The sequence below is a fragment of the Chenopodium album genome, chromosome 6, assembly GCF_948465745.1.
Source record: "Chenopodium album chromosome 6, dcCheAlbu1.1, whole genome shotgun sequence".
Lineage (NCBI taxonomy): Eukaryota > Viridiplantae > Streptophyta > Magnoliopsida > Caryophyllales > Amaranthaceae > Chenopodium > Chenopodium album.
The window spans coordinates 57239997-57384175 of NC_137839.1; the positions used below are offsets into that span (position 1 = coordinate 57239997).

The window sequence follows — 144179 nt, forward strand, 5'->3', positions numbered from 1 at the left end:
TCGGGTGGAAAGTTTGAGAGTCCTCATGAACACTTGAAAGAGTTTGAGAAATATTGTGACACAATCAAAGCCAATGGAGTGACTCAAGAATATATTCGCCTCGAGATGTTTCCATTTTCTCTAATTGGGAGAGGTGTAGAATGGTTAGAGAAGGAGGTGCCCCCTAACTCTCTCACAACATGGGACCAAGTAACTACGACTTTCTTTAGGAGATTTTACAACCATAGGAAGACCGCCGAGGCTCGGTCTTTGATCCAAGGTTTTCTCCAAAAGAGTGGTGAGACTCTAAGTGCGGCATGGGACCGATACAAAGAGCTTCAACGTCAATGCCCACACCATGAGATACCCAAGTATCAACTCATTCACACTTTTTATGGAGGTCTCACACCTCAATGGAGAACAAGCTTAGACGCTGCGGTCGGCGGTTCGATCATGAACAAAAGAGAGGATGAAGTGGAGTGCATCATAGAGGAGGCCGAAAAGCACTATGATGATTGGTATGAGGGAGAAAGGGATGGTACTTCTAGCAAGGGTGTTTATGCATTGGACCAAGCCAACGCAATCAACAACCTCTTTACCAAATCTCCAAAATGACCAAGCAATTGGACGAATTGATGAAAGAAAAGTCCAATCCTCATGGTAATACCTCCCCTTAAACCAAGGGAGGCAATGGTATGACCACTTCTTCCCCCTCTTCTTATAATAAAATGCCTCGAGGATGCATGTTTTGCTCTAATTGTGAAACCTATGATCATGATACCTCCCATTGTGTGTATGCTTGTGAAGTTCAACCCCCTCCCCATGAACATGATGATAATGTGGAAGATGTCAATGGTATGAATTTTGCTCCTAGAATGGGGAATGTAAATCAAATGGGGAATTGGAATCAAGATGGAAACCGTGGTTGGAACCAAAGCCGTGGTGGTTATGATAACCAATACCATGGTGGGGGAGGCCCTTCCAATTTCAATGGAAGAGGCTACTCTAACCAAAGGGGGTATGGTTATCAAAACCAACAACCCAATTCCCGATACCATGACCATCAAAATCAAAATTTTGGTGATCAAGGTAACATGGGAAACAATCAACAAAGCAATGTTCCTAACCAAGGCACCCGAGGCAATAGGGGTCAATATGTTTCTAACTATGCCCAAACCAATAGGCCTCTGGGTTTCTATCAACCCCAACTTCCTCCACCTCAACAAAGTCTTCAACTTGAATCCCCTCCAAATGATCCCGTGATGGCTAAGCTAGAGGCTATAATGAAAATGCATGACGAGGATAAGAGGAGGAATGAAGAGAATAGGAGGAGATATGAGGAGGATAAAAAGCGAACCAATGCTCATATGAAAATGCTTGAAACCCAAATTGCTCAACTTGCATCTAATTCTTCTTCTTCTTTTTCTTCTTCTTCTACCATCCCAAGTCAAGGAGTCAACCCAAAACCTTTGTATGCCGTGAAATCTAGGAGTGAGAAGGTAGCAGGGAGTGACCCTTTGGTTGAGGAGGAACCCCAAGAGGAGGTAGAGTTAGAGAGGGGGGGTGAGAGAACCAATGAGCCTTTGAGTGTTGAGAATGAGAAAGATGTTGAGGTGCCAAAGGAGAAAGAAGCCACCCCCTTACCCCTAAATCTCCAACCTAGAGAGGAAAGACTACCTTTTCCACCACGATTTGTGAGAGCTAAGCTTGATGCTCAATTTAGGAAGTTTTTGGATGTGATTAAGAATTTGCATGTTTCCCTTCCTTTTGTTGATGCTATGAAACAAATGCCCCATTACTCCAAGTTTTTGAAAGACCTCTTGAGTGGGAGAAGGGAGTGTGAAACGGTGAGCTTGACCTCCAATTGTAGTGCAATTCTTTCCAACAAACTCCCTACTAAATTGAAGGATGCGGGTAGTTTTTCCATCCCCTGTTCTATTAATGGCATTGAATTTGATAAGGCTTTGTGTGATTTAGGATCAAGTGTGAGTCGCATGCCCAACTCCGTCTACTAAAATCTTAGTGTAGGAAACCTTTCCCCCACTAACATTACCCTCCAACTTGCGGGCCGTTCCATTAAGTTCCCCATGGGTAAGGTTGAGGGCATTCCCCTTAGGGTAGAAAAGTTCACATTCCCCGTGGATTTCTATGTGCAAGAGATGGATGAGGATGAGAGGATTCCTATAATTTTGGGTAGACCATTTCTAGCTACTTCTAGAGCTATCATCGATGTGAAGGAAGGTAAGATATCCTTGAAAATTGATAATGATTCCATTGAATTTGATTTGAATAATGTCATGCAACAACCCTCCTCAAGTGATGAATGTTTTAGAGTAGATGTTCTTTATACCGTGCTTAATGAATTTTCTCGCTCCCACTTGCATGCTACTAATGATCCTCTTGAAAGTGTGTTGATGAATGAATCCAAGATAGCTACTCACAAGGAAGACATACAATTTTATGAGGATTTGCTTGAGTAAAGCAAGAGTGAGTGCAAGGATGCGAGCATGGAGGAAGAGGCTTTTTACATTCATGATCTCTTTCAAGTTGAAGAAAGAGAAGAAAGCCCCAATGGTAAGGGAGCACCAAAGGTAGACGTCTACCTTAGGGCTTGAGGTATGCGTTTCTTGGTTTCGATGAGTCTTTCCCCGTGATTGTCAATTCTAACCTAACGGAGGAGCAAACCTCCCTCTTGATCAATGTTTTGAGAAAACACAAGAAAGTTTTGGGTTATACCATTGATGATATCAAAGGTATAAGCCCTTCTTTATGCATGCACAAAATTGATCTAGAGGGAGATGCCAAACCCGTTAGACAAAAGCAAAGGAAGCTTAACCCTTCCATGCAAGAGGTTGTGCGGAAGGAAGTGGCTAAGCTTCTTGATGCGGGAATTATCTACCCAATTGCTCATAGTGATTGGGTATCTCCCGTACAAGTTGTGCCTAAGAAAGGGGGCATGAGGGTAGTGAAAAATGATCATGATCAACTAGTTCCCACTAGGCTTGTTACCGGTTGGGGCATGTGTATTGACTATCGCCAACTTAACACAAGTACATGCAAAGATCATTTTCCACTACCGTTCATCGATCAAATGTTGGAAAGTCTTACAAAGCATTCCTTCTATTGTTTCCTTGATAGTTACTCGGGATTTTTCCAAATCCCGATTGACCCCAAGGATCAAGAGAAGACGAATTTCACATGCCCCTACGGTACTTATGCGTATCGTAGGATGCCTTTCGGGCTTTGTAATGTCTTCACAACATTTCAATGTTGCATGATGTCCATATTTAGTGATATGATTGAGGATGAGATAGAGGTCTTTATGGATGATTTCTCCGTTGGAGGAGCCACCTATGAAGATTGTCTATCTAATTTATCTCGTTGCTTATAAAGATGTGAGAGGGCTAACCTCGTGTTGAATTGGGAAAAGTGTCATTTTATGGTAGAAAGTGGGATTGTTCTTGGGCACAAAATTTCCCATGCCGGCATTCAGAGCCAAGGTAGAGGTTGTAGACATCTACTTTTAGCCTCCTGTCCCGATAGGAAGTGCAATGACGATAAATAAAACCATCTTCGTGTTGGATCAAAGTAAAGAATGCTAATGGATAACTGGTTAAGCCACAAAACACAAAAGACTAGCCCAGATAAAAGAACAAGGCCAACACAAGGTCCAAATTAACTAAACCCGATCATAATTAGGCTTAAGCCCGTGCTTAAAACCTAATAATGACGGATTTAGGAGCGTCTAGGTTAAAATAAAAGCTGCCGCGGAAAATATCGCACGCATCTCACAAAGTTGCGCTCAGCAGACGCGCGCAACTTAATAAGTTGCGCGCGGCAGGCCGCCCAACTTTCAGAGATTTGCTCGCGTAAGATTCAGAATATTAAAATATTGGAAAATCGAATCTTACCATAGAGCTACGCGTAAGACAAATAGTTGCGCGCATATACCGCACGCGACATATTCACTTGCGCGCGACACCTGCTGCGGCAGAATGCTCTAAACCCTAAACCTAATCATTCCCTATAAATAAGACCCTAATCTGAGGCTTCAAGACAGAGAAAATTAACCTAAACTCTGGCAAAATACTTGTGAACTTGTGCATCCAAACCCTCTTGTCCTAAACACTCACCCTTTTCGATATTTTATTACTACGGTGGAGGTTCCCCAACAAGAAGGAGTCCATAAGCGTTCTAAACGGAGATCTAGCAAAAAGAAGTGGTAAATTCCCGAGCACTTAGTTAAATCACCATTATTTTTATTGTTTAAAAGAACTTTAATGAATTAATTAGTGTTGTTTGATCGCCTTAAAATAATAAATTAATTGATTAGAATTGAATAAAGTAATTGTTGGTTGATCACCTAAGTCAAGGCGAATATTGTTTATTTATTGTTCTTTTCATGAATTTGATTAAATAAGAATAACGACCTTACGATGTAGTTCCTATGTGAATTAATGTGTGTAAATAAAATCAATTAACATAGTTTTTAGGTATCACGTTGCATACATTGTTTGGCAATGAAATTGTGCAAAGGAAGAGCTAGTAGAGGCCGCACTAGGGCTAGGATCGCGATTCCCCTCTAAAGGGAACGTTATCTTAGTACCCTCGCTCCCGAACTCATTTCTGGTTTTCTAGACCAATTTGGGCATGGATAAACTTATGATTCATGCTAAATATCCCTTGATCTCTACTTGGGAGAAAGGCATGAACGAGGTTAATGGGTTTTTCCTAAAACTCATTGGCGACTCCTACTTGTTTCTTACAAAAAAGCGTATATGATAGAATCATCTCTAATTCAAAGGTCTCCCAAACAGTCAGGAATTCAAATCCTAATACACCCTAACAAGTGTAAAGTCCTAGGCTTTCAGGGGCCATGGGCATCTAAGGAGAAGGATCCCCTACGATGGGAACACCCTCCTTCATTGAGAAACTCCCTCCCCCACCAACGTGAGGGAAGTGAGATCCTTTCTTGGCCATGCCGGGTTCTATCGGCGTTTTATAAAAGATTTTTCATTGATTGCTAAGCCTCTCACATCCCTATTGCAACAAGATAAAGAGTTTGTGTTTGATGATGCTTGTCAAGAGTCTTTTTGTAGGTTGAAATAAGCCTTTTGCACCTCCCCTATTGTCCAAGGTCCGGATTGGTCTCTTCCATTTGAGCTCATGTGTGATGCAAGCGACGAGGCTATTGGTTCGGTTCTTGGCAACGAAAGGATGGGAAACTTCATGTCATACATTATTTGTCTTAAACTCTCAATGATGCCCAACGAAACTACACAACCACCGAGAAGGAGTTCCTAGCGGTTATTCACTCATTTGAGAAGTTTAGAACCTACCTCATTGGTTCTAGGACAATTGTGTATACCGACCACTCGGCTCTCAAATATTTGATGGGAAAGAAGGAAGCTAAACCGAGGTTGTTGAGATGGGTTTTAGTTCTCCAAGACTTTGACTATGAGATGAGAGACAAGAAGGGAGCCGAGAATGTGGTGGCGGATCACCTTTCAAGGTTGGGCGGTGCAAGGTTCAAAGATGATGGTGTTCCAATAGAGGATGATCTAAGGGATGATGTGCTATATGTTCTTGAAGTGAATTCGGCGCCATGGTAGGCGGATATTGTGAATTATTTGGCTTGTGGTGCCATACCTCTGGATTTCACTTCACAACAACGTCGAAAGCTCAAGCATAAGGCACAGAGATACATTTGGGATGATCCGATTTTGTTGAAGAGAGGGGTTGATGGTTTGTTAAGGATATGCGTCCCCAATGACGAGGTTCAAAGTGTTCTCCATATAGACACCTAAAAATTTCTCCCCGAAACCAAATCCGATGATGAACAATCTTTCACCGCTATTATTGGTCGGGTTCAGTATTTAATCTCGGGAGTGCTTAAAATTCATATTCAATAAAATTCAGTTCATAAAATAGTCAACGGATCAGTCCTAATGTTTAGACAAAGCATAGTTTAATTTTTTATTTTGGCCCAAACCTTTTTATTCATTTCCCATTATTTATTATTTTAGCCCAATTAATAAATAATAAACCTGAAATAGCCCGAAATTATTAAGAGACACTTAAAAAGGCTGAACGTAATTAGGGTAAAAATGTATTTAGACGGAAAAAATAAAGCAGAGTCTGTCGTATCACGGCATACTGTGTCGCGCCACGGCATATTCTCCCGTGACACGGTGCCAATACCGTGACACGGAACAGCTCCGTGTCTTCTCCGCGTAAACCCTTCACGCGTTTTTAACTCCCATAGGTTAATTATTTCCCGTGTCACTCCAGACTGTCCTGCGTCACACAAGCTTTTCCCGTGTCGCGGCAGTGTTTTTAGGGTTTTTATCCCTTTTAGGGTTCCGTGTGTTCCCTCTGCTCATTTTCCCTATAAATACCCCCCTCATTTCTGATGTACGGGGCATCAATTAATTCTCTCTTCTCTCTTCTATGCTCTAGTGTTTAGGGCATCAATTAATTATTAATTATTATTATTATATTATTATTATTATTATTAGTATATTATTATTATTTTTATTATTATTATTATTATTATTATTGAGGTTTAAGGGTATGCAAAATGAAGAATAGTCTCCTCAAATCAAACTCGAAATTACATATCAAATATGAAAACTAAAACACAATGAAAAGATTGAAAACGTACTATATATATATGAAGATAAACCCCTTGTAGTATGAAATTTCTAATTAATTGCATCAATTGCATCACATTAATTTATCTTAATTAAAAGCTTATTAAAAAGTAGATTGTCGAGCACAAACCTTACAAATTTCATATGGTTGAACTCGATTTACCAATATTTTATTTTTTAAAAAAATTGTGAAATTAATATTCTAATTGAAAGACATGAAGAAGATTGAACACAAACCTTGAAATATTAGGCAACTTCACAACAATTTAGTAAGCAATTCAGAAAGTTTAATCACCATATTGAAATTTTTGAACGAAACCATTCAAAAATCAAGATATTAATTAGATTTTTGAAAGGAAAAAAAAATATAAGTTTTTTTTTTGGATTTTTTGACTTTTAACACCAAAAAAAATCACGAAATTGTTTTTTACTACCAAAAATTTTAAAAGTTGTATTTTACCACCAAAAAAATTTCTAAAAATTTTTTTTTACCACCTACCGTCAAGAAAACCGTTAAATTTAACGGTTTTAAGAAAAACTCTTTGATTTTCGTGTGCAAAACATGTTGTTCATAGGTTTTGGGGGGCATCTTGGCCCTATGGGTTCAATTTTAAGTCGGAATTGACAAAAAATAATAAAAAATGCCTCATTTTGCGTGTTTCACGCGAACCGAGGTATTTTTAAATGCACAAAAAGAAGCATTTCCGATCATTTTTTGTCGATTCCGACCTCAAATTGGACCCGTAAGGCCAAAATGCCCCCCAAGACCCCTCAAATATGATGTGTTTGACACAAAAATCGAAGAATTTAAAATATTCCGTTAGGTTTTTGACGGTAGGTGGTAAAAAACAAATTTTAATTTTTTTTTTTTGGTGGTAAAATAAAACTTTTAAAATTTTTGGTAGTAAAAAACAATTTCGCGATTTTTTTTTGTGGTAAAAGTAAAAAAATCCTTTTTTTTTTAAACAAAGTTAGAGCTACGGACTGTAATTGAAATTTTAGAAATATCAAAAAGGGGATTCATTTAGCAAATAACTTACTCCATTAGAAGCAAAAATTAGGGGAAGTGGAACCTTTAATAATTTGCTTTGGAAACTAACGAATTACACAAGAATTGTACGGAGCATTAAGTAGTTTCAGTCATTTTGAGGCCCTTTTTTTAACCAATTTTTAGACTTCACAATATTGGGCCCTGGCGGTTGCCCCACCTACTCTGCCCCAAATACGGTTGAAGTGTTTGTGGATTTCGTAACGTAACCTATGTAACATTAAGTAATTTGGAATTCATTTTGAGACTAATCATTTAGAGAACAATCCACTTATAATTACAGCTAAAACATGCTCACACATGTTTCATCTTGATTAATGACGTATGTAAGCACGTAAAATGCAATTATTAGGTCAAATATACCTTATATTATTGAAAACCAAGTCAAGAGTTGACCAAACCTCATAATTGTCGTTCAAGGATTATACATGTGGATATAATACAACATGTCTGATTGTAATTGTATTTGTTTTACAATTGTAGAAACTAGAATTCCAAATATTTCTGATGATTTCTTATTTATTGTATTCCAAGTTCGAAATCGAAAATTATAGAAGTTTTAATTTACTAAATTGTATTTTCGAAAAGACAAATTGGGACACTCGCAATTCTCTAATTTGCGTGTGACTGCTTTGCGCGACTATTGGTATCTGAGTGCAACTTTTTTTTTTTTTTTTTTTTGTGTGTGTTTAGAAAGCCACAAGGGCGGGGCGGAATCGATACCAGGTACTCTTGAAATCGGGAGGAAAACTCTAACCACTTGAGTTATCCCTCACTTTTACTACAACTTTTTTTGTTGTGTGCATCTATCCTTTGACGCTACGGCTCTAAAACCCTAATGGTAGATTCTACACCTATAAATAGTTGTTGGTTAGACCTAGCTAGTAGCATAAAAATCAGATAATCTGCCACCAAATTATGAAAACCCTAATATCTCATACTCTCATAATACTTAGCTTTGTCCCTAATACCGTCTAATCTTAATTAAATCCTTTCAAGTTGTTGGAGTATAAGAAAAAAGAGGAACTCCATAAACACACAAGACAGAGATTTATCAAAAGGAGAATGATTAGTTTTTTTAGTAATTAGTTGAACCATCCTTATTTATGTTGAATAATTTTAATAAACAAACTAGTGTTTCTTGATCACTTTAAATATAGATAATTAATATATATATCTATATAATATGTGTTCGTTATGTAAGACTTGATTTTTTATTAATTATCGTTTTACTAAGAGGTTTGGCGAATTCTTTTTTTTTTTTTTTTTTTTTCTCTTCTTCACAAATTAAGATTAAATAAGAGTAACGACATTCATTGCAATGTAGACTTTTTGTGAATTTTGTTTGTCAATAAAAAAACACTTACTGAGCTTTAGGTATCACATTGCATATAATTGCCCAACAATAATGAATTTGTGAATAAGAGAGTTGGAAGAGGTCATTTTAGAGTCAGAATTATAGTTTCGAAAGATTGACTTTATGATACCCTCTCTTCTAAATCCATCTTTGGTTTAATAAACCTTTGCTTGAAAATCTTTCAAAATTATTAGAGGTAAGTATCTCTCGAAAAACTACTTGAGAGCGTTTTAAAAGAGAAAAATCGAGGAAAAATCAGTCAAAATAAGTGTTAGGTGGGGCCTACAGACAGAAAATCCACCGGATTTTTAAAATGGGTGGTAATCTGAGCATTTATTTAATTTAAGAGGTGCTAATTTAAAATAAAAAATTAAACGAGTGGTTAGTTCGAAAATTATTACATTTTTGGGTGGTAATTTAAAAATTAACCTTTAAAAAGTCATAAGAAATCTATAAAGACGTTAATATCTAATAAATATATTGAATTAAATAAAAAATGTCATTTCTGCAAAGCTATGATTGTTATTGCAAATCACACATTTTCACACCTTTTTGTATATCATTTTGATTTACAACCTTTTTCAAAGAAGGGACGGGATTTATCCCCTATATATTAAACTTTGTACCCGAAATTTGTCACTAAGACTTCATAGAGTTCACACTCTCATGACTCTTCACTCCAAAAGTCCTAAATTTACCTTATACTTTTCCTCATGTTTTAACTTCTTTGATGTGTTAAAATATAAATCTTATTGGGAATAATGTAATACACGCAAACGAAAGTTCTAAATTAATGGTTTTCTTATCTTTCTTATCCACACACAATTTTGACGAAGGGAGTGTGTCACCTTAGAGGAAGTAAAAAGGGAGTGTTGTGAGACAAAGTAAAATGTCTCACAACTATTTAAAAAATAAAAAGGTACAATGAAGAGAGAGAAATGTGGAGAGAGATAGGAAGAGTGAAAAATGTAGTGTGGGCCCCACTTCACGTGCAAAACGGACAAAAAATTTAACGGGACCACTACCACTGAGTCTATATTTTGTTCAATTGAAACTCTAGTTGAATCTTTTTTAGTACCACTGAGACTACATTTTATACCACTGAGAGTTATTTTTTACCACTGAAGTTCCAGTGGTATGATTTAACAACTCAATGAGACATCTCTAAAATGACGTCTGAAATGCCTATATTGCCCTTGTGAGACATAATTTCATTATCTCACAACCCTCTGTTTGGAACACCTCGTCATCTTATGGCATATACAAGGCTTCAAGCAAGTCTAAACCAATGAACGATGCATACTTTGCTGGTGTTTCATCCAAGCCTGCTACAGCAACGTTGTTGTGAGAAGTCAATCATATGTTATGTTTGGCAACGTCCAGGCAACATTAATAACTTAATGTACGAGTGTACGAGTAGTCTAGAATGCTGAGCAGCAACAACACGTGTAGGGGCTCACTTGCGGCCGTGCAATTGGGCTGTATGCGATCGTACTCGTGAAATTTCCTTGACTTCGCACCATCACACTCCTATAAGGCCGTTACACAGCCAATTGCACATATACGTTAATGTGCCATTTCCCTATGACAATGTGTTTTTATCGTTAGTTGCATGTTCATTTAGTTGAATATCCCTTTGGGATTTTGGACCATTAAGTTACTTTGTATTCGTGTTTGGTTTTAAATACTGGTGTTTGTTGGCCCAAGATCCATGTCATCTGGTATATAGCCCATATTAGAGATTGTGCACATGGACTTTTTGAGGGACGTGCCTATACTTGGTGTTTTTTTTTGTTAACTTTAGGTTTGTTCTCATACATTTATTTTCAGTTCAGTTCAGTTCAACTCTAATTAATTCAGTTCATTTCAGTTTATGTCTAATGATGTAAAGCCAAATTTCATTTTTTTAAACTCTTATTACAACAACGACAATAATAATAATAATAATAATAATAATAATAATAATAATAATAATAATAATAATAATAATAATAATAATAATAAGAAGAAGAAGAAGAAGAAGAAGAAGAAGAAGAAGAAGAAGAAGAAGAAGAAGAATAATAATAATATTGATACAATTCATTGTTCAAATGGTTATATTTTTTTGATACACATTTTTACTGTTAAACTCATTGACAAAATGAGAGTACTACACAACTTAAACTAATTTTATTTTTTAATTAAATAGTATATGTTTTTAAAATGTTTTGGGGTTTCATGTTATTACTATATTTTCCATAAATATTTTAATTATATAGTATATTTTTCTTAAATATTTAAATATGTATATTTGCATATACATATGTATAATAAAAAATATTCAAAGATCACTAATTAATAAGTTAAGTTCAGTTCAGTTCAGTTCAACTCAGCTCAGTTTAGTTTAGTTCATTTCAGTTTAGTTCAGCTGAGTTCAGTCAATGAGAACATGCCCTAGTGTATGTTGTATCTATAACCCCTTTAGTTTTTATTTAAGTGTCTCATTTTGAATTTGATACTTTTACATGTACTATTGTAAGCAATATGCGTACGGAATAAAATATAAAAATTGAGTATTTGTTAGAATCGTATCCACATATAGTTTTCAAATATCAACTTTTTATAATTTATACTTTTTATGGACAATAAAATATATCATGAATTAAAGTTGTGCATTAGCAAGTGTGCCGGGCAAAGTGGAGTGCTTAAATAAAAAAACAGAGGGAGTACTCTATAAATTAGAGTTTTTTTTCCTCCTAAACTTCTTATAAGGCCATGTTCACTTCGTGTGATTTTGCTGAACTGTAATTATAATTACTTAACTGAAATTATTTTTACTGTTTCTCAATTATATTTATATTTAAAATTATAGATTTTTACCTAACTAAAATTATTTATTTTTACATAACTAAATTAATTTTTACTGAACTAAAATAAATTTTATTGATTATTAGTTTTTTAAGGTAAAGTGAATAGGGTCTGAATCTTAAACTCCCTATAAACCTAACATTTCAAATTTATCTTTTAATTGAATATTAGGTTACTTAAAGTAAAGTGAATAGAGTCTAAATCTTACACTCCCTATAAATCTAACATTTCAAATTTAACTTTAAGGGAAAAAAAATAGAGAATTATTTAACATAAATTTTAATCAGTAAAAATAATTTAAGTGTTATAATAATATTAGCTGAAATTATATTTAATAAACTTAAATTACTTTTAATGAAATAAGGCCCTTAAAAGTATTTTTAGTGAACTAAAATTATTTTTAATGAATACAATTTATTAAGTTTAAGTAAACAAGACCTAACAGTTATTAGTGTTGGCCAATGCCTTTTGGTGCAGTGGTAGGGCTTAGACCTAATGGACCCGTGTGTGATGAGCGCAAATTCTTAGCTATACACTAGTGCAACTAAGATAGCTGCAACACACATATATATGAACATACTAGTTTAGAATCCATACTGTATATGCACGGTTTTACGGTACAATAGTACTTTATTTATTCATTTATTAAAAAACATATAAACGGAATCAATGTTACTAAAAAAATTAAAAAATAAATAAATAAATAAAAAAGTATAATAAACATTATATTGTGATTTTCCTATACTACAAGTAATGTGAGAAGGAAATACTATAGAGCAAGGGCGGATCTATTCATCTGTACATTGGCACACGTGACTCACCAACAAAAAAAATATATTTGTTTTTTTTTTTAAAAAAAAAAAAATATGCTATTGGTGCATAGCCTACTTGAGTTTAGCACTACGTCAGTTTTTTTAAAAATATATAACCGGTCTTTTGCGCTGCTTTTTTTTTTTTTCATTAAAGAGACCTGTTATATTTTTAACAACCGGTCTCTGAAGTTATCTCACTTTTTTTTGGTATTTTTTAATAATTCTTTTTTTTTTAAAACAATTTTTTATTAATTCTTATTTCTATTTATACTATATTTGTGCAACCAATTTTAATATTTCCCCACAAAACTTATCAATTAAGTAAAAAATCAAAATTTTAATTTAGTGTAATATTTTTTAGTATCATTTGTCTGTAACATTTTATTTATTTGGAATTTTAGAGTACTTTCAACTTGTAAGATTGAATTTTTAAGTACTATTGTAGTATGGATTTTAACATCCTATTTTTGGATTGAAACCATTGTGGTGAAATGTAATTTTTTTTAATATAATTTTTGGATTGAAACAAGTGATCAATTATTGATGGTGACTTACCAGTTCGAAAATGCTGGATCTGCCACTGGTATGGAGTAATAATATTTTTAGTATTCGTGATATTAAAGCTTACTCTTATTCTCAACTAAGTAGTATTATATACTTATATAGTATTATGTAACATTTTTCATTCTTTACTACTACACTTTCTAATATATTTAAATTATTATTATTATTGTATTCCCTTCTTTAAATATAAGGCTAAAACTTTAAAAAAAAAATTCAATAACAAAAAAAACTATAAATAGTAAATAATAGTAAAAAAAGAGTAACAAACTTTTGAGCGAAATTTTTTTTATGAGGTAATGACACATGTACTTTAAGATAATTGTGGGGATTACATATTACTGGTATTGGGTTTTTTAGGGTGGTATTTATAAACTTCATAAAAAAAAAGGGTTGGTTTTTTTAGAATAGTGGTGAATTTAGGGGGGGTGGTTTTCTTAAAAAAAAACACCTTAGATTTAAGGTGAGTAATTTTTAAAGTTAAAATAATTACATGAACTTGTGAATAATTCTAGAAAAATAAATAAATAAATGAGCACAAAGTAATTTATAATTGAACATATTGTACAAAATGAACATTTAGTACACTAAAAATGTATATTTATTATGCGAAAAATGAACATATTTAATGATCTATTTTACCTTTTTTTGGTTAATAATTATATACAATGAATTTGAACCTATATGAATGTATGAAAAAACATGTTCATTTTTAATATATTAAATATTCGCACTCCATCTAATAGCTCTCATTGCACCGGCTCTCATTAATGGCATTCTCGTAAGTTCATTGTTTTCATACTTTTTCCAGTTTTTTTAACTCTTAAGACAATTTCATTTTCTTTAAGATTGATTTCATTTTGTTTTCCTAAATTTTCATTTACTTTTGAGAAATGAAACGGGAAACTACTTTATAAAGTTAAAATATTACAAAAATGTCATTAATGACACGGGAAACATGTGACTCGTTCGATTAACATGATCTAACGGCCTATATATATAGGAGGGATCCGGTAAGAACCCCTCCTTATATAAGAACCCTTTCTTATATAAGAACACCTTATGTTCTAAACTTTTTCCTATGTTCTAAATTTATTTTAGCTTATGTTCTAAAGTTTTTCCTACTCCTTGTGTTCTAAATTTTTTCCAGCTTATGTTCTAAAGTTTTCTCATATTCTAAATTTTTTCTACTTATGTTCCAAATTATTTCTTACTCCGTATGTTCTAAATTTTTTTTAAGCTTATGTTCTAAATTTGTTCCTATGTTCTAAATTATTTTTTCAGCTTATGTTCTAATTTTTTTTCCTAATGTTCTAAATTATTTTTTCAGCTTATGTTATAATTTTTTTCCTGTGCTATAAATTATTTTTTCAACATATGTTCTAAATTATTTTTCTTATATTCTAAATTTTTGTTTGCATATGTTCTAAATTTTTTCTAGTCCCTCTTGTAGGAGTTTATAGGTACTACGCAGCGGAAAAAACATGAATCATATTCATAAAAGCACCTAAATCAAGAATCGAATGCATAACACACAAGACACATAATCATACCTTTGATGCGTGAATTCCACGAAGCTATTCGACAGGCAAATCAGGGAGAGAATAGAGCCCAAGCGTTGCTCCTCTACTTAATCCACGAGATTCAAACGAGCCGTCCACCAATACTAGAATGGTCGAGTGATTGAGGAAAACCGTGATCACCACCTTTACGGACAACCGACCACAGCACGAACCACCACCTCCACGAGACACCACCGGCGCCAAGGAGGAGGAGAGAGCCGTGTGAGAGAGGACTTTAAGAGGGGTTGGGTTTCGTGTTTGCTAATTCTGGTTTGATCAATTGATCAGTAAAACTGCATACATCCAAACCTAGGCACCTAGTCTATTTATAATCTCATTATAATTAGACTAGGGCACAAAGCCCAAAACTCTCTTATCCACTCCATATGGTCGGCCACCTAGAGTGATGAGGCCCATGATGGGCCTCGTCCTCTAATGCTCGATCTAGCCCCTTTGTGTGACCTTATAGGATTCGTCAAATTGGGCTATTTTACTAGTCCAAAAGTCGTTAGTACCTCTAGGTATGGCAAAACAACAACCCAAATGTACGAACTTAATTATCTCCATAATTTGATCCATTTATATATCTAGTAATTGCATTCGACGAAGACATAACTCCTTCAATCTCCAACTTGTCTGAGACAAGGGTGCAATATTCAAATTCCTTAAGTCAATATATGTGTCGATTCGATAATATGATTGCATCACATGTCGAGATCATATTAATCTACAAATTGTTTCTTGAAATCTGATTTAGAATTACAAAACCAAATGATTACTTTGTAATACATTTGAACGCGGCCACGTATTTTCTGAATTCTCCCTCTTCAAGCGGCCATGACACATTTCCTAATTTAACAGGTATACTCTATCCAATCTTGTGGCAACAAGGCTCCCACTCAACTTCTGAAATAACCAGGAAACACCCTTTATAATCTCCAGTTACGACTAGACGTTTGATTGTACCATAGTCATGACATCCATTGAATGAATTCAATGTTCCACTCATGTCAAAGGAATCCACTAATATATACGGAAGCTCTATACTTGAACTTCAAATTAGGTCATTTGTTCGATCATGCATCATTCATGCATATCCAAGTGATTGACCAAGCATCACTATGCCCCTATAGCCCATGAAACTGCGCTATCCAATCAATCTTACATGCTAGTCCATTGATTGAAATCATTTATGTCCACTTTAATGATCTCGAACTAGGAACTTAAATAATATATGAATTTCGTTCACCTGTGGGGTTTCAATTCACTAGGTCATCAACCTGATGATCCCATCAATTCATAATTATTTTGGACATTTTATTTAATTTCCAAAACCATAATTAAATAAGAGAAATAATAATTTCTATTTTAAACATAATTTTGCAAATTGATGCATTTCTCATGTAATATGTTTTCTCAAAACATATACAACTTAAATTACATAACTTGCTTCAATCCTAAGACTTTAATATGACTCTCATACCTTAGTCCATGGAAGGGGTTTAGTGATTTCTCACTCATAATAAAACTTTGCAGAACATGACCTTCCGCTGGTCAATGATCTCATAATTGAGGTGATATCTCATATCCTTTTGTTTGGATTTGTGATGTGACTCTGGCTCCTTTGTTCTTGGGCAAAAGTGACCTGTTACATTTTAATCCGAACTTCCTCTCTAACTATCTTACTATAGATTAATACACATATTATGACATTGAGTATGCAACAGTACTCTGCTTTGAACTCTTCAAGCTCACTGTCCTTCTCCATCCAGACACGAATATGCATTTAGATCACCATCTAGAATCATCTTACCTTTTTGGAATACTTGCATTTGTGTAATCTTTTGACAACTTGCTTAAATTACCTTTGAACACAATAGCTAGAAGAATTCCTTTTAGTGCTTCTCAAGTACTCAAGGATCTGTTCTTGGTAATTCTCTGTATGCTTATTCTGAATTTGCTTGAAACCTGCTACACATGCACAAGTCATATGCAACATCTTGCTTTGTAAATTTCATGGCACATATAATGGACCCTATTACATAAGGTACATTATGCATACAACTCAATTCTATTAGCTTTTGAAGGCACTAAGTCTTACATAGTGTAGTTTCATGAGACATGGGAAGACCTCCTCTCTTCGAGTCTTGCTTCATGAACTTGTCAAGATCCTTATCAATATAAGTCTCTTGATTCATTCCAATCATTTTTCAAGATTCACTTCATGGATCATGATTCCCAATATGTACTTAACATCTCCTAAGTCTATCATATTGAAACAATCTTTCTAATCACTGCTTGACTTATTCAAGCATTGATATATCATTTCATATGAACTGTATGTCAACTACATACTAGACTAAGAAGACCAATTACTCCCACTAAACTTCTCGTCTTTACAAGATTCCCTTTTCGTTCTACTAAGGAAATCAAACCGTTTGATTGCTAATCAAAACAAATGTTCCAACTCCTTAATGCTTACTTCAATCCATAAATGAATTTCTGAAGTTTGCAAAACTTTTTAGGATTTCTGGATTTCAAAACTCTTATGTTGTATCATATACATGTTCACCATCAAGAACGCTTCATGAAGGTGATTTTGATATCCATAACTAGAATAATCCGAATAGGCTTACCCAACTAATAGGTTTGATCCTATTTGTAAAACTATTATGGACTAACACATCTTTGCAAACATGGAGTCCATACTGGATTTCATGGCTTTAAGCCATTTCCTGAGTTGGCACTTATCCAAAGCTTGCTTGTAGGTATGGGTTCTAACCATTCCAATAGGTAAATTTTAGAATCCACCTTTTACTAGAATTCCAACAAATTGTTTGTTTTGATCCTAAGTAACCTACGATAGGTATGAGCGACAATGGAATTATTCTCTTCAACTCTTCGATGGTTTTTTACTAATGTTCAATGTATGTTCTAATTTTTTTTCCTAATGTTCTAAATTATTTTTTCAGCTTATGTTATTGTAGGGAATATTTCAAGCATTAATCCCCTAGCTTGAACCCCACTGTGATCATACACTAAAGTACGGTGGCTTCCAAAGGGAAAGAAGATAGAGCAAAAGAGTCGCCAACAAGTTTTTTTTAGGAACTTGTAAACCGTTCACAGGGTGAAGGTTACACCCCTTAACGATCAAAGAGATCGTCAACTCCATAAGGTCTTGAACCAAATAGGGTTTGGGGATGAAGGAACAAATAAAACCTAAAAGAGATTGAACTTGCCCTAATAATAGGCCTCTACTTTATTCTGATCGTATTTATCTGCACTTTCTGACTAACAGGCAATCAATAGGATTAACCCTAAACCTGTTTAACTATGTTGGTTGAATATTAATGCACAAACAAAACTATTATTGGCGATCACTTGAATTATAATCAAATTAACCCTAAATAAGATTATTAATTATCTTATTAAGCGTGATTATAAGTACAAATTCCCTTTAAACATGCATAAAAGGCGTGATCAAGCAATAACAATAAAAATCAAGCAACATAATAACTAATAATAAATTAAAATAATCTGTATCCTAAATTATAACAATTATAATCATAATTAACATAATCATGTTAAAGCATAATAACAATAGCAAGATCCTAGGCATGATACTAACAAGATTAATAACAAACCCTAGTATGTCACTAAACATTGAAAATCAAAGCTCTAACCCTAACATGATACTAACATGATTTTAGGAAAGAAAATAGGAAGCATCGCAGGAATCATAATTGATATAAGCAAATCACCCTAAATATCATACTAAGAAAAACATCCTAACATAATACTAGGAACATCCTAAACATGATACTAGGAACATCCTAAACATGATACTAGGAATCAAAATAACATCCTAACATGATACTATATCATAAAATCAATAAATCAATTAAAGCACTTACTTGGATGCCTCGTACCTCTTTCTAATAACAAAATACACACGTTAGTAACTTCAAGGAAAATAATAAACAACAATTAAATTAAATAATTGAAAGAGAGATTTGGGACCAAACCCTCGGAAATTAAACCTTTCACGTCAAGGGCGAAGGCAACTTCGAATATGGCTAGGTGTTTCTAAATCTAATGAATGCGGAATTTTTATATTTGATAGAAGGCTAGTTTAGAAAAGAGAGAGAGAGAGAGTAATCAAGAGAATCTTGATGAGAGTTGGTAACTTAAAACGGAGTTTTTACGAGACTATTTATAGAGAAAATCAGCCAAAAAGATAAAATATCAAAAAAGAGTTCTGACGCGGATAAAACGATGTTAGCGCCAACGCCGGCCATTGGCGCCATACGCCAATGCTGGCGCCAGGCGCTACAGCTGGCGTTTGGCGGTGACTCAGAAATTCATGCCTTTTCTTAAAATCAGATAGAAATTGCCGTACAGGAGGATAAAATCGTATTCCTCAAAAACGTTCTTTGATTCTGATTAAAATTCTAAAAAGACAACAAAAGTCAATTCATCAATGCTAATTGAATTAAAAATGAAAAGAACCTTCTAGAAGAATCTAGAAGACTAAAACCATTCCTAATTGCATTAGGAATGATAAATCTATATTAGGCCCTCCTCTAGATCATTGGGCCGCATATAAGACTCAAACCAGGCCTAGTTTTGTAAATTGGCCATAACTTCCTCAATATTCATCGGAATTGGGCGTATAATATATCATTGGAAAGCTCTTTTCGAGCCCCATCCAACTAAACTACTATTGGACCCGTATCATGGACCAACAAAACTGGATTGGATGCTTTCTTAAAATAGGTTTTCAAAAACAGAGAGATAAGAAAAGAAATTAAAACTTTTCGCAACACTAAACTTTCTACACTTTCACTTCATTCGATTATGATTCGACGTGAAAGGTACTCATCACCGGGTTTGGTTTTGGGGAGACACAAATGGGTGTCTATAGAAGCCCCCACTTTGACTGAGTTTGGATAAACGCAAGTTTCGAAAACAAAAGTCAAAGTATCGATAGGGACCGAGAATGATTCAGAACGTTCTGCGATCCTAAACCATTCTTTTAATGCCAATACCAGCAAACTAGCGTTAGTTAAACAGATAAAAGAGTTAAGAAACGCGTATCTTGCAGCGTCGAGCACACGTTTATGAAAGTACCCGATTTGTTGCCGCTTTACTGTTTTGATGACCTCCTGCCAAGAGAACGTCATCCTGCTTGAAAACCGCTACGCTTATAACTGTCTCCAACATCGAAGATTTCTTCACTTGAAATGATCCCCTTCCGTTTTGATAATATTCCACATCTAAGGGAACACTATCGAAGATTGCTTCGCTTGAAACAATCCTCTTCTGCTTTGTGACCATCTTCCACGTCTAAGGGAACATGATCGAAGACAACTTCGCTTGAAATTACCTTCAGTTGTTTGTGACAACTCTCCACAATCTAGGGAACACCATCTTGCTATTTTGATGTTCACTCGTCTCTGAATAAAGAGCTTCTTTTTTTTTTGGATATGTTCACACGCCTCTGAACAAAGAGCTTCCTTTTTTTTTTTTTAATATGTCCACGCGTCTCTGAACAATAGAGCTTGAATGAAAGGATGCCCACGCATCTCTGAGCAAAAGAGCTTTGATAATATGTCCACGCGTCTCTGGAGCAAAAGAGCTTGACGATATGTCCACGCGTCTCTGAACAAAGAGCTTTTTGAATAATATGCCCACGCGTCTTTGGAGCAAAAGAGCTTTGATAATATGTCCACGCGTCTCTGAACAAAAGAGCTTGAAAGGAATGTCCACGCGTCTCTGAACAAAAGAGCTTGAAAGGATTGTCCACGCGTCTCTGAACAAAAGAGCTTGAATACTTGAACGTTTGTTGCGATAATATTCTGAAGAAAAATTTCCGAAGACCAACGCTTGTCGATCTCTAAAGCTCGCTTGAACTTTACTTCCGCTATGCCAGTACGTTGGCGGTTTGCTGCTTGTGAACCATTATGTCAGTGTCTCCGGGATGAGCCAATGCTTGGGCGCTTTAAGCTAAGTGAGACGATCTTTTGTCAGGTCGATCACTTATTGCGATTGTAATCAAACCGACTACTTAATCATGTCAAATTGCTTATAGGGGCTAACTGGCGTACCAAGGAACCCAAAATTGCTGTATGAGGTCGAAATCACCTTTCTGAGAGGCTTCGAGCTCTGTCGCTGCTGAAATATCTCTGGCGCCAAGAATCGGCTCTGTCGCCAGACGCTGGGATCTAGCGCTAGGCGCTGAAACCTGCTGCCAAACGCTTGATGTTGTCATCTGGCGCTGGAGTAGGGTCTTCCCTATTCCGCTGCACCTGTATTTATTTTTTACTATAGGACTTTGCTAATCTTTCTTTAGGGTTGACCTGAGGTTTAATGTCGCTTGACTCATTGATTTGACATGAACTCAAGGTCTTGAACCAAATAGGGTTCGGGGATGAAGGTACGAATCCAATCTACAAAAGAAGGGATCTGCCCTATAAAATAGGCCTCTACTTTATTCTACTCGTATTCATGTGCGCTTTCTGACTAACATGCAAACATTATATTAACCCTAAACCTATTTAATCTATGTTGGTTGAAAATTAATGCACAAATAAAAACTATTATTGGCGATCACTTGAATTAAAATCACATTAGCCTAAACCAAATTATTAATTATTTTATTAAGCGTGATTTCAAGTGCAAATTCCCTTTAAACATGCATAAAAGGCGTGATCAAGCAATAACAATAATATATATAAAGCAACATAAATCATCATAAATAATAACAATATCAATATCATAATCATAATCATAATAAGGCATAATAAAGCTTAAATATAATAGCAAGATCCTAGGCATGATACTAACAAGATTAATAACAAATCCTAGCATGTTACTAAACATCAAAGATCAAAGCTTTAAACCTAATATGATACTAACATGCTATTAGAAAACATAAAAGGCGACCTAAACATGATTCTAGAAAGCAATAAATAACATCCTAACATGATACTAGGAATTAAACAAATCTAAACATGCTTTCTACTTTAAAATTAAAATAGGGAGTAAGCTAATTACTTACTTTGAAGCCTCGTACCTCTTTCTAATAACAAAATACACGAGTTAGTGAACTTCAGTGTAAATAATAAAATCAAAGAATTAAATTAAATAAATTGAAAGAAAGAGTTAAAAAGTTTAGACTGGATTTGGGACCAAACCCTCAGAAATTATCAACCTTTCACGTTTAGGGCGAAGACAACTTTGAACTTGGCTAGGAGTTTCTTAATCTTGTGAATGCGGAATTGTATTTGGAAAAATCTAGTTTAGAAAGAGAGAAAAAGAAAGCATGAAGTGCTCAAGAGAGAATACAGAGAATTAGGTGATTGTGAATTGTAGATGATGATTGTTGATGATTAAAAACGGAGGTTTAGAACCCTATTTATAAGAAAAATAGTCCGGAAATTGATAGAAAATTAATCAGAATTTGAAAAGGAATAAAACTCCGCGCTGTCGCCGAAAATCAACCTTGTCGCCAGACGACAAGACTGTCGCTAGGCGACAAGTGGCGACAAGCTTGTCGTTTTGCGACAAAGACAGTTTTTTACGGATTTTGTTTTTATCATATCTTTTGATCCAAAAGTTCTAATAAGTCATATGATATGTTTTTAGAAATATCTTGAAGTCTAATTTCCAACACAATTGAAATCATATAAAAAAATATTTTGTAGATAAAAAAATATGGTCGAAAGAGTGGAAGGGTGTCAATTTTGGATAGAGTTTCGTATTTCTTTCATATCTTTTTTGTTATAGCTCGGATTAAATATTATAATATATAATTGGAAAGATAATTTCAAGATCTATCCAACCATATAAAATTTGTATAAAAAATATGAGGCACGAAAATAATATCTGACTGTCTTTGAACATCTTTAAATTCGAATAGAATTCGAAATATAAAAAAGGAAAGTTTTATTCAAATTCAAACTCTATGATCTTATCTTTTCAAAAAAGGATAACTAAGATCTTTTAGAATCTTATAGAATATTCTAACCAATCCTAATTAGTTTAGGAAAAGGATTAATCCTTTGAACTCTCCTCAAGATCATTGGGTCGTAGGTAAAATCCGATTTAGGCCCAGTTTAGTATTTTGACCATAATTTCCTCATTATTCATCGGAATTGGGCTTTTAATATATTGTTGGAAAGGTCTTTTCAAGCCCCATCCAACTAAACCATTATTGGACCTTTATCATGCACCAAACTAAAGTGGACTGGACGTTTTCATAAAATAGAGTTGGTTTTCAAAAAAAAAAAAAAAGATTTTAATAAAAACTAACTGCAACATTTAACATTCCACACTTTCACTTCATTCGATTATGATTCGATGCGAAAGGTATTCATCACTGGGTTTGGTTTTGGGGAAATACAAATGGGTGTCTATAGAAGCCCCTACTTTGACTGAGTTTGGAGAAACGCATGTTTCGAAACAAAAGTCAAAGTAGCAATAGGGACGGAGAATGATTCAAAACTTTCTGCGATCCCAAATCATTCTTGTAATGCCGATACCTGCAAACTAGCGTTAGTTAAACAGATAAAAGAGTTAAGAAACGCGTATCTTTCACCATCGAGCACACGTCTCTGAGGTAACCGTTTTTGTGTTGCAGTATTTTTTTTTACGACCTTCCACAACCTAGAGAATGTCATCCTGCCTGAACACTGCTACGCTTGTAACCACCTCCAATTTCTGCTGTGATATTCTTCCGCAAGCTAGGGAACACAATCAAAGATTGCTTCGCTTGAAATGATCCCCTTCCGCTTTGTGACCATCTTCCACATCTTAGGGAACACGATCGAAGATAACTCTGCTTGAAATAACCTTCAGTTGTTTGTGACAACTCTCCACATCCTAGGGAACGCCGTCTATCATTGCTTCTACATCTCGAGATTTTTCTTAAATCATGGTGACAACCTTCCCAAACATAGCGAATGTCGTCGAAGACCGCTCATCTTGTGCTATCTTCTCAAATCTGATGACAACCTCCACAATCTTAGCGAACGTTGTCGAAGACTGCCCATCTCGTGCTATCTTCTCAAATCTTGGTGACAACTTCCACAATCTTAGCGAATGTTGTCGAAGATCACCCATCTTGTGCTATCTTCTCAAATCAAGTGATAACTTCCTCAATCATAGCGAAAGCTATCAAAGACCGCTTTATCTTGAATCGTTCTTCTCAAATCTAATAATAACCTCCCCAATCATAGTGAAAGCTATTGAAAGTCGCTTCATCTCAAACCGTCCTTCTCAAATCAAAGCAAGAGACTCTTTTAAATTTTAAAGCCCCCATGTTGAAAGCTTCGTCGTCTTGAATCTTCAAGTCTTCTTGTCTTTACCCCTTAGGAATAATCGACCTTTCCATCTTTGGAAAATTCTTCTTTAAGAACCATATCTAAGATTCTCAAAGTCTTCAAATTGATATGCGGAAGTCTTCCATCCTAGGAATCCTTTGTGAACCGCTGTTTCGGTGCTTGCGATGAGCCAATTCATAGGCGCTTTAAGCTAAGTGAGACGATCTTTTGTCAGGTCGATCACTTAGTGCGATTGTAATCGAGCCGACTACTTAATTATGTCAAATTGCTTATAAGGGCTAACTGGAGTACCAAGGAACCCAAATTGCTGAACAAGGTCTATATGACCACATAATGAAGCCACGTGACCTGTCGCCGCACCAGCGCAAGCCAGAAGTGCTTGTTGCCACGAATTCTGATTGTCGCCATGCGACAGCCTTGTCGTTTGGCGACAGAGTCGGGTTTTTAAATACCCCTCCTTCTTCCTCATTTCGCCGCTGCTGCTGTTCTGTTTTGTGTTTTGTTCCAAAAAACTTCAATCTGCTCGTTCTTGCTCGTTTCTCAACCAAATTCGCTCAAATCTTTTGCAAATTAAAGCTCTTCATTTCTAATTTTTGCTCAGACTCCTCTCATCTTGGAAGAATCTCATGCGGTCATATTCGCGATTTTTTTTGAAAAAATCCGGGAATGTTCTTGCTTGTTGGGATGTACCTGCATTTATATTTTGGACTACAGGACTTTGCTCATCTTTTTAATTATCTTAGGGTTGATCTAAGGCTTATTGACTAACTTGAGGTTAACTCAATGTGACTGATTGACTTGAGGTTGACCCATTGTGAATTGACACGTGCGTGACTCTTGTGTGACTTAATGTGTTTTGACACATGTGTTAAACTCAGCTCGATGTGATATGACACGAAATGACTCAATGTACATGACTCGTGTGTGCTGTACGACTTGAAAATGCAAAAAAGCAAAAAATTTCCGTCATTTTTTTTAGGGTATCGACTTTCTCTCGAAAAAGAAAGACGCTAAAAAGAATCGAAGTGTTTGACGGTGCATGTTGAATGAGCTTAATCAAGTATATGCATTTGATGATATTTCTCAAGGTGCAAGGATTAATCCATCCTAGAAAATATTAGTTGAAAGTATTTAGGTAACTTAGGCGCGGAGGCTAATTAATTCATACTTTGTGATGCAATAATGATTTGATGAGTGATGAGTGAGCATGCTTCAACGTTATGTTAAGATTTCATGACAAAGGGTTCCTAAAGGAAGTATCTTTGGTCATGTATCTATGCAGTGTGTGAAAGTGACACTAAAGTTAGGCTGCAAAGGCTAAGTGTATGGAAAAAATATTTGGAAAAGAGTCAAATGATGGTGACTCTTAGGCTAGGTAGGCTAATGATGTAGGGATCAAGCCCCCAAGTCTAGTTCTAAGTAGATAGGGATGACCATTGGAGATCCCTTGATATGATCATGGTGTAAGTGTGTGAATGTGAATATGGATGCATTTTATTACGGTCGCACCTCTTTTTGAGGTTGCCTACGTATCCATTAGGAATCTGGTCGAACGTAGCTCTAGCTGAACCTCGCACAGGTGTGTGTATACCTGTAGACAGCCATTTGTGTCTCCCCAAAACCAAACCCAGTGATGAATACCTTTCACGTCATTTGATTATCGAATAAAGCGAAAGTGTGAAAAGTCTAGTGATGAGAATGTTTTTATTAAAATTTCTCTTCTTTCTGTTTTTGAAAATATTTCTTTTCTTACCTTATTTTTGAAAAACGTGCATTCTAGTTTAGTTTGGTCCATGATAAGGGTCCAACATTGGTGTAGTTGGATGGGTTTTGAAAAGACCTTTCCAATGATACATTATAAGCCCAATTCCGATGAATAATGAAAAAGTGATGGCCAAAATACTAAACTAGGCCCGATTTGGTTTTTAAATGCGACCCAATGATCTAGGGGAGGGACGATTATTAATTATCATTCCTAAAGCTATTAGGATTTATTATAGTCTTTTAGAATACTCTAGAAGGTTCTCTTAAATCCTAATGGAGTTAGGATTGATAATTATGTTTTAAAGAGTTTGAAATTGAATAAAACTACTCCTTTTGAGAATCCTTGTTTTGTACGAAGTGGAATATATTCAGATTTTATTTTCGTGACTCATAATATTTATCCAAATTTTATATGGTTGGATAGATATTGAAATTATCTTTCCAATGATATATTATAATATTCAATTCGAGTTATAACGAAAAAGATATGAATGAGACATGAAACTCTATCCAAAACTGACACCCTTCTACTATTTCGGCCATATCTTTTTATCTGCAAAATATTTTAATCAGAGTCAAATTGGGATGGAAAGTAGTCTTCAAGAGCTTTCCAACGACATATTATATGCCTTATTTGGACTTCCGGATCAAAAGGTATGATAAAAACAAAAACGCGTGAAACTGATTATTAGTGCCTGACGCTAAGCATTAGCGCCTAGCGCTAACCTTCAGCACCTGGCGCTGATTGCCAGCGTCGACGCTAATCATGTTTTATGCGCGTCAGAACTTTATTTTGATTTTCTATCTTTTTGCTGATTTTCTCTATAAATAGCTTTTTAAAACTCCGTTTCAATTCACCAACTCTCATCAAGATTTTCTTGATTATTCTCTCTCTCTCATTTCTAAACTAGCCTTTTCTCAAATACAAAATTCCGCATTCGCAAGACTTAGATACACCTAGCCATATTCGAAGTTGCCTTCGCCCTAGACGTGAAAATTTTAATTTCTGAGGGTTTGGTCCCAAATCTCTCTTTCAATTATTTAATTTAATTGTTTTGTTTATTATTTTCCTTGAAGTTACTAACGTGTGTATTTTGTTATTAGAAAGAGGTACGAGGCATCCAAGTAAGTACTTTAATGGTTTTTATTGATGTTATTATATAGAAATCATGTTTAGGTTGTTATTATGATTCTTAGTATCATGTTAGGATATTTTTCTTAATTTGATGTTTAGAATGACAACAATAAATTCCTAGTATCATGTTTAGGGTAAAGAATATAATTTCAATTATGATTTCTATGATGCCTTTTATTATCTTTCCTAATAGTATCATGTTAGGGTTAAAGCTTTGATCTTTATTGTTTAGTGACATGCTAGGGTTTGTTATTAATCTTGTTAGTATCATGCCTAGGATCTTGCTATTATTATTATGCTTTAACATGATTATAATTATTATTATGATGATTATTTATTTTGTTGCTTGATATATATTTATTTGTTATTCCTTGATCACACCTTTTATGCATGTTTAAAGGGAATTGGTACTTGTAATCACGCTTAATAAGATAATTAATAATCTTGTTAGGGTTAATATGATTATAATTCAAGTAATCGTCAATAATAGTTTATTTGTGCATTAATATTCAACCAACATAGATAAACAAGTTTAGGGTTAATCCTATTGACTGCATGTTAGTCAGAAAGCGCACATGAATACGATTAGAATAAAGTAGTGGCCTATTATTAGGGCAGGTTCAATCTCTTTTAGGTTGGATTTGTACCTTCATCCCCGAACCCTATTTGGTTCAAGACCTTATGGAGTTGACGATCTCTTGGATCGTTAAGGGGTGTAACCTTCACCTCGTGAACGGTTTACGAGTTCCTAAAAAATTTGTTGGCGACTCTTTTGCCCTATCTTCTATCCCTTTGGACACCACCTGTAGGGATTATTTCAAGCGTCAATCCCCTAGCTTGAACCCCACTGTGATCATACACTAAAGTACAGTGGCGTCCAAAGGGAAAGAAGATAGAGCAAAAGAGTCGCCAACAAGTTTTAGGAACTCGCAAACCGTTCACAGGGTGAAAGTTACACCCCTTAACGATCCAAGAGATCGTCAACTTCATAAGGTCTTGAACCAAATAGAGTTCGGGGATGAAGGTACAAATTCAACCTGAAAGAGATTGAACCTGCCCTAATAATAGGCCTCTACTTTATTCTGATCGTATTCATGAACGCTTTCTGACTAACATGCCATCAATAGGATTCACCCTAAACCTGTTTATCTATGTTGGTTAAATATTAATGCACAAATAAACTATTATTGGCGATCACTTGAATTATAATCATATTTAACCTTAAATAAAATTATTAATTATCTTATTAATCGTGATTACAAGTACAAATTCCCTTTAAACATGCATAAAAGGTGTGATCAAGCAATAATAATAAATATAATATCAAGCAACATAATAATAATCAAAATAATAATATTCATGTTAAAGCATAATAATAGCAAGATCCTAGGCATGATACTAACAAGATTAATAACAAACCCTAGCATGTCACTAAATAGTAAAAATCATAGCTTTAACCCTAACATGATACTAACAATCATAAATATTAGGAAAGAAAATAGAAGGCATCATAACAATCACACTTAATATTAAATTTACCCTAGACATGATACTAGGAATCATAATAACAACTTAAGCATGAACTCTATATCAAAACAACAATAAAAACCATTAAAGTACTTACTTTGATGTCTCGTACCTCTTTCTAATAACAAAATACACACGTTAGTAACTTCAAGGAAAATAATAATTAAAACAATTAAATTAAATAATTAAAAGAGAGATTTGGGACCAAACCTACAGAAATTAAACCTTTTACGTCTAGGGCGAAGGCAACTTCGAATATGGCTAGGTGGTTCTAGATCTAATGAATGCGGAATTTTTATATTTGAGAGAAGGCTAGTTTAGAAAAGAGAGACAGAGTAATCAAGAGAATCTTGATGAGAGTTGGTGTGAATTGATGAGAATTGATGAATGAAAATGGAGTTTTTACGAGATTATTGATAAAGAAAATCAGCCAAAAAGATAAAATATCAAAACAGAGTTCTGGCGCAGATAAAATCTGATTAGCGCCAACGCTGGCTATCGGCGCCAGACGCCAACATTAGCGCTAGGCGCCAATGCTAGCACCAGGCGCCAAGCGTAGCGTCAGGTGCTACAATTGGCGTTTGGCGCTGATCTAGAAATTCACGTGTTTTCTTAAAATCAGATAGAAATTGCCGTACAGGAGGATAAAATCGATCTTCCTAAAAAAACGTTCTTTGATTTTAATTAAAACTCTGAAAAGTCAACGAAGGTCAATTTATCAATGCTAATTAGATTAGGAATGAAAAGAACCTTCTAAAAGAATCTAGAAGGGTTAAACCATTCCTAATTTCAATAGGAATGATAAATCTATTAGGCCCTCCCCTAGATCATTTGGCCGTATATAAGGCTCAAAACGGGCCCAGTTTAGTAATTTTGCTATAACTTCCTCAATATTTATCGGAATTGGGCTTATAATATATCGTTGGAAAGCTCTTTTCGAGCCCCATCCAACTACACTACTATTGGACCCATATCATAGATCAACCAAACTGGATTGGCTGTTTTCTTAAAAAAAATTTCAAAAATAGAGAGAAGAGAAAAGAAATTAAAACTATCCGCAACACTAGACTTTCCACACTTTCACTTCATTCGATTATGATTCAACGCGAAAGGTACTCATCACTAGGTTTGGTTTTGGGGAGACACAAATGGGTGTCTACAGAAGCCCCCACTTTGATTGAGTTTGGAGAAACGCAAATTTCGAAAACAAAAGTCAAAGTAGCGATAGGGACGGAGAATGATTCAAAACGTTCTGCGATCCTACATCTCTCTTGTAACGCCGATACCTGCAAACTAGCGTTAGTTAAACAGATAAAAGAGTTAAGAAACACGTATCTTGCACCGTCGAGCACACGTCTCTGAAGGTAACCGATTTGTTGCCGCATTGCTATTGTTTTGATGACCTCCTGCCAAGAGAATGCCATCCTGCTTGAAAACTGCTACGCTTGTAACTGCTTCCAATTTAGAAGATTGCTTTGCTTGAAACGATCCTCTTCCGCTATGTGACCATCTTCCACGTCTAAGGGAACAAGATCGAAGACAATTTCGCTTGAAATCACCTTCAGTTGTTTGTGGTAACTATCCACAATCTAGGGAACGCCATCTTGTTGTTTCGATGTTCACTCGTCTCTGAACAAAGAGCTTCTTTTTTTTGGATATGTTACGCGCCTCTGAACAAAGAGCTTCTTTTTTTAATATGTCCACGCGTCTCTGAACAATAGAACTTGAAATACATGTCCACGCGTCTCTGAAAAAAGGAGATTTGATGATATTTCCACGCGTCTCTAGAGCAAAAGAGCTTGAAAGGAATGTCCACGCGTCTCTGAACAAAAGAGCTTTGATGATATGTCCACGCGTCTCTAAACAAAAGAGTTTGAAAGGAATGTCCACGCGTCTCTGAACAAAAGAGCTTTGATGATATGTCCACGCGTCTCTGAAAAAAAGAGCTTCGATGATTGAATGTTTGTTGCGATAATATTCCAAAGAAAAATCTCCGAAGACCAGCACTTGCCGATCTCTAAAGCTCGCTCGAACGTTGCTTCCGCTAAAACCAGTATGTCGGTGTCTCCATGATGAGCCAATTATTAGGCGCTTTAAGCTAAGTGAGACGATCTTTCATCAGGCCGATCACTTAGACTGTAATCAAACCGACTACTTAATCATGTAAAATTGCTTATAGGGGCTAACTGGCGTACCAAGGAACCCGAAATTGCTGTATGAGGTCGAAATCACCTTTCTGAGAGGCTTCGAGCTCTGTCGCTGCTGAAATATCTCTGGCGTCAAGAATTGGCTCAGTCGCCAGACGCTGGAATTTAGCGCCAGGCGCTAAAAACTATTGCCAGACGCTAGATAATTTCGTCTGGCGCTGGAGTAGGGTCTTCCCTATTCTGCTTCACCTGTATTTTTTTTTACTATAGAACTTTGCCAATTTCTTTAATTATCTTAGGGTTGACCTAAGGTTTAATGTAGCTTGACTCATTGACTTGACACGACTCAAGGTATAAACTTGACTCTCTGTGATTGACTGACTCGAGATTGACTCGACATAAAGTGTTTTACACATGTTTTAGAATCAAATCAATGTGATATGACACGACATGACTCAATGTGTACATGACTCGTGTGTTCTTTGTAATGTGATCGTGCAACTCAAAAATGCAAAAAAGCAAAAATTTTCCGTCATTTTTATGGAGGGTACCGACTTTCTCCCGAAAAAGAAAGACGCGAAAAAGAATCGAAGTTTTGAGGGCATGTTGAATGAGCTTAGTCAAATGTTGTTTCTCACAGTACAAGGATTGTAACATCTTAGACTATCCTAGTTGACTCGATAATGAAAGTATTTATGTAACTTAGGCATGGAGGCTAAGCACTTCATACTTCGATATGCAATGATGATTATGAGTGATGTTGGGCATTTTGACATGACAAGGTATGCTTCACCGTTGTATTAAGATTTCATGACAAAGGGTTCCTAAGGGAAGTATATTTGGTCATGTATTTGTGCGGTGTGTGATAGTGATTCTAAAGTTAGGCCGCAAAGGCTAAGTGTGTGGGAAAATATTGGTTTTAAAAGAGTGAAATGGTGGTGACTCTTAGGCTAGGTAAGTGTAGGGAATAATTTCAAGCCTTTAAAATCCCACTAGCTTGAACCCCACTGTGATCATACACTAAAGTACGGTGGTGACCAAAAGGGAAGAAGATAGAGCAAAAGAGTCGCCAACAAGTTTTTTAAGGAACTTGTAAACCGTTCACGAGGTGAAGGTTACACCCCTTAACGATCCAAGAGATCGTCAACTCCATAAGGTCATGAACCAAATAAGGGTTCGAGGATGATGGTACAAATCCAACCTAAAAGAGATTGAACCTGCCCTAATAATAGGCCTCTACTTTATTCTGCTCGTATTCATGTGCGCTTTCTGACTAACATGCAATCAATAGGATTAACCCTAAACCTGTTTAATCTATGTTGGTTGAATTTAATGCACAAATAAACTATTATTGGCGATCACTTGAATTATAATCACAATTAACCCTAACAAGATTATTAATATCTTATCAAGCGTGATTGCAAATACCAATTCCCTTTAAACATACAATAAAGGTGATCAAGCAATAAATAATAAAATATAATACATATCAAGCAACATAATAAATAATCAACATCATTAATAATAATAATAATAATAATAATAATAATAATAATAATAATAATAATAATAATAATAATAATAATAATAATCATGTTAAATCATAGCAAGATCCTTGGCATGATACTAACAAGATTAATAACAAACCCTAGCATGTCACTAATTAAGCAATAAAAATCAAATCTTTAACCCTAACATGATACTAACAATCATAAATATTAGGAAGAATATAGGAAGCATCGTACTTTTAATCACACTTAATATTAAAGTTACCCTAGACAAGATACTAGGAATCAAAATAACAATCTAAGCATGATTTCTACATCATAATATCAATTAAACCATTAAAGTACTTACTTGGATGCCTCGTACCTCTTTCTAATAACAAAATACACACGTTAGTAACTTCAAGGAAAATAATAAACAAACAATTAAATTAAATAATTGAAAAAGATATTTGGGACCAAACCCTCAGAAATTAAAACCTTTCACGTCTAAGGCGAAAGCGACTTCGAATATGGCTAAGTGTTTCTAGGTCTTGTGAATGCGGAATTATTTATTTGAGAAAAGGCTAGTTTAGAAAAGAGAGAGAGAATAATCAAGAAAATCTTGATGAGAGTTGGTTATTGAAAAAGGGGAGATATGACCTCTATTTATAGGAAAAAAGAGGGTCGAAGAATTAAGAAAAGAATCCAAATTCGAATCGAAATAAAACTCGTAGACAACAGTTTTTGCAGATTTTTTTTTTATCATATCTTTTGATCCAGGAATCGGAATAAGATAAATAAGATGTCGTTGGAAAGATCTTGAAGTCTACTTTCTAAACCAATTAAAATCAGATTAAAATATGTTGTATAATAAAAGATATGAACGAAATAGTGAGACGGTGTCAGTTTTGGATAGAGTTTGATATCTTATTCATATCTTTTCCGTTATAGCTCGGAATTATTATTATAATATATCATTGGAAAGATAATTTCAAGATCTATCCAACCATATAAAATTTGGATAAAAAATATGAGGCACGAAAATAATATCTGACTGTCTTTGAACATGTTTAAATCCGAATAGAATTAGGACTTTAAAAAAGGAAAGTTTTATAAAAAAAGAAAGTTTATTTTTAAATCAAATTCCTTAATCTTATCTTTTCAAAAAAGGATAATTAAGATATTTTAGAAACTTATAGAAGATTCTAATCAATCCTAATTAGTTTAGGAATAAGATTAAACCTTTGGACCCTCCTCATGATCATTGGGTCGTAGGTAAAATCCGGTTTGGGTCCAGTTTAGTATTTTGGCCATAACTTCCTCATTATTCATCGGAATTGGGCTTATAATATATCGTTGGAAAGGTCTTTTCAAGCCCCATCCAACTACACCATTATTGGACCCATATTATGGACCAAACTAAACTGGAATGGACATTTTCATAAAATAGAGTGGGTTTTCTAAAACAGAAAGAAAGAATTTTAACAAAAACTAACCGCAACACTAGACTTTTCACACTTTCACCTCATTTGATTATGGTTCGACATGAAAGGTATTCATCACTGGGTTTGGTTTTGGGGAGACACAAATGGGTGTCTACAGAAGCCCCCACTTTGACTGAGTTTGGAGAAACGCAAGTTTCAAAAACAAAAGTCAAAGTATCGATAGGGACGGAGAATGATTCAGAATGTTCTGCGATCCTAAACCAATCTTGTAACGCCGATACCTGCAAAACTAGCGTTAGTTAAACAGATAAAAGAGTTAAGAAACGCGTATCTTGCACCGTCGAGCACACGTCTATGAAAGTAACCGATTGTTACTGTCGCTGTTTTGATGACCTCCTGCAAGCTAGAGAATGCGATCCCGCTTGAAAACCGCTACGCCCGTAACTGATTCCAAATTAGAAGGTTGCTTCGCCTGAAACTATCCTCCTTCGCAATGATAATATTCCACATCCTAGGGGATACTATCGAAGATTGCTTCTGTTGAAACAATCTCCATCCGCATTGATAATATTCCGCGTCCAAGGGAATACTATCGAAGATTGCTTCTCTTGAAACAATCCTCAGTTGTTTGTGACAACTCTCCACAATCTAGGGAACGCCACCTTGCTGTATCGATGTTCACTCGTCTCTGAACAAAGAGCTTCTTTTTGATATGACTCTAATTTCCGCTGTGATAGTCTTCGAAAAGATCACTGCTTCTTAATGTTTGCTATGTCAGTACGTCGGTACTTTGCTGCTTGTGAACCAGTATGTCGGTGCTTTTGCTGTGATGACAATTCTCTTTTCTTTGGGAATAGTTTCCAACACAACTCTTGTATGATGTATGACAATCCGATTTAGGGAAAGTTGTCAATGCCACGTAACAATCCATCCTTGGAAATGTTGTCACGATGAAGCGACAATCCGTACCTCAGAAAATTTGCCAAAATCCAATTTTTGGAAAAGTTGCCAATGCTTCGTAACAATCTTTCATAAGAACTTTGCTACGATCGACAATCCACATCTTGGAATATAACTCTTGAAAGCAATCCACCTTGGAAATTTGCCAACGCTATGCGACAATCCTTTTGGGAAAATATTGCCACTATTGACAATCCGCATCTTGGAACATTTGCAAAAAAGAGTCGACCGACAATCCACTTCGGGAAAATTTGCCACTTACTGAAATGAATGACAATCCACGTTGAGGAACTTTTGCTAATATTTATGATGAATAGAAACCTACAACAATCCTTTGGGAAATTTTGCTATAGGGAACTGGGTGTATGACAATCCGATTTCGAAAAACTTGCCAACGAGCCGATGAATGTATGACAATCCAAACTTGGAAAAACTTGCCAATAAAAGAAGGAGCACGACAATCCACGCTTGGAAACTTTGCTAGAGATGACAATCCAATCTTGAAAAAATTGTCGTTGAAGAAGATGCACGACAATCCATTTTTGGAAATATTGTCAGTTGGGGATGACAATCCAATTTTTGGAAAACTTTGTCGTTTAAGTGCTTGCTTTTAAACCGATTGTAATGAGCCAGTGTTTTAGGCGCTTAAATTAAGTGAGACGATTTTTTGTCAGGTCAATCACTTACTACGATTGTAATCGAGCCGACTACTAATCATGTCAAATTGCTTATAGGGGCTAACTGGCGTACCAAGGAACCCGAAATTGTTATATGAAGTCGAAATCACCTTTCTAAGAGGCTTCGAGCTCTGTCGTTGCAGAAATATCTCTGGCGCCAAGAATTGGAGTAGGGTCTTCCCTATTCTATTGCACCTGTATTTATTTTTTACTATAGAACTTTGCCAATTTTTTTAATTATCTTAGGGTTGACCTAAGGCTTAATGTTGCTTGACTCATCGACTTGACAAGACTCAAGGTATAAACTTGACTCGATATGTTTGACTGGCTCGAGGTTGACTCGACTCAAAGTGTAATGACACATGTGTTAGACTCAAATCAAAGTTATATGGCACGACATGACTCAATGTGTACATGACTCGTGTGTGCATTGTAATGTGATCGTGCGACTCAAAAAATGCAAAAAAGCAAAAATTTTCCGTCAATTTTGTGGAGGGTACCGACTTTCTCCCGAAAAAGAAAGACGTGAAAAAGAAAATCAAAAGTTTGAAGATGCATGTTGAATGAGCTTAGTCAAATGTTGTTTGATACTATCTCTTAAGGTTCAAGGATTAATTCATCCTAGGCTATCTCAACTGTTGACTCAATGATGAAAGCATTTGGGTAACTTAGGCAGGGAGGCTAAGTACTTCATGCTTCGTGATGCAATGATGAGTGATGTTGATATGACAAGGCATGCTTCAACTTTGTATTAAGATTTCATGACAAAGGGTTCCTAAGGGAAGTATATTTGGTCATGTATCTGTGCAGTGTGTGATAATGACACTAAAGCTAGGCTACAAGAGCTAAGTGTGTGGAGAAAATATTTTAAAAGAGTCAAATGGTGGTGACTCTTAGGCTAGGTAAGCTAATGATGTAGGGATCAAGCCCCCAAGTCTAGCTCTAAATGAATAGGGATGAGCATAGGAAATCCCTCGATATGATCATGGTGTAAGTGTGTGAATGTGAATATGAATGCATTTTTATTGCGGCCGCACCTCGATGTGAGGTTGGCTACGTATCCGTTAGGAATCAGGCCGAACGTAGCTCTAGCCGAACCTCGCACAAGTGTGTATACCTCAAAAAAGGTCTTTTTAAGGGTTGTAACGTGGTTAGGCTAAAGGTTGGAAGAAGAAGGGATAAAGGCTCAAGACCCTAGATAAGCCCCCAAGGTGTGCAACCTCGCTTTTGAATCTTTGTATTTTCATGCTTGAATTTCTATTCTTTTTTAGCTCTTTTTGCTTTAGCATTTATTTATTTTTATAAGTGTGGGCAATCCCGATCATGCGGTCTATCACTCACTTGGCATTCATGTTTCTCAGGCACGGTACCGAGCACTCGATAAGAGACGCAATCTGAGACGTGTTCTTATCGAAGATATTTTCATACTAAAGACATTGGAACACTTGCCCTTTTGTACACTTTTATTTATTTTTTGCTTATGCTTATTTTTGCTATTTATTTTGATCTTTTGAAATCACTCAAGCTTTTTAGAATTGCATAAGTTACACACCATCCCATCCCAAGGTTAGGTAGATGTAGGTTGAAAAAAAGAAAGGTCTATCGTTAGACGAAGCTCAAAGTGGTTTATGAAGAAATGATTGTATAATTGAAGGGCCAAAGGAGATATGATGTGGCTACAAGGGGTGCCTCAAATCATTGGTATACCTTATGCTTAATTCGACATGGATTTTTTTTTTTTTTTAAATGCAATGTAATGAAATGATCATATGCAAGGAAATAAATGCTCATTTTATTAAAAAGGGAAAAGAAAAGAAAAATTACAAACATAATCTAAAGGAAAAGAAAAGGTTCCTATGCTAGACTTATTGGGGAAAGGAAAAAATGAAAAAGAAATAGAAAAAGAGGTCATGAAATCTTTTCGTTGAAGCTCGCCTCTTGTCTTGTGTTGTTTCATCATTACCCTCATTTTTTGTTTGTCAATCATATGACTCAAACTCGATTCAACACACATGGATGCAAGGAGTGAAGAAAGATGGAATAGAAAGTGAAAAAAGAAAAAAATGATGGAGGTGGAGGGATATGAAGAATTAGGGATAGAATGTACCCCCCAACTTAAATGACGGAAAAGACCGACTTATGCATGAACCTAAGACATGGCCATGGTGACATGTGCTCAAAGTGTGTGCTAAGACTAGTGAGTGTAGATGGTACTTTAAGACTCGTGTCATGACCATGTGGCTAGACTATGTGACTAGACTCAAGCAAAGACTAAGTTAAGACTTCACGTATATGCATTAAACTGGACAGACTGTGGTATTTTAGTCATAACATTTTATCTGCGACTCTGATTGGGATGAAACCACACCGAATTAAAGATAAAACTCGGGGCTACAGATCCATAGGTTGTACGACTCGTAGTTCTTTCTAGAACTCCAGCTATGACCAAAACAAGTTGACGTTTGTGCAGTATACGGGAATAAAAATCCGGGTTGACTTAAAAGAACTATGACTCAATTTATGTTTATTTATTAGCTCAAATTAATTAATTAATTAATTAAACAAAGTCCTTTAGTCATTAATCAGTTTATTTAGTCTTAACACAAGTCAAACAAACGGTTATGAAAAATCACATAGAGTATGCACAACAAATAATGCACAATTAGTCAAGTAGGCACAATATGATGCAATGAGTTTGCAACCTAACCATGGCTCTAGTTCTCTAAATTTCGGGATATGGTTTAGTCAATAGAGGGTCCATGGTTAATTGTCCGGATGCACTGCGCGGAAGCCTAACCGTGAAGGGTTGGCGCGAGTGGATGGGACACCGCGAGTTTTAGAAAAAAAAAAACTCGCTTCCATGGTTTGGTGAATTCAACATCTCGGATGTACCCTTTGTTGCCAGGAGCATTCAATCGGGTAGATGGAGCATGAATTCCCAGAGGGTTATGTCCATATGTAGAACACATATGGGTTTCAGAAAAAGTGAGAAAAAATTCAATCAGGAAGTAGGATCGAGCAAACAATACGAAAAATCGGTCGAAATTAGAACGCATATTTCTGGCTCGGTATTGGGGGAAATTGGCGCCAGCAAACAGAGACTGGCGCCAACTTTTAACTGTAGCGCCTGGCGCCAATACTGGCGTCTGGCGCTACGGCTAAAAGTGTGGCGCCAAGCTCTGACCCCTGACGCTACTTCCCACATGCCTCAGCAGCTTTCTGTGCTCGATAAAATCTTCCAGTTTTGCGTGGTGTTATTTCAGTCCTAGTTGTGAAAGACATTTCTCAAATTTCCTACGTGTAAAATCCTATGTTTTTGACTCATTACGGATGGTCTTTCCAATGAGAACCTTTTTATGCATATGACAATAATGTTAATCAAAATTACGCACATGAAATACTTAGAACTTTTCGAGTCTCATCCGCTCATTCTAAATCATTGCCGAAACAAATTCAGGAATTAAAATAGAAATCCTCCCCAACGGAGTCGCCAAAAACTGTAGGGAATAATTTCAAGCCTTTAAAATCCCACTAGCTTGAACCCCACTATGATCATACACTAAAGTACGGTGGCGTCCAAAAGGGAAGAAGATAGAGCAAAAGAGTCGCCAACAAGTTTTTTAAGGAACTTGTAAACCGTTCATGAGGTGAAGGTTACACCCCTTAACGATCCAAGAGATCGTCAACTCCATAAGGTCATGAACCAAATAAGGGTTCGGGGATGATGGTACAAATCCAACCTAAAAGAGATTGAACCTGCCCTAATAATAGGCCTCTACTTTATTCTGCTCGTATTCATGTGCGCTTTCTGACTAACATGCAATCAATAGGATTAACCCTAAACCTGTTTAATCTATGTTGGTTGAATTTAATGCACAAATAAAATATTATTGGCGATCACTTGAATTATAATCACAATTAACCCTAACAAGATTATTAATATCTTATCAAGCGTGATTGCAAATACCAATTCCCTTTAAACATACAATAAAGGTGATCAAGCAATAAATAATAAAATATAATACATATCAAGCAACATAATAAATAATCAACATCATTAATAATAATAATAATAATAATAATAATAATAATAATAATAATAATAATAATAATAATAATAATAATAATAATCATCATGTTAAAGCATAGCAAGATCCTAGGCATGATACTAACAAGATTAATAACAAACCCTAGCATGTCATTAAGCAATAAAAATCAAATCTTTAACCCTAACATGATACTAACAATCATAACTATTAGGAAGAATATAGGAAGCATCGTAATTTTAATCATACTTAATATTAAAGTTACCCTAGACATGATACTAGGAATCAAAATAACAATCTAAGCATGATTTCTACATCATAATATCAATTAAACCATTAAAGTACTTACTTGGATGTCTCGTACCTCTTTCTAATAACAAAATACACACGTTAGTAACTTCAAGGAAAATAATAAACAAACAATTAAATTAAATAATTGAAAAAGATATTTGGGACCAAACCCTCAGAAATTAAAACCTTTCACGTCTAAGGCGAAAGCGACTTCGAATATGGCTAAGTGTTTCTAGATCTTGTGAATGCGGAATTATTTATTTGAGAAAAGGCTAGTTTAGAAAAGAGAGAGAGAATAATCAAGAAAATCTTGATGAGAGTTGGTTATTGAAAAAGGGGAGATATGATCTCTATTTATAGGAAAAAAGAGGGTCGAAGAAATAAGAAAAGAATCCAAATTCGAATCGAAATAAAACTCGTAGACAGCAGTTTTTGTAGATTTTGTTTTTATCATATCTTTTGATCCAAGAATCGGAATAAGATGCATAAGATGTCGTTGGAAAGATCTTGAAGTCTACTTTCTAACCCAATAAAAATCAGATTAAAATATGTTGTAGAATAAAAGATATGAACGAAATAGTGAGACGGTGTCAGTTTTGGATAGAGTTTGATATCTTATTCATATCTTTTCTGTTATAGCTCGGAATTATTATTATAATATATCATTGGAAAGATAATTTCAAGATCTATCCAACCATATAAAATTTGGATAAAAAATATGAGGCACGAAAATAATACTTGACTGTCTTTGAACATGTTTAAATCCGAATAAAATTAGGACTTTAAAAAAGGAAAGTTTTATAAAAAAAGAGCGTTTATTTTTAAATTAAATTCCTTAATCTTATCTTTTCAAAAAAGGATAATTAAGATATTTTAGAAACTTATATAAGATTCTAATCAATCCTAATTAGTTTAGGAATAGGATTAAACTTTTGGACCCTCCTCATGATCATTGGGTCGTAGGTAAAATCCGGTTTGGGCCCAGTTTAGTATTTTGGCCATAACTTCCTCATTATTCATCGGAATTGGGCTTATAATATATCGTTGGAAAAGTCTTTTCAAGCCCCATCCAACTACACCATTATTGGACCCATATTATGGACCAAAATAAACTGGAATGGACATTTTCATAAAATAGAGTGGGTTTTCGAAAACAGAAAGAAAGAATTTTAACAAAAACTAACCGCAGCACTAGACTTTTCACACTTTCACCTCATTCGATTATGGTTCGACGTGAAAGGTATTCATCACTGGGTTTGGTTTTGGGGAGACACAAATGGGTGTCTGCAGTAAGCTAATTATATAGGGATCAAGCCCCCAAGTCTAGCTCTAAATGAATAGGGATGAACATAGGAGATCCCTTGATATGATAATGGTGTAAGTATGTGAATTTTAATATGAATGTATGTTTATTACGGCCGCACCTCGATGTGAGGTTGCCTACATATCCGTTAGGAATCAGGCCAAACGTAGCTCTAGTTGAACCTCGCACAAGTGTGTGTATACCTCAAAAAGGTCTTTTTCAGGGTTGTAACGTGGTTAGGCTAAAGGTTTGAAGAAGAAGGGGATAAAAGGCTCAAGACCCTAGATAAGCCCCCCAGGTGTGCAACCTTGCTTTTGAATATTTGTATTTTCATGCTTGAGGTTTTCTACTCTTTTTTAGCTCTTTTTTTTTTTTTTTGCTTTTGCATTTTTTTTTTATAAGTGTGGGCAATCCCGATCATGCGGTTTATCACTCACTTGGCATTCATGTTTCTCAGGCATGGTACCGAGTACTCGATAAGAGACGCAATCTGAGACGTGTTCATATCAAAGACATGTTCATGTCAAAGACATTGGAACACTTGCCCTTTTGTACACTTTTATTATTTTTTGCTTATTTTTTTTGCTATCACTATCTATTTATTTTGATCTTTTGAAATCACTCAAGCTTTTTTTCTTTGAAAATTGCATAAGTTACACACCATCCCATCCCAAGGTTAGGTAGATATGGGTTGAAAAATGAAAGGTCTATCGTTAGACAAGGCTTAAAGTAAGAGAATAAACGCTCATTTTATTAAAAAGGGGAAAAGAATGAATCTACAAAATTAATCTAAATGAAAAGAAAGGTGCCTATGCTAGAATTATTGGGGAAAGGGTAAATAAAGAAAAAGAAAAAAGATATCATGAAATCTCATCGTTGAAGCTCGCCTCTTGTCTTGTGTTGTTTGCTTTATCATCACTCGCTCTTCTTGTTAACTGGATGTATGGGAAGCTTGTTATTATCAATCAAATGTTGGATAACCTCCTTTAGCTTCCAACAGCTCTCAGTAGCATGACCTCTACTTTGATGGTACTTGCAGCGTACATTTAGATTCCAACTAGGCACTCTCTTCTCAAGCAGGGGATCTTGAAGAGGTCTAATAGGAGTAATGAGTCCCTTGGCATGGAGTCGATCGAAAGTGTCATCGTAGCTAATTCCAATAGGGGTAAAATCCCTTTTTTGTTGCTTTCTAAATCCTAAGATCTCATTAAGGTCGAAAGTACCAACACTATTACTAGAGTAGGTGTTTTCAGAAGAAGAAGGATAGTGGTTCTTCTTTCCTTTACAGCCACTGTTGTTATTGTTACTGATCTTAGCCTTCTTGTCGCGCGGAGGAACATGAAGGAGATTTGAATCAATGAAGTCTTGAACACGATCCTTGAGGGCGAGACACTTTTCAGTAGTGTGACCGCGACCTTTATGGTATCGACAATAGGAATTTGGATCCCAATTGGGAAAACGTTTTTCAGGTGGAAGGTCTTGACTGGGACCAATGGAGTGAATATGACTTTGATCATGAAGATAGTCAAAAGCTTCATTGTAAGTCATTCCTATTGGTGTGTATTCTTCAATGGTCCATTTTTCCCGTGGCTTAGGAGCATTGAGTTCTTCATTAAACCCTTGGCAAGAATTTTGTTCGATGGCCATCACCCGATTTGCTAATACTTCTACTACATTTAAGAGCATGGCAACGACATCTTGCAGTTTTCGAACATTCTCTTTCAGACTTGGCGAGTCTTCCCTGGTATTATCTAAGAAAAGACTTTCATCCTCTTCAATCATGGCCACTTCATCGAGAGAGGTTATATGAGCTGTCTCGATCATGGGCTCTCCTACAGGTGTGATAAGAAGTGATGGATCGAAAGATGCTTGATCTTCTTCGTTGGCTAGAATCTCAGAAGTTTCATTGTTATCGATCAGATCTTGAATAGCTTCTTTGAGTTTCCAACACTCCTCAGTGTCGTGACCCTTTCCTTGGTGATATTTGCAGTGCTTATTAGGGTCCCACTTGGGTGGCCTGGCTTCTAGAACTGGATCTTTGATAGGCCCTATGGGCATGACTAGTCCTTTGTGGTGTAGCTTCTCGAAAGCCGTTTCATAACTCATGCCAAGTGGGGTGAACGCTCTTTTTGACCTTTGGATTCGCGATTTAGAGGCGTTCGTGGTATGTACCTCATTAATGGGAGAGGAAGAAGAAGGATGGTCGTTCTTCTTTCCTCTTGTACTATTATCTTTCAGAAGTTCATCTTCAATGTCAATGCCTATGTTATACACAACTTTGAAGGTATTCAAGTTGTGTTGGTACTTTAAGTGCCTTGAATACTTCCCTTGGAGATTCTTGTTAAACATCCTCACAGATTCTTTTTCAGTAGGAGCCTTGACCATATTAGCATAAGTTTCCCTCCATTTATTGAAGAAAGAAGTGAACCCTTCGTTTTCTTTTTATTTTAACATCTCGAGTTGTCTACGGTCTGTTTCGTCTTGGATGTTGCACTTATATCTATCTATTAAAGCGTTTGTTATCGACTCCCAAGAAGAGGTTTTTTCTTTCTCGAGAGAAAAGAACCATTGCTGGCAAACGGTCTCGAGAGATAGTGGGAACAGAGAGGGGAAAACCTTCTTATCGATACCCTTAATGCTCATTATAGTTTCAAAAGCTCTTAGATTAAAGTAAGGGTTATCTGTTGCCTTGAATTTAGGGATGTCAGTGGCGTTGAACTTATGCGGAAGAAGTTCCTTGTCCAGCGAGACCCCTTGTGAACTAATGCCCTGAAATTTATAGTCACTAGATAGCTTGCTCAAGCTTTCTTGCATAAGATTCATTTGTTGTTGCTTCACCGGGTCATCAATTTTGAGGGTTAAAGCCTTTAACACCTCAGTCACGTCATTCAATTGATTCCTAAGTTCATTGACCTCTTCTTGACTTGCCATTATCTTTTTAGCCTTCCTCTTTTGACGAACTGGTTTATCAAAAAGTGAAACTTGAATAAAGAGGTTGTCCGTGATTAATCGCCCTTCTCTCCTCAACCAAGCACTGTGCAAAAGGAATTTGGGAATATTCATTGTTAATTATTTGACTCAAACTTTATTCAACATGCAATGGATGGAGGAAGTGAAGAATGATTGGAATAGAATATGAAGAAAAAATGTTGTAGATGGAGGGATATGAAGAATTAGGAGTATAATGTACCCCCCAACTCAAATGACGGAAAAAACCGACTCATGCATGAACCTAAGACATGGTCATGGTGATATGTACTCAAAGTGCGTGCTAAGACTAGTGAGTGTAGGTGACATGTTTGGACTCTTGTGTAAGACCATGGGACATAGTGCCTAGACTCAATTAATGACTTGACAAGGCATTATTGACAGCGAAATTTAACCGAATTAATTAGCAAAATGGTTAATTAGACACTAGGTGATGACTCAATCAATAATCCGAACTGTCGGCAAAACGATAGGATTGGCGTCGCACTGTGTAGTGTCACTAGGCAAAAAAACAACTTAGCCACCGATTCAAAACCCCCATAAGCCACCGGTTTTGAACCGGTGGTCATTTGGGGGGGGGTGGCAATAACCCCAAGAAAGGCCACCGGTTCAAAACCGGTGGCAAAAATGATTATTGCCACCGGTTAACCGGTGGTAATATTTATTATGGCCACCGGTTAACCGGTGGCAAAAACCCATTCCCGCTTTTTTTAAAGGGGTTTTTGGCACTGGTTCTGTTCAAAACCAGTGGCAAAAATGGCCCAAAAAAATAAAAAAAATAAAATTTTTTTTTTTTTGCATTTTTTCCACATAAATTGATATATAAACACTAACATATATATATACTTACATATTTTCATTAAAAAAGGCTGTAATATTACAATTTTGGTCCAAAACACTTAAAAAAAATACTAGTCATTGTTAAATACAAGCTAAGTCAGACCAATGTAACAGCCTTGGCGAGGCAGCAGCAACCTTGCATATAGATAAAATCTTCCAATAGTCCTCGTATATTTTCTCTTTTGTCACCTCCTCTGACATTGATCTAGAATGCTCCACCACTCCAATCAAGCGATAAATGCAATTGTCCCTCTTTGTGGACCTGCAAGCTTGTTCAAGCAACAGATCTTAATATATACTTTGTATACAGTCCTTACTACACCACACTCACAATAAAGGTAGCATGATACAAAATGCATGCATATTGCAATAAACACAGCTAAGCAGAATTTACACACACAAACTGAAATTTCACTCTCTACATTCATATGGTTCACCCCACCATCCTTTTCTTGTCCTAGATTGGGAAACTCCATTATTATGAACTTACATGACTGTCTAGTGAACACAAAAACCAAAAAAAAAAAAGGAAAGGGAATAAAAAGTTAGCACCTCAAATTCAAACATGCTCATGAGGGAGTGCTCTATCTCTTTTAAAGTGCCAAGTATTTGTAGCACATAAACATATATATATATATATATATATATATATATATATATATATATATATATATATGTATATATATATATATATATATCATAATATCAAAACCAGGCAGCAAGGGCCGTAAAAGCAAGTAGCTTAAATTAGTAATTAACACAAGTGCACCAAGAGAAATGCATATCATACCTAAGGATCCCTTCTTTCACCAAAACTCAAAATTAAGAAACCTAAGACACATCGGCACCACATAGGCACATCACATCAGCATTGTATTTAGAAATAATCAAATCTCACAATCACACCACATAGGCATATCGCAGCAGCATCAATAATAATGCATAATAACAAAGAATCAATCACAACAGCAGAATACAAAAACATCATCATCAAATGTCAAAATTATCAGAAAACTAATTTGATTTTGACCCCTTACAATTAGCACCACAGAATATTTCCAACAAAAAGCAAATTCAACCATATATAACCAATCAAATACTCGAAGTAAGGCAAAATAAACATGATAGATCCTACTTGCTCGGTTTAATATATAAGAGCACACTCAAGATAGATCCTACTTGCTCGGTTTCATCAACTTATTATACTCTAATGATTAGAACATATACTAATAAATTTGCCCGTATTTAATACCAATAAATCACAGAGAATTAGAACAGTTCTACTAATTGAAGCACATACCAATTCAACGATCTTCATAGTCTCAACAGCAAAATCAAAATACAATGACTGTGTAATGCCATCAAGGTAATGGGGGTTGCAAAGGGTTGTCTAGTCGTTTTTGCAGCTATTCAAACTTTAAGTTCTGCCAAGTAATTTCAATTTCATTAATTAGCATCATTTTAGAACCTTTTACTAGCAAATCTTAGAACCATTTCATCAACAAAACCAAACAAAAATCACTCAAAAATCGCAGAAAAATTCAAAAAAAAAAAAATCAAAATCACCAAAAATTGTGCTAAAGATGCCTTGATCTAATTGTAAAATAACAAGATCATACAATTCTATTGTTTATCTCTTTTATAAGAGCTATATATTCAAGCATGTGATCACAATTTGTAAACATAGTAGCTTTATTACTTTATTACTAAAAAAATGAGGAAACATTGTAGACATAGTAGCTCACAAAGAAAATGCACGATCTTGAAAATAAATTGGTTAAAAGTTTTCAATCTAAGCTGCAAATGTCATAATCTATGGGCAGGATAATAATCCTAAAGTTATTAGGAATATACATGGTTACACCTAAAACTATCAAGTTTTTCAAGGTCCAACCTCCCTTTACTTTTTCCTTGTTACTTTGAGCAGGCCCTATTTAGTGTAACTTTGTAAGTCTTGCACATACAAAACCACAAATGCAACTTCAATCCAACACCAAGTAAGCATATAGATTAATAAGAGTAATATAAAACCATAGCTTTCAAATAACAAAATTAGCAAGGTAATTCATCTTGTAAGTGATATTATCTATCTGCTACCTATTTGTTTTGTAGTTCAGCAATTGGAACTATCATTTCTCCTGGACATGGGAATCTCACATTAAGTACTCTTTCTTGTCTATCACATAACAACTATGGAAATACTATCAGACCAAAATTCACATAACATCACAAATTAAGGCAACTGTAATCATGTTTTACACACAATTAGACCAAAATTCAATCAAACAAAAATTAATCCATAGATCTAAGTACCCACCAAAATCCAGCAAAAACCAAGTAAAATTTCCCACAATTCTGGGTTAAAATTGATTAAAGCTCAATAATCAATACATTTTTATCAAACAACTAACAAATCTATCAGCTAAATGGCAAAAAAAAAAAAAAATCTATCAATACATTCTTCGACCCGTCCGCCATTGTTGAGCTTTCGCCTGTGTTTTATGGTTTTAGGGGAGATTTTCGATTTTGCAACTGAGCCCTAACTACGGCAAGAGAGATAACGAGAGAGAAGAAGATGAGAGATAGATGGCGGCGGCGATGATGGTTGTTGAGAATGAGAGAGAAGTGGTGAGGGGAGATCGCAGGAGAGAAGTGAGGGGAGATCGCAGGAGAGAGAAGAGAGGGGGAGAGCAGGAGAGAGAAGGGAGAGGAGGGGAGGCTGTAGAGAGGAGAGTGATAGAGTTAGGGTTTATGAAGGGGCGGTTTTTTTTTTTTAAAGACAGAGCCACCAGTTTTGAACCGGTGGCATTAATAATTTCCCCACCGGTTCGGTTTGAACCGGTGGCAATACCCTTTCCTCATAATCTTGCCGATTTTTCCCCTTTTTTTTGCCACCGGTTTTTAAAAACCGGTGGCCATTGCTCGGTGCCAATTTCTATTTTTCTACTAGTGTGTAGCGCCTGGCGACACGCGCCAGACGACAGAGCTGTCGCCAGGCGCCACACTCCACAGAGTGGCGCTACAGTTCAGATTTTGGCGCCAATGCTAGAACTTCAATCTGAGACTGTTTTCGGTGTTATTAATCAATAGGGGTATGCCTAAAGTCGTACTAGGTCCATTCTGATTAAAAAAAAATAGACTTTATTTATCTAATTAAAATTAATTAATTAGGAAAATTTCTTTAGTCATTAATTTATTAAATCTCAACACAAGTCAAACAAACGGTTAAGAAAACATATACATGCACAACAAATAATGCACAATTAGTCAAGTAGGCACAATATGATGCAATGAGTTTGCAACCTAACCATGGCTCTAGATCTCTAAAGTTTGGGATATGGTTTAGTCAATAGAGGGTCCATGGTTAATTGTCCAGAAGCACCGCGCGGAAGCCTAACCGTGAAGAGTTGGCGCGAGTGGATGGGACACCGCGAGTTTTAGAAAAACTCGCTTCCATGGTTTGGTGAATTCAACATTCTCGGATGTACCCTTTGTTGCTCATAGCGTTAAATCAGGTAGATGGAGCATGAATTCCCAGAGGGTTATGTCCATATGTAAAACACATATGGGTTTCAAAAAAGTGAGAAAAATTCAATCAGGAAGTAGGATCGAGCAAACAATACAAAAAACTTGTCGAAATTAGAACGCATATTTCTGGCTCGGTATTGGAAGAATTTGGCGCCAGCAAACAGAGGTTGGCGCCAGGATTTAGCTGTAGCGCCTGACTACAGAGCTGTCGTCTGGCGCTACTGTTAAATGTCTGGCGCTAGCTTTTGTTCGCTGACGCTTATTCCTACATGCCTCAGCAGCTTTCTATGCTCGATAGAATTTTCCAGTTTCGCACAGTGTTATTTCGGTCCTAGTTGTGAAAGATATTTCTCAAATTTCCTACGTGTAAAATCCTATGTTTTAACTCATTACGGATGGTCTTTCCAATGAGATCTTTTTTATGCGTATGACGATAATGTTAATCAAAATTACGCGCATGAAATACTTAGAACGTTTCGAGTCTCATCCACTCATTCTAAATCATTGCCGAAACAAATTCAGGAATTAAAATATAAATCCTCCCCAGCAGAGTCGCTAAAAACTGTTGGGAATATTTCAAGCATTATTCCCCTAGCTTGAACCCCACTGTGATCATACACTAAAGTACGGTGGTGTCCAAAGGGAAAGAAGATAGAGCAAAAGAGTCGCCAACAAGTTTTAGGAACTTGTAAACCGTTCACGGGGTGAAAGTTACACCCCTTAACAATCCAAGAGATCTTCAACTCCATAAGGTCTTGAACCAAATAGGGTTCGGGGATGAAGGTACAAATTCAACCTGAAAGAGATTGAACCTGCCCTAATAATAGGCCTCTACTTTATTCTGATCGTATTCATGTGCCCTTTCTGACTAACATGCAATCAATAGGATTAACCCTAAACCTGTTTATCTATGTTGGTTGAATATTAATGCACAAATAAACTATTATTGGCGATCACTTGAATTATAATCAAATTTAACCCTAAATAAGATTATTAATTATCTTATTAATCGTGATTACAAGTACAAATTCCCTTTAAACTTGCATAAAAGTTGTGATCAAGCAATAATAATAAATATAATATCAAGCAACATAATAATAATCAAAATAATAATATTCATGTTAAAGCATAATAATAGCAAGATCCTAGGCATGATACTAACAAGATTAATAACAAACCCTGGCATGTCACTAAACAATAAAAATCATAGCTATAACCCTAACATGATACTAACAATCATAAATATTAGGAAAGAAAATAGAAGGCATCATAACAATCATACTTAATATTAAATTTACCCTAGACATGATACTAGGAATCATAATAACAACTTAAGCATGAACTCTATATCATAACATCAATAAAAACTATTAAAATACTTACTTTGATGCCTCGTACCTCTTTCTAATAACAAAATACACACGTTAGTAACTTCAAGGAAAATAATAATTAAAACAATTAAATTAAATAATTAAAAGAGAGATTTGGGACCAAACCCTCAGAAATTAAACCTTTCACATCTAGGGCGAAGGCAACTTCGAATATGGCTAGGTGTTTTCAGATCTAATGAATGCAGAATTTTTATATTTGAGATAAGGCTAGTATAGAAATGAAAGAGAGAGTAATCAAGAGAATCTTGATGAGAGTTGGTGTGAATTGATGATAATTGGAATTGATGAGAATTGATGAATGAAAACAGAGTTTTTACGAGATTATTTAGAATGAAAATGAGCCAAAAAGATAAAATATCAAAACAGAGTTCTGGCGCAGATAAAATCTGATTAGGGCCAGCTATTGGCGCCAGACGCCAACATTAGCGCGAGGCGCCAATGCTAGCGCCAGGCGCCAAGCGTAGCGTCAGGCGCTACAGCTGGCGTTTGGCGCTGATCTGGAAATTCACGCGTTTTCTTAAAATCAGATAGAAATTGCCGTACAGGAGGATAAAATCGTATCTTCCTCAAAAAACGTTCTTTGATTTTAATTAAAACTCTAAAAAGTCAACGAAAGTCAATTTATCAATGCTAATTGAATTAGGAATGAAAAGAACCTTCTAGAAGAATCTAGAAGACTAAAACCATTCCTAACTGCATTAGCAATGATAAATCTATTAGGCCCTCCCCTAGATCATTGGGCCGTATATAAGGCTCAAAACGAGCCCAGTTTAGTAATTTGGCCATAACTTCCTCAATATTTATCGGAATTGGGCTTATAATATATCGTTGGAAAGCTCTTTTCGAGCCTCATCCAACTACACTACTATTGGACCCATATCATGGACCAACTAAACTGGATTGGCTGTTTTCTTAAAATAATTTTTTAAAAACAGAGAGAAGAGAAAAGAAATTAAAACGATCGGTAACACTAGACTTTCTACACTTTCACTTCATTCGATTATGATTCGACGCGAAAGGTACTCATCACTGGGTTTTATTTTGGGGAGACACAAATGGGTGTTTACACCACCGTACTTTAGTGTATGATCACAGTGGGGTTCAAGCTAAGGGTTAATGCTTGAAATATTCCCTACAGTTTTTGGCGACTCTACTGGGGAGGATTTCTATTTTAATTCCTGAAATATATTTCGGCAATGATTTAGAATGAGTGGATGAGACTCGAAAAGTTCTAAGTATTTCATGTGCGTAATTTTGATTAACATTATTGTCATATATATGCATAAAAAAGATCTTATTGGAAAGACCATCCGTAATGAGTTAAAACATAGGATTTTTACTCGTAGGAAATTTGAGAAATATCTTTCACAACTAGGATCGAAATAACACTACGCGAAACTGGAAAATTTTATCGAGCAAAGGAAGCTGCTGAGGCATGTAGGAATTAGCGTCAGTGAACAGAAATTTGCGCCAGTATTTTGACTTTAGTGCCAGATGACAGCTTTGTCGCCAGGCGCCAACCTCTGTTTGCTGGCGCCAAATTCTTCCAATACCGAGCCAGAAATATGCATTCTAATTTCGACAAGTTTTTAGCATTGTTCGCTCGATCATACTTCCTGATTGAGTTTTTCTCACTTTTCTGAAACCCATATGTGTTCTACATATGGACATAACCCTCTGAGAATTCATGCTCCATCTACCTGATTGAACACTCTGAGCCACAAAGGGTACATCCGAGAATGTTGAATTCACCAAACCATGGAAGCGAATTTTTTCTAAATTCGCGATGTCCCATCCACTCGCGCCAACCCTTCACGGTTAGGCTTCCGCGCGGTGCATCTGGACAATTAACCATGGACCCTCTATTTACTAACCCATATCCCGAACTTTAGAGAACTAGAGCCATGGTTAGGTTGCAAACTCATTGCATCATATTGTGCCTACTTGACTAATTGTGCATTATTTGTTGTGCATACTCTATGTGATTTTTCCTAACCGTTTGTTTGACTTGTGTTAAGCCTAAATAATCTAATTAATGACTAAAGGACTTTGTTTAATTAATTAATTAATTAATTAATTGGGTTGAGATAATAAATATGTCTAAAATCGAGTCATAGTTCCTTTAAATCAACCCGGATTATTATTCCCGTATACTGCAAAAACGTCAACTTGTTTTGGTTATAGACAGAGTTCTAGGAAGAACTACGAGTCGTATAAACTATGGATGTGTAGCCCCGAGTTTTATCTTTAATGTGGCGTTGGTTTCATCCCAATCAGAGTCACAGATCAAACGTTATGACTAAAATACCACAGCCTTTCCAGTTTAATGCATATACGTGAGGTCTTAACTTAGGCTTTGTTCGAGTCTAGTCACATAGTCTAGCCACATGGTCATGACACGAGTCTTAACATGTCACTTGCACTCACAATAAAGCACCCACTAATATGTATATACACCATGACCATGTCTTAGGTTCATGCATGAGTCGGTTTTCTCCGTCATTTGAGTTGGGGGTACATTCTATTCCTGATTTTTTCATATTTCTCCATCTACATCATGTTTCCATTCTCTACATGCTTTCTTCACATTACAAACTTCATTCTTCCTACCTTCCTCCATCCATTGCATGTTGAATAGAGTTTGAGTCAAATAATTAACAATGAATATCCTCAAATTCCTTTTCCACAGTACTCGGTCGGGGAGAGAAGGGTGATTAAACAAGGACAACTTCTTTATTCAAGTCTTACTTTTTAATAAACCGATCCGTTAAAAGAAGAAAGCTAAAAAGATAATGGCAAGTCAAGAAGAGTTCAATGAGTTTAGGAGTCAATTGACTGACGTGACTGAGGCGTTAAAGGCTTTAACCCTCAAAATTGATCACCCTGTGAAGCAACAACAAATGAACCTCATGCAAGAAAGCTTGATCAAGCTATCTAGTGACTATAAATTTCAGGGCATTAGTTCACAAGGGGTCTCGCTGGATAAGGAACTTCTTCCGCATAAGTTCAATGCCAACGACATCCCAAAATTCAAGGCCACAAATAACCCTTACTTTCATCTAAGAGCTTTTGAAACTATAATGAATATTAAGGGGATTGATAAGAAAGTCTTTCATTCTTTGTTTTCTTTATCCCTTGCGACCGTTTTTCAACAATGGTTCTTTTCCCTTGACAAAGAGAAAACCTCTTCTTGGGATTCCATAACTAATGCTTTCATAGATAGATATAAATGTAACATTCAAAACGAAACATACCACAAACAACTTGAGATGTTAAAACAAAAAGAAAACGAAGGGTTCACTTCTTTCTTCAACAAATGGAGGGAAACTTCTGCTAATATGGTCAAGGTTCCTACCGAAAAAGAATCTGTGAGGATGTTTATCAAGAATCTCCAAGGGAAGTATTTAAAGCACTTAAAATACCAACACAACTTGAATACTTTCAAGGCTGTGTATAATATAGGCATTGACATTGAAGGTGACCTTCTGAAAGATAATAGTGCGAGAGCAAAGAAGAATGACCATCCTTCTTCTTCCTCTCCCATTAATGAGGTAAATGCTATGAACGCTACTAAATCGCGAATCCAAAGGTCAAAAAGAGTGTTCACTCCACTCGGTATGAGTTATGCAACAACTTTTAAGAAGCTACATCACAAAGGACTAGTCATGCCCATATGACCCATCAAAGATCCAGTTCCAGAAGCCAGGCCACCCAAGTGGGACCCTAATAAGCACTGCAAATATCACCAAGGAAAGGGTCACGACACTGAGGAGTGTTGGAAACTCAAAGAAGCTATTCAAGATCTGATCGATGACAATAAAACTTTCGAAGTTCTAGCCATTGAAGAAGATCAAACATCCTTCGATCCATCATTTCTTATCACACCTGTAGGTGAGCCCATGATCGAGACAGCTTATATAACCTCTCTCTATGAAGTGGTGACAAGGGAATAATCGTGTCGTTGAGCGACTACACCTAAGTCAAATTAATTTATAACGCTCTACCAACCTAATACGTGTATAGGGTAAATAGAGGGGTCGAACCACAGGGAGACATGCATAAACACCGCATTCACTACTTAAGACTTTAAGCTATCTCGGGACAAGAAGTATGAATAACTAAGAGATTAAACTAAGGATTAAGAATGATTAAAGATCAATATAACTAAACACCAAGGGAAGTGGGTAGATGTAGATGTCACTTGATCATGCAATAACACAGAAGCAAAGCAATGGTAAACTAAGCATGCAAGAATATCGAAATAAAGCTCGATCTAACCGCCTTCCGGGGCTAATCGATTTCTCCTAACATAGCCTCTATGTTTCCACATTAGAACCATATATTAGAAGGTGCAAACAAAGAATTATCGATAGCAATGAATCTCAACTAAGTCAACTTCTGTTACTTGTTAGTAAAGACTCATCTTTGATCAACTAACAATGTGCACTTGCAAGAAAGACCAAAGAATATCAAGCATACAAAGACTTTAATCACCATTAACATAACCCCCAACATCATAAGCATGAATCAATTAACAACTACACCATCCCCACACCCTTGGCTAGGTGACTACTCACAAATCATATCGAAGATAATATCAATCATCAAATCAATAAGCATCAACATGATCAATAAGCAAAGAAGGAAAATCAAAATAAGCAAACAAAACTAGATACAAAAGTAAAGAAAGAGAGTAAGAGATTGCTCATTCATTGAAGATGAAAATTTACAAAGATTCAATCAAGCTCCTTCTTCAATATCCAAGTTCATCAATAGAAATCCACACTTTCTCTCTCTACTAATGAAGTTTCTCTCTCTAGATTAAGCTAAAAATGTAGAAAATTAAAAACTAAGTTAATCCCCCCCAAAACGTTCTAAAAAAAGGGACTTATATAGTCCGTACAGAGTCAGCTGAGAAAAGGAGAGGTCCGACCGAACAAATGGGAAGGTTCGGCCGGACTACAGGGTAGGTTCGACCGAACCATGGGTAGGTTTGGTCGAACCTCCCTGATCCTGGTCTGGTCGAACTCTTGTGGTTTGGCCACTCCTGCAAAACTGCCAATTTTCATCTTGCCCCTGCCTCGATGTTCGGCCGAACCACTGAGCAGGTTCGGCCAGACCTTGGTTCGACCACACCATCAGGAGGTTCGGCCGAACCTCTTCTGAATCATGCTTCCTCTAGCTTCCTTTGAGCTTAGCTTCCTCCTCTTGAAAATCTCGATGGTTCCTACAAAGCATAAGCATGAAAAGCACAATAAGAACAAAGCGGGAAGACTAAGAAAAGGGAGGATAAAGGAGAAAGAAAAGAGAAAGCAAAGCTAAGTAAAAATGCTTAGAAAGAGGGCCAAACAAGTGCAAACGAGGGGAGAATCCTTAGAGAAAAAGGATAAAAGAGTGGCATAAATGCCACTCATCAAAATCCCCCACACTTGCCTTTTGCTTGTCCTCAAGCAAGGAATACTAAAACAAAAAGACAACACACAACAAGCATAATATGCAAGGGTTAAGAAAATCAATCAAGTTTCACGATGGGAAATGCTCCAAATGGACTCTAACATAGGGACATGAATCAAATAATGCTTACTTTTCTCAACTCAAAGAGGGGGAACACGTTCTAAGATGCTCATGGTTGAGGGAGACAAACCTAAGCTAAGCGTAGAGAACTAACGATTTCATCCTCTTCCCTAGCTCCAACCAAGACGGTCCACATTCTCTCCACTAGCTTCAAATCATCCCTAAGTTAGCTCCTCATGGTTCCTCGAGGGAACCGGAAAAAGAAATTTATTGTGGAGTCATAAGGTTATCCCGACATCTCAACTATGCACACTCTTTCCATAGGGTTGAAATCTACTTCCCTCCACCGTTCTTTGACCGCACTTCTCCAAGTCCAAGGGTCTTAACTTGGGTTGTAATGTCATGGCTAAGGGTTAAGGTTGGGAATTAATTTGAAATTTTTTGGTGGCAAATCCTAAGTGAAGCAAAAGAGTGGCCATCTCTCAAGAACCACCTAAGAATTGAACCTAAATTCAAATTACAACCTTCAATACAAGATTTCATAACATTACTTCATTTCTCTCATCATTTCCTCTTCCTTCCCCCCCTCTCTCTCTTTTTTTTTTAATTTTTTTTTTTAGTTTTTTATTTTTTTTTTTTATTTTGAACTTCATACGTTGCATCCTTCCTCACAAACTTTTTGCAAATATTTCCTTTCATGAACAACCTTCAAAATCTCACTTGAACCAATATTCACAACTTTCTTGCCCTAAAACCAACACTCTCGAATTCGAACCTCAAAAACCAATGCTTCACTAACTACAAGGGTTGGTAGAACATAGGCCGAAAGGTTTGTAATATGGCTAGATCAAGAAAGGGGAATGAGGCCCAAATTGGTTAGCAAGTGGGTGGATGTAAAAATGAAAACCAAATTTATAACAAAACACAAAGAAAACAAAGAAAAATGAGAAGAAATGCCTTCTTCCTCCTTTAAAGTTGTTTGGTCACGATCTCGGGAGCTAAATACCAACACAAAGATTAAGACATGCATAGTTAAGGATCCAAAACGCCGCTCACAAGAGTGATGAAGGCTAGAACAAATGACGCTCACACGGGATAAAAATAAGCAAATACCAACCAAGGGAATCCTATTCACTACGGAGAGCAACACCATCTTACCACTTTCCCGTGAACTAAGGGGTTCAAACGTCATCAAGAGTTCTAAACCGGGCTACCTTAGCTTATAATGTGTCTAATTCAACCTTAAGCATTCTTAAACCGTGTAAACCCTCATCAACTAGGAAGGTAAGCATTCAAAGCCATGTCATCAAAAAGGCACATAAATTCTTGAATCCAAATGAATGAGCAAATCCACATCAAAAATGTTTCAACTTGTCATAGTCATGCTTGTTACACAAAAGAGAACAAGAAAAACACACAAAAGGGAGGAAGAAATTAAAAAGGTTCATAATCGAGGCATGTAAATCAAATAAATCCCAATCGACATACAAGTGATCGTTGATATTAACATCAACGATCCCAGGTTCCTTGGAACCAAAATCAATCAACCTCGAACCATTCAACTCTTCCTAAACTAGACCTAAACTAAGCACTCAAAGAAAAAGAAAAAGAAAGAGAGGAAAGGTCTCACCGAATGCCGCTTGAAATATAAGACAAGGTAATATATCCAATTCTCGCCAAGGGAGCTAGTGTTGCTCCTTAACGTCCTACATCTCCGCTTCAAGCTTCAATAAAGGTGAGCCAAACAAAAGAAACTAAAACAAAACAAGAAAAGGTTAGAAAACAAAGAAAAGGACTAAAGAAACAAACAAAAAGAAGAAAAATTAATAAAAAGCTATCTACAAAGTTTGGATTAAGGGGATTTGGAGTTTCGGGAAATTTGGATTTTTTTTTTTCGGGAGCATCTCCACCTACAAAGACTCGGGGATCATCAAAGAAAATCATCAAAAATCAGCAAAAATAACCATAAAACATCATCATCATCATCACATTAATAATCATAAAACATCACCATCTCATCACATCACCATCACAACATCACCAACATCATCACCACCGCCACAACGCCACATCAATACCACAAAGCCACTATCCTCACTATCCTCCTTATGTGCAAGCAACTACCCTACCACCCTACCTTCCTATGTACACTTCAACCAACCAAAAGGACATCCTCCCCCACACTATTCTTTTGCTCGTCCCGAGCAAAAGTGACAAGTGAGAAGATCGGGGGGAAGGGAAAAGTTCCCACAGCATCACTGGTTATCATCTCCTCGCCCCCTAGGTTGAGGGGGGTTGTTAGGATCAAACCCGGGAGTGTCCATGAAAGGGTGGAAGGGTTGGTTAAAGTTCTCATAGGGCCACCCTTGGGCACCCCAACCACCATCAAAAGGAGCGGGGGTGGATGCGGATGCCGGGTCATAAGACGGATCACACCCACCCGGACGATAGGGGTCGTATGGGGGGGTGTCAACGCGTTGGGTAGGGTCGATGGGACCTTCCCAATAGGCGTAGCAAGGGGGGGTGGGGTGTTGAGGGTCATAGGGTCCCCAATGATTGACCGGACCCTCTTGAGGAGGGTGGTAGGGGTAGTTCACATAGGGCGCTTGAATGCCCGCTTGCACAAGATTGTCATAATTTGCCCTCGCGTAGTACCCCCATTGCTCAATGGAAACTTGATTGTCTCGACGAATATCGTCGAGGGTACTACGAAGGGCATTGAAATCAAAAGGAGGAAAGGAAGAAGAAGAAGATGCCTCACCTCCCTCGCCAAGGGGGGGATTGATTTGCTCTTGATGGAGGACCGGTGGAGGTTGAGGAGCTCCACCCCGGGCTCTAGTTCGCCTCAGCTCATTGGGGATGATTTGCTGAGGGATCTTCCATTTGAGAGGAGCGGAGTGGTCCACCGTAGTGAGGTCGGGGTCCGGGAGGACACACCATTCGATCTCCCTATCGACCAGGAGGATAAAACGGCGTTTGCTAGTAGTGAAATTGAGGAAGCGGCTGTGACGGAGGGCGCTTATGGATAGAGCATAGGGAGGGAACTCGTCGGTGAGCTCTTCCTGGTTTTGGTGCACGGGTGGGAGCAATTCAATTTGGTCCTTGTATGCTCCACCCTTCAAAGAGAGAGCAATGATGGTGATCATGCCACCCATAAATATCTCATCACCTAGACGGTTATCCCTAGTATCCAAGAGCCGTTGGATAAAGGTGGAGGAGCATTGAAATTTTAGCCGTTGAGGATTGTCGGCCAAGAATAGGCAAGCAACCTCGTCTTTTACCATGGAGCCGAGGTTGGCTTTGAAGAACACGGCGTATTGTAGAAGCCGTACAAAATACCTCAACACTAAATGGATGATGTTGTTGACCTTTGAGGTATTAGTTTGGAACCTATCCTTGTTTGTGATGCTCCTCCACCACTGTTGCTCGTTGTAAGGAATGCGATGGGAGGAGGTCATTTCAGACGGGTGATCAAGGCCAGTGGCGTGCCAAAACAAGATCTCATTTAGATCACTCTCCGTTAGAGAGTGATCCTCGTTGAACATCCTGAAGTGTATAATGAGTTGAGGATCCTCATCGACATCTTCTGGCTCAAATACTTCCTTGCGGAGGGAGGCAAGGAATTCCAAGGTCACACGCTCGTAAGTGTGAGCGTGGAGGTGGATGAAGTCGCCCCAACCAAAGTTTTGAGCCAACCTAGTCACCTCATCCAATATTCCCAGCTTCCTCAAAGTTTAAGGGCAAAAGAACCTTGTGGACCTAATCGGACGCTTGATGAGTGATGCATATATAGGCCAAAATTGCTCGTCCGGAGCAACAATGCCATGATCGTTGATGCCGGGAGGAGGTGGGAATTGCGTTGCTGAGGATTCTCCCACCCTCTTCCTCTTTGATTTTCCTTTTCCCTTGCCGAACATCGTGACTCTACAAATTCACCAAGAGCATATCATTAGAACAAATTGATAGGAAATGACATAAGAAGCCAAGTACTTAACCAAGGTAAAAGTGTATGCTTGAGAGTATACAATTCAAGGCATGCATGAATACATTTGGACCAAGGTTTGAATAAGGATTCCTATGTCATTCCTAAATTAGTCCTAACAAGGTCTAGGTGAAATTTGGCATGATGTCCCCTTACTTTCATGATATCCAATCATCAAACCATCAAAATCAAGCCAAAACCATGAATAACAATCTCCAATAACATCCAACTCATGCATTTCTCAATCATAAAATGGTAACATGAATACCCTAGTATGAAATCAACATTCAATTACATTGAGATCAAAATAAAACCAAGGTAAACATGCATAATCATCATAAGAACATGTTCTACTATGAACAACCAATCAATTGCAACAAGTCAATCCAAAGAAGCACATGAAATAAACAAGTCATTACTAATAATTTCAAGAATACCATAATTCACACTTAAATATGTAAAACATGGTAAAACTATAAGAAATTAAAGAAATAAACTTGCAAAAGCTAGAACAAACATACCACAATTGATTGGAAGGAAGTAAAAACCCAAAAACACCGAAGCACTTAAACCCTTGAAATTGGGGAAAATGGAAAGATGGGTTTGTTTGGTAGGAATTTTTGGTAGAGATTGCAAAAGTTGAGTGAAGGATGGAAAATAAGTGAGAAAGGATGAAGATTGGAGTGATTTTGATGGAGATTTGAGGTTGTAAGGGGAGGTGCAATGGAGGTTTAGAGTGAGAAGGAGAAGAATGGGGTAGGTGACGAATATGGGAGTGATATTCACGAAAATGCAGCAAAATAGAAAACATGGCAGCATTTTTTTTCGACTCTGAAGATAGGTTCGGCCGAACCGAGGGTATGTTCGGTCGAACCACAGTAAAAGTTCGGCCGAACTCCCCTGTGGTTCGGTCGAACCATTGCCAAAACTCTACATTTTAAAATCCGGGCAGAAAGTTCCAGCAAAATCGCAAAAAGAGAGGAGTGACCGAACCCAGGGAAGTTCGGCCGCACTACGAATTAAGTTCGGTCGAACCATACTTGGGTTCGGTCGAACCTATGCTGGAACTGCAAATTTTCAGATTCTGGCAGAAAGTTGCTGGAAATTTCTAAAAATTTAGGAGTGACCGAACCCAGGGAAGTTCGGCCGCACTACAGTATAAGTTCGGTCGAACCTCCCATGGGTTCGGTCGAACCTCCCATGGGTTCGGTCGAACCTTCTGCCAGAATTCAATATTTTTGTTTTTGGCAGAATGTTGCCATAAATCCTTGAAATTGCTGCAGTGGCCGAACATGAAGTGGTTCGGCCAATTTTCCATAAAGAATCACGCAAGTAAAAATAGTCCGTTAACACACATCTAAACACATTACAATCATGCTAGATGCAAAGTATATCTAAAACCCAAGCACAATCAAAACCCAAAAATCCAAACAATCCAAAGTCGTAGATGGAAAAATAGAAGCAACATGAAAAGAAAAAGTATAAAAGGGTTAGAAACTCGGGTTGCCTCCCGGAAGGGCTTTTGGTTAACGTCGTTAGCTCGACGTTCCTTGAGTTGATCAAGGAGGGTCGAATTGACGATGCACATCAAGAAGTGTCACAGAAACTGGTTCATCACTTGGGAATCCTTCATGATAGGGCTTGAGACGGTGACCGTTGACTTTGAAAGGGGAGTGGCCGTCTTGGGAAATTTCGTAGGCTCCATAGGGAAACACTTCCGTGACAATGTACGGCCCACTCCATCTTGACCTAAGTTTGCCCGGGAAAAGCTTCAAGCGGGAGTTGAATAGGAGGACTTTTTGGCCTTTGACGAATGCCTTCTTGACAATTTGAGCATCGTGCCAAGCCTTAGTCCACGCCTTATACATGCTTGCGCTATCGTAGACATTCATCCTCAACTCCTCTAACTCATGTAGCTCTAGAAGCCTTTGCTCACCCGCACTATGGAGATCAAAGTTGATTTGCTTGATTGCCCAATGCGTTCGATGCTCCATCTCCACGGGCAAATGACAATTTTTCCCATAGACAAGCTTGTAGGGAGTGGTCTTTATTGGGGTTTTGAAGGCGGTCCTATAAGCCCATAGTGAATCAATAAGTTTGGAGGACCAATCCTTCCTTGTCCTAGCAACCGTCTTCTCCAAAATCACCTTAAGCTCTCTATTGGTGACCTCCGCTTAGCCACTCGTTTGAGGGTGGTATGCAAGCCCTCGCTTGTGAGAAACCCCATATTTATCAAGAAGTCGAACGAAGGTGTGGTGCTTGAAATGCGATCCCCCATCACTAATTATTGCTCTTGGAACACCAAATCTCTAGAAGATCACCTTTTTGAAAAGGTCGACCACCACCTTAGAGTCATTCGTTGGAGAAGCCACGGCCTCCGCCCACTTAGATACATAGTCAACGGCGACCAAAATATACTTGTTCCCATGTGAAGAAATGAAAGGGCCCATGAAGTCTATAGCCCACACATCAAAAACTTCAAGCTCAAGGATGGGATTTTGTGCCATTTCATCCCTTCTAGAAATATTCCCCATCCGTTGACATCTATCACAAGTTTTGACAAATATCCACGCATCCTTTAATAGAGAAGGCCAAAAGAGCATAGATTGAAGGACCTTTGAGGCGGTCTTTTGAGCACTCATATGCCCACCACAAGGAGAAGAGTGGCACATATGGAGAACACTTTGAACCTCGTCGTTGGGGACGCATCTCCTCAACAAACCATCGACCCCTCTTTTCAATAAAATGGGATCATCCCAAATGTATCTCTTGGCCTCGTGCTTGACTTTTCGACGTTGTTGTGAAGTGAAATCTGGTGGTATGGCACTACAAGCTAAGTAATTCACAATATCCACATACCAAGGCTCCGATTTCACTTCAACGACATAAAGCACATCATCTCTTAGAGCGTCCTCTATTGGCAAGCCATCATCTTCAAACCTTGCACCGCCCAACCTTGAGAGGTGATCCGCCACCACATTCTCGGCTCCCTTCTTGTCTCTCATCTCATAATCGAAGTCTTGGAGGACTAAAACCCATCTCAACAACCTTGGTTTAGCTTCCTTCTTCCCTATCAAGTATTTGAGAGCTGAGTGGTCGGTATACACAATTGTCTTAGAACCAATGAGGTAGGTTCTAAACTTCTCGAACGAATGGATAACCGCTAGGAACTCCTTCTCGGTAGTTGTGTAGTTTCGTAGGGCATCATTGAGAGTTTTAGAAAAATAATGTATGACATGAAGTTTCCCATTCTTTCGTTGTCCAAGAACCGATCCAATGGCCTCGTCGCTTGCATCGCACATGAGCTCAAATGAAAGAGACCAATCCGGACCTTGGACAATAGGAGCGGTGCAAAGGGCTTCTTTCAACCTACAAAAGGACTTATGACAAGCATCATCAAACACAAACTCCTTATCTTGTTGCAATAGGGATGTGAGAGGCTTAGCGATCATTGAAAAATCTTTAATAAAACGCCGATAGAACCCGGCATGGCCAAGAAAAGACCTCACTTCCCTCACGTTGGTGGGGGGAGGAAGTTTTTCGATGACCTCAACCTTGGCTCTATCAACCTCAATGCCGGCATGGGAAATTTTGTGCCCAAGAACAATCCCACTTTCGACCATAAAGTGGCACTTTTCCCAATTCAACACGAGGTTAGCCCTCTCACACCTTTCTAAGCAACGAGATAAATTAGATAGACAATCTTCATAGGTGGCTCCTCCAACGGAGAAGCCATCCATGAAGACTTCTATCTCATCCTCAATCATATCACTAAAAATGGACATCATGCAACGTTGGAATGTTGCGGGGGCATTACAAAGCCCGAAAGGCATCCTACGATACGCATAAGTACCGTAGGGGCATGTGAAAGTTGTCTTCTCTTGATCCTTAGGGTCAATTGGGATTTGGAAAAATCCCGAGTAACCATCAAGGAAACAATAGAAGGAATTCTTTGTAAGCCTTTCCAACATTTGATCAATGAACGGTAGTGGAAAATGATCTTTGCATGTACTTGTGTTAAGTTGGCGATAGTCAATACACATGCGCCAACCGGTAACAAGTCTAGTGGGTACTAGTTGATCATGATCATTTTTCACTACCGTCATGCCCCCTTTCTTAGGCACAACTTGCACGGGAGATACCCAATCACTATGAGCAATTGGGTAAATAATTCCCACATCAAGAAGCTTAGCCACTTCCTTCCGCACAACCTCTTGCATGGAAGGGTTAAGCTTTCTTTGCCTTTGCCTGACGGGTTTGGCATCTCCCTCTAGATCAATTTTGTGCATACATAAAGATGGACTTTTTTTTTATTTCTCAAAACATTGATCAAGAGGGAGGTTTGCTCCTCCGTTAGGTTAGAATTTACAATCACGGGGAAAGACTCATTGGGACCAAGAAATGCATACCTCAAGCCCAAAGGTAGAGGTTTCAAGTCTACCTTTAGTTCTCCCTTACCATTGGGGCTCTCTTCTCTTTCTTCAACTTGAAAGAGGTCATGAATGTAAGGAGCTTCTTCTTCCATGCTCGCGCCCTTGCACTCCTTGCTTTCCTCAAGCAAATCCTCATAGAATTGTATGTCTTCTTTGTGAGTACCTATCTTTGATTCATTCAACAACACACTTTCAACGGGATCATTAGTGGCATGCAAGTGGGAGCGAGAAAATTCATCAAGAACCGTATCAAGAATATCTACCCTAAAGCATTCACCACTTGAGGAGGGTTGTTGCATGACATTGTTCAAATCAAACTCAATAGAATCATTGTCAATTTTCAAGGATATCTTCCCCTCCTTCACATCGATGATAACTCTAGAAGTGGCTAGAAATGGCCTACCCAAAATTATAGGAATCCTCTCATCCTCATCCATTTCTAGCACATAGAAATCCACGGGGAATGTGAACTTTCCTACCCTAAGGGGAATATCCTCAACTTTGCCCATGGGGAACTTAACGGAACGGTCCGCTAGTTGGAGAGTAATGTTAGTGGGAGAGAGGGTTCCTACACTAATCTTTTGGTAGACGGAATAGGGCATGAGACTCACACTTGCTCCTAAGTCACACAAGGCTTTATCAAATTCAATGCCATTGATACAGCAAGGGATGGAAAAGTTACCCGGATCTTTCAATTTGGTAGGTAGTTTGTTGGAAAGAATTGTACTACAATTGGCGGTTAAACTCACCGTCTCACACTCCCTTCTCCCACTCAAAAGATCTTTCAAAAATTTGGAATAGTGGGGCATTTGCTTCATAGAATCAACAAAAGGGACGGAGATATGCAAATTCTTAATGACTTCCAAAAACTTCCCAAATTGGGCATCAAGTTTAGCTCTCACAAATCGTTGTGGAAAGGGTAGCTTCTCCTCTCTAGGTTGGCGATTTAGGGGCAAGGGGGTGGCTTCTTTTTCCTTGAGCACCTCAACATGTTTTTCTTTTTCAACACTCAATGGCTCATTGGGTTTTTCACCCTCTTTCTCTAACTCCGCCTCTTCTTGGGGTTCTTCCTCAATCAAAGGGTCACTCCCTACTACCTTCCCACTCCTTTTTGTCACGGCATACAAAGGTTTTGGGTTGACTCCTTGACTTGGGATGTGAGAAGAAGAAGGAGAAGAAGAAGAAGGGGATGAATTAGATGCAAGTTGAGCAATTTGAGTCTCAAGCATTTTCATATGAGCATTGGTTCGTTTTTGAGCCTCTTCATGTTTCTTTTGATCCTCCTCACGCATTTTTAAAAGAGCATCTAATTTATCCATCACGGGATCTATTGGAGGGGCTTCAATTTGAAGAGGTTGTTGAGGTGGAGGAAGTTGGGGTTGATGGAAACCCGGAGGCCTATTAGTTTGGGCATAGTTAGAAGCAAATTGGCCCCTATTGCCTCCGGTGCCTTGGTTAGGAACATTGATTTGTTGATTATTTCCCGTGTTACCTTGGTCACCAAAATTTTGATTTTTATGTTCTTGGTATCGGGGATTAGGTTGTTGGTTTTGATTACCATACCCTCTTTGGTTAGAGTAGCCTCTTCCATTGAAATTGGAAGGGCCTCCCCCACCATGGTATTGGTTATCATAACCACCACCATTTTGGTTCCAACCACGGTTTCCACCTTGATTCCAATTCCCCATTTGATTGGAGTTTGGCCTCAAGTTTCCTACATTTCCCTTTCTAGGAGCAAAATTCATAGCATTGACATTTTCCATATTACTATCATGTTCATGGGAAGGGGGTTGAACTTCACAAGCATAGACACATTGAGAGGTATCATGATCATAGGTTTCACAATTAGAACAAAACATGCACCCTTGGGGCATTGTATTGTAAGAAGAGGGGGAGGAAGTATCCATACCATTGCCTCCCTTGGTTGAAGGGGAGATATTACCATGAGGGTTGGACCTTTCTTTCATCAATTCATCCATTTGCTTGGTCATTTTGGAGATTTGGGTAGAAAGGTTGTTGATTGCGTTGGCTTGCTCCAATGCATAAACGCCCTTGCTAGAAGTAGCATCCCTTTCTCCTTCGTACCAATCATCATAGTGCTTTGCGGCTTCCTCTATAATAAACTCCACTTCATGCTCTCCTTTGTTCATAATTGGACCACCGGCCGCGGCGTCTAGGCTTGTTCTTCCTTGAGGTGTGAGACCTCCATAGAAAGTGTGAATGAGTTGATACTTGGGTATCCCATGGTGTGGGCATTGACGTTGAAGCTCTTTGTATCGTTCCCATGCCGCACTTAGAGACTCACCACTCTTTTGGCGAAAACCTTGAATCAAAGACCGAGCCTCGGCGGTCTTCCTATGGTTATAAAACCTCCTCAAGAAAGCCGTAGTCACTTGGTCCCATGTCGTGAGAGAATTAGGGGGCACCTCCTTCTCTAGCCATTCTAGACCTCTCCCAATTAGCGAAAATGGAAACATTTTGAGGCGAATATATTCTTGAGTCACTCCATTGGCCTTTATTGTGTCACAATATTTCTCAAACTCTTTTAGGTTCTCATGAGGACTCTCAAACTTTCCACCCGAGAATTGTTTCCTCTCAATCAAGGCAATCAAATTAGGCTTGATCTCGAAATTGTTGGCTTGAGTAGTAGGAGTTAGGATCCCACTTTGCGCTCTAAAAGCTTCGGGGGCCCCAAGACGACTCAAAGGCGTATTCTCTCCCATTTTAGAACCTTCTTTACTTTCAAACTTATAGGTTGAGAAAGGGTTGATTTCTGAATTCGAAGATGATTTAGGGCTATCTAATTCTTCACTTGAGGGTGAAGAGGGTGGAGTATCTTCTAATTCTCTTACTCCTCTCGTTGGAGTGCGGGAATTTCTACTCCTTGCTCTTGCTTCTCTTCGAAGTAGGGACAAAGACCTCTCTAGCTCTGGATCGATGGGAATTAAAGATCTTGAGCGGGTTCGTCCTCTGTTCATACAACAAAGCTAAGAAGAACGTAAGCACTGACAAGTAACAAAAGTAGCAAACACTAACAAATAAAGGTGAGATAGTCTTAAACAAGCAATGAAATAGCAATGGAAACCGTGTCCCCGGCAACGGCGCCAATTTGACAAGGGAATAATCGTGTCGTTGAGCGACTACACCTAAGTCAAATTAATTTATAACGCTCTACCAACCTAATACGTGTATAGGGTAAATAGAGGGGTCGAACCACAGGGAGACATGCATAAACACCGCATTCACTACTTAAGACTTTAAGCTATCTCGGGACAAGAAGTATGAATAACTAAGAGATTAAAATAAGGATTAAGAATGATTAAAGATCAATATAACTAAACACCAAGGGAAGTGGGTAGATGTAGATGTCACTTGATCATGCAATAACACAGAAGCAAAGCAATGGTAAACTAAGCATGCAAGAATATCGAAATAAAGCTCGATCTAACCGCCTTCCGGGGCTAATCGATTTCTCCTAACATAGCCTCTATGTTTCCACATTAGAACCATATATTAGAAGGTGCAAACAAAGAATTATCGATAGCAATGAATCTCAACTAAGTCAACTTCTGTTACTTGTTAGTAAAGACTCATCTTTGATCAACTAACAATGTGCACTTGCAAGAAAGACCAAAGAATATCAAGCATACAAAGACTTTAATCACCATCAACATAACCCCCAACATCATAAGCATGAATCAATTAACAACTACACCATCCCCACACCCTTGGCTAGGTGACTACTCACAAATCATATCGAAGATAATATCAATCATCAAATCAATAAGCATCAACATGATCAATAAGCAAAGAAGGAAAATCAAAATAAGCAAACAAAACTAGATACAAAAGTAAAGAAAGAGAGTAAGAGATTGCTCATTCATTGAAGATGAAAATTTACAAAGATTCAATCAAGCTCCTTCTTCAATATCCAAGTTCATCAATAGAAATCCACACTTTCTCTCTCTACTAATGAAGTTTCTCTCTCTAGATTAAGCTAAAAATGTAGAAAATTAAAAACTAAGTTAATCCCCCCCAAAACGTTCTAAAAAAAGGGACTTATATAGTCCGTACAGAGTCAGCTGAGAAAAGGAGAGGTCCGACCGAACAAATGGGAAGGTTCGGCCGGACTACAGGGTAGGTTCGGCCGAACCATGGGTAGGTTTGGTCGAACCTCCCTGATCCTGGTCTGGTCGAACTCTTGTGGTTTGGCCACTCCTGCAAAACTGCCAATTTTCATCTTGCCCCTGCCTCGAAGTTCGGCCGAACCACTGAGCAGGTTCGGCCAGACCTTGGTTCGGCCACACCATCAGGAGGTTCGGCCGAACCTCTTCTGAATCATGCTTCCTCTAGCTTCCTTTGAGCTTAGCTTCCTCCTCTTGAAAATCTCGATGGTTCCTACAAAGCATAAGCATGAAAAGCACAATAAGAACAAAGCGGGAAGACTAAGAAAAGGGAGGATAAAGGAGAAAGAAAAGAGAAAGCAAAGCTAAGTAAAAATGCTTAGAAAGAGGGCCAAACAAGTGCAAACGAGGGGAGAATCCTTAGAGAAAAAGGATAAAAGAGTGGCATAAATGCCACTCATCAAGTGGCCATAATTGAGGAGGATGAAAATCTTTTCTTAGATAATACAGGGCAGACTCGTCAAGTCTAAAAGAGGATGTTCAAAAACTTCAAGATGTCGTTGCCATGCTCTTGAATGTGGTAGAAGGACTAGCAAATCGGGTGACGGTTATCGAACAAAATTTTCGCCAAGGATTTAATGAAGAACTTAATGCTCCTAAGCCACGGGAAAAACGTACCATTGAAAAATACACACCAATAGGAATGACTTACAATGAAGCTTTTGACTATCTTCACGATCAAGGTCTTATTCACCCCATTGGTCCCAGTCAAGACCCTCCGCCCGAAAAACGGTTTCCTAATTAGGATCAAAATTCTTACTGTCGATACCATAGAGGTCGTGGTCACACCACCGAAGCATGTCTCGCCCTCAAAGATCGTGTTCAAGATCTCATTGATTCAAATCTCTTTCATGTTCCCCCGCGCAACAAGAAAGCCAGGATTATTAACAATAAAAACAATGGCTGTAAAGGAAAGAAGAACGACTATCCTTCTTCTTCCGAAAACACCTACTCTAGTTACATTGTTGGTACTTTTGACCTTAATGAGATCTTAGCCATGGAAAATCGAGGATTTTGAAAGCAATTAAGAAAGGATTTCACCCCTATTGGAATTAGCTACAATAATGCTTTCGATCGACTCCATGCCAAGGGACTCATTACTCCTATTGGACCTATTCAAGATCCCCCACTTGAGAAGAGATTGCCTAATTGGAACCCAAATGTACGCTGCAAGTACCATCAAGGTAAGGGTCATACTATTGAAAGCTGTTGGAAACTAAAGGAAGCAATCCAATATTTGATCAACAATAACGGGCTTTCAATACCTCCAGTCGGAAAAGACACCAGAAGATAATAAACACAAGGCAAGAGGAGAGCTGAAACAATAAGATTTCATGATCTTTCTTTTTTCTATTTCTTTTTCATTTTTCCATCTCCCCAATAAGTCTAACATAGGCACCTTTCTTTTCCCTTAGATTAATTTTGTAGATTCTTTCTTTTTCCTTTTAATAAAATGAGCATTTATTTCCTTGCATATGATCATTACATTACATCAAAAAAAAATAAAAAATTAAAAATCATGTCAAAACTAAGCACAAGGTATATCAATGATTAGAGACACCCCTTGTAGCCACATCATATTACCTTTCACCCTTCAAATATACAATCCTTTTTTTGATAAACCACTTTGAGCCTCGTCTAACGATAAACCTTTCTTCTTCAACCCATATCTACCTAACCTTGGGATGGGATGGTGTGTAACCTATGCAATTACAAAAAGCTTGAGAAATCGAAATAAAATAAATAAAAGTGTACAAAAGGGAAACTTTTCCAATTTCTTTGATATGAAAATGTCTTTAATAATAAGAACACGTCTCACATTGCATCTCTTATCGAGTGCTCGGTACCGTGCCTGAGAAACATGAATGCCAAGTGAGTGATAGACCGTATGATTGGGATTTCCCACACTTATAAAAATAAAATAAATGCTAAAGCAAAAAGTAATAAAAAAAGAGTGAGAAACCTCAAGCATAAAAATATAAAGATTCAAAAGCAAGATTGCACACCTTGGGGGCTTATCTAGGGTCTTGAGCCTTTATCCCTTTCTTCTATAACCTTTAGCTTAACCATGTTACAACCCTTAAAAAGACCTTTTTGAGGTATACACACACTTGTGCGAGGTTCGGCTAGAGTTACGTTCGGCCTGATTCTTAACGGATACGTAGGCAACCTCGCATCGAGGTGCGGCCGTAATAAAAATGCATTCATATTCACATTCACACACTCACACCATGATCATATCAAGGGATCCCCTATGCTCATCCCTATTCATTTAGAGTTAGACTTGGAGGCTTGATCCTTACATCATTAGCCTACCTAGCCTAAGAGTCACCATTATTTGACTCTTTTCAATATATTTTCCACACACTTAGCCCTTGCGGCCTAACCTTAGGTCACTATAACACACATCACATATACATGACCAAATATACTTCCCTTAGGAACCCTTTGTCATGAAATCTTAACAGAACGCTGAAGCATGCCTTGTCATATCATAATCACTCATCAATCATAATCATCATTACATCACAAAGTATGAAGTGCTTAGCCGCCGTGCCTAAGTTACCTAAATACTTTCATTATCGAGTCAACTAGGATACTTAAGATGTTACAATCCTTGTACTGTGAGAGACAACGTAACATAATAAGCTTATTCAACATGCACCTTCAAAAACTTCGCTTCTTTGTTTTTTCTTGTCTTTCTTTTTTGGGAGAAAGTCGGTACCCTCCACAAAAATGACGGAAATTTTTTTGCTTTTTTGCATTTTCGAGTCGCACAATCACATTACAATGCACACACAATTCATGTACACATTGAGTCATGTCGTGTCATATAACCTTGATTTGAGTCTAACACATGTGTCAAACACTTTAAGTCGAGTCATCCTCGAGTCAATCACAGCGAGTCAAGTTAATACCTTGAGTCATGTCAAATCAATGAGTCAAGCGATATTAAACCTTAGGTCAACCCTAAAATAATTAAAGAGATTAGCAAAGTCCTATAGTCAAAGATAAATATAGGTGCATTCCAGCGGCAACAAGAGTAAAATAGGGAAGACCCTACTCCAGCGCCAGACGAAAACATCTAGGGTCTGACAACAGATTTCAGCGCCTGGTGCTAGATCCCAGCGTCTGGCGACAGAGCCAAATCGCGGCGCCAGACGCATTGCAACGGCAACAGAGCTCAACCACTCAGAGCAGTATATTTCAACCTCTTTCAGCAATTTCAGGTTCCTTGGTACGCCAGTTAGCTCCGATAAGAAATTTGACATGATCAAGTAGTCATCTTGATCACAATCGCAATAGGTGATCGACTTGACGAAAGATCGTCTCACTTAGCTTAAAGCGCCTAAGCATTGGCTTATGGGTTCCTAAATAACATAGACACCAGAGACACCGACGTATGGGTTCCTAAATAACATAGACACCGACATACTGGTTCATAAACAGCAAAGGCACCGACATAACCGTTCACAAGCAGCAAACCGCCGACGTACTGGCATAGCGGAAGCAAAGTTCAAGTGAGCTTTAGAGATCGACAAGCCTTGGTCTTCGGAAATTTTTCTTCGGAATATTATCGCAATAAACATTCAAGCTCTTTTGTTCAGAGACGCGTGGACAATCCTTTCAAGCTCTTTTGTTCAGAGACGCGTGGACAATCCTTTCAAGCTCTTTTGTTCAGAGACGCGTGGACAATCCTTTCAAGCTCTTTTGTTCGGAGACGCGTGGACATATTAAAATAAGAAGCATTTTGTTCAGAGGCGCGTGAACATATCCAAAAAAAATAAGCTCTTTGTTCAGAGACGAGTGAACATCGAAACAACAAGATGGCGTTCCCTAGATTGTGGAGAGTTGTCACAAACAACTAAAGGTAATTTCATGCGAAGTTGTCTTCGATTGTGTTCCCTAAGATGTGGAGGATGGTCATAAAGCGGAAGAGGATCGTTTCAAGCGAAGCAATGTTCAATAGTGTTCCCTGGCTTGCAGAAGATTATCCATGCGAAAATTGGAGGCAGTTGCAAGCGTAGCAGTCTTCAAGCAGGATGGAATTCTCTGACTTGTAGGAGGTCTTCAAAACAGAAAAAGCAGCAACAAATCGGCTACTTCAGAGACGTGTGCTCGACAGTGCAAGATACGCGTTTCTTAACTCTTTTATCTGTTTAACTAACGCTAGTTTGCAGGTATCGGCGTTACGAGAATGATTTAGGATCGTAGAACGTTCTGAATCATTCTCTGTCCCTATCGATACTTAGACTTTTTTTTCGAAACATGCGTTTCTCCAAACTTAGTCAAAGCGGGGGCTTCTATAGACACCCATTTGTGTTTCCCCAAAACCAAACCCAGTAATGAATACCTTTCACGTCATTTGATTATCGAATAAAGAGAAAGTGTGAAAAGTCTAGTGATGCGGATGTTTTTATTAAAATATCTCTTCTTTCTGTTTTTGAAAATATTTCTTTTCTTACCTTATTTTTGAAAAAAGTGCATTCTAGTTTAGTTTGGTCCATGATAAGGGTCCAATAATGGTGTAGTTGGATGGAGTTTGAAAAGACCTTTCCAACGACATATTATAAGCCCAATTCCGATGAATAATGAGGAAGTTATGGCCAAAATACTAAACTGGGCCCGATTTGGTTTTTATATGCGACTCAATGATCTAGAGGAGGGCCTATTATTAATTATCATTCCTAAAGATATTAGGATTGCTTATAGTCTTTTAGAATACTCTATAAGGTTCTCTCAAATCATAATGGTGTTAGGATTGATAATTATGTTTTAAAGAGTTTGAAATTGAATAAAACTACTCCTTTTGAGAATCCTTGTTTTGTACGAACTGGAATATATTCAGATTTTATTTTCGTGATTCATAATCTTTGTCCAAATTTTATATGGTTGGATAGAACTTGAAATTATCTTTCTAATGATATATTATAATATTAAATCCGAGCTATAACGAAAAAGATATGAATGAGACATGAAACTCTATCTAAAACTGACACCCTTAAACTATTTCGGCCATATCTTTTTATCTATAAAAGATTTTAATCTGATTAAAATTGTGTTGGAAAATAGACTTCAATAGCTTTCCAAAGACATATTATATGCCTTATTTGGACTTCCGGATCAAAAGGTATGATAAAAACAAAAACACGTGAAACTAATTATTAGCGCCTGACGCTAAGCATTAGCGCATGGCGCTAATTGCCAGTGTCCACGCTAATCAAGTTTTATGCGCGTCAGAACTCTATTTCAATTTTCTATCTTTTTGGCTAATTTTCTCTATAAATAGCTTTCTAAAAACTCCGTTTTCATTCACCAACTCTCATCAAGATTTTCTTGATTATTCTCTCTCTCTCTTTTCTAAACTAGCATTTTCTCAAATACAAAATTCCGCATTCGCAAGACTTAGATACACTTAGCCATATTCGAAGTTGTCTTTGCCCTAGATGTGAAAGGTTTAATTTCTGAGGGTTTGGTCCCAAATCTCTCTTTCAATTATTTAATTTAATTGTTTTGTTTATTATGTTCCTTGAAGTTACTAACGTGTGTATTTTGTTATTAGAAAGAGGTACGAGGCATCTAAGTAAGTACTTTAATGGTTGTTATTGATATTATCATATAGAAATCATGTCTAGGTTGTTATTATGATACTTAGTATCATGTTAGGATGTTTTTCTTAATTTGATGTTTAGAATGACAACAACAAATTCCTAGTATCATGTTTAGGGTAAAGAATATAATTTCAATTATGATTTCTATGATGCATTTTATTGTCTTTCCTAATAGTATCATGTTAGGGTTAAAGCTTTGATCTTTATTGGTTAGTGACATGCTAGGATTTGTTATTAATCTTGTTAGTATCATGCCTAGGATCTTGCTATTAATATAATGCTTTAACATGATTATAATTATTATTATGATGATATTTATTATGTTGCTTGATATATATTTATTTGTTATTTTTTTATCACACCTTTTATGCATGTTTAAAGGGAATTGGTACTTGTAATCACGCTTAATAAGATAATTAATAATCTTGTTAGGGTTAATATGATTATAATTCAAGTGATCGTCAATAATAGTTTATTTGTGCATTAATATTCAACTAACATAGATAAACAGGTTTAGGGTTAATCCTATTGACTGCATGTTAGTCAGAAAGCGCACATGAATACGATCAGAATAAAGTAGAGGCCTACTATTAGGGCAGGTTCAATCTCTTTTAGGTTGGATTTGTACCTTCATCCACGAACCCTATTTGGTTCAAGACCTTATGGAGTTGACGATCTATTGGATCGTTAAGGGGTGTAACCTTCACCTCGTGAACGGTTTACAAGTTCCTAAAAAACTTGTTGGCGACTCTTTTGCCCTATCTTCTTTCCCTTTGGACGCCACCGTACTTTAGTGTATGATCACAGTGGGGTTTAAGCTAGGGGTTAACGCTTGAAATATTCCCTACAATACCTCAAAAAGGTCTTTTTAAGGATTGCAACGTGGTTGGGCTAAAGGTTGAAGAAGAAGGGGATAAAGGCTCAACACCCTAGATAAGCCCCCAAGGTGTACAACCTTGCTTTTGAATCTTATATTTTTATGCTTGAGTTTTTTCACTTTTGAGCTCTCTTTCTTTTTTTTTTCTCTATTTTTTTTTTTTTTTTTTTTTTTTGCTCTTCTTCTTTTTTGCTTTTGCATTTTTTTATTTTGAATCTTTTTTGTAAGTGTGGGCAATCTCGATCATGTGGTCTATCACTCACTTGGCATTCATGTTTCTCAGGCACGGTACCGAGCACTCGATAAGAAACACAATCTGAGACGTGTTCTTATCAAAGACATTGTCATATCAAGGACATTGGAACACTTTCCCTTTTGCACACTTTTATTATTATTTTTTTTTTGCTTTATTTTGCTATTATGATCTTTTAAATTACTCAAGCTTTTGCTTTTTGAAAATTTCATTAGTTGCTCACCATCCCATCCCAAGGTTAGGTAGTTGTGGGTTGAAGAAAGAAAGGTTTATCGTTAGACGAGGCTCAAAGTGGTGTATGAAGAAAGGGATTATATATTTAAAGGGTAAGAGACATGATGGGATACAAAAGGGTGCCATAAATCATTGGTATACCTTGTGCTTAGTTCGGCTTCTTTTTTTTTTTTTTTTTTTTTTTTGACAATGCAACGCAATGATCATATGCAAGAAAATAAAATGCTCATTTTATTAAAAGGAAAAAGTAAATGGAAGTCCTACAAAACAAGTCTAAGGGAAAATGAAAAATGCCTATGCTAGACTTTCTTGGGAAAGAAATAAAAACGAAATAGAAAAAGAGGTCACAAAATCTTGTCGTTGAAGCTCGCCTCTTGTCTTGTGCTTCATCATCACTCGGACTTCTTGCCGGCTGGAGGTATAGGAAGCTTGTTATTGTCGATTAAATATTGGATGGCCTCCTTTAGCTTCAAACAGCTCTCAGTAGTATGACCCCTACCTTAATGGTACTTGCAATATGCATCTAGATTCCAACTAGGCAATCTCTTTTCAGGTGCGGGATCTTGAATAGGTCCAATGGGAGTAATGAGCCCCTTAGTATGGAGTCAATCGAAGGCAGCATCATAGCTCATCCCAATAGGAGTGAATTCTTTCCTTAATTCTTTCTTAGATTCTTGGTTATCCATGGCTAAGACTTCATTGAGGTCAAAGGTACTAACATTGTTACTAGAGTGGGTGTTTTCAGAAGAACAAGGATTGTCGTTATTCTTTCCTTTCCAGCCACTGTGGTTACTATTGTTAGTAGCTTTTTGCTTTGCAAGGTCATGTTCAATCTCAATGCCTATGTTGTAGACTGCCTTGAAAGTGTTCAAGTTGTGTTGATATTTCAAATCGAATACTTCTCTTGGAGATTCTTGATAAACATCCTTATAGATTCTTTTTCCGTGGGCACCTGAATCATCTTAGCGGAATTTTCCCTCCATTTATTAAAGAATGAAGTAAAGCCTTCATTCTCTTTTTGCCTTAGCATCTCAATTTGTCTATAGTCGATTTCTACTTGAATATTACACTTATAGCTATCAATGAAAGCGTTTTTTATTCCATCCCAAGTAGAGATTTTCTCTTTATCAAGAGAGAAGAACCAATGTTGACAAACGGTTTCTAAAGATAGCGAGAACAAAGAATGAAAATCTTTCTTGTCTATTCCCTTAATATTCATTATAGTCTCAAAGGCTCTTAAATGAAAATAAGGGTTATCCATTGCCTTGAATTGTGGGATGTTGTTGGCATTGATATTCTGCGGAAGAAGATCCTTGTCTACCGAGACCCCTTGTGAGTTAATGCCCTGTAATCTATAATCATTAAAGAGTTTGCCTAAGCTTTCTTGCATGAGCTCCATTTGTTGCTGTCTCACGGGGTCATTAACTTGAAGGGCTAAAGCCTTCAACCCTTCGGTCATATTAGCCAATTCCTTCCTAAGTTCGTTGATTTCTTCTTGAGTTGCCATTATTTTCTTAGCTTTTCTTTTCGGACCAATTGGCTTATCAAACAATAAAACTTAAACGAAAGTATTGTCCTTGATTAATCGCCCTTCTCTCCTTGACCAAGTACTGTGGAAAGAGAAATTAGGGATAATTTTTATTTTATTATGTGTTGACTCAAGCTCTACTCAACATGCAATAGGTAAAAAGAGAATATGGAATGGAATGGACCTTCGACTCAAATGACGGAAAAATCGACTCATGTATGAACCTAAGACATGGTCATGATGACATATACTTAGTGCGTTCTAAGACTAGTGAGTGTAGGTGACATGTTAAGACTTGTGTCATGACCATGTGGCTAGACTATGTGACTAGACTTAAGCAAAGACTAAGTTAAGACTTCACGTATGTGCACTAAACTGGACAGGCTGTGGTATTTTCGTCATAACTTTTGATCTGTGACTCTGATTGGGATGAAACCAACGCCAAATTAAAGATAAAACTCGGGGCTATAGATCCATCGGTTGTACGACTCGTTGTTTTTCCTATAACTCCGGATATGACCAAAATAATTTGACGCATGTGCAGTATACGGGAATAAAAATCCGGGTTGACTAAAAGAAACTATGACTCGATTTTAGGCTTATTTATTAGTTTCAATTAATTAATTAATTAATTAAACAAAGTCTTTTATTAGTTAGTTTATAAAGACTTATTTACAAACACAAGTCAAACTAAACAGTTAGTTTAGTCACATATAAAGCTATGCACAAGCAAATAATGCACAAGTAGTCAAGTAGTCACAATATGATGTAATGAGTTTGAAACCTAACCATGGCTCTAGTTCTCTAAAGTTCAAGGATATGGGTTAGTCAAAGAGGGTCCATGGTTATGAGTCCAGATGCATCGCGCAGAAGCCTTACCTTTGAAAGGGTTGACGCGTATGAATGGGACCCCGCAAGTTAAAAACTTGCTTCCACGGTTTGGTGGATTCACAAACTCGGATGTACCCGTCGTTGCCAAAAGCGTTCGATTGGGTAGATGGAGCGTGAACCCCCAGAGGGTTATGGCCATATGTAGAACACATATGGGTTTCAGAAAAGTGAGAAAAACTCAATCAGGAAGTAGAATCGAGTCAACAGTACTAGAAATGGTCAAAACAAGAAAGCAGAGTTCTGGCTCGGTATTGGAAGAACTTGGCGCCAGACTATAGGGATTATTGCCGCAAAAGTACCCCTGTTGCCAAGCGACAGAAGCTCTTTACAGGCGACAAGCCCTGTTTTCTAGACGCTAGTTCCTACATGCCTTGGCAGGTATCTGTGTTCTTAGAATTTTCCAGATTTCGCAGTATTATTTCGATTCTAGTTGTGAAAGATATTTCTCAAATTTCCTACGTGTAAAAATCCTATGTTTTTTACTCATTTCGGATGGTCTATCCAATGAGGACCTTTTTATGCATATGACAATAATGTTAATCAAAATTACGCACATGAAAACTTAGAACTTTTCGAGTCTCATCCACTCATTCTAAATCATTGCCAAAATAAATTTCAGGAATTAAAATAGAAATCCTCCCTAGTGGAGTCGCCAAAAAACTGTAGGGAATATTTCAAGCATCATAACCCCAAGCTTGAACCCCACTGTGATCATACACTAAAGTATGGTGGCGTCCAAAGGGAAAGAAAAGAGAGCAAAAGAGTCGCCAACAAGTTTTAGGAACTTGTAAACCGTTTACGAGGTGAAGGTTACACCCCTTAACTATCCAAGAGACCGTCAACTCCATAAGGTCTTGAACCAAATAGGGTTCGAGGATGAAGGTACAAATCCAACCTAAAAGAGATTGAACCTGCCCTAATAATAGGCCTCTACTTTATTCTGATCGTATTCATGTGCGCTTTCTGACTAACATGCAAACATTACATTAACCCTAAACCTGTTTAATCTATGTTGTTGAAAATTAATGCACAAAAAAAAACTATTATTGGCGATCACTTGAATTAAAATCACATTAGCCTAAACCAAATTATTAATTATCTTATTAAGCATGATTTCAAGTACAAATTCCCTTTAAACATGCATAAAAGGCGTGATCAAGCAATAACAATAATATATATAGAGCAACATAAATCATCATAAATAATAACAATATCAATATCATAATCATAATTATAATAAGGCATAATAAAGCTTAAATATAATAGCAAGATCCTAGGCATGATACTAACAAGATTAATAACAAATCCTAGCATGTCACTAAACATCAAAGATCAAAGCTTTAAACCTAACATGATACTAACATGCTATTAGAAAGCATAAAAGGCAACCTAAACATGATTCTAGAAAGCAATAAATAACATCCTAACATGATACTAGAAATTAAACAAATCTAAACATGTTTTCTACATTGAAATTTAAATAGGGAGTCAGCTAATTACTTACTTTGAAGCCTCGTACCTCTTTCTAATAACAAAATACACGAGTTAGTAAACTTCAATGAAAATAATAAAATCACAGAATTAAATTAAATAAATTGAAAGAAAGAGTGAAAAAGTTTAGACTGGATTTGGGACCAAACACTCAGAAATATCAACCTTTCACGTCTAGGGCGAAGGAAACTTCGAACTTGGCTAGGTGTTTCTAAATCTTGTGAATGCGGAATTGTATTTGAAAAAGCTAGTTTAGAAAGAGAGAGAAAGAAAGCATGAAGTACTCAAGAGAGAATAGAGAGAATTGGGTGATTGTGAATTGTAGATGATGATTGTTGATGATTAAAAACGGAGGTTTAGGACCCTATTTACAAGAAAAATAGTCCGGAAATTGATAGAAAATTAATAAAAATTTGGAAAGGAATAGAACTCCGCGCTGTCTCCAAAAATCAACCTTGTCGCCAGATGACAAGACTGTCGCCACTCGACAAGCTTGTCGTTTTGCGACTAAGACAGTTTTTTGCGGATTTTTTTTATCATATCTTTTGATCCAAAAGTCCAAATAAGTCATATGATATGTCGTTGGAAATCTCTTGAAGTCTAATTTTCAAAACAATAAGAATCAGATTAAAATATTTTGTAGATAAAAAGATATGGCCAAAATAGTGAAAGGATGTCAATTTTGGATAGAGTTTCGTATTTCTTTCATATCTTTCTCGTTATAGCTCGGATTTAATATTATAATGTATCATTGATAATATATTTCAAGATCTATCCAACCATATAAAATTAGGATAAAAAAATATGAGGCACGAAAATAATATCTGATTGTCTTTGAACATCTTTAAATTCGAATAGAATTAGGACTATAAAAAAGGAAAGTTTTATTCAAATTCAAACTCTATGATCTTATCTTTTCAAAAAAGGATAACTAAGATCTTTTAGAATCTTATAGAAGATTCTAACCAATCCTAATTAGTTTAGGAAAAGGATAAATTCTTTGGACCCTCCTCAAGATCAATGGGTCGTAGTTAAAATCCGGTTTGGGCTCAGTTTAGTATTTTAACCATAACTTCCTCATTATTCATCGGAATTCGGCTTATAATATTATCGTTGGAAAGGTCTTTTCAAGCCCCATCCAACTACACCATTATTGGACCCTTATAATGGATCAAACTAAAGTGGACTGCACTTTTTCATAAAATAGAGTTGGTTTTCAAAAACAAAAAGAAAGATTTTTAATAAAAACTAACCGCAACACTTGACATTCCACGCTTTCACTTCATTCGATTATGATTCTACGCGAAAGGTATTCATCACTGGGTTTGGTTTTAGGGAGACACAAATAGGTTTCTACAGGTACAATCTTCTTAACTGAGCCCAGCAGGAAGGAATAGCTCAGCAAGAGCTATCCCCTACAACTAGCCCCTCAAGAGATGGCGTGAGGTTCTTTTCATGCCATCTGTTCTGAGCGTGTAGCCTTATTGGCCATGGCTCAACGGGTCGTCCGACCAAACTAACCTGCACAATCCTAGCCCCTCAAGTCTCTAGGGTGTTAATGCGGCCTAGAGACTTGGGAGGTCAGCAACTGTTTTTGTTAGCTGTGTTACCGTACTATTTATATGTTGAAGATGGCTCTAAATTTGAGAAATGACAATCTTGCGGAGAGGAATTGCGATCACTCCCGCTGAAGTCTGAGAAATGACAAGCTTGCAGAGAGGATTTTCGATCACTCCTGCTAAAGTGCCTTTTTTTTTTAGGGCGGGAACCGTATTTGCATGAGTGGGACACGTGTTGACGATCCGGGCTGTCAGTTTGATTTTACTAAAGTGACATGGCGGTTTGGCTTTGCCTTGTGTCTAATCGCCTATTTACTCCGTATTAATTTCACTGTCCCCCTTTTCACTTATTTTCTTTACTTCTTTTACCATTCATCTTTCCTTCTTCATTACTCTATCATTTCAAAATTTTCGCTCTTTGTTCTTTCTCTTCCAAACGTTCTTGTTCCTCCATTTTTGTAGTAAGTTCTTACTTCCTCGTCTTTGTTTTTGCCTTAGTTTCTACTTAATTCTTGTTTCTTTACTGACTTGTTTTTCCCTCCTTAATTCTTGTTTCTTTACTGACTTGTTTCCCCTTTGTTCTTCTCGATTGCAGATTTAAACTTTCGTCTTACTCGGGCTTTTGTGTTCGTTATTGTTGTTGTACTCTGTTGCTTCTGCAACTTTTTCTCTTAAAGCTACTTACTTTGTGCCTTTTGTTGTTTGTATTTACCCAATTTTGCTTCTTTTTTCTTTTCCTTCACAAGATTGTGTCTTTTGATTCTTCCCAACTGTCGTTGTTCAATTTCTTCTCCTTGTTGTTGTTGTAATTGCATTCTTGATTTTTTCTCCTTGTTCCTTCATTGTTCTTGTTTCCTAAACTGATCTTTGATTTTCGGTGCCCCATTGCCTTTTCTTCTCTTTGTGGGCTTGTATTTCTTTATAGATTTCATAATTTCTGACGCTAATAATAGTTAGAACATCAGTGAGCCTCAAACGGCCACTGGATCGGATTCTCCTTCCCAATCCTCTCTTTTAGGTGAGCGCCCTGCGCACACTTCCCCTGTTTCTCCTTCTTCTTCTCCTATTCCTGTACAAACAGTTATGCCTTCTGACTTTCCCCCCGCTGCGAGCGGGATGGGTACTGCTGCGACTCCTGATGCTGCGTCTGGGTCAGGCAGTAGTCATCCCGCTGAGGGTAGTGCTTTTTGCCCTTTCCAGCGCAAACCCCGTCCTGATTTCTTTGATCCTTATTGCGAGTGGGTGCTCATGCTAGATGGGATTCCTTTATCCCATCTCACCCGTTTGAGGATGCGCACAATGCGCCATAAGATGTTAGCTGATGCTGTCAAGGCTAATCCCCCTGACGTGTCTCTTGTTAGCCCCATTCCCCATGTTCAGCCTTTAAACAGTTTTGCTTGGCTTGATTACATGGCTGACGTGCATCGATTTAACCATTATGTAGTGCGAGGTGGCAGCACTGAGACTCCATCACCGTCTCCTTCTCCAACTGTTCAATCGGGCAGGATGACTGAGTCTCCAGGTGACCGCTCCTATTATGACTGTCAGTCTACTTACGTTGTGGACCCGTAGAGGAGGGCAAAGCCGAGTTTTTTCTGGATGACAAATGCTATGGGCCTAAAAATTGTGTGCTGGACTCCAGCTGGCGTAAGGATGCTAAGAGGCTGGATCTTGCTTATGTTGGTCAGAAATTCTATGGTTTTGGCGAGGGTTACGAGTTGGTTCTCCCTGCTGATGGTGCGAAGCTATCTTCTCCTCCTGCTGATCACATTGATGTGTTTGCTTCACAGCTGGATTTGGGCTTGAGGTTCCCTCTAGACCCCACCCTGGAGAAGTTATTGCGTGCCTTCAATATCTATATATCTCTGGTGCATCCTGCTTCCCTTCATACATTAATCTGCTTGCTGTGGTTTTTGAGGTTTCGAAGGTATCCTGAGTCCTTGCATCTGTTCAAGTCTTTGATGAGCTTGAAGAGATCTGCTTCTAGGACTGAGTCAGGGTGGTATTATGTTGATCCCAAGGAGAGCAGAGTTTTATCCTACCCAAAACTTGGCCGTTTCAGGGACTGGGCTGGCAAGTTTTTCTGGGTGAAGGTGCCTTCTAATTTTGCTGCACCGCGCAACTTCAGGGAGATCCGCACTAACATGGCTGGAGTTACCGTCTCCCCCTCCGAGCCTGCCCGTGAGACAGAGGCTTTTGAGGCTATACAAGGAGCGAGGACTGGTGACTCTAAGTTCCCCAATATCTGGCTACCCAACTCCATATACATTGTGCGCAACAAGCAGCTCTCTACTATGCGCTTGTGCCGTATACATGAGTCTGGTAAGCTTTCAACTTTCTGTCATATCTTTTCCTTCTTTTTTTTTATCTTGTTTCTTTGCCTTATTTGATTTTTCTGCCCTTCTCCTTTTCAGGCTACGACAAGTTGGACAAACGTATCCTTGGGCTGGCTGATAATTGGAAGGACCCTTTGATTGCTACCCCTAAAAATCCCTCTAAGCTCTTTGACACGCTAGAGGTGTTTGTAGGCTCTCTGAAGGGTGAAGTGCATCTGGCTCCTTCTGAGCTGCGGGCTGTTATTGGCACTGTAGCTACTGCTAAGCGTGCTAGATCCAGCCGCGGTGAAGTTGAGCCTTCATCCTGTACTGTTGGGAGTAGGCGTGAGACTCGGCCAGCTCCTCGAAGGGCGGCTTTAGAATATGAGGTGTTAGTGGCGCCTAATGCTTCTCTTGAGAAGTAATCTGTCGCGGCTTCCGGCCGGGTGGCACCTCAGACTTCTGTTGCCAAAAGAAAACGTGATCAAGCTTCTTATGATAAAAAAACTACTGTTGATGATTTTGCTGATAGTGTTCTCCCGTTTCTCCCTAAGGGGGCTGAGACCATTGCTTTGGGTGAAAAGCCCATTTCTTCTGCTGAGCATGTTCTACTCTTCCCTTCCACTGCTGGTGAGGCTACTGCTGCGAAGGATACTTCTGTCCCTTCTGTTGCAGCTACTAACTTCCAGCTCCCTGATGAGGCATGGAGCTTCCCCGGTTTCCGCCGCGTCCCTCCGGGCTGAGAGGGCGGCTTCGAAGTGCTTCAAGAGGTGGGCTCTTCCGGGCAGGGGGTTCTTACCAGCAGGATCGTCCAGTTTTTGACTTGGAGTATGATCCAATGTCCTCTGCCCCTGATGGAGATAAGCCTGAAGCGAAAAAGGCTCGCACCTCCCCTGGTCCTGATCCCCTTGCATCTACATCTGCCAACACTGGGCTTCCAGGTGGGAATGCTGATAGGGGGATGGACACTCAGAATTCCAGTGAACTTAACCATTGTGTTCACCAATTCTTGAGTGATGCTTTTGAGAACCCTCTGTCTGCTACCTCAATTTCTGCTGGAGGAACTTTCCGCCCTACTGGGGCTATTGAGTTTTCTGAGGTTCCCATTGATGTCCATCTTCGCCCTATACTCTGCCCTATTGGAGTTGAGAATGCTCCCTTTCGGCCCCTGATGAGTGTGAGGGCTGACGAGTCTTTGTTTGTGGACAACCCTAAAAAAGGTGGTACTTTGGGGTACTGTTTGACTCATGTTGTTTGTCTCCCCGCTGAATCTACGCGTGACTCTATTAGTATTCCCGCTACTACGGCTTTTCATGACTTGCAGAAGGTTAGTTTCTACTTCTGCCTTTTCTTGTTTTTTCTGCTGATTTCCTTGTTACTGGTTTGTTTTATTTTTCTTCTGGCTAATTTTTGCCTTGGTTTACTCCTTTCCTTTTTTGTCTTTTGTGCAGCTTGTCAGGTCTATTGGAGATTTATCCAATGCCTTGCTGTTAGTGGAGAAGGAGTATCAGAATCAGGGCATTATTCTCTCTCAAAAGAACTTGGAGGTCCAGCAAGCTCAGGCTGAGAGGAATGCTATGGCTAGTGAGGTGACTACTCTGAGGGAGAGGGCGGACGCCCTGCAGCTCTAGTTAGGAGAATTTCAGCTCACTCAGACCAAGTTGAAGAGCTGTGAAGAGCAGTTGGGGACCTCTCAGGCCAGGGTGCAGACGTTAGAGGCGGAGATTGCAAATCTGCGAGCTGGACACATAACCGAGCTGGAAGCTGCCAGGAAAGAGGCACTCAAATCTTTTGCGCTCTCCCCTGCTTTTTTTAAGCTATTGGTTGATCGCCATGATGGTGGATGAGAAGCTGCGGCTCGGTGTGTTAGCAACCTGTATTGTGAAGGAGGGGAGCAGCAGGCTCACTTCAATGCTTTCTGCGCTAAGGTTTAGGCTGTAGGCGAGGCTGGTTTGTTTGATCTCCCTACTAAGCACCCCCGCGTTGCTGGCTGCAAGATTCCCAACCAAGCTATGCTGAACTTGGAAGTTCCTCTCGGCCTGACGTTGCTGCGGCTATTAGAGTGGAGTCCTTGGCAGGTGATCAATAAAGGTTATGGCGGGTGTCACCCTCTTACTCTAGTATAGTTCCTCTGAGTTTCCCTCACCCAGATCTGTTGTAACTAGGTAGTTTTTGTTATTATCTATGGGGTGTATAGCCGCCAAAGATTATGTTTCCCTGTGTCTTCTTAGAATACTTTGTCTTTCGTTGCTGGGTCTGCCCAGCTTAACTTAAATTTGTGGTTTCTTGACCTTACTTGCTGAGTGTTTCCTTGTCCTGGTGGACGAGGGCTAAGCTTTGCCTATATTGTAACTGAGCTGCTGAATGTTTACTCTCCCCTAGTGGGCAGGGGTTCAGCTTTATATTGTATGCACTTTGTGATCTTCTTCTGTAGTTTTTCCTGCTATTTATTTCGTTGCCTGCACATTTGCCTAGAACTAAGTACTCCATAGCAGTATCTAGATCTTTTAGCATAGCAGCTTCTTTATTACATTTGGTGAAGCCTCGTAGGTTGGGCCTCCCTGTCTTCTTAATTTGGCTGCTGAGTGCTTCTTTGCTTCTTTGTTCTCTACTGTGCTTTGGCAGGAACTTTAGTGAATTTTATTCTTCCTGTTCTATTTGTTTTGAGAGCTTATGCATTATGCACTCTGTTTAACTCTGATAGAGGTTTGCTTGCACGCTGGCTAGTTTATTCGATTGTTGCCTGTCGTGGCGTTATTCCGCTTGCTTTGTTGAGACTTATTTGTGTCAATCAGCTTTCTATTGCTCGTCTTATGTCATTCAGCTTGTTTTGCTGCGACTTGTTTTGTGTCGTTCAGCTTGTTTGTGATGTGACTTGTTTTATGCCGTTCAGCTTGTTTGTGCTACGACTTGTTGTTTTATGCCACTTACTTCTCTTCGTAAGGGCTTATTGTATGTCTATCTCCCTCTTTCCTCTCCCCCCTTAAAGAGATGAGCTAGGTAGGACTAAGAGAACCTTAGTGTTGCCCACGTAGCTCATCTTCTTCGTTTCCCTTTATCTCCCCTGATCAAGTTGAACGTGTTGGGCCTCCCCCTCAGGCGTCCCCGAGGTGCGCCCTGTTTTACTTTGAGCAGGTGAGGTGAGGTCTCAGGGAGGGATGCGTTAACTTGCCACGTTGCACTGGGGTGCTTTTTGCCTCTAACAAGTGTAGGAAACATACTCCTCACGTAGAGGCTCGTATTTCATTAAATAAAAATGACTTAAATGCCTTAATTAATATAACATGAACTAGATAGAGTTTTTGCAGAATTGAAACGACTATCCTTGTTTCTTCTTAATTTTATGCTTCTCAAACAAAATATTTCTTTAACACATCAGCATTGAAACTGTTTCTTAGACCTAACCTTCTTGATCTGCGAGGAGGAATGCACCTGGTCCTACCTGCTCGTGAATGATGAAAGGGCCCTCCCAGTTCGCTGACAGCTTTCCATGTTGATTTCCTCTTCCCACTGCTGTTGTCCTTCTAAGGACTAAATCTTCGAGCAGGAGCTCTCTGTGCTTGACTCTCTTGTTGAAAGCTTTGGAAATCCTGCTCTTCTGGGCTGCCAGCTTGAGAGCTGCTTTTAGCCTTACTTCTGGCAGGAAGTCTAGCTCTTCCAGCATGCGCTTTTCGTTTCCTTGTTGTTCATAGTGTTGTATTCTCAGGATGGGAATTTGCACTTCTACTGGGACGACTTCATCAGCCCCGTAGGCTAAGGTGAAAGGGCTTTTACCAGTAGATTCCTTTTCTGTGATTCTGTTTGCCCATAAGACCTCTGGGACTAAATCCGCCCACAGGCCCTTGTATTCTTCCAGCTTCCTCTGCAGGGCTGTCAGGATCAGCTTGTTTGCTGCTTCTGCCTGGCCATTACTCTGCGGGTGGAAGACTGAGGCACTTGCGTATTAGGTGCCCATGTCCTCCAGGTAATCCTTGATCGTGTCGCAGTTAAATTGGCACCCATGGTCAAAGACTATGCACTGTGGCACCCCGAACCTTGTGATGATGTTTTTCCATATAAACGTCCTCACTTGGGTTGCCTTTATGTACTTTGTCGGTTCAACTTCTATCCACTTAGTAAAATAATCTACCGCCACTATGAGGTACTTTCTGCCCACTGACCTAGTGGTGAATGGTCTCAATATGTCCATTCCCCACTGAGAAAATGGGATCGGGCTGAGGATTGGGGTTAGATCATTTGCTGGATGGTTTATGACTGGGGAGTACTTTTGACACTTGTCGCATTTTTTCACGTATGCCAACGCGTCTTGAGCTAGGGTCGGCCAATATGCACCCCTTCTTAGAACTTCCACCCCTAATGCCTTTCCACCAATGTGATTGGCACATATTCCTAAGTGGGCTTCTTCCATAATGCTTTCTTGCTCCCACTCTAGGATACACCTACCTCAGCAGTGGCTTTGAGAAGCCTTTCTTGTTGAGCTCTCCATTCATCACCACATACCAATTGGCTTCTTTTCTTCGCCTATAATTAATCGTCGGGCAGTGAGCCATGAACTTTGTATGCCAGAATATCCGCGAACCAGGCTCTCTGTTGCCCAATGTAGTTTACCTGCTCCTTTTCAGCAATAGTGCTTTCCTCGAGGACTTCAACCATCACTGTCCTTGTAAGTCTCTGTAGTGTGGAGCTGGCTAACATTGATAAAGCGTCAGCCTGGGAGTTTCCTGCTCAGGGGACCAAGTCTATCTGAATGTGAACTAGCTGGGCTGCCAACTCCTTTACTTTAGTAACATATTTCAGCATGGCGGCTTCTCTAATCTCATACGCTCCTTGCAGTTGGATGGCGACGATCTAAGAATCAGTCCGCAAGTGGACTTTGCGGGCTCCGGCCGCGATGCTCATGCGCAGGCTGACAAGGTAAAGTCGTATCCCCTAATCAAAAGTAATTCCTAAATCCTCTAACTAATGTAGATAGGGAAGTAGAAAGGGTCGAATCCACAGAGAAACGAGTCTTTCTATTCCTAATTAATTAATATAATCTAGATTATCAAGTAACCAATATTTATATTTGAATAATAAACTAAACTACGGAGATCAAGAATAAGGAGAAAATAATGTATAAAAGGATCTAGGGCATAGGTTCACCAATAAATAATATTCCAGGGTTGAATATAATAAGCTTTCATCAATGCATAATTAATCAGATTATAAAAGGCTTTCGCTACGTATTATAATCACACAATTAATTTACCGGTATCAAATCTCATCTTTCGAATCTCGACCTAACCATTTATAAATTAACCTGCCCATTGAAACTAGACCTAAACATTAATTCTCATCTGTCGAATCTCGAATCAATATTGTCAAACTCATGCATAAAAGATCTGCGCAAATCTAGTCACAGAGCATTAAACCAATCAATAGGAAATTAATCTAGCATTGATAATTAACAACAATTAATTACCCCTTCATATTATTTAAGGATCCCCATAAACCCTAGAAATAAAACTACTCACACATAATAGAAACTAAACTAATCAAAGCAATAAAGCAAGACATAATTAAAGGAATAGAATAAATGACTAAGATTAAGAGAAGAGAAATAGTTACCAAACAAATCTGGAATTAAGAGTAGATTAAGAACAAAGGTTTTAGAGGGAGAGAATTTAAGAAAACAATTAAGAGAGTAAAGAAAGAGTAAAAAGGAAAGAGAGAGAGAGCTAAAATCGTATTACGGAGGAGTATTTATACTCCGTACAAATCCTAAATTAAAACAAACTTAAACGACGCTAATCGTCTCCTAATAAATACACGCGCCCGATCGGGCGAGGCACCGCCCAATCGGGCGCACCTTTTTGCTCTTCAATACGCATCTCGCGCTCGGCCGGGCGCGTCACCGGGCGCCAACCTTAGCTTCTCCCGCCCGGCCGGGCGCGCCTCTGAGCGCCAGCCTCTTTGGCCGGGCGGCTCTCTTGGGCCACTATTTGGACTACGATTGGGCTCCAATTCTTCGGGCTAATCTGGGTTTCCTCTTCCGGTCTTGAATACTCGGTCCAAATGCCCCGGTATCACCTATACCGAGCCCTTAATTACCGGTTCGATGGCCCTAACCAGCCCTGGGCTATAAAATCGGGTCGTGTTTCTCCAATTCTCGTGATTGCTCCAAAATATCTCGAGAAAATACTCCAAAAGCACAAATCCCTGCAGAAGTCAACCAAATCTACGAAAACACTAGAAAACACCAATTAGTAATAAAAGTGGCTCTAAAGAGCCAAAAACACTACTAATTACGACCAAGGGACGGGGATAAAATACTATATAAAATAGACGCATCAAACTCCCCCAAGCCAAACCTTTGCTTGTCCCTAAGCAAAGATCTCATCAATGAATCAAAAAATATGCTTCACCCCAAAAGTAAAAATCAAGCACAAACGATCCAGGGTAAATCAAATAAACATGCTTCAAAATAAACCAATCAATCCATCTAATTACCAATCTTCCCTAAAAATTGTCAAACAGAGCAAACCACAAGAGCATATAGAATTCAAGACTAGTGCTCACGCACTCAACTAACTCTCACTTTTGTGGCGAGTAAAAGATGTACTCGATCGCTCTCCATCCAACCCCTTTATGTGAACAATGCCCTCCCAACTCACACTCTCGTGTGTATAAAACAATGAACGCTCAATCCTACTAGTCGACTCGAAATATGCCAAATCATAACTTGCATTGATAAGCAACACTTTCACATTCATACAATTCTATGCACAAAGGTTGGAAGGTCTTTAAAGTTTGTAATGTTAGGCTAGGGTAAAGGGTAGGAATCATTTGGGAACAAGTGAGAGAAAAGCTATGCTTAAGGGAGCAAATCCTATCAAAACCCATGATCAAAATAAATAATGATCAACATCTCCTACATAACCAACTCTAACATCAACCAAATACTCTAATCATAATAAACAATCCCGACTCTTACATATCACTCAAAAAAATATAATAATGAAGAAGTGGAGTGAATAAACAAACTTTATTTCAAAACTTGAATTTTTCATTGAAGCTCTATTTTTCTTTGATCAACCTCCAACTAGAACATTTGAACATTGAACACTTTTCTTTTCATTTGAAGTTCACTTATTTTTTTTCAACATATTTTTTTTTTAACTTCTCTTTTTTTTTCTTCATAACATCATGCTTTATTTTTTCAAGAAAATATAACTCTCAAACTCATCAAAAATAAACATGATCAACAACAAAACAACTTCTCAAAAGCCCACCCAAGCTGTGCAAATAATAAGCACACTACAAACTCCCTCACCTCACTCACTAATAGCTCCCCCAAGCCAAGCTTGGGAGTAGTAACCGATGGGGAAAAATAGGCTTGTAATGTGGCTAATAAACAACAAAAAAGTCAAGGAACCAACATGGGTAGCAAGAAGGGAACAAATGTATCTACAATATCTGGAGGTTACCTAAAAGAACAAATGCCTTCGTCCTCCTCAATGTGCATAATAATGAATCATATAAATATTACTAATAGTTGCAAACCAGTACTCAAATTCATTGACATACCAGGAACTATGGAACTATCACACATTCCTAACCAAATAAACTAGTTAAGCACTATATTCACAAGTAGTTGGACAAAATTGACGTATGTTAAGGTTTCAAGGCAATTAAACATCAAATCATGATTAACTAAACCACAATGCCTATCATCAAATACCAAAAATCAAAACAATTTTCTCAAGTAAGGGGCACAGGGAAGCATAATTTACAATTCATTGGAACGTATTTTTGGATTTTCGTATTTTTCAATTTTTTTTATTTTTTCATATATAAGAAAGCAACAAAACTAACCTAGAAAGCAAGAAATCTATCCTAAGAAAACACACCAAAAATAAAAGAAAAGAGGAAAAGAAATATACCAAATCCAAAATCTCCCCCAAGCTAGAATCAGACGATGTCCTCATTGGCTCGGGAACTAGCCCACCATAGCTAGTCCTGATCATCCTCATCCATCGAGCCAAAACCCGCACCTCCACTGCCACCTACACCACCTGCACCAGAAGAGCTACCACCAAAATAATCAGCATGAAAACTCCCCCCCCCCCCCGCCGGTCCCCCGAAAGGAATGTCTTGGCCGTACCCATAGAAGGAAGAATAGTCAGTGTAAATACCACAGGCAGTGGGATCCCTATCGTATACCTAGGGTGGAGGCTGAAATCAGTCAGGGTGAATAGCATCGTCGGGAATGTTGCCCCAACGAGCATAATCATCATACATAGGGTAGAGAGCTCTACCCTGGTTCCTCTCTAGGTACCCTAACATATGGTCTATGGAGCCAACCATCCGCCTAAGGTCAGTATGGGAATGCTCGATACGTCCCAGGGCCTGACCTATACTCTGAAGGTCCCAAACTGGGTCAGAGTCAACATGAGGGACGAAGAGAGACATGCGAGGTGGAGAGAATGCCACCTCGGGCTGAGGCTGAGGCTGGGGTGGTGGAACTGGTGGTGGTGGTGCCTCCCCCCTAGCGTTGGCAACTAAAACATCATAAGTGTAAGATGGTTGCCCTGGGGGAAAGGCGGTCAAGTCAGGACTGGGTAGGGGAAAGATGGGTAAAGGTTGCTCGCTCCCAGTCCTAATACACCAAAAGGGTGTCTGCTCAACGTCTGATCGCACCCAACCCAACTCCTCTAGGTACCTAGTGCTCATGTAGGTGTCAGTTCCACAGTTGGTCATCTGGTGGGGGTCTAGCCTCTACAAAACCGGTCTTCTTAATATCTATCCTAGTGATAAGGCCACCTAGACGGATGGGGGTAGTAGAGGTGTTACTAGCCGTAGCATGCCTAGCTAAGTGATAGATGATATACCTAGCTATGTTAAGCTTCCCGAATCCGATCACATAATGACCAATAACAGCAATTTCATTGGTCTGACAGTTATGGGGCTCGTTCCTACCTAAAAAGCTAACACCAGCAAATCGTTGCCAAACTTTAGGAACGGGGTGATGGATTGGTTTAGCACTAGCATGTTGGGCGTTAGGCGCCGGCAAACTAGTCAAGGCAGTATAAATGTCATTAATTTTGTATTCAGCATGCCATTGGTGAGGCAAATCAGGTTCCAAATCAAACAATTTACAAAAATCAACAAAATTTAAAGTAATATTTCTATTATTTAACCTAAAAATTAATTTTGGCCCATTTTTATGGCTATAAACATGCAAAGAGGAAAGAAATTCACAGGTTAATTCACGATAAGTTGCATAATGCATATCAAAGAATTTCCTTATACCAATATCGTTCAAAAATCTCCTAACATAATCATGTAAACCTAATGCTTCTAAATTAGGGCGGTGTAACCACCGTGAAGGAATTACCTCACGCCCGTAGAGTTGCTCAAGTTTTTCCTTCTGTTTCGGGGTTGCTATTTTGATCGTCGGCCAATGCGGTAGTTGCAACGCCGGGTCATATTGCTGACTTGAGCTCGAGCTTCCCCCTAGAAGTGTTCTTGCCCTCTTTGCCGCCATTTTTGATATTTTTTTTAAAAATGGGTCAACAAAATATTTGATTGGAACTTGAAGGTTTTGGTGTAGAAATGTAGAGGATGAAGAGGAGATCAAAAATATGTAAAAAGTTTTGGATTTGGGTAAGAAATGTAGGAGAAATCTTAGAGAGAAGGTAGAGAGAATTTGAGTTTTAGAGAGAGAAAGTAATGGAGGAGAGAAGAAATGAAGGAAGAAAGAAGAAAAGAGAGAAGAAAAGGGGCGGACAACCTCGCGCCCAGTCGGGCGCTATGTCGCCCGGTCGGGCGATCTGGATTATTCAACGTGATTAGTTCTCGCGCCCGGTCGGGCAGTATGTCGCCCAGTCGGGCGATCTAAGCCCGAATTTCCTTCAGCTCTCACGCCCGGTCGGGCGCCCTTCGCCCGATCGGGCGATCTGATGATGTAATTTTCGCCTCTTATCGCGCCCGGTTGGGCGAGCTGTACCCGATCGGGAGAACAAAATTGTCCGTATACGACGAATTTCGCGCCCGGTCGGGTGCCCATCGATCGGTCGTGCGAAAATACTCGAATTAAGAACCTAGCTCTCGTGCACGGTCGGGCGAGCTTTGCCCGGTCGGGCCCGAGGCTAATTGACGATTTTCACTTGTTTTCTTCTGTTCTTCAATTTTTGGCTAACTCTTTTCCTTCAAACTTGTAATAGCACTCATCAAACTCATTAAATTCCCTCATCTCTCCTCTCATAAGAAAAAGCAAAGAAAAACTAGTCTATAAAAAAGCATTAAAAATACGGGTTGCCTCCCGCAAAGCGCTGGTTTATCTAGGTCCCGCACGACCTTCTTACCAAGTATAACAACTAGGACCCTTGGCCTAACGCTTGATATGATCGGGCGGTTTCTCACCCGGTCTAGCGGTGTTTAGGCTGCGATGCGGCTTCCTGACATACCTTGTGGGACGCCAAATCACCTTATCTGGTGGATCCTCCTTGACTTGGACTGGGGGATCTTTACTGCTACGCACTAAAGATCCATCTTTGATCGAGGGTTGCTTCAAATCGTCATTGCATTCAACACTTGTAACTCGCTCTGGCGGAACACTAACCGCAGGCTCAAAACGCACAACTTGCTTGATTGGTTCCACCTTTTCATCCTCGAAACCAAGACCAACAGTGTAAAGTGCTCTTTCTATTGCATCGACTTCCTTCTTCCATTTGTCTATCTCATCTGAAAGGGATGCAACACAAGATACCGCCTCTAGGGATCTTTTTTAAGAGCTTGGGGCTTGTTAATTAGAATAATTCTCAACCACATTTACACTAAAACATTTTTCCTCAGTCATGAAGCTTTTAGGGGTATTATTAAGATTAAAAATAACTTTATCATCCCCTACCGATAGTGTTAACTTACCACTTCTCACATCTATGATTGCTCCTGCAGTGTTAAGGAATGGTCTACCCAAGATAATTGGGGTTTGCATATCCTCAACCATATCAAGAATAACAAAATCAACAGGTATATAAAATTTACCTACTCTAACGGGGACATCCTCTAAAACACATAAGGGGTATTTGAAAGAACGGTCGGCCATTTGTAGAGTAATATTAGTAGATTTTAATTTACCCATATTCAACTTGGAACACACAGATAATGGCATGACACTAACTCTAGCACCTAAATCACACAATGCATTATCAATCATTATATTGCCTATATGACAAGGGATAGAAAACTACCCGGATCTTTTAATTTAGGTGGAGACTTATTTTGAAGTACGGCACTACACTCTGAAGTGAAAGCTACTGTCTCTACCTCACTAAAAGACCTTTTCCTTGTCAATATTTCTTACATAAATTTTGCATATGAGGGAATTTGTGTGATTAATTCAGTGAAGGGAACTGTTACCTTCAAATCTTTTACCATCTCCAGGAACTTACCAAACTGCTTATCCAAGTTTGTCTTCAATTGACGATTGGGGAATGGAAGTATGATAATTGGCTTTGGAGCATTATTGCTCTTATCTGGAGTAGCCACCTTCTCTGGAGTCGTACCCTGCAATGTAGAATTAGATGTGTTAGTACTATCCTTTAGCCTTGCATGGCTATTAACTACATTGTTTGGTTTAACGGAATCAAGATTAGCATTATTTAATAAATCAGGTTCATCAACTCTAAGCATAGAGGGCCCTTCATAGTTTGAACTACTTCTTAGAGTAATTGCAAATTCTTGATCCGTAGGCATGGTCGGCTGTGCCGGCAGAGCTCCTGGTTGGCGGGCTTGTAGAGTAGCGGAAAGTTGCGCAATTTGATTATCTACAATTTTATTATGTGCTAGAATTTGATCAATTGTCGCATCTCTACTCTCCATGTGCTTTTTAATATTAACCAACATTTCTCTAATTTCCACCAGAGAAGGGTCAGAAGATGAGGAGGATTGCTGTGGTTAGTTCTTCTGGCCAGCATTGGGATGGTAATATTTCTGCTGCTGTTGTTGTGGCGCCTGTGGTTCTTATGGTGGTGGATTCTGAACATTAGTACTCCGGTAGGCAAGGTACGGATGGTTCCGATATCCAGGATTGTAGGTGTTGGAGTATGGGTTATTCTGCCTTTAAGCTTGAAAAACATTAACTTGCTCCACGGAACTCCTGCAATCTTGTTCCCAATGACCTAAAATGCCACAATTTTCACAGAAAGCCTCATTAGAATTATTATTAATCGCAGAAACATTAGCTACATTAGCAGTGCTCAGATTATCTAATTTTTGGCATATAGAGGTCAATTAAGCATGCAAAAAGGATACAGAGTCAACACTACGTTTCCCCTTGTTAGCAAATCCTCTAGGATTCCCATATTGGGAATTGTGTAACGCCATGTCTTCAATAACCTGACCTGCATCTTCAACATCAAGATTCATAAATCTCCCACTAGCTGCAGAATCTAAAATTATTCGACAAGAATTTCCAAGGCCATTATAAAAGGCTTGGATTAACTGCCATTGTGCTAAATTATGGTGGGGGTAGTCTCTTTGTAGATCCTTGAACCTCTCCCAAGCCTCATATAAAGATTCATCGGCTTCTTGAGCAAAGTTCTGAATCGCACTCCGTAGTACGGATGTTCTCTCTGCAGGATAATACTTGTTATAGAAATTCAAAACAAGAGTTTCCCAGTCAGTTATACCAAGTGCAGTTCTATTTAAGCCATTAAACCACAATTTAGCTTTTCTAGTTAAAGAGAAGGGAAAGAGAATCTCCCTGATTTGGTCTTGAGTGACCCCGGCTTGCCTGATGGTGTTGCAATATTAACAATAGTCGGCAATGTGAAGATTCGGGTCTTCACCTTTAGCTCCACTAAATAGCTTCCTCTCTATCATCGTTATAACTTGAGGTTTAATTTCAAATTGAACCCCATCAAGAGCCGGAGTGGTGGTGAGATGTGGAAAATCTGTAAGCTTTGGTTGTGAGTAGTCACTAAGCTTCTTTGGAACCGCCATCTCTGATTCTGCGTCTGATGATACCTCTAAATCGCTAGAACCAGTCGGAGGATCGCGGTGATTATTGTTATTATCACCAGAATCTGCCAGGATTTGCTTGTAGAAATTTTTCTGTCTATGGAAGGAACATTCGATCTCAGGATCGAATGGGATGTACCCTGATCTGGAACACCTGGGCATAAACAAAAACTAGAAGCAAATATGAGATTTGCCTCAGAGAACTAACGCTCTCTGAGACAAAAAAGAAAATAATCTAGACTACAAAAATAATCAGAATGAAAAATAAAACCGTTTCCCCGGCAACGGCGACAACTTTTGACAGGGTAAAGTCGTATCCCCTAATTAAAAGTAATTCCTAAATCCTCTAACTAATGTAGATAGGGAAGTAGGGTCGAATCCATAGAGAAACGAGTCTTTCTATTCCTAATCAATTAATATAATCTAGATTATGAAGTAACCAATATTTATATTTGAATAATAAACTAAACTACGGAGATCAAGAATAAGGAGAAAATAATGTATAAAAGGATCAAGGGCATAGGTTCACCAATAAATAATATTCCAGGGTTGAATATAATAATCATTCATCAATGCATAATTAATCAGATTATAAAGGGCTTTCGCTACGTATTATAATCACACAATTAATTTACCGGTATTAAATCTCATCTTTCGAATCTCGACCTAACCATTTATAAATTAACCTGCCCATTGAAACTAGACCTAAACATTAATTCTCATCTGTCGAATCTCGAATCAATATTTTCAAACTCATGCATAAAAGATCTGCGCAAATCTAGTCACAGAGCATTGAACCAATCAATAGGAAATTAATCTAGCATTGATAATTAACAACAATAAATTACCCCTTCATATTATTTAAGAATCCCCATAAACCCTAGAAATAAAACTACTCACACATAATAGAAACTAAACTAATCAAAGCAATAAAGTAAGACATAATTAAAGGAATAGAATAAATTACTAAGATCAAGAGAAGAGAAATAGTTACCAAACAAATCTGAAATTAAGAGTAGATTAAGAACAAAAGTTTTAGAGGGAGAGAATCTAAGAAAACAATTAAGAGAGTAAAGAAAGAGTAAAAAGGAAAGAGAGAGAGAGCTAAATTCGTATTACGGAGGAGTATTTATACTCCGTACAAATCCTAAATTACTAAAATGACGCTAATCGTCTCCTAATAAATACACGCGCCCGATCGGGCGAGGCACTGCCCGATTGGGCGCGCCTTTTTGCTCTTCAATACGCATCTCGCGCCTGGCCGGGCGCGTCACCGGACGCCAACCTTAGCTTCTCCCGCCCGGCCGGGCGCGCCTCTGGGCGCCAGCCTCTTTGGCCGGGCGGCTCTCTTGGGCCACCATTTGGACTACGATTGGGCTCCAATTCTTCGGGTCAATCTGGGTTTCCTCTTCCGGTCTTGAATACTCGGTCCAAATGCCCCGGTATCACCTATACAGAGCCCTTAATCACCGGTTCGATGGCTCTAACCGACCCTGGGCTATAAAATCGGGTCGTGTTTCTCCAATGCTCGTGATTGCTCCAAAATATCTCGGGAAAATACTCCAAAAGCATAAATCCCTACAAAAGTCAACCAAATCTACGAAAACACTAGAGAACACCAATTAGTAATAAAAGTGGCTCTAAAGAGCCAAAAACACTACTAATTACGACCAAGGGACGGGGGTAAAATACTATATAAAATAGACGCATCACAAGCCTGCCAGCGCTGCCTCGTACTCTGCCTCATTGTTTGATGCTTTGAACTTGAACTTTATGGCGTACTCAAATACATTTCCCTCTGGGGACATCATTGTGACTCTTGCTCCGCTCCCCGTTTGGGTAGAGGATCCGTCTACTTGTACCTTTTGGACCCCAATGTAATCCTCTTTCTCCTCATAGGAGGCTTCCACGATGAAATCTTCTAAGGCTTGTGGCTGGATGGCTGCCCTAGGTTTGACCTCGAACTCATACTCAGAAAGCTCGATGGCCCACTTTAAGAGTCTTCCTGATGCATCCATTATCTGTAACGCTTTTTCTAGCGGGTGATTTGTGATTTGTATTCATGCGCATCAAAGTATGGTTTCAGCTTCCTTGCTGATGTTACTACTGCGAAGTCCAGCTTTCTACCAATAGGTTCCTTTGCTCTGCCTCGGTCAGAACATGGCTGACGAAGTATATTGGCCTTTGTTGCTTTTGTCTTTCTACCAGTAGGACGGCTGCGATTGTCAAAATTGATGCGGAGATGTACAGCTGCAACTTTTCACTCAGCTCCGGGCTGATCATTGTTGGGAGCTTAGTCAGATGCTCCTTAATACCCTCAAAGGCTTCTTTTTCTGAAGCCCTCCACTTAAATTCTCGGTTTCCTTTCAGTAGCTGATAGAACAGTAAAGCCTTGTCTGCTGACTTGCTGATGAACCTGGTCAGCGTGGCCATTCTGCCTGTCAACCGCATAATATCTTTAATGCACTTTTGGCTACGGCAGGCTTAGGACTGCTTCAACTTTTTCCGGATTTGCGTCTATTCCTCTCTCGCTAATCAGGAAACCTAAGAACTTTCCGGAGCTCACTCCGAAGACACATTTCTTCGGGTTTAGTTTGATTTTGTACTTGTTCAAGGTAGTGAATGTTTCTTCTAGATCCATGATATGCCCTGCCTGCGTGACACTCTTAACAATTGAGTTGTCAACATATACCTCAACATTTCTACCCTTCTGGTGTATGAACACTCTATCCATTGTCTTCTGAAAGGTTGACCCAACATTCTTCAGCCCGAAAGGCATAGCTATGTAATTGTATACTCCCCCTTCAGTGATGAATACGGTTTTCTGCCGGTCTGGTTCATGCAAGCTGATCTGATGGTACCTTGAGAAGGCATCCATGAAGCTTAGCAAGGCATGCCCGCTGGTTGAGTCCACCAGCTGGTCAATCCGCGACAGCGGGTAGCAGTCTTTTGGGCATGCCTTGTTGAGATCTCTGAAATCAATACACATTCTCCACTTGCCATTTGCTTTTTTCACCATGACCACGTTGGCTAACCACTCTGGGTAATCGCAAGGCTTGATGAATCCTGCCTCCAAGAGTTTCTCCACTTCCTTCTAGATTGCTTGATTTTTCTTTGTTTAGAAGCTTCGTTTTTTCTGCCTGATTGGCTTTATATCCTCTTTCACATTCAACCTGTTGACCATGATTGCAGGGTCAATTCCGGGCATCTCATCTGCGGAGAATGCAAAAATATCCTTGTTCCTTCTCAGCAGATCTATGAGGTGTACCCCTACTCCCGGATCGATGTCTTTCCCGATCTTCACCGTTCTTGAGGGGTCACCCTCTGTGAGCTCAACTGTGACATGCTCTCCACTAGGGAGTGGCCTAGCCATTTCTTCCTTTGCAGGCTAAAAGTTTTTCATTGCTAACTTCTGTTTATCCTTCTCCCTGTGATACTCTTTGCGCTTCCTTTTTCTTGACTTCCTCTCAGCCTGCTCAGCGGGCCTCCGCTCTGAGGTTGGTTGACCGCCCTTCATTAGTTGTGTAGGCCATGGCGAGGTGGTAGGTGGATACCACTTTGTCTATCTTGTGAATGATTGGTCTGCCCATGATCACATTATAGGGCGAAGGAGAATTTATAACAAGGAATTCTGCTCGAACATCACGCCTTTTTTACCTCTCCTCTACTCGCACTGAGAGCTCAATTATACCTTCGGGGGTCAATCCTGATGCATTTAACCCGGTGACTTCATAACTCACCCTTTTCAGATCCTTCTTGTCCTACTTCAGCTCGTTGAACGCGCTGATGTATATGATGTTGGCTGAGTTGCCTCCATCTATCAATATCCTATCCACCTCCGAGTTTGCGATTCTCATTTTCACTACCAATGGATCATCATGAGGGTAAATTATGCCTTCCTGGTCATATTCGTCAAACGTGGCTCACGGCTGCGGGGGAAGGGGTGGCCATCTACGCCACTCATTGTAGTTTATCTGGTGTATCATCGCCCGCAGATCAGCCCGTGCTTTGTTCACAGTTCCTCCATGCACAGTCCTCCACTAATCACATATACTCTGCCCTCGGGCTTACCATCTCTGTCTCTGTCCCCTACAGGACCCCCATGACCCCCTCTACGGTCAGCGCGGCTTGTTCTATCCTCGTCCCTCCTTCTGGGTGGATCATCGCGCTACTTCAACTGATTAAGGTACCCTCTCCTGACAAGATCCTTTATGTTATCCTTTAAGTGTGTGCATTCATCTGTGGTATGGCCATGATCTCTGTGAAAGTCACACCACTTGCTGGTGTCACTGTGTCTATTGACCATCCTTGGGGGTCTCTGCCACTAATCATCACCTTTGTTCACGCTAAAGATGTGAGATCTTGAGTGGGTTAGCGGGGTATATTTGTCGAACCTTCCAGGTCTTGGCCCTCTCTTTGGATCTGACCTTCTCACCCCCACTGCCCTGTCCGCTTCCTTGCGGCTTTGCTCAGCCCTGCTTGGCTGGTCAACCCTGGGTGTGTTCTCTTCCCGGGTAACCTCTGCTCGCTTAGCTGAGTTACCCGATGCTTTCCTACTCAGCATGGCTCTGTCTGTTTCGTCTGCCTTGATGAACTCGTGCGCTTTATCCAGCGCTTTAGCTAGTGTTTTGAGGCTCTTAAGCCCCATAAACGCTCTGAATGGCGAGCCTAGTAGCAAGCCGCTCTGCATTGCTAGCAGCGCTACCTCTTGACTCATATTTGGAATGGTTGTTGCCTCCTTGTTGAATCTGGTGATGAACTCCCTCAGGGGCTCGTCCTTTTCCCTAAACTAACGACATCAGCTCAGTTGTCATCTTAGTTCAATCTACCAGGGTTATAAAATGCTCCATGAACATTCTTTTCAGCTGGTTATACGAGTACATGGGACATTTGGGAATGGCTCCATACCACTCCGCTGCCAGCCCCTCTAGGGTTGGCGGAAATGCTCTACACCAAACTGAGTCCGTCATAGTGTAGAGTACCATGTGGTTCTCAAAAGCTGATATGTGGCTCTTAGGTGTTGTGGTTCCATTGTATCTGCAGCTCGGCATCTTTACTTTGTCCATTGGTTCCTCCATAATCTCCCGGCAAAACGGGGAATCATCTGGAACAACCTGGATTCGCGCTCCCTTATCTCTTTCCGGGCTGGGTCCTCGCTCTTAGGCTGGTGACCTGTTGCGGGGGACTCGCATCTCCGGGCTGATCTGAGCCGGGGTTACTTCCTCCACGCTCCATTCTCGGTTCAAATTACGAGCTTCCAACTCTAATACCTTCTTCCTCAGCTGAACGAGCTCTTTTTGCTCGGGGGGAGGGCTAAGGACGCCGGCTTCTTTACTGCGGGCTCCGCAGTTGCCGTTGTCAATGACGGGCTCGCCCCCTTACCCATATTGGTAAGGACCGCCGTCATTGCTGCCAGCAGTTCCTTACTGCAATTAGAAAGGTTCTGCAAGATGGCTGGCATGTTTATGGGATGCAGTTTCTGGGGTTACAGGTGCTAAAACAACGGGCTCATTGTTCGTGCCTGTTAACGACATTCCGTATTTGAAAATGGAATTGGATCCTGTCGGATCAACTGGTTTCGACGCCGCTTTAGCTGCAGCTGACGTTGATCCGATGGGGTTGGATTTCTGTGAGATGCTCGATTTGGGATTTCCGATGGATCCTTTTGGATCGAGGGTTACTGAGGGTGTTTTTTGTGGTGTTTTGTTGGTCTCATTGGCTTTGGATATGGGTGTTTGTACAGCTTCTTCTCCGGCCATGGTGGTTTGTTAACTAGTCCCTAGCTTAGTTGGTGAACCTCAGGTTAGATGATCCTTCCCCTCCTTCTAGCGTCAATTGATCCAGGTGTGGATCCAAGGGTTCTACTGGGTGAGCTGGGTCCCGTCAACAACCTACACACAGCAGCATACGTAAACTGCCCTCGGGGGTGTCTCGAGGAATCCCCCTCCAAAGCTTAAGTTAGAGAGTGTTTAGAGAGAGAATGTGTACTTAGAGAGATATAGAATGTGTTATAACTTGAGTGTCTAACCTCTTTTCCGTTGTACTTTACCCTCTATTTATAGGCGTACCATCTCCTTCATGGAGAGTTCAGCCTGGTCAGTCCTCTCCATTAGGTTGATGAGCCCTCCTTAATCGCTTTCTTGGCAGTGAGTGTGCACCCTGGGGGCTGGGCGATAGTTTAGCGGGAGCTATCCTATACATACATACATACATACATACATACATACATACATACATATACATATATATATAATTGAGATCATATGAGAATTAAACTCAATAATGAGAACTAGGAACTTATCTGAGTCATTGGTTCATTTGATCCGACGGCTGAGATGTTGTCCGCCTTTTTTCTTAAGTAATGGCATTTTGGTAAATCTAATATATCCAGAGTTCAATTCGTTTTTGTGTTGCCATCACTAACTTCTTTATACTTTCTCTCTCATCCTATGGATTCTCTTTCTGGCGATTATTTTTTCCTTCAATCTTCGCACCGTAGTCTTTGATTTGGTAAATAAAATTTCTTAGCTAGTTATTTTCGGTGATCAAAAGTAAGTTGTTTGATTTTCTTTTCCCCTTTATTTTTCTTTGATTTTTTTTTTTTTTGAATATTAGTTTTAAATTTTTATCAATGAATAGTGTTCTTCAATTACTGATTTATATAGATTTTAGTTTGATGTTTTAGTCAGTTCTGTATTTGTGATTTCGATTGATGAATTAGAGTATTCTTGTGTTCTTAATTGTTAATTTTCAGTATAATCTAAAAGTTTTTTTTTCTTTTAGGGTTTTAATCTTGTATGATTTTGTTTGGTTTTCATTATACATTTTTATTCTCGTATAAGTATTATTGTATACTTTGAAAGATGTATGGGTTTCAATTCGAGTTTGCCCTTAAATTTTAATATGAATATCAGAAGGCTTGTGTGTGTGTATGTGTGTTTTTTTTTTATTGCTTTGATTTGTTGCATGCCAAGTGTTCGATGAAATGGCTGACTTAATGGAATGAATGTTGTGCTAGACTGCTTGCTCAGGTCTTTAAATTAGTACAATTGTAATTCGCATTACAAATTAATTGTCTACCCAAATTGTAATTTACTGTGTACATATGTGATGTGTGGAATAAGGATGTCAAAATAATGGAAAGTTGCTTCTTGATCAATAGTGTGACATTGTTGATCATTTGCGTTGTGTGCAACATATTGCCAACCTTGCTGGATTTTACAGTCTATCGCTTCTAACTTTTCCTTGAATGGCTAAAGGTGAAATCTCCTGTTGGCTCTTATCTTGTCAATAAGCCTTTTTTAATATACCAAATCAAAAATTAGTTCTGAAACATTAGACCTGCCCTTTTTGTTATATAGCATGATTAATTTTTTAAGATATTTTGATTAACTTTTGACTTTTTACTATTTACTTTTGAATTGGCCTAATATATATTTACAGTTCATGAATTAAGAGCCTCTTTATTCTAGATTAATTAGTTAATTACATATATATACTACTAGGTATCTATACTAGACAAGGGTGTGCGTAGTTGTGTGGCTAGATTAATTACATCTATACTACACTTTGAATGGGCTTGATTTCCCATATTGCTTGTGTGTGATGAGGTAGAAGTAGATGACACTGGACTATTACTGACATCCCAATGGTCTGTAAGCTTCCAAACTCCGCCAGTTCTTTCTGGGAAGTTGAAACATCAATCTAGGTGTCAATAGAAAAATAGAATCACTGCAAGTAGTGCAACCAACACTAGTCCACAATCTGCCATTTTCTTCTATGCCTCGCTAATTGCTTTATTTTTCAATTGTGACTGTTTGGGCGTGTGTGTAGTGTGCAGTGTGTAGTGTGAGGCTATTAGCACAAGAAAACACATATGGATAGGAATATCCAAAACTAAGAAAACAAATGCTACCTTTAGATGCTTTTCTTATTAGCTTTTGAGGATTTTTTATTTACTTTTATGTTATTTTTAGTTACTTTGAAATTTTGATGAGTGGCATTTGTAGGGAAATATAGGTACTACGCAGCGGAAATAATCATGAATTATATTCATATAGCACCTAACCAAGGATCTCATGCATAACACATAAAGAGTAAGAATAATACCTTTGAAGCGTGATTCCACTAGCAATCGAGCAAGAACAAGGGAGACAAAGAACCTCAAACGTGATTCCTCTACTTGGTCCACAGGCACGGATTAAGACCTCAACTAATGCTAGTTAGTCGCGATCGAACTCTTCAATCGACCTTCTATGGAGAAGTATGAGTAACGAACTAGTCACGAACCACCGCGAGCACCACCAGGAGTGGACGGCCGCAAGTCCAAGGGGGGAGGAGAGGGGTGCCGTGAGAGAGAGAGAGAGAGAGAGAGAGAGAGAGGGAGGTGAGGGTTTTGGGATTTGGTTGCCTTGATTCACAATTGACTGTGAGTTAATTGTGACTCCTGTGTATTGCAACCCTAGGCATTGATCTTATTTATAGATCATATCCATAAATAAGAGTCCATGTCCAAGCCCAATTTATAATCCCAATCAAACTACACTAGCCCAATCCTATTCATGATCAGTTAAATACTCATAAGGCCCAATAATCAGCCTCTTTCTTGCTTAACCCAATACCTTTGTGTGTGACCTCATAGGATCCATTCTAGCGGGCTTTGGGCTATTTTACTAGCCCTAAGATCATCTCTCATAGTCTAGCAACAGATGATGACGCCCCAAGAGAACGAACTTATTATCTCCATTATAGTGATCCTTGATATATCTAGTAATTGCACTTATCGAAGACATAACTCCTTCAGCATTTATGTCACTCTTTTATCCTTTTTCTTTAAGGATTCTCCCCTCATTTGGCACTTGTTTGAGCCCTTTTCAAGCACTTTGTCTTAGCTTTGCTATGCCTTGTTTCCCTTTTGTGTTTCCTCTTCTTTTCCTTTCTTTTTTCTTTGCTTTGTCGCTTTCCCCTCTCTACTATACTTATGTTTGTGTATGAGTGTTTGAGTAGGTTGAATGGAGTGCTCCTGTGGTCTCGCTCGATGCTTAGTTCACCCTTTGAAGTGCATTGGAATAGGAGAAGAGAGGAGCTGGACTTGAAGAAGAGCCCGCAGTACATAGAGGAGCGCCCGCTCACCCCATGGGAGCGACCGCACCATTTGCTTCCTTCCCAGCCCTGCTTCACAGCCTAGAGGAGTGCCCGCTCCCCCCCTGGGAGTGGCCGCACCATTTCCTCCATTTCAGCCTTGTTTCACAGGCTTATGGAGCGCCCGCTCACCCAGAGAGGAGCGTCCGCTCCGCACCCTCGAGCGCCCGCTCCTGTCTGGGAGAGCGCCCGCTCCACTATGGCGATTTCCTTGAGTAGTACCCTCTAGAGCGTCCGCTCCCCCTCGATGGAGCGGCAGCTCTCGTGGGTATTTCCGTGCACTTCTAATCCTTATTTAGGGTAATGTGAGGAGCATATAAATACCCCTAGGATTTTAATGAGATGATTATGTACATTTTTAGCCCTAATCTAGAGAGAGAAACACCATTAGTTTTCATTTGGTGGAGAGAGAAAGTGTGGATTTCTTCATTGATGAACTTGGATTTTGAAGAAGAAGCTTGTTTGATACTTTGTAAATCTTCAACTTCAATTAATGAGCAATCTCTTACTCTCTTTCTTTACTTTTGCATTTAGTTTTGTTTGCTTACTTTGATTTTCCTTCTTTGATTATTGATCATGTTGAAGCTTATTGATTTGATGATTGATAATGTTTTCAATATGATTTGTGAGTAGTCACCTAGCCAAGGGTGTGGGGATGGTGTAGTTGCTAATTGTTCATGCTTATAATATTGGGATTGAGTTGTTTGTGATTAAACCTTTGCATATTTGATATTCTTTAATCTTCTTGCAAGTGCACATTGTTGGTTGATTAAAGGTGAATCTTTGCTAACATGAAACGGAAGTTGACTTAGTTTAGGTTCATTATTATCAATTGTTCTTTGATTGCACCTCCTAATATATGGTTCTAGTGTGGAAACATAGAGGCTATGTTAGGAGAAGCCGATTAACTCCAGAAGGAGATTAGATTGGATTTAGTTTCGATATTCATGTATTCTTAGTTCACTCTCAATTTGCTTTCATGTTATTGCATGTTCAAATAGCATCCTCTTCTACCCACTCCCCTTGGTGCCTAGTTATATTTATTTTAATCCATTTTGTTCTTAGTTTGATCTCCTAGTTATTCACATTTCTTGTTTCGAGATAGCTTAGATTCTAAGTAATGAATGCTGTGTTTATGTATTTCTCCCTGTGGTTCGACCCCTCTACTTGCCCTGTACTCGTATTAGGTTAGTTGAGTGTTATAAATTGTATTTGACTTAGGTGTAGTTGTTTAACGACGCAATTATATCCTTTGTCAAATTGGCTCCGTTGCCGGGGAGACGGCTTCCATTGCTATTTCATTGCTTTATTTGAGACAATCTCATTTCTTATTTGTTAGTATTTGCTACTTTTTGTTACTTGCCAGTGCTTACGTTCTCCTTAGCTTTGTTGTATGAACAGAGGACGAACCCGCTCAAGGTCTTTGATTCCCATCGATCCGGAGCTAGAGAGGTCTTTGTCCCTACTTCGAAGAGAAGCGATAGCAAGGAGTAGAAATTCTCACACCCCTACGAAAGAAGGAGTAAGAGAATTGGAAGATACTCTACCCTCTTCACCCTCAAGTGAAGAGTTAGATAGCCCTAATTCACCATCAAGCCCGGGAATCAACCCTTTTTCAACCTTTATGTCCGAGAGTGAAGAAGGTTCTAAAATGGAAGAGAATACACCTTTGAGTCGTCTTGGGGCTCCCGAAGCCTTTAGAGCACAAAGTGGGATCCTAACTCCTACCACTCAAGCCAACAATTTCGAAATCAAGCCCAATTTGATTGCTTTGATAGAGAGGAAACAATTCTCGGGTGGAAAGTTCGAGAGTTCTCATGAACACTTGAAAGAGTTTGAGAAATATTGTGACACAATCAAAGCCAATGGAGTGACTCAAGAATATATTCGCCTCAAGATGTTTCCATTTTCTCTAATTGGGAGAGGTGTAGAATGGTTAGAGAAGGAGGTTCCCCCTAACTCTCTCACAGCATGGGACCAAGTAACTACGGCTTTCTTGAGGAGATTTTACAACCATAGGAAGACCGCCGAGGCTCGGTCTTTGATCCAAGGTTTTTGCCAAAAGAGTGGTGAGACTCTAAGTGCGGCATGGGACCGATACAAAGAGCTTCAACGTCAATGCCCACACCATGGGATACCCAAGTATCAACTCATTCACACTTTCTATGGAGGTCTCACACCTCAAGGGAGAACAAGCCTAGATGCCGCGGCCGGCGGTCCGATCATGAACAAAGGAGAGGATGAAGTGGAGTGCATCATAGAGGAGGCCGCAAAACACTATGATGATTGGTATGAGGGAGAAAGGGATGGTACTTCTAGCAAGGGTGTTTATGCATTGGAGCAAGCCAACGCAATCAACAACCTCTTTACCCAAATCTCCAAAATGACCAAGCAAATGGAAGAATTGATGAAAGAAAAGTCTAATCCTCATGGTAATACCTCCCCTTAAACCAAGGGAGGCAATGGTATGACCACTTCTTCCCCCTCTTCTTATAATAAATGCCTCGAGGATGCATGTTTTGCTCTAATTGTGAAACCTATGATCATGATACCTCCCATTGTGTGTATGCTTGTGAATTTCAACCCCCTCCCCATGAACATGATGATAATGTGGAAGATGTCAATGGTATGAATTTTGCTCCTAGAATGGGGAATGTAAATCAAATGGGCAATTGTAATCAAGGTGGAAACCGTGGTTGGAACCAAAGCCGTGGTGGTTATGATAACCAATACTATGGTGGGGGAGGCCCTTCCAATTTCAATGGAAGAAGCTACTCTAACCAAAGGGGGTATGGTTATCAAAACCAACAACCCAATTCCCGATACCATGACCATCAAAATCAAAATTTTGGTGATCAAGGTAACATGGGAAACAATCAACAAAGCAATGTTCCTAACCAAGGCACCAGAGGCAATAGGGGTCAATATGTTTCTAACTATGCCCAAACCAATAGGCCTCCGGCTTTCCATCAACCCCAACTTCCTCCACCTCAACAACCTCTTCAACTTGAAGCCCCTCCAAATGATCCCGTGATGGCTAAGCTAGAGGCTATAATGAAAATGCATGACGAGGATAAGAGGAGGAATGAAGAGAATAGGAGGAGATATGAGGAGGATAAAAAGCGAACCAATGCTCATATGAAAATGCTTGAAACCCAAATTGCTCAACTTGCATCTAATTCTTCTTCTTCTTCTTCTTCTTCTTCTTCTTCTTCTTCTACCATCCCAAGTCAAGGAGTCAACCCAAAACCTTTGTATACCGTGAAAACTAGGAGTGAGAAGGTAGTAGGGAGTGACCCTTTGGTTGAGGAGGAACCCTAAGAGGAGGTAGAGTTAGAGAGGGGGGGTGAGAGAACCAATGAGCCTTTGAGTGTTGAGAAGGAGAAGGATGTTGAGGTGCCAAAGGAGAAAGAAGCCACCCCCTTGCCCCTAAATCTCCCACCTAGAGAGGAAAGACTACCTTTTCCACAACGATTTGTGAGAGCTAAGCTTGATGCTCAATTTAGGAAGTTTTTGGATGTGATTAAGAATTTGCATGTTTCCCTTCCTTTTGTTGATTCTATGAAACAAATGCCCCATTACTCCAAGTTTTTGAAAGACCTCTTGAGTGGGAGAAGGGAGTGTGAAACGGTGAGCTTGACCGCCAATTGTAGTGCAATTCTTTCCAACAAACTCCCTACTAAATTAAAGGATGCGGGTAGTTTTTCCATCCCCTGTTCTATTAATGGCATTGAATTTGATAAGGCTTTGTGTGATTTAGGATCAAATGTGAGTCGCATGCCCTACTCCGTCTACTAAAAGCTTAGTGTAGGAAACCTTTCCCCCACTAACATTACTCTCCAACTAGCGGACAGTTCCATTAAGTTCCCCATGGGTAAGGTTGAGGGCATTCCCCTTAGGGTAGGAAAGTTCACATTCCCCGTGGATTTCTATGTGCTAGAGATGGATGAGGATGAGAGGATTCCTATAATTTTGGGTAGACCATTTCTAGCTACTTCTAGAGCTATCATCGATGTGAAGGAAGGTAAGATATCCTTGAAAATTGACAATGATTCCATTGAATTTGATTTGAATAATGTCATGCAACAACCCTCCTCAAGTGATGAATGTTTTAGAGTAGATGTTCTTGATACCGTGCTTAATGAATTTTCTCGCTCCCACTTGCATGCTACTAATGATCCTCTTGAAAGTGTGTTGTTGAATGAATCCAAGATAGGTACTCACAAGGAAGACATAAAATTTATGAGGATTTGCTTGAGGAAAGCAAGAGTGAGTGCAAGGATGCGAGCATGGAGGAAGAGGCTTTTTACATCCATGATCTCTTTCAAGTTGAAGAAAGAGAAGAAAGCCCCAATGGTAAGGGAGCACCAAAGGTAGACTTGAAACATCTACCTTTGGGCTTGAGGTATGCGTTTCTTGGTTCTGATGAGTCTTTCCCCGTGATTGTCAATTCTAACCTAACGGAGGAGCAAACCTCCCTCTTGATCAATGTTTTGAGAAAACACAAGAAAGTTTTGGGTTATACCATTGATGATATCAAAGGTATAAGCCCTTCTTTATGCATGCACAAAATTGATCTAGAGGGAGATGCCAAACCCGTTAGAAAAAAGCAAAGGAAGCTTAACCCTTCCATGCAAGAGGTTGTGCGGAAGGAAGTGGCTAAGCTTCTTGATGCGGGAATTATCTACCCAATTGCTCATAGTGATTGGGTATCTCCCGTACAAGTTGTGCCTAAGAAAGGGGGCATGACGGTAGTGAAAAATGATCATGATCAACTAGTTCCCACTAGGCTTGTTACCGGTTGGCGCATGTGTATTGACTATCGCCAACTTAACACAAGTACATGCAAAGATCATTTTCCACTACCGTTCATCGATCAGATGTTGGAAAGGCTTACAAAGCATTCCTTCTATTGTTTGCTTGATGGTTACTCGGGATTTTTCCAAATCTCGATTGACCCCACGGATCAAGAGAAGACGACTTTCACATGCCCCTACGGTACTTATGCGTATCGTAGGATGCCTTTCGGGCTTTGTAATGCCCCCAAAACATTTCAATGTTGCATGATGTCCATATTTACTGATATGATTGAGGATGAGATAGAGGTCTTTATGGATGATTTCTCCGTTGGAGGAGCCACCTATGAAGATTGTCTATCTAATTTATCTCGTTGCTTATAAAGATGTGAGAGGGCTAACCTCGTGTTGAATTGGGAAAAGTGTCATTTTATGGTAGAAAGTGGGATTGTTCTTGGGCACAAAATTTCCCATGCCGGCATTCAGAGCCAAGGTAGAGGTTGTAGACATCTACTTTTAGCCTCCTATCCCGATAGGAAGTGAAATGACGATAAATAAAACCATCTTCGTGTTGGATCAAAGTAAAGAATGCTAATGAATAACTGGTTAAGCCACAAAACACAAAAGACTAGCCCAGATAAAAGAACAAGGCCAACACAAGGTCCAAATTAACTAAACCCGATCATAATTAGGCTTAAGCCCGTGCTTAAAACCCAATAATGACGGATTTAGGAGCGTCTAGGTTAAAATAAAAGCTGCCGCAGAAAATATCGCGCGCATCTCACAAAGTTGCGCTTAGCAGTCGCGCGCGGCAAGCCGCGCAACTTTCAGAGATTTGCTCGTGTAAGATTCAGAATATTAAAATATTGGAAAATCGAATCTTACCATAGAGCTACGCGTAAGACAAATAGTTGCGCGCATATACCGCACGCGACATATTTACTTGCGCGCGACACCTGCTGCAGCAGAATGCTCTAAACCCTAAACCTAATCATTCCCTATAAATAAGACCCTAATCCGAGGCTTCAAGACAGAGAAAATTAACCTAAACTCTGGCAAAATACTTGTGAACTTGTGCATCCAAACCCTCTTGTCCTAAACACTCTCCCTTTTCGATATTTTGTTACTACGGTGGAGGTTCCCCAACAAGAAGGAGTCCATAAGAGTTCTAAACGGAGATCTAGCAAAAAGAAGTGGTAAATTCCCGAGCACTTAGTTAAATCACCATTATTTTATTGTTTAAAAGAACTTTAATTAATTAATTAGTGTTGTTTGATCGCCTTAAAATAATAAATTAATTGATTTCACATAGTATTCTTTCGTTAATCAAGATTAGAATTGAATAAAATAATTGTTGGTTGATCACCTAAGTCAAGGCGAATATTGTTTATTTTATTGTTCTTTTCACGAATTTGATTAAATAAGAATAACGACCTTACGATGTAATTCCTATGTGAATTAATGTGTGTAAATAAAATCAATTAACATAGTTTTTAGGTATCACGTTGCATATATTGTTTGGCAATGAAATTGTGCAAAGGAAGAGCTAGTAGAGGCTGCACTAGGGCTAGGATCGCGATTCCCCTCTAAAGGGAACGTTATCTTAGTACCCTCGCTTCCGAACTCATTTCTGGTTTTCTAGACCAATTTGGGCATGGATAAACTTATGATTTATGCTAAATATCCCTTGATCTCTACTTGGGAGAAAGGCATGAACGAGGTTTATGGGTTTTTCCTAAAACTCATTGGCGACTCCTACTTGTTTCTTACAAAAAAGCGTATATGATAGAATCATCTCTAATTCAAAGGTCTCCCAAATAGTCAGAATTCAAATCCTAATACACCCTAACAAGTGTAAAGTCCTAGGCTTTAAGGGGCCATGGGCATCTAAGGAGAAGGATCCCCTACGATGGGAACACCCTCCTTCATTGAGAAACTCCCTCCCCCACCAACGTGAGGGAAGTGAGATCCTTTCTTGGCCATGCCGGGTTCTATCGGCGTTTTATAAAAGATTTTTCATTGATTGCTAAGCCTCTCACATCCCTATTGCAACAAGATAAAGAGTTTGTGTTTGATGATGCTTGTCAAGAGTCTTTTTGTAGGTTGAAAGAAGCCCTTTGCACCTCCCCTATTGTCCAAGGTCCGGATTGGTCTCTTCCATTTCAGCTCATGTGTGATGCAAGCGACGAGGCTATTGATTCGGTTCTTGGCAACGAAAGGATGGGAAACTTCATGTCATACATTATTTGTCTTAAACTCTCAATGATGCCCAACGAAACTACACAACCACCAAGAAGGAGTTCCTAGCGGTTATTCACTCATTTGAGAAGTTTAGAACCTACCTCATTGGTTCTAGGACAATTGTGTATACCGACCACTCGGCTCTCAAATATTTGATAGGAAAGAAGGAAGCTAAACCGAGGTTGTTGAGATGGGTTTTAGTTCTCCAAGACTTTGACTATGAGATGAGAGACAAGAAGGGAGCCGAGAATGTGGTGGAGGATCACCTTTCAAGGTTGGGCGGTGCAAGGTTCAAAGATGATGGTTTTCCAATAGAGGATGATCTAAGGGATGATGTGCTATATGTTCTTGAAGTGAAGTCGGCGCCATGGTATGCGGATATTGTGAATTATTTGGCTTGTGGTGCCATACCTCCGGATTTCACTTCACAACAACGTCGAAAGCTCAAGCATGAGGCAAAGAGATACATTTGGGATGATCCGATTTTGTTGAAGAGAGGGGTCGATGGTTTGTTGAGGAGATGCGTCCCCAATGCAATGACGAGGTTCAAAGTGTTCTCCGTATAGACACCTAAAAATTTCTCCCCGAAACAAAATCCGATGATGAACAATCTTTCACCGCTATTATTGGTCGGGTTCAGTATTTAATCTCGGGAGTGCTTAAAATTCATATTCAATAAAATTCAGTTCATAAAATAGTCAACGGATCAGTCCTAATGTTTAGACAAAGCATAGTTTAATTTTTTATTTTGGCCCAAACCTTTTTATTCATTTCCCATTATTTATTATTTTAGCCCAATTAATAAATAATAAACCTGAAATAGCCCGAAATTATGAAGCGACACTTAAAAAGGATGAACGTAATTAGGGTAAAAATGTATTTAGACGGAAAAAATAAAGCAGAGTCTGCCGTATCACGGCATACTGTGTCGCGCCACGGCATATTCTCCCGTGACACGGTGCCAATACCGTGACACGGGACAGCTCCGTGTCTTCTCCGCGTAAACCCTTCACGCGTTTTTAACTCCCATAGGTTAATTATTTCCCGTGTCACTCCAGTCTGTCCTGCGTCACAAAAGCTTTTCCCGTGTCGCGGCAGTGTTTTTAGGGTTTTTATCCCTTTTAGTGTTTCGTGTGTTCCCTCTGCTCATTTTCCCTATAAATACCCCCTCATTTCTGATGTACGGGGCATCAATTAATTCTCTCTTCTATGCTCTAGTGTTTAGGGCATCAATTAATTATTAATTATTATATTATTATTATTATTATTATTATTATTATTATTATTATTATTATTATTATTATTATTATTATTATTAAAAAAAAAAACCTACAAATTCAATCAATTTACAAGAAATTGGTAGGGAGCCGAGATACAATCTGGGCTCCCACCCCTCTAGCTATAGCGAACCCGATCCTACTGAAGATGTGAGCAGCTGCACGAGCACCAATATCCTGAGTCTTAGAGAACGCCTGAACCCGCTTCAGCAACGCAATAGCATCCTTGTCTAATTCCCCTAATGAAGAAAAGGAGAAAGGAAGAAAACCATAACCATTAGCCCTGCAACGTGCCCCATACTTATTATTATTATTATTATTATTATTATTATTATTATTATTATTATTATTATTATTATTATTATTATTGTTATTATTATTATTATTATTGTTATTATTATTATTATTATTATTATTGAGGTTTAAGGGTATGCAAAATGAAGAATAGCCTCCTCAAATCAAACTCGAAATTACATATCAAATATGAAAACTAAAACACAATGAAAAGATTGAAAACGTACTATATATATATATATATATATATATATATATATATATATATATATATATATATATATATATATATATATATATATATATATATATATAATATATATATATATATATATGAAGATAAACCCCTTGTAGTATGAAATTTCTAATTAATTGCATCAATTGCATCACATTAATTTATCTTAATTAAAAGCTTATTAAAAAGTAGATTGTCAAGCACAAACCTTACAAATTTCATATGGTTGAACTCGATTTACAAATATTTTATTTTTTAAAAAAATTGTGAAATTAATATTCTAATTGAAAGACATGAAGAAGATTGAACACAAACCTTGAAATATTAGGCAACTTCACAACAATTTAGTAAGCAATTCAGAAAGTTTTATCACATATTGAAATTTTTGAACGAAACCATTCAAAAATCAAGATATTAATTAGATTTTTGAAAGGAAAAAAAATATAAGTTTTTTTTTTGGATTTTTTGACTTTTACCACCAAAAAAAATCACGAAATTGTTTTTTACTACCAAAAATTTTAAAAGTTGTATTTTACCACCAAAAAAATTTCTAAAAATTGTTTTTTACCACCTACCGTCAAGAAAACCATTAAATTTAACGGTTTTAAGAAAAACTCTTTGATTTTCGTGCGCAAAACATGTTGTTCATAGGTTTAGGGGGGCATCTTGGCCTTAAGGGTTCAATTTTAAGTCGAAATTGACAAAAAATAATCGAAAATGCCTCATTTTGCGTGTTTCACGCAAACCGAGGTATTTTTAAATGCACAAAAAGAAGCATTTCCGATCATTTTTTGTCGATTCCGACCTCATATTGGATCCGTAAGGCCAAAATGCCCCCCAAGACCCCTCAAATATGATGTGTTTGACACAAAAATCGAAGAATTTAAAATATTCCGTTAGGTTTTTGACGGTAGGTGGTAAAAAACAAATTTTAATTTTTTTTTTGGTGGTAAAATAAAACTTTTAAAATTTTTGGTAGTAAAAAACAATTTCGCGATTTTTTTTTGTGGTAAAAGTCAAAAAATCCTTTTTTTTTTCAACAAAGTTAGAGCTACGGACTGTAATTGAAATTTTAGAAATATCAAAAAGGGGATTCATTTAGCAAATAACTTACTCCATTAGAAGCAAAAATCAGGGGAATTGGAACCTTTAATAATTTGCTTTGGAAACTAACATACTACACAAGATCAATGACAAGACCTTAATATGCTTTGGAAACTGACGAATTACACAAGAATTGTACGGAGCATTAAGTAGTTTCAGTCATTTTGAGGCCCTTTTTTTAACCAATTTTTAGACTTCACAATATTGGGCCCTGGCGGTTGCCCCACCTACTCTGCCCCAAATACGGTTGAAGTGTTTGTGGATTTCGTAACGTAACCTATGTAACATTAAGTAATTTGGAATTCATTTTGAGACTAATCATTTAGAGAACAATCCACTTATAATTACAGCTAAAAGATGCTCACACATGTTTCATCTTGATTAATGACGTATGTAAGCACGTAAAATGCAATTATTAGGTCAAATATACCTTATATTGCTGAAAACCAAGTCAAGAATTGACCAAACCTCATAATTGTCGTTCAAGGATTATACATGTGGATATAATACAACATGTCTGATTGTAATTGTATTTGTTTTACAATTGTAGAAACTAGACTTCCAAATATTTCTGATGATGTCTTTTTTATTGTATTCCAAGTTCGAAATCAAAAATTATGGAAGTTTTAATTTACTAAATTGTATTTTCGAAAAGACAAATTGGGACACTTGCAATTCTCTAATTTGCATGTGACTGCTTTGCGCGTCTATTGGTATCTGAGTGCAATTTTTTTTTTTTTTTTTTTTTTTTTGTGTGTTTAAAAAGCCACAAGGGCGGGGCGAGAATCGATACCAGGTACTCTTGAAATCGGGAGGAAAACTCTAACCACTTGAGTTATCCCTCACTTTTACTACAACTTTTTTTGTTGTGTGCATCTATCCTTTGACGCTACGGCTCTAAAACCCTAATTGTAGATTCTACACCTATAAATAGACGTTGGTTAGACCTAGCTAGTAGCATAAAAATCAGATAATTTGCCACCAAATTATGAAAACCCTAATATCTCATATTCTCATAATACTTAGCTTTGTCCCTAATACCGTCTAATCTTAATTAAATCCTTTCAAGTTGTTGGAGTATAAGAAAAAAGAGGAACTCCATAAACACACAAGAAAGAGATTTATCAAAAGGAGAATGATTAGTTTTTTTAGTAATTAGTTGAACCATCCTTATTTATGTTTAAATAATTTTAATAAACAAACTAGTGTTTCTTGATCACTTTAAATAAAGATAATTAATCTATATATCTATATAATATGTGTTCGTTATGTAAGACTTGAATTTTTATTAATTATCGTTTTACAATGTAAGAGGTTTGGCGAATTCTTTTTTTTTTTTTTTTTTTCTCTTCTTCACAAATTAAGATTAAATAAGAGTAACGACATTCATTGCAATGTAGACTTTTTGTGAATTTTGTTTGTCAATAAAAAAACACTTACTGAGCTTTAGGTATCACATTGCATATAATTGCCCAACAATAATGAATTTGTGAATAAGAGAGTTGGAAGAGGTCATTTTAGAGTCAGAATTATAGTTTCGAAAGATTGACTTTATGATACCCTCTCTTCCAAATCCATCTTTGGTTTAATAAACCTTTGCTTGAAAATCTTTCAAAATTATTAGAGGTAAGTATCTCTCGAAAAACTACTTGAGAGCGTTTTAAAAGAGAAAAATCGAGGAAAAATCAGTCAAAATGGTCAAAATAAGTGTTAGGTGGGGCCTACAGACAGAAAATCCACCGGATTTTTAAAATGGGTGGTAATCTGAGCATTTATTTAATTTAAGAGGTGCTAATTTAAAATAAAAAAATTAAACGGGTGGTTAGTTCGAAAATTATTACATTTTTGGGTGGTAATTTAAAAATTAACCTTTAAAAAGTCATAAGAAATCTATAAAGACGTTAATATCTAATAAATATATTGAATTAAATAAAAAAATATCATTTCTGCAAAGCTATGATTGTTATTGCAAATCACACATTTTCACACCTTTTTGTATATCATTTTGATTTACAACCTTTTTCAAAGAAGGGACGGGATTTATCCCCTATATATTAAACTTTGTACCCGAAATTTGTCACTAAGACTTCATAGAGTTCACACTCTCATGACTCTTCACTCCAAAAGTCCTAAATTTACCTTATACTTTTCCTCATGTTTTACTTTCTTTGATGTGTTAAAATATAAATCTTTTTGGGAATAATGTAATACACGCAAACGAAAGTTCTAAATTAATGGTTTTCTTATCTTTCTTATCCACACACGATTTTGACGAAGGGAGTGTGTCACCTTAGAGGAAGTAAAAAGGGAGTGTTGTGAGACAAAGTAAAATGTCTCACAACTATTTAAAAAATAAAAAGGTACAATGAAGAGAGAGAAATGTGGAGAAAGATAGGAAGAGTGAAAAATGTAGTGTGGGCCCCACTTCACGTGCAAAACGGACAAAAAATTTAACGGGACCACTACCACTGAGTCTATATTTTGTTCAATTGAAACTCTAGTTGAATCTTTTTTAGTACCACTGAGACTACATTTTATACCACTGAGAGTTATTTTTTACCACTGAAGTTCCAGTGGTATGATTTAACAACTCAATGAGACATCTCTAAAATGACGTTTGAAATGCCTATATTGCCCTTGTGAGACATAATTTCATTGTCTCACAACCCTCCATTTGGAACACCTCGTCATCTTATGGCATATACAAGGCTTCAAGCAAGTCTAAACCAATGAACGATGCATACTTTGCTGGTGTGTCATCCAAGCCTGCTACAGCAACGTTGTTGTGAGAAGTCAATCATATGTTATGTTTGGCAACGTCCAGGCAACATTAATAACTTAATGTACGAGTAGTCTAGAATGCTGAGCAGCAACAACACGTGTAGGGGCTCACTTGCGGCCGTACAATTGGGCTGTATGCGATCGTACTCGCGAAATTTCCTTGACTTCGCACCATCACACTCCTATAAGGCCGTTACACAGCCAATTGCACATATACGTTAATGTGCCATTTCCCTATGACAATGTGTTTTTATCGTTAGTTGCATGTTCATTTAGTTGAATATCCCTTTGGGATTTTGGACCATTAAGTTACTTTGTATTCGTGTTTTGTTTTAAATACTGGTGTTTGTTGGCCCAAGATCCATGTCATCTGGTATATAGCCCATATTAGAGATTGTGCACATGGACTTTTTGAGGGCCGTGCCTATACTTGGTGTATTTTTTTTTTTTTGTTAACTTTAGGTCTGTTCTCATACATTTATTTTCAGTTCAGTTCAGTTCAGCTCTAATTAATTCAGTTCATTTCAGTTTATGTCTAATGATATAAAGCCAAATTTCATTTTTTAAACTCTTATTACAACAACGACAATAACAACAACAACAATAATAATAATAATAAGGAAAATTTGTAAATTACCACCCAAAAAGGGTTGCTGTTTTGAAATTACCACCCAATAAAAATTTTATTTTAAATTACCACCCATTAAAAACAAAATTCTTTCAGATTACCACCTTTTATTGTTTTCCGGTGGAAAATCTGTTTGAGGGCCCCACATAACGGCTATAAACGGCTTCTTTGACTCTCTCTCCCCGATTTCTATTGTTTATAAATTGTCAAACTTTAATTTAAAAAATTTTGCCCCAAATTTCATTCTAAATCCCTCAAATTTCAACTTGTACTGTTAGAAGAAGATATAAACTGAATTTCATACTCTGAGCAATAAAATTTGGGCCTTTTTGCAATTAGGGTATTTGTTTGCAATTAATTGTGCGATTTAGTTAGAATTCTGCTAATTGAAGTTGATGTTGTCCAAATTTGTTCTTCAATTGTTTATTATGCTGAATAATTGTATCTTATGTGCTGTGTTTTGCGATTGAATGATTTGAATGATTCATTGATGCATGAAGTTGTAAGCTAGTTCTTTTTGTTTGTTTTTGGATTATATCTTGCAGAAATGGAGGAGAATAAGTACATTTTCAGATTTAAGTATATGAGTAGTTGAGAACTTGACAGAGAATTAAAGGAAGAAAGAGGGAAAAAAATTGATGATTTTTGGTTAGATTAACAAAAGGAATTGAAGAGAGATGAAGAGTATGGAGTTGAATGCAACAGTTAGAACATTAGGTCGAAGAAAAGAAAAAAAATAGGAGGGAAGTTAAAAAGGTGCGACCCACAGTCGGATTTTCAACCGGAAAACATAAAAAGGTGGTAATCTGAAAGAATTTTATTTTTAATGGGTGGTAATTTAAAATAAAAATTTTATTGGGTGGTAATTTCAAATTAGGACCCCTTTTTGGGTGGTAATTTACAAATTTTCCTAATAATAATAATAATAATAATAATAATAATAATAATAATAGCAGGATCTGGTTCGCTATAGCTAGAGGGGTGGGGGCCCAAATTGTATCTCGGCTCCCCACCAATTTCTTGTAAATTGATTGAGTTTGTAGGTTTTTAATAATAATAATAATAATAATAATAATAATAATAATAATAATAATAATAATAATAATAATAATAATAATAATAATAATAAGAAGAAGAAGAAGAAGAAGAAGAAGAAAAAGAAGAAGAAGAAGAAGAAGAAGAATAATAATAATATTGATACAATTCATTGTTCAAATGGTTATATTTTTTTGATACACATTTTTACTATTAAACTCATTGACAAAATGAGAATACTACACAACTTAAACTAATTTTATTTTTTAATTAAATAGTATATGTTTTTAAAATGTTTTGGGGTTTCATGTTATTACTATATTTTCCATAAATATTTTAATTATATAGTATATTTTTCTTAAATATTTAAATATGTATATTTGCATATACATATGTATAATAAAAAATATTCAAAGATCACTAATTAATAAGTTCAGTTCAGTTCAGTTCAACTCAGCTCAGTTTAGTTTAGTTCATTTCAGTTCAGTTCAGCTGAGTTCAGTCAATGAGAACATGCCCTAGTGTATGTTGTATCTATAACCCCTTTAGTTTTTATTTAAATGTCTCATTTTGAATTTGATACTTTTACATGTACCATTGTAAGCAATATGCGTATGGAATAAAATATAAAAATTGAGTATTTGTTGGAATCGTATCCACATATAGTTTTCAAATATCAACTTTTTATAATTTATACTTATTATGGACAATAAAATATATCATGAATTAAAATTGTGTATTAGCAAGTGTGTCGGGCAAAGTGGAGTGCTTAAATAAAAAAACAGAGGGAGTACTCTATAAATTAGAGTTTTTTTTCCTCTTAAACTTCTTATAAGGCCATGTTCACTTCATGTGATTTTGCTGAAATGTAATTATAATTACTTAACTGAAATTATTTTTACTGTTTCTCAATTATATTTATATTTAAAATTTTAGATTTTTACCGAACTAAAATTATTTATTTTTACATAACTAAATTAATTTTTACTGAACTAAAATAAATTTTTTTGATTATTAGTTTTTTAAGGTAAAGTGAATAGGGTCTGAATCTTACACTCCCTATAAACCTAACATTTCAAATTTATCTTTTAATTGAATATTAGTTTACTTAAAGTAAAGTGAATAGAGTCTAAATCTTACACTCCCTATAAATCTAACATTTCAAATTTAACTTTAAGGGAAAAAATAATAGAGAATTATTTAACATAAATTTTAATCAGTAAAAATAATTTAAGTGTTATAATAATATTAGCTGAAATTATATTTAATAAACTTAAATTACTTTTAATGAAATAAGGCCCTTAAAAGTATTTTTAGTGAACTAAAATTATTTTTAATGAATACAATTTATTAAGTTTAAGTTAACAAGACCTAACAGTTATTAGTGTTGGCCAATGCCTTTTGGTGGTAGGGCTTAGACCTAATGGACTCGTGTGTGATGAGCGCAAATTCTTAGCTATACACTAGTGCAACTAAGATAGCTGCAACACACATATATATGAACATACTAGTTTAGAATCCATACTGTATATGCACGGTTTTACGGTACAATAGTGCTTTATTTATTCATTTATTAAAAAACATATAAACGGAATCATTGTTACTAAAAAAATTAAAAAATAAATAAATAAATAAAAAAGTATAATAAACATTATATTGTGATTTTGCTATACTACAAGTAATGTGAGAAGGAAATAGTATAGAGCAACGGCGGATCTATTCATGTGTACAGTGGCACACGTGACTTGCCAACAAAAAAATTATATTTGTTTTTTTTTTTAAAAAAAAAAACAAATATGCTATTGGTGCATAGCCTACTTGAGTTTAGCACTACGTCAGTTTTTTTTAAAAATATATAACCGGTCTTTTGCGCTGCTTTTTTTTTTTTATTCAACAGACCTGTTATAATATTAACAACCGGTCTCTGAAGTTATCTCACTTTTTTTTGGTATTTTTTTTTAACAATTCTCTTTTTTTTTAAACAATTTTTTAATAATTCTTATTTCTATTTATACTATATTTGTGCAACCAATTTTAATATTTCCCCACAAAACTTATCAATTAAGTAAAAAATCAAAAATTTAATTTAGTGTAATATATTTTAGTATCATTTGTCTATAACATTTTATTTATTTGGAATTTTGGAGTACTTTCAACTTGTAAGATTGAATTTTTAAGTACTATTGTAGTATGAAATTTAACATCCTATTTTTGGATTGAAACCATTTTGGTGAAATGTAATTTTTTTTAATATAATTTTTGGATTGAAACAAGTGATCAATTATTGATGGTGACTTACTAGTTCGAAAATCCTGGATCTGCCACTGGTATGGAGTAATAATATTTTTAGTATTCGTGATATTAAAGCTTACTCTTATTCTCAACTAAGTAGTATTATATACTTATATAGTATTATGTAACATTTTTCATTCTTTACTACTACACTTTCTAATATATTTAAATTATTATTATTATTGTATTCCCTACTTTAAATATAAGGCTAAAACTTTAAAAAAAAAATTCAATAACAAAAAAACTATAAATAATAAATAATAGTAAAAAAAGAGTAACAAACTTTTGAGCGAAAATTTTTTTATGAGGTAATGACACGTGTACTTTAAGATAATTGTGGGGATTACATATTACTGGTATTGGGTTTTGTAGGGTGGTATTTATAAACTTCATAAAAAAAAAAAGGGTTGGTTTTTTTAGAATAGTGGTGAATTTAGGGGGGGGGGTGGTTTTCTTAAAAAAAAAAAAAAACCTTAGATTTAAGGTAAGTAATTTTTAGAGTTAAAATAATTACATGAACTTGTGAATAATTCTAGAAAAATAAATAAATAAATGAGCACAAAGTACTTTAAAATTGAACATATTGTACAAAATGAACATTTAGTACACTAAAAATGTATATTTATTATGCGAAAAATGAACATATTTAATGATCTATTTTACCTTTTTTTTTTTGTTAATAATTATATACAATGAATTTTAACCTATATGAATGTATGAAAAAACATGTTCATTTTTAATATATTAAATATTCGCACTCCATCTAATAGCTCTCATTGCACCGGCTCTCATTAATGGCATTCTCGTAAGTTCATTGTTTTCATACTTTTTCCAGTTTTTTTTAACTCTTAAGACAATTTCATTTTCTGTAAGATTGATTTCATTTAGTTTTCCTAAATTTTTATTTACTTTTGAGAAATGAAACTGAAAACTACTTTATAAAGTTAAAATATTACAAAAATGTCATTAATGACACGGGAAACATGTGACTCGTTCAATTACCATGATCTAACGGCCTATATATATAGGAGGGATCCGGTAAGAACCCCTCCTTATATAAGAACCCTTTATTATATAAGAACACCTTATGTTCTAAACTTTTTCCTATGTTCTAAATTTATTTTAGCTTATGTTCTAAAGTTTTTCCTACTCCTTGTGTTCTAAATTTTTTCCAGCTTATGTTCTAAAGTTTTTCTCATATTCTAAATTTTTTCTACTTATGTTCCAAATTATTTCTTACTCCATATGTTCTAAATTTTTTTTAAGCTTATGTTCTAAATTTGTTCCTATGTTCTAAATTATTTTTTCAGCTTATGTTCTAATTTTTTTTCCTAATGTTCTAAATTATTTTTTCAGCTTATGTTATAATTTTTTTCCTGTGCTATAAATTATTTTTTCAACATATGTTCTAAATTATTTTTCTTATATTCTAAATTTTTGTTTGCATATGTTCTAAATTTTTGCTACTCCCTCTTGTAGGAGTTTATAGGTACTACGCAACAGAAAAAACATGAATCATATTCATAAAGCACCTAAACCAAGAATGGAATGCATAACACACAAGACACATAATCATACCTTTGTTGCGTGAATTCCACGAAGCTATTCGACAAGCAAATCAGGGAGAGAATAGAGCCCAAGCGTTGCTCCTCTACTTAATCCACGAGATTCAAACGAGCCGTCCACCAATACTAGAATGGTCGAGTGATTGAGGAAAACCGTGATCACCACCTTTACAGACAACCGACCACAACACAAACCACCACCACCACGAGACACCACCGGCGCCGAGGAGGAGGAGAGACCCGTGTGAGGGAGGACTTTGAGAGGGGTTGGGTTTCGTGTTTGCTAATTCTGGTTTGATCAATTGATCAGTAAAACTGCATACATCCAAACCTAGGCACCTAGTCTATTTATAATCTCATTATAATTAGACTAGGGCACAAAGCCCAAAACTCTCTTATCCACTCCATATGGCCGGCCACCTAGAGTGATGAGGCCCATGATGGGCCTCGTCCTCTAATGCTCGATCTAGGCCCTTTGTGTGACCTTATAGGATTAGTCAAATTGGGCTTTGGTCTATTTTACTAGTCCAAAAATCGTTAGTACCTCTAGGTATGGAAAAACGACAACCCAAATGTACTAACTTAATTATCTCCATAATTTGATCCATTTATATATCTAGTAATTGCATTTGACGAAGACATAACTCCTTCAATCTCCCACTTGTCTGAGACAAGGGTGCAATATTCAAATTCCTTAAGTCAATATATGTGTCGATTTGATAATATGATTGCATCACATGTCGAGATCATATTAATCTACAAATCGTTTCTTGAAATCTGATTTAGAATTACAAAACCAAATGATTACTGTGTAATACATTTGAACGCGGCCACGTATTTTCTGAATTCTCCCTCTTCAAGCGGCCATGACACATTTCCTAATTTAATAGGTATACTCTATCCAATCTTGTGGCAACAAGCCTCCCACTCAACTTCTGAAATAACCAGGAAACACCCTTTATAATCTCCAGTTACGACTAGACGTTTGATTGTACCATAGTCATGACATCCATTGAATGAATTCAATGTTCCACTCATGTCAAAGGAATCCACTAATATATACGGAAGCTCTATACTTGAACTTCAAAGTAGGTCATTTGTTCGATCATGCATCATTCATGCATATCCAACTGATTGACCAAGCATCACTATGCCCCTATAGCCCATGAAATTGCGTTATCCAATCAATCTTACATGCTAGTCCATTGATTGAAATCATTTATGTCCACTTTAATGATCTCGAACTAGGAACTTAAATAATATATGAATTTCGTTCACCTGTGGGGTTTCAATTTACCAGGTCATCAACCTGATGAGCCCATCAATTCATAATTATTTTGGACATTTTATTTAATTTCCAAAACCATAATTAAATAAGAGAAATAATAATTTCTATTTTAAACATAATTTTGCAAATTGATGCATTTCTCATGTAATATGTTTTCTCAAAACATATACAACTTAAATTACATAACTTGCTTCAATCCTAAGACTTTAATATGACTCTCATACCTTAGTCCATGGAAGGGGTTTAGTGATTTCTCACTCATAATAAAACTTTACAGAACATGACCTTCCGCTGGTCAATGATCTCATAATTGAGGTGATATCTCATATCCTTTTGTTTGGATTTGTGATGTGACTCTGGCTCCTTTGTTCTTGGGCAAAAGTGACCTGTTACATTTTAATCCGAACTTCCTCTCTAACTATCTTACTATAGATTAATACACATATTATGACATTGAGTATGCAACAGTGCTCTGCTTTGACCTCTTCAAGCTCACTGTCCTTCTCCATCCAGACATGAATATGCATTTAGATCACCATCTAGAATCATCTTGCCTATTTGGAAAACTTGCATTTGTGTAATATTTTGACAACATGCTTAAATTACCTTTTAACACAATAGCTAGAAGAATTCCTTTTAGTGCTTCTCAAGTACTCAAGGATCTGTTCTTGGTAATTCTCTGTATGCTTATTCTGAATTTTCTTGAAACCTACTACACATGCACAAGTCATATGCAACATCTTGCTTTGTATATTTCATGGCACATATAATGGACCCTATTATATAAGGTACATTATCCATACAACTCAATTCTATTAGCTTTTGAAGGCACTGAGTCTTACAGAGTGTAATTTCATGAGACATGGGAAGACTTCCTCTCTTAGAGTCTTGCTTCATGAACTTGTCAAGATCCTTATCAATATAAGTCTCTTGATTCATTCCAATCATTTTTCAAGATTCACTTCATGGATCTTGATTCCCAATATGTACTTAACATCTCCTAAGTCTATCATATTGAAACAATCTTTCTAATAACTGCTTGACTTATTCAAGCATTGATATATCATTTCATATAAATTGTATGTCAACTACATACTAGACTAAGAAGACCAATTACTCCCACTAAACTTCTTGTCTCTACAAGATTCCCTTTTCGTTCTACTAAGGAAATCAAACCGTTTGATTGCTAATCAAAACAAATGTTCCAACTCCTTAATGCTTACTTCAATCTATAAATGAATTTCTGAAGTTTGCAAAACTTTTTAGGATTTCTGGATTTTAAAACTCTTATGTTGTATCATATACATGTTCACCATCAATAACGCTTCATGAAGGTGATTTTGATATCCATAACTAGAATAATCCGAATAGGCTTACCCAACTAATAGGTTTGATCCTATTTGTAAGACTATTATGGACTAACACATCTTTGCAAACATGGAGTCCATACTGGATTTCATGGCTTTAAGCCATTTCCTGAGTTGGCACTTATCCAAAGCTTGCTTGTAGGTATGGGTTCTAACCATTCCAATAGGTAAATTTTAGAATCCACCTTTTACTAGAATTCCAACAAATTGTTTGTTTTGATCCTAAGTAACCTACGATAGGTATGAGCGACAATGGAATTATTCTCTTCGATGGTTTTTTCCTAATGTTCAATGTATGTTCTAATTTTTTTTCCTAATGTTATAAATTATTTTTTCAGCTTATGTTATTATAGGGAATATTTCAAGCAATAATCCCCTAGCTTGAACCCCACTGTGATCATACACTAAAGTACGGTGGCGTCCAAAGGGAAAGAAGATAGAGCAAAAGAGTCGCCAACAAGTTGTTTTTTAGGAACTTGTAAACCGTTCCCATGGTGAAGGTTACACCCCTTAACGATCCAAGAGATCGTAAACTCCATAAGGTCTTGAATCAAATAAGGTTCGGGGATGAAGGTACAAATCCAACCTAAAAGAGATTGAACCTGCCCTAATAATAGGCCTCTACTTTATTTTGATCGTATTCATGTGCGTTTTCTAACTAACATGCAATCAATAGGATTAACCCTAAACTTGTTTAACTATGTTGGTTGAATATTAATGTACAAACAAAACTATTATTGGCGATCACTTGAATTATAATCAAATTAACCCTAAATAAGATTATTAATTATCTTATTAAGCGTGATTACAAGTACAAATTCCCTTTAAACATGCATAAAAGGCGTGATCAAGCAATAACAATAAAAATCAAGCAACATAATAACAAATAATAAATTAAAATAATCATGATTATAAATTAAAAAAATTATAATCATAATTAACATAATCATGTTAAAGCATAATAACAATAGCAAGATCTTAGGCATGATACTAACAAGATTAATAACAAACCCTAGTATGTCACTAAACATTGAAAATCAAAGCTATAACCCTAACATGATACTAACATGATATTAGGAAAGAAAATAGGAAGCATCGCAGGAATCATAATTGATATAAGCAAATCACCCTAAATATCATACTAAGAAAAACATCCTAACATGATACTAGGAACATCCTAAACATGATACTAGGAATCAAAATAACATCCTAACATGATACTATATTATAAAATCAATAAATCAATTAAAGCACTTACTTGGATGCCTCGTACCTCTTTCTAATAACAAAATACACACATTAGTAACTTCAAGGAAATTAATAAACAACAATTAAATTAAATAATTGAAAGAGAGATTTGGGACCAAACCCTCAGAAATTAAACTTTTCACGTCAAGGGCGAAGGCAACTTCGAATATGGCTAGGTGTTTCTAAATCTAATGAATGCGGAATTTTTATATTTGAGAGAAGGCTAGTTTAGAAAAGAGAGAGAGAGAGAGTAATCAAGAGAATCTTGATGAGAGTTGGTGACTTAAAACGGAGTTTTTACGAGACTATTTATAAAGAAAATCAGCCAAAAAGATAAAATATCAAAATAGAGTTCTGACGCGGATAAAACGATGTTAGCGCCAACGCCGGCCATTGGCGCCAGACGCCAACATTAGCGTCAGGCGCCAATGCTAGCGCCAGACGCTACAGCTGGCGTTTGGCGCTGACTCAGAAATTCACGCGTTTTCTTAAAATCAGATAGAAATTGCCGTACAGGAGGATAAAATCGTATTCCTCAAAAACGTTCTTTGATTCTGATTAAAACTCTAAAAAGTCAACAAATGTCAATTTATCAATGCTAATTGAGTTAGCAATGAAAAGAACCTTCTAGAAGAATCTAGAAGACTAAAATCATTCCTAATTGCATTAGGAATGATAAATCTATATTAGGCCCTCCTCTAGATCATTGGGCCGCATATAAGACTCAAACCAGGCCCAGTTTAGTAAATTGGCCATAACTTCCTCAATATTCATCGGAATTGGGCTTCTAATATATCATTGGAAAGCTCTTTTCGAGCCCCATCCAACTACACTACTATTGGACCCGTATCATGGACCAACCAAACTGGATTGGATGCTTTCTTAAAATAGGTTTTCAAAAACAGAGATAAAAGAAAAGAAATTAAAACTTTTCGCAACACTAAACTTTCCACACTTTCACTTCATTCGATTATGATTCGACGTGAAAGGTACTCATCACCGGGTTTGGTTTTGGGGAGACACAAATGGGTGTCTACAAAAGCCCCCACTTTGACTGAGTTTGGAGAAACGCAAGTTTCGAAAACAAAAGTCAAAGTATCGATAGGGACGGAGAATGATTCAGAACGTTCTGGGATCCTAAACCATTCTTTTAATGCCAATACCTGCAAACTAGCGTTAGTTAAACAGATAAAAGAGTTAAGAAACGCGTATCTTGCAGCGTCGAGCACACGTTTATGAAAGTAACCGATTTGTTGTCGCTTTACTATTTTGATGACCTCCTGCCAAGAGAATGCCATCCCGCTTGAAAACCGCTACGCTTGTAACTGTCTCCAACATCGAAGATTGCTTCGCTTGAAATGATCCCCTTCCGTTTTGATAATATTCCACATCTAAGGGAACACTATCGAAGATTGCTTCGCTTGAAACAATCCTCTTCCGCTTTGTGACCATCTTCCACGTCTAAGGGAACATGATCGAAGACAACTTTGTTTGAAATTACCTTCAGTTGTTTGTGACAACTCTCCACAATCTAGAAAACGCCATCTTGCTATTTTGACGTTCACTCGTCTCTGAATAAAGAGCTTATTTTTTTTTGGATATGTTCACGCGCCTCTGAACAAAGAGCTTCCTTTTTTTTAATATGTCCACGCGACTTTGAAAAATAGAGCTTGAATGAAAGGATGCCCACGCATCTCTGAGCAAAAGAGATTTGATAATATGTCCACGCGTCTCTAGAGCAAAAGAGCTTGACGATATGTCCACGCGTCTCTGAACAAAGAGCTTTTGAATGATATGCCCACGCGTCTTTGGAGTAAAAGAGCTTTGATAATATGTCCACGCGTCTCTGAACAAAAGAGCTTGAAAGGAATGTCCATGCGTCTTTGAACAAAAGAGCTTGAAAGGATTGTCCACGCGTCTCTGAACAAAAGAGCTTGAATACTTGAACGTTTGTTGCGATAATATTCTGAAGAAAAATTTCCGAAGACCAACGCTTGTCGATCTCTAAAGCTCGCTTGAACTTTGCTTCCGCTATGCCAGTACGTCGGCGGTTTGCTGCTTGTGAACCATTATGTCGGTGTCTCCGGGATAAGCCAATGCTTGGGCACTTTAAGCTAAGTGAGACGATCTTTCATCACGTCGATCACTTATTGCGATTGTAATCAAACTGACCACTTAATCATGTCAAATTGCTTATAGGGGCTAACTGGCGTACCAAGGAACCCAAAATTGTTGTATGAGGTCGAAATCACCTTTTTGAGAGGCTTCAAGCTTCGAGCTATGTCGCTGCTGAAATATCTCTGGCGCCAAGAATCGGCTCTGTCGCCAGACGCTGGGATCTAGCGCTAGGCTCTGAAACCTGCTGCCAAACGCTAGATGTTGTCATCTGGCGCTGGAGTAGGGTCTTCCCTATTCTGCTGAACTTGTATTTATTTTTGACTATAGGACTTTGCTAATCTTTCTTTAGGGTTGACCTGAGGTTTAATGTCGCTTGACTCATTGATTTGACATGAACTCAAGATAAAAACTTGACTCGCTATGATTGAGTCAAGGTTGACTCGACTCGAAGTGTAATGACACATGTGTTAGACTCAAATCAAGGTGATATGACACGACATGACTCAATGTGTACATGACTCGTGTGTGCATTGTAATGTGATCGTGCGACTCGAAAATGCAAAAAAAGCAAAAAAATTTCATCATTTTTGTGGAGGGTACCGACTTTCTCTATATCAAATTTAAGAAGATAGAGCATAAATTATAATCAAATTTAAGGGGAAACTTGAGTGGATGGGACTTGAGTGTAATGTGATCGTGCAACTCGAAAATGCAAAAAAGAAAAAATTTTCCATCATTTTTGTGGAGGGTACCTACTTTCTCCCGAAAAAGAAAGACGCGAAAAAGAAAGAAGCGAAGTTTTTGAAGGTGCATGTTGAATGAGCTTAGTCAAATGTTGTTTGATACTATCTCTCAAGGTGCAAGGAATAATTTGTCATAGGCTATCTCAATGGTTGACTCAATGATGAAAGTATTTGGGTAACTTAGGCACGGAGGCTAAGCACTTCATACTTCATGATGCAATGACAATTATAATTGATGAGTGATGTTGATATGACAAGGCATGCTTCAACGTTGTGTTAAGATTTCATGACAAAGGGTTCCTAAGGGAAGTATATTTGGTCATGTATCTGTGCAGTGTGTGAAAGTGACACTAAAGTTAGGCCGCAAAGGCTAAGTGTGTGGAGAAAATATTATTTCAAGAAGAGTCAAGTGGTGGTGACTCTTTAGGCTAGGTAAGCTAATGATGTAAGGATCAAGCCCCCAAGTCTAGCTCTAAGTAAATAAGGATGAGCATAGGAGATCCCTTGGTATGATCATGGTGTGTGAATGTGAATATGAATGCATGTTTATTACGGCCGCACCTCGATGTGAGGTTGCCTACGTATCCGTTAGGAATCAGGCCGAACGTAACTCTAGACGAACCTCGCACAAGTGTGTGTATATCTCAAAAGGTCTTTTTAAGGGTTGTAACGTGGTTAGGCTAAGGTTTGAAGAAGAAGGGGATAAAGGCTCAAGACCCTAAATAAGCCCCCAAGGTGTGCAACCTCGCTTTTGAATCTTTGTATTTTTTTATGCTTGAGTTTCACTCTTTTTTAGCTCTTTTTTGCTTTAGCATTTATTTTATTTTTATAAGTGTGGGCAATCTCGATCATGCGGTCTATCACTCACTTGGCATTCATCTTTCTCAGGCACGGTACCGAGCACTCGATAAGAGACGCAATCTGAGACGTGTTCTTGTCGAAGATATTTTCATATCAAAGACATTGGAACACTTGCCCTTTTTGTACACTTTTATTTATTATTTTTTGCTTATTTTATTTATTTTGATCTTTTGAAATCACTCAAGATTTTGAGATTGCATAAGTTACACACCATCCCATCCCAAGGTTAGGTAGATATGGGTTGAAAAATGAAAGGTCTATCGTTAGACAAGGCTCAAAGTGGTTTATGAAGAAAGGATTGTAAATTAGAAAGGTGAAAGGCTATATGATGTGGCTACAAGGGGTGCCTTAAATCATTGGTATACCTTGTGTTTAATTCGACAAATGATTTTTTTTTTTTTTTGTGCAATGCAATGATCATATGCAAGGAAATAAATGCTCATTTTATTAAAAGGGGAAAAGAAAGAATCTACAAAATTAATCTAAGAGAAAAGAAAGGTGCCTATGCTAGACTTATTGGGGAAAGGATAAATAAAAAAATAAATAAATAGATCACGAAATCTTGTCGTTGAAGCTCGCCTTTGTTGTTTGCTTTATCATCACTCGCTCTTCTTGTTAACTGGAGGCACGGGAAGCTTGTTATTATCAATCAAATGCTGGATAGCCTCCTTTAGCTTCCAACAGCTCTCAGTGGCATGACCCCTACCTTGATGGTACTTGCAGTGCACATTTGGATTCCAATTAGGCGACCTCCTCTCAAGCGGGGGATCTTGAAGAGGTCCAATAGTAGTAATGAGTCCCGTGGCATGGAGTCGATCGAAAGCGTCATCGTAGATAATTCCAATAGGGGTAAAATTCCTTTTTTGTTGCTTTCTAAATCCTTGATTATCCATGGCTAAGATCTCATTAAGGTCGAAAGTACCAACACTGTTACTAGAGTGGGTGTTTTCTGAAGAAGAAGGGTAGTCGTTCTTCTTCCCTTTACAGCCACTGTTACTATCATTACTAATCTTGGCCTTCTTGTCGCGCAGAGGAACATGAAGGAGATTTGAATCAATGAAGTCTTGAACACGATCCTTGAGGGCGAGACACTTTTCAATAGTGTGACCGCGACCTCTATGGTATCGACAATAGGAATTTGGATCCCAATTGGGAAAACGTTTTTCAGATGGAGGGTCTTGACTGGGACCAATGGAGTGAATATGACCTTGATCATGAAGATAGTCAAAAGCTTCATTGTAAGTCATTCCTATTGGTGTGTATTCTTCAATGGTCCGTTTTGCCCGTGGCTTAGGAGCATTGAGTTCTTCATTAAACCCTTGGCGAGGATTTTGTTCGATGGCCATCACCCGATTTGCTAATCCTTCTACCACATTCCAGAGAATGGCAACGACATCTTGCAGTTTTCGAACGTCCTCTTTTAGACTTGACGAGTCTTCCCTGGTATTATTTAAGAAAAGACTTTCATCCTACCCAATCATGGACACTTCATCGAGAGAGGTTATATAAGCTGTCTCGATCATGTGCTCACCTACAGGTGTGATAAGAAGTGATGGATCGAAGGATGTTTGATCTTCTTCAATGGCTAGAACCTCAGAAGTTTATTGTCATCGATCAGATCTTGAATAGCTTCTTTGAGTTTCCAACACTCCTCATTGTCGTGACCCTTTACTTGGTGATATTTGCAGTGCTTATTAGGGTCCCACTTGGGTGGCCTGGCTTCTGAAACTGGATCTTTGATGGGCCCTATGGGCATGACTAGTCCTTTGTGATGTAGCTTCTCGAAAGCTGTTTCATAACTCATACCAAGTGGAGTGAACACTCTTTTTTACCTTTGGATTTGTGATTTAGAGGCGTTCGTGGCATGTATTTCATTAATGGGAGAGGAAGAAGAAGGATGGTCGTTCTTCTTTGCTCTCGCACTATTATATTTCAGAAGGTCATCTTCAATGTCAATGCCTATATTATACACATCCTTGAAAGTATTCAAATTTTGTTGGTATTTTAAGTGCTTTGAATACTTCCCTTGGAGATTCTTGATAAACATCCTCACACATTATTTTTCGGTAGGAACCTTGACCATATTAGCAGAAGTTTCCCTCCATTTGTTGAAGAAAGAAGTGAACCCTTCGTTTTCTTTTTGTTTTAACATCTCAAGTTGTCTGTGGTCTGTTTCGTCTTGAATGTTACATTTATATCTATCTATGAAAGCATTTGTTATGGAATCCCAAGAAGAGGTTTTCTCTTTGTCAAGGGAAAAGAACCATTGTTTACAAACGGTCTCAAGGGATAAAGAAAACAAAGAATGAAAGACTTTCTTATCAATCCCCTTAATATTCATTATAGTTTCAAAAGCTCTTAGATGAAAGTAAGGGTTATCTGTTGCCTTGAATTTTGGGATGTCGTTGGCATTGAACTTATGCGATAGAAGTTCCTTATCCAGCGAGACCTCTTGTGAACTAATGCCCTGAAATTTATAGTCACTAGATAGCTTGCTCAAGCTTTCTTGCATGAGGTTCATTTGTTGTTGCTTCACAGGGTCGTCAATTTTGAGGGTTAAAGCCTTTAACTCCTCAGTCACGTCAGTCAATTGACTCCTAAGTTCATTGACCTCTTCTTGACTTGCCATTATCTTTTTAGCTTTCTTCTTTTGACAGATCGGTTTATCAAAAAGTAAGACTTGAATAAAGAGGTTGTCCTTGATTAATCGCCCTTCTCTCCTCGACCAAGTATTGTGGAAAAGGAATTTGGGGATATTCATTGTTAATTATTTGACTCAACTCTATTCAACATGCAATGGATGGAGGAAGGTAGGAAGAATGAAGGTTGTAATGTGAAGAAAGCATGTAGAGAATGGAAACATGATGTAGATGGAGAAATATGAAAAAATTAGGAATAGAATGTACCCCCAACTCAAATGACGGAGAAAACCGACTCATGCATGAACCTAAGACATGGTCATGGTGTATATACATAATAGTGGGTGCTTTATTGTGAGTGCAAGTAACATGTTAATACTCGTGTCATGACCATGTGGCTAGACTATGTGACTAGACTCGAACAAAGACTAAGTTAAGACCTCACGTATATGCATTAAACTGGACAGGCTGTGATATTTTAGTCATAACTTTTGATCTGTGACTCTGATTGGGATGAAACCAACGCCAAATTAAAGATAAAACTTGGGGCTACATATCCATAGGTTTTACGACTCGTAGTTCTTCCTAGAACTCCGTATATGACCAAAACAAGTTGACGTTTGTGCAGTATACGGGAATAATAATCCGGGTTGATTTAAAGGAACTATGACTCGATTTTAGGCATATTTATTAGCTCAAATTAATTAGTCAATTAATTAAGCAAATTCCTGTAGTTATTAATTAGTTTTTTTAGGCTTAATCACAAGTCAAACCAAACGGTTAGGAAAAAACACATAGAGTATGCACAACAAATAATACACAATTAGTTAAGTAGGCACAATATGATGCAATGAATTTGCAACCTAACCATAGATCTAGTTCTCTAAAGTTCGGGATATGGGTTAGTCAATAGAGGGTCCATGGTTAATTGTCCGGATGCACCGGGCGGAAGCCTGACCGTGAAGGGTTGGCGCGAGTGGATGGGACACCGCGAATTTAGAAAAACTCGCTTCCATGGTTTGGTGAATTCAACATTCTCGAATGTACCCTTTGTTGCTCAGAGCGTTCAATCAGGTAGATGGAGCATGAATTCCCAGAGGTTATGTCCATATGTAGAACACATATTGGTTTCAGAAAAGTGAGAAAAACTCAATCAGGAAGTAGGGTCGAGCAAACAATGCTAAAAACTGGTCGAAATTAGAACGCATATTTCTGACTCGGTATTGGAAGAATTTGGCGCCAGCAAACAGAGATTGGCACCGGTTTTTGGCTGTAGCACTTGGCGACAGAGCTGTCGTCTGGCGCTACAGTCAAAATTCTGGCACTAAACTTTGTTCGCTGACGCTAATTCCTACATGCCTCAGCGGCTTTCTGTGCTCGATAAAATTTTCAAGTTTCGCGTAGTGTTATTTCGGTCCTAGTTGTGAAAGATATTCCTCAAATTTCCTACGTGTAAAAATCCTATGTTTTTAACTCATTACGGATGGTCTTTCCAATGAGATTTTTTTTATGCATATGAGAATAATGGTAATCAAAATTATGCACATGAAATACTTAGAATGTTTCGAGTCTCATCCACTCATTCTAAATCATTGCCGAAATAAATTTCAGGAATTAAAATAGAAATCCTCCCCAGCGGAGTCGCCAAACAATTGTAGGGAATATTTCAAGCACTAATCCCCTAGCTTGAACCCCACTGTGATCATACACTAAAGTAAGGTAGCGTCCAAAGGGAAAGAAGATAGAGCAAAAGAGTCGCCAACAAGTTGTTTTTTAGGAACTTGTAAATCGTTCCCATGGTGAAGGTTACACCCCTTAACGATCCAAGAGATCGTAAACTCCATAAGGTCTTGAATCAAATAAGGTTCGGGGATGAAGGTACAAATCCAACCTAAAAGGGATTGAACCTACCCTAATAATAGGCTTCTACTTTATTTTGATCGTATTCATGTGCGCTTTCTGACTAACATGCAATCAATAGGATTAACCCTAAACATGTTTAACTATGTTGGTTGAATATTAATGTACAAACAAAACTATTATTGGCGATCACTTGAATTATAATCAAATTAACCCTAAATAAGATTATTAATTATCTTATTAAGCGTGATTACAAGTTCCCTTTAAACATGCATAAAAGGCGTGATCAAGCAATAACAATAAAAATCAAGCAACATAATAACAAATAATAAATTAAAATAATCATGATTATAAATTAAAACAATTATAATCATAATTAACATAATCATGTTAAAGCATAATAACAATAGCAAGATCCTAGGCATGATACTAACAAGATTAATAACAAACCCTAGTATGTCACTAAACATTGAAAATCAAAGCTATAACCCTAACATGATACTAACATGATATTAGGAAAGAAAATAGGAAGCATCGCAGGAATCATAATTGATATAAGCAAATCACCCTAAATATCATACTAAGAAAGCATCCTAACATGATACTAGGAACATCCTAAACATGATACTAGGAATCAAAATAACATCCTAACATGATACTATATCATAAAATCAATAAATCAATTAAAGCACTTACTTGGATGCCTCGTACCTCTTTCTAATAACAAAATACACACGTTAGTAACTTCAAGGAAAATAATAAACAACAATTAAATTAAATAATTGAAAGAGAGATTTAGGACCAAACTCTCAGAAATTAAACCTTTCACGTCTAAGGCGAAGGCAACTTCGAATATGGCTAGGTGTTTCTAAATCTAATGAATGCGGAATTTTTATATTTGAGAGAAGGCTAGTTTAGAAAAGAGAGAGAAAGAGAGTAATCAAGAGAATCTTTATGAGAGTTGGTGACTTAAAACGGACTTTTTACGAGACTATTTATAGAGAAAATCAGCTAAAAAGATCAAATATCAAAACAGAGTTCTGACGCGGATAAAACGATGTTAGCGCCAACGCCGGCCATTGGCGCCAGACGCCAACATTAGCGTCAGGCGCCAATGCTAGCGCCAGGCGCTACAGCTGGCGTTTGGCGCTGACTCGGAAATTCACGCGTTTTCTTAAAATCAGATAGAAATTGTCGTACCGGAGGATAAAATCGTATTTTCCTCAAAAACGTTCTTTGATTCTGATTAAAACTCTAAAAAGTCAACAAAAGTCAATTTATCAATGCTAATTGAATTAGGAATGAAAAGAAACTTCTAGAAAAATCTAGAAGACTAAAACCATTCCTAATTGCATTAGGAATGATAAATCTATATTAGGCCCTCCTCTAGATCATTGGGCCGCATATAAGACTCAAACCAGGCCCAGTTTAGTAAATTGGTCATAACTTCCTCAATATTCATCGGAATAGGGCTTATAATATATCATTGGAAAGCTCTTTTCGAGCCCCATCCAACTACACTACTATTGGACCCGTATCATGGACCAACCAAACTGGATTGGCTGCTTTCTTAAAAAAGGTTTTAAAAAACAGAGAGAAGAGAAAAGAAATTCAAACTTTCCGCAACACTAAACTTTCCACACTTTAACTTCATTCGATTATGATTCGACGTGAAAGGTACTCATCACCGGGTTTGGTTTTGGGGAGACACAAATGGGTGTCTACGGTTATAAATTTTTCCTGTGCTATAAATTATTTTTTCAACATATGTTCTAAATTATTTTTCTTATATTCTAAATTTTTGTTTGCATATGTTCTAAATTTTTGCTACTCTATCCTGTAGGCGTTTATAGGTACTACGCAGCGGAAAAAACATGAATAATATTCATAAAGCACCTAAACCAAGAATCGCATGCATAACACAGAAGACACATAATCATACCTTTGATGCGTGAATTCCACGAAGCTATTCGACAAGCAAATCAGGGAGAGAATAGATCCCCAAGCGTTTCTCCTCTACTTAGTCCACGAGATTCGAACGAGTCGTCCACCAATACTAGATTGGTCGAGTGATTGAGGAAAACCACGATCACCACCTTTACATACAACCGACCACCGCACGAACCACCGCCACCACGAGACACCACCGACGTCGAGAAGGAGGAGAGAGCCGTGTGATAGAGGACTTTGAAAGGGGTTGAGTTTCCTGTTTGCTAATTTGGGTTTGATCAATTAATCAGTAAAACTACATACATCTAAACCTAGGCACCTAATCTATTTATAATCTCATTATAATTAGACTAGGGCACGAAGCCCAAAACTCTCTTTTCCACTCCATATGGTCGGCCACATAGAGTGATGAGGCCCATTATGGGCCTCATCCTCTAATGCTCGATCTAGCCCCTTTGTGTGAACTTATATGATCCGTCCAATTGGGCTTTGGGCTAGTTTACTAGTCCAAAGATCGTTAGTACCTCTAGGTATGGCAAAACGACGACCCAAATGTACGAACTTAATTATCTCCATAATTTGATCCATTTATATATCTAGTAATTGCACACGACGAAGACGTAACTCCTTCACCTCCGTGTTTTTTTAAGTGTTACAATTTGACCGGTACATAGTTTTAGGCATTTTAATTGACTTAAATAAAATAATAGGTAAGTGGGGTAGTTGCCAATTGGAGTATTAAAAAATTGTAAAAGAAAGATAGTGGAGTTAATAGTTTATTGAAAAGTAATGAATGTGAGAGAAAAAATATAATAAAAAAGTAGTAGTGGATTTTGGTGGGGACCATGGGATGAGAGAGATATAATAATTTAATGTAACTTTTTGCCAAAAAGGAAGTGTAACACTTAAAAAAACACGGCCGGAAATAGAACGTGTAACACTTAAAAAAACACGGAGGGAGTATCTTCTAAATTTTTTTCTATCAACCCTAGAAAAACACCTTGTCACGGTGCAAAATACTGTGCCACGGTACAAAGTGCCGTTACACATCACAGAACACCGTGGTGTGCATTGATGTCGTATCGCGGAAAATCAAGTTTTTTACGCGTCTTTAAAACTATGATAACTTTTGATCCGTAATTTGGAATAAATCATATAACATATCGTTGGAAAGCTTATCAAGTCTAATTTCCAAAAAAAATTTGAATCAGGTCAAAATATTTTGTACTTCTTCCGTTCTATTAATATTGCTACAATGGACTTTTTGCACTATTCATCACTCTTGTTTGACCATATAATATGAGTTATACGTTAAGCAAAATATAGTCAAGTGGGATTTTGTTGGATTCGTCTCATATAATACTTTCACAATATCAATTTTTTGTAATTTTTACTCTTACACAATTATAGATATTTAGCATATAAAATGTGTTTTGGGATGCGTAATTTCCTCCTTGTTGCAATATTAACAGAACGGAGGAAGTATATTTTAAGATATAGTATTTTAAGTGAAAGGGTATCGGTTTTGGGCCGAGTTTAGTGTTTTTCTCATATCTTCTTCGTTCTAAATCGGAATTAGGCTTATGATATATCATTGGAAATCTTATTGAAAGGTCAATCCAACCAAATAATATTTGGATCAAACCATAGGGCCACAAAATCAGTTTCTCTCGGTTTTGTGATTAGACACGAAAGAAGAAAATAAATAATGGCTTAGGGAAATGGGCTAAGAATTGGGTTGGTTTATTGAATGGAAATATGGATTAAGCACTCCAAAGATTAAATACTCTAACCAACTAATAATGGTGATGAAAGATAGTTCATCATCGGGTTTAATTTTGGGGAGATGTTTTTAGGTGTCTACAACGAATGCCCCGAGGGAGAAACTCTAGAACTATCAAACCCATTTTTTTAGAGCCATAGTAGCTCTATTTCTAACCCTACTAGCATTTTCTATAAAAAAAAAAAAAAAACAAATTACAAGGAGTTAAAGTATGTAAATTATAATAAATAGCCATAAATTTGTCAAACTGTTTGGAATCAATTGGATGTTGGTGTAATGGTGATTAGGACTACACTTGGTAAGGAGGATCCGTGTTCGATCCTCCGCAACAACAATTGGGATGGGACTCAAACCTAACCACCTAGAACTAATCACTGAATCCGGATTAGCCTAAAGGATGAACCGGGTAGAACACTAAAAAAAAAAAAAAAAAAAAAAGCAGATGCTCAATATATAATAAAAAAGAAATACAGGAATAATAATCTTGTATATTGTACAAAACGTTTAATATAAGCTTTGATTATCGTACTTTTATTTTCATGAATTTGTAATTCATAAAGCTAAATGATTAAGTGTCCTATATATAACAAAGCAAAATTAATGCACATAAAACACATTCTTATACACCCAAACAATTCATATACGCGTAGAAATAAAAATAAACAAAATATTGGTTGCACTCACCAGGATACATACAAAACAACAATAGGACTAGAAGAAAGACATTAGTTTATTGGCTACTAATACTAAAACTTTGTTCTCTTATGGAAGATAATATCAGAGATCCTCCTTGATATAAAAAATCATCTTTGATCTAAACGACTACTGAAATATCTTTGCACAAATTTCATTGAATATTATTGATTTGGGACAGTTTTGACAATAAATTATTTATTAAAGTATTAGGAAATTTTGCATATAACCACCTTTTAATTCTTGTTTTTCGCAAAAAAAAAAAAAAAATCCATCTTTTAAAACCACCAATTTATAAAAAATAATGTTGCAAATTACCACCAACTGCTGGAAAGTGAATGTTGACCACTTTTTCCGGCGTTGACCAAGTCATGTGCGTGGCACATGACCACCCCCTCCCCCCTTTCTTTCTTTTCTTTTCTCTTATGATTTCCCCTTTCTCCTTCAATGGTTGCCCTTTTTTTCTTTCTTTTTTTCTATTATATAGATTTCCCTCTTCTCCTCTATTTCTTTTTATTCCTCCATTGTTGATTGTTGTTGCCCTAATTATTGTTAATTGTTGCCGCTTCAATTCTTCTACCAACCATGAGTCACCCACCGCCCACAATCCCCTCTCACAGGTCGCCCACCACCCATCACCCACTTACCCCGACTCCGTAGCAAAACCCACCTAACCATATAACCATCCTGTAGACACCCAAACGTGTCTCCGCAAAACCAAACCCAGTGATGAATACCTTTCACGTCATTGATTATCAAACGAAGTAATAAAAGTGTGAAAAGTCTAGTGATGTGGTTGTTTTTATTTAAATATCTCTCTTTCTGCTTTTGAAAATATTTCTTCTTACACTCTATTTATGAAAAAATCCAGTCCAATTTAGTTTGGTCCATGATAAGGGTCCAATAATGGTGTAGTTGGATTGGGCTCGAAAAGACCTTTCCAACGACATATTATGAGGCCAATTCCGATGAATGATGAGGAAGTTATGGCCAAAATACTAAACTGGGCTCAAACCGGATTTTACCTACAGCCTAATGATCATGTGGAGGGTCCAAAGGTTTAATCCTATTCCTAAACTAATTAGGATTAATTAGAAGCTTCTCTGAGTTTCTAAAAGATCTTAATTATCCTTTTTGAAAAGATAAAATCAAAAAATTTGAAATTAAATAAAACTTTCCTTTTTTGTAAGTCCTAATTCTATTCGAATTTAAAGATGTTCAAAGACAGTCAGATATTATTTTTGTGCCTCATAATATTATCCAAATCTTATATGGCTGGATAGATCTTGAAATTATATTTCCAATGATATATTATAATATTAATTCCGAGCTATAACGAAAAAGATATGAAAGAAATACGAAACTCTATCTAAAACTGACACCCTTCCATTATTTCAGCCATATCTTTTTATCTACAAAATATTTTAATCTGGTTCTAACTGGGTTGGAAAGTAGACTTCAAGAGATTTCCAATGACATATTATATGACTTATTTGTACTGCTGGATCAAAAGATATGATAAAAACAAAATCCGCAAAAAACTGTCCCAGTGCCAAACGACAGGTCTGTCGCCTAGTGCTGCTTTCTATCGTCTGGCGCTGACTCTTGTCGTTGGCGACATGAGGTCTTTTATTCCAAATAGGACTCAAACTATTTTCTATCATTTCTGAGCTATTTTTTCTATATATAGGGGTCGTATTTCCCCGTTTTTTGATTTGACAACAATCATGTCTCTCTATTCTCTCTCTAAAAGCTTCTCTCTCTATTCTTTTTCTAAACCTTCCCTTTTACAAAATTCCACATACATTAGCTCTAGATACACCTAGCAAAGTTCGAGGTTGCCTTCGCCCTAGACGTAAAAGATTGATAATTTCTGAGGGTTTGGTCCCAAACCTTTTTACAATTCTTTGATTAGATTTACTGTTTTAATATTTAACCTTGAAGTTACTAACGTGTGTATTTTGTTATTAGAAAGAGATACGAGGCATCGAAGTAAATGATTTAACTGCTTTATTATTATTTTGATATAGAAATCATGCTTAGATTATTTTGTTGATTCCTAGTATCATGTTAGGATGTTTTATTGCTTCCTAGTATCATGTTTAGGGTAATAACTAAAATTTCTATCATGAATATTATTATGATGCTTCATATTTCTTTCCTAATATCATGATAGTGTCATGTTAGGGCTAATTGATCTTTAATGTTTAATGACATGCTAGGGTTTGTTATTAATCTTGTTAGTATCATGTCTAGGATCTTGCTATTATTATTATGCTTTATTTTTAACATGATTATTATTGTTAATATTATGTTGCTTGATATATATTGTTATTGCTTAATCACACCTTTTTATGCATGTTTAAAGGGAATTTGTACTTGTAATCACGCTTAATAAGATAATTAATAATCTTGTTTAGGGTTAATATGATTATAATTCAAGTGATCGCCAATAATAGATTTGTTTGTGCATTAATATTCTACCAACATATATAAACAGGTTTAGGGTTAACCTAATGATTGTATGTTAGTAAGAAAGTGCACATGAATACGAGAAGAATAAAGTAGAGGCCTATTTTTAGGGCAAGTTCAATCTCTTTTAGGTCAGATTTGTAACTTCATCCTCAAACTTCCAGTCATGGTTCCAGACCTATTGGAGTTAACGATCTCTTGGATCGTTAAGGGGTGTAACCTTCACCCTGTGAACGGTTTACAAGTTCCTAAAACTTGTTGGCGACTCTTTTACTATACCTTCCTTCCCTTTGGACACCACCTTGCTTAAGTGTATAATCACAGTGGGGCTCAAGTGTGGGATGCTTGAAATATTCCCTACACAACCCAACCGTTAGAACCATCCAAGAACAACCCACCATCATAACACACTTCCTTCAGAAACCTCAGATCTAAGCGGCGATTCAATAATGAGAGAGAATAGGGGCAGTGACTTAAGGGAAGGAAGGGAATCTGGCTAAGGAGGAAAAGAGGGAAATTGAAAGATAAATTGTCATTCTTTGGGGAAGAATTAGGGTTCATTAAGGGGAAAATTGAATTCGTTTTCAATTAAACGAATTCAATTACTAGAGAAGAGATGAAGATTAAGATGAACATAGAATAAAGAGAAAGAGGAAAAAAAATTCTTGAACTGTTAAGAAGTAGCAGCACTAATCTACCATGGAGGAGGAACAAAGAAGAAAAAGAAAGAGAAACCACAAGAGGAGAAAGGGGAAATCAAAAGAGAAAAAGAAACAAAAAGAAAGGGAGTGGGGTTCATGAGCCACGCACATGACTAGTTCAACGCCAGAATAGTTGGTCAAACATCCACTTTCCGGTAGTTGGTGGTAAGTTGCAACAATTTTTTTTTAAATGGTGGTTTTTAACAACATTGTTTTTAAAAGGTGTTTTTTTGCAAAAAATAAGATTTAAAAGGTGGTTAAATGCATAATTTCCAAAGTATTATTACAAAAAAAAAAAAAAAAAAGGAAAGGGGAGAAAAGAAAAATCTTTGACATTTAAATTGCATTCTCAATCAATTCATATATTACATATACCAGTTCAAAATTCGTGCTATGCACGGTTCGGTTTTACAATAGTATTTCATTTTAATTTTCATTTATTAGAAAATGTACAAAACGAAATCATTTACTTATTAAAAAAAACATAATAAACATTGTGAATCATAAGATTAATCTTCATGTGAGATGGAAGGAGATAACAAAAATAATAATATTTTTTTATTATATCGTAAATAGTATTATATATTATTTATTTATTTATTTTGCAAACAACGTAAATAGTATTTTATAATTTTACGTAACATTTATTATTCTATACTACTGTATTTTTTATTTTTTCTTAAAATTATTATTGTTGGACATCATTCCCTAAAAAGCCAAAACTTCTCCCTATATACAAACTTCTTTCAATAACAAAAAATAATAATAATAATTTTTTGACGGAAAAATTTTCTATGTGATGACGACACGTGTATTTAGGGGATAACTATAAGGATTACTTTAGTATATAAGTATAGAATCTCTCTATCCTAGAATTTTTTTATATCAATGATCAAACTCTTTAATTTTATTAATGACTTTATTTTGTAGTTAATAACCAAAAAGACGGAAGTGATGTGCTAATGTCCACGATGTTTTTTTTTTACAACAAAATCATAAATTTTCAATTAGTCATTAACTAGGTTAAGAATCCCTATTTTTAGAAATTGTACTCCTTCCGTCCCTTAATACAAAACCTTTTTCTATCATTTATTACTTACATAATAAAGAGAAAAACGCTTTGTATTTAGGGTCGGAGGAAGTGCCTTTTAATAAATAAAAAAAAAAACTGATAAATATGAATAAAAATTATGCATGCAATTTGTGCAACATAATTTTTATTTTTTATAGTTTTAGATTTTCATTAAAATTATGATATAATACATGTTCAATGTCGTCTAATACATATTTCAATGTAGCAAGAACGCCATTTATTAGTGTGCTATTTACAATTGTTTAAATTTTAGAGATAAATTGATAGGTTGTAATAGTAATGTAGAAGGTTCTAATATTCAAATTTAGACAATGTTAAAAATGGTAGATTTACCAAAAAAAAAAATAATGACATCGTCCTTGTCTTTAAAAAGGAAAAAAATTTATTATGTGAGAGACATGTAG

The 144179-nt window shown here is 37.5% G+C and overlaps 4 non-coding genes across 4 annotated transcripts; 2 read left to right on the forward strand and 2 right to left on the reverse strand.

Annotated features, from left to right (window-relative positions):
- Window positions 1-238: 238 nt before the first annotated feature.
- LOC145637664 (small nucleolar RNA R71) lies at window positions 239-344 on the reverse strand. Its single transcript, XR_014114408.1, has one exon. It is a non-coding gene; the product is annotated as a small nucleolar RNA R71 (small nucleolar RNA).
- Window positions 345-65859: 65515 nt separating this feature from the next.
- On the forward strand, window positions 65860-65965 carry LOC145637582 (small nucleolar RNA R71). The gene has a single exon (XR_014114350.1). It is a non-coding gene; the product is annotated as a small nucleolar RNA R71 (small nucleolar RNA).
- A 29099-nt stretch (window positions 65966-95064) lies between these two features.
- LOC145637583 (small nucleolar RNA R71) lies at window positions 95065-95171 on the forward strand. Its single transcript, XR_014114351.1, has one exon. It is a non-coding gene; the product is annotated as a small nucleolar RNA R71 (small nucleolar RNA).
- Window positions 95172-106741: 11570 nt separating this feature from the next.
- LOC145637573 (small nucleolar RNA R71) lies at window positions 106742-106847 on the reverse strand. Its single transcript, XR_014114341.1, has one exon. It is a non-coding gene; the product is annotated as a small nucleolar RNA R71 (small nucleolar RNA).
- Between the last annotated feature and the right edge of the window lie 37332 nt (window positions 106848-144179).